General features: G+C 40.8%; 1 protein-coding gene and 1 long non-coding RNA gene across 7 annotated transcripts; one reads left to right on the forward strand and one right to left on the reverse strand.

Moving 5' to 3' along the window:
* The first annotated feature begins 26,348 nt into the window (after positions 1–26,348).
* Positions 26,349–102,870, forward strand: lrfn1 (leucine rich repeat and fibronectin type III domain containing 1). 5 transcript variants are annotated; one of them, XM_053646787.1, is made up of 5 exons: positions 26,349–28,089; positions 47,013–47,055; positions 64,538–64,617; positions 96,035–97,430; positions 101,985–102,870. In XM_053646787.1, the coding sequence occupies exons 4-5, from the start codon at positions 96,055–96,057 to the stop codon at positions 102,835–102,837; spliced, it is 2,229 nt and encodes a 742-aa protein (XP_053502762.1). In that variant the 5' UTR covers positions 26,349–28,089; positions 47,013–47,055; positions 64,538–64,617; positions 96,035–96,054; the 3' UTR covers positions 102,838–102,870. The 5 variants fall into 5 exon arrangements, 2 of the variants coding, with proteins under 2 accessions (XP_053502762.1, XP_053502763.1); XR_008388242.1 differs by lacking the exons at positions 47,013–47,055; positions 64,538–64,617; positions 96,035–97,430; positions 101,985–102,870 and adding exons at positions 28,258–28,350; positions 30,538–31,570 and having other exon boundaries at positions 26,376–28,089; XR_008388240.1 differs by lacking the exons at positions 47,013–47,055; positions 64,538–64,617; positions 96,035–97,430; positions 101,985–102,870 and adding an exon at positions 30,538–31,638.
* Positions 29,270–33,870, reverse strand: LOC128621196 (uncharacterized). Of its 2 annotated transcripts, none has more exons than XR_008388243.1 (3): positions 32,629–33,870; positions 31,622–31,977; positions 29,270–30,024 (listed from the first exon to the last, which is right to left on the reverse strand). It is a non-coding gene; the product is annotated as an uncharacterized LOC128621196 (long non-coding RNA). The 2 variants fall into 2 exon arrangements; XR_008388244.1 differs by having other exon boundaries at positions 31,622–32,053.
* Positions 102,871–144,179: the final 41,309 nt, after the last annotated feature.

The following is a 144,179-nucleotide window of genomic DNA, read 5'->3' on the forward strand; positions in this document are numbered from 1 at the left end:
GAGTGCATGAATATAAGCCTGCACTACTGTCAGAACACCTTCTGTCCAATCACAGTCCAGAACCTAACAGCGCACAAAGGTGCAAATAGATTATAGAAACAGCACAAGGGTTAGGAATTCGAACAAATAGCTAGTTAAATATCGCGGGAGTAAACGTACGAAAAGCTCCACGGTCATGAAACTTCATTCATAACACGAACGGAAGACGTGATGAGTGACTCTGTGTGAGGGAGGCGAGATGAAAAGACGGGTAACAAGCTCGCCTGTGGTGTTTGATTGAAGACCAGAAGTGCAGCGTCATCTGGAGCAGGAGGAGAAGAGTGAGCGGATGGGCGGAGGAGAAGAAGGAGGAAGGATGGGAGCTGCTGTTATATAAGGAAAGAGAAAAGGGGGAAATAGAGAGTGTATGAGTAAAAGAGCGCTATAATAAATAAAAAATATCATCTCCTGTAACATGTAATTTGATGATTTAGTAATAACAAACCAGATACGATCATCTGCTGGAGCATTTACACAAGAAATGTGGATTTAAAAAAAAAAAAGTTTGTTGGGAAAAACGTTCGTGTCTTACCTGTAAACAGACTCTATAATGCGAACCTCGAATATTCGGCTTCAGATTTTATAATTGTTGACGAGTTACTGAAGGAAAGCGAGTCCAAAACAAATCAATAAATTAAGACAAGTAAGACTGGCCATTCAATAGGGGGCGGGGGAGGGGGCGGAGGGGAAGTAATGGCACCCTACAAAAGGAGGAGGAGATACTGTGTGCCTGTGGTAGCTGACACGCAGGTTTAGTAGAAGATTTACAGCACGCCAAGCTTAGGATGCACTCTTTCACCGTTTAGTCGCCGTTTGTTGTTTTCCAACTCTGTTTGCCTTTTATGGAGAACTGTGGGCGTGGCTAAATCTAAAATGTGCCATGAATGTGCTTGGAAATGGATGACATTGCCGTTTCTCATCATACACACGTGAGTACGAAGAAAATCAGTAACGTTTGCACGTGTGGTGGGAACGTTTCTCGTTCAGTTTGGACACACGAACGTTGAAACACTTTCAACTTAAAGAAAAGATTTAGAAATGAGGTCCGAAGGGGTTTAAAGTCACTATCCTTGTTGACACCTGCTCGTTGTTCAACTCTTTGGAGAAGATAGAGAGATAGAAAGAGGGAAACAAAGAGAGGATTAGATGAGAAACGCTGCCTCACTTCATCAGGGACTCCATAAATCTGAACCCCACAACATCCTTACACTACAACACACACACACACAAACACGCTCACACAACAACACGCTCACACACCAGCTGCTGATGCTCATGCGTTGCTTATTTCTCTGTGATTGGATGAATAATCGAATGTCGAATGGCTGAGCTGCTTCCTGTCATATTTCAGAAATCTGTCTAAATCTGTCAATCAAACGCTTGAGCGAAGGAGCACTGTGTGTGTGTGTGTGTGTGTGCGTGTTTTAATGGATTTTTAAAAAATATTTGATGATGCATAAATCTGTTTAGCGTTGATAAAATATGGAGTCTTACAAATGAGCCTGAAAATGTTGCTCTCCTCTTCAATTTTGGGTAACGAGAAGCGATAATTTTATTAGTTTAGAATATTAAGTGATTAATTTCTAATAAGGACGCTGCAAAGGATGGATTAAAGAAGCATGCAAATCTCTCTCTCTCTCTCGCTCGCTCTCTGTGTGCCATTAATTAAGTTCCAGCTGGGAGGCTCAGACACGAGAAGGTCTTGGACAGAGCAGTTTTGGCACAGGTCACAATCCAGCCTGTCCTCTCAGTGTGTGTGTGTGTGTGTGTGTGTGTGTGTGTGTGTGTGTGTGTAATTGACCAGACTTGTTATGACCCACTGCAACTTGGTTCCAAAAAAACTAAACACATGGACGTGATTCACAGCTAAAGAACAACATTTAGCATTTGTGAATCTTTAACAGGAAGTAACATGGTCAGGGTTCTTGTGGAGGATTGGAAACACGTTCTGGTCTGAAACCGTTCAGTTTAGTCAAAGAACACTATGTTCAAAGCACTCCAGTCGTAAATCTGCACTAATGCAGCTTCCCTAGAGCAACTCGTGTTTTTTTTTTTTTTTTTTAGTGAATACAATAATTACAATAATATTTTCTAGCATGGGTCAAAGCACATTCAGGCAACAACAAACAAGGATAATCCATACTCCAAAATGAGAGTAACATGTGAGCGCCAAATCCAGGAAATCGCAGGACTAGGAAACACAGAAAAGCAGGCTTGGACGTAATGGTACAAAAAACGTGATAAGACTTTGCGTTTATGCATCGACACAACGGGTTATATTCAGACAAACAAATCAAGAACTAACACGAAACAGGTGCACACAATCACATAACAAACCAATGACAGGACAGGGATGAAGACAGGACTAGAGCAGGAAGCCAAAATGTTTTACCCTGATTTGAGTTAATATCCAGTATCCGTGATGAGACATGAAAATGAATGATCTAGACTAGATAAAACTTCCTTGCTATCTCTTTTCATCACCCCATGTTCAGATGTTCTGAATCCTAAATAGATTAAAACAGAGGAAATATTAGCAGCGAAATAGTAGAATCTAAAATGGTCGAATAGATCAGATCTAGGCCTTGACGATAGTCAAAGCATCCTCCTGGGATCTTGCAAGTGCATTATCATTCTGCTCAGGTGAATCAAGGTGATTTTACATGTTGCCTGGTTCAGACAGGTGCTGTCTCTTTGGATACTCGTCCTGAAATGCATTACCTGGGCTGGAGAGGACAAATGGGGTCAGGAGTGCTATTACAGGAAGGACAGCACCATAGCCGAGAGGAGGAACATGATAGCAAGCAATGCCGACAGCCTTTCATCCCATATAGAGCCAGTGTTAGAGATAATGTAGGATAAGAATATTAAACGTTGATTACATTTACTCATTTAGCAGATGCTTTTATCTAAAGTGACTTCGGACGGAAACTAGGCCATCAGTGTAGAACTGAGATTTCTGCTCATGGCCTTTCGGTTACTACCATACACTGTTAGAAAAAAGGGTTCTTCAAGGGTTTTTTAAGGGCTCACTGGGTAAATGAGCATCCTAGAAGTATTCTACTTGGATAAGGAAGAACTCTTTTGCAAAGTTCTACATAGAACCTATACAATACCTAGAATAAGAGTTCCTTCAGAAGGACAACTGAAGAATATTTGAGCTACTAATGCTACCTGATTACATGGTCAGCGTCATGAGGCGTAAAAGGTTCTATGTGGAACCCTAGGACAGAGTTTGTCCCTATCAGTAGGACTCTTTTAGGAAGCCAAGCACCCTTAATTATCCAATGAACCCTTGTGTGGTTTCTTGTAGTAGATTTATTCATCCCTGCTAACGATTAATAGTGAATGGAAATATGTCTGTTAAACTAGCTAAACTACTGTAGCTAGCTGAGTCACTTAGGTGAGGTTTCTTGGAACAATTTTATTGCCTTAGTCAACATATTTAGGGTAGTTAGCTAAACATGCATCTAGCTAGCTGACTCAGCAGTGTACATTTTTTTTTAAAACAGCTAGTTAGCTGAGTGAGTAACATGTGGTTTCTTGTTGAAAATTGGGTTATCTTTACTAACTGCTGATCGAATACAGATTTCGGACATAAGCGACCCACATCGGAGCCATCTGAGTCGGTGAAGTGTGGTTTCTTGCACCACATCTAGTTATCCCAGAAGATATAGCTAGCTAGCTGAAATAGATATGCGTGGTTTCTTCAGTAGATCTAGTTACCGAGCGAACTGTTTGTATTAGACACATTTTGAACTGTTAATACTGAGGTAAACATATAGCTAGGTAGATAAGTCAGCAATGTATGGTTCTTCAAATAGCTCTATTCATCTCTGCTAACTATGCATAAAATGTCAGATGGCAATACAACTGTTAGCAAAATGTTAAACAAATTAGCTATGTAGGGTTTATTGGGGGAAAATCCAGTGACCTCCACTAACTGTCAATACTAGACAGATTTTCAACTCTTAAATAAACAAATAGCTAGCCAGCTAAGTCAGTTACATGTAGGAGATCTATTTATCCCAGTGGATGGTAATTAAACTATCAGCTAAACATATAGCTAGCTTACTGAAACAGATGCATGTTTTTAACCAGCTAACTGTTACTAATAGTTTTTGGACTATTAACTAAACCTAGACCTAGCTAGCTGAATCTGCTAACTGTTAATAGAAGGCTGATTTTGAACAATTAGTGAAGCATATATTTAATCAGCTGTGTGTAGTAGACCTAGTTATCCCAGGGGATTGCAAATAAACTCTTAGCTATACACAATATAGCTAGCTGAAATAAATGCATGTGATCTTTCCTGTAGCTCTTGTTGAGCTCTTCGCTAAATGGGCAAGCTAGCTGGTTGAGTCAGTTACTGATAATTACTTGATGAACATCTAGTTACCTCAGTTAACTGTTAATAAAAGACAGCTTAGGGAAACATATGACAAATTTTGGACTGCTAGCTAAGCATATAGCTAGCTAGCTAAGTCATCTACATGTGCTTTCTTGTGAAAGATTTAGTTATTGCAGTAGACTGGAATTTTGGACTGTTAGCTAAACATACAGCTAGCTAGGAGGGTCAGTTGCGTACTATGCCTTGCAGTAGATTTAGCATCAGAGTTTTGGACAGAACTCCATTAATATTTTAATTTGTAAACATCAGGTTTGCCATGTAGCCTAAATTATGACTTCTTTCATCTCCCTGGAGCTCAGTGAGTCATGTATCTTCAGGAAGAGATATTACATCCTCAGAGCATCAGTCATCACCTCACACTTCTCCAAAACACCTCCTCCATTTTTCCCCTCTAATCACCACCTCTTCTCTCTTTCCTCGTCTCCTCGCCTCACTGTCACAGCCTGGCTTTGTTGCTTCTTCACCATCATCCTTTGCTTTATTTTCTTTAACATTTAATTCTTCTTCTTGTTTCTCAGTTCCTCCTTTCTTTTCACCATCATCCTGTTCTTCTCTCCTGGCTTCCTGACCATCCCTTTATTTGCTCTCCTCCCTTTATGCTTAGATGTTCCTCAGTTCCCCAAGGGCTCCTTGAGTGGTTCATCGTAATTCTTTCGTGTTTCTTCTGTTTTTCTCTCACCATATCTCCACCCCATCCTTGTTCCTTTTCCCCACTCTGTTCTCCTGTCCTACATCACTCACTCAGCATTTTCCTCTTCTCCTTTCATCTCCTTTCTTCTCTTCATCCTGCTTTCCTCTCCATCATTTTCTCTTGTCACCTGTTGTTTCTTAAACTTCTTTGTAGTCCTGTCTTTCCCATTCTTAACAATGTTCATTTGTCTTCTCCACACCATTCTGCTGTCCTTCCTTCACCGCCCTTTTCCTTCTCTACTTTCATCACTGCTCCTTTCTAATTAGGATCATCACCCTGAGGACACCATTCCCACTGTGAAGCATGGTGATGGTAGCATCACACTGAGCATAATGTTCAAAGTGTCTTCTCCATCCTGTTCTCGTGCCCTTCATTCACCATCTTTTTTTCCTTTTTCTCCTTTGATAACTGTCATCAGTTTTTCTCACACTCTTTCCTCTCTTCTCAATCCTTCTCTCCTATTGTCATTTCTCCTCTTTTTTCTTGAACAAATTCCTCAACTCTCCTTTGCACTGTTGTCTCATCTTCAATTAACTTCTCAACTCCATCCCCTTTCCCCTGTTTTCTTCTCTCCATTTGTTTTGTGAACACCTTCCTCTTATCTCATTGATGTTGTTACCCAAGTCTCTCCTTTCTTCACAATTTTCAGTTGCAGTCCTTTAAAAGTGCCTTGAATAAGTATTCACCCCCCTGAGCTTGTCCACATTTTGTGGCGTTGCAAAATGAACTTCATTGGAATCATCACCCTGAGAGCACCATCCCCACTGTGAAGCATGATAGTGGTAGCATTGTGCTCCTTGCATCTTCTCGATCCTGTTCTCCTGTCCTTCACCACTCTGCACACTTCTCCTTTTATCCGTCATCTCATTTCTTTCCTTGTTACCCCTTTACCCTTTTTCACAGTCACTCCACCATCTCATCTAATTGTCCTCACTTTCATTTTTTAAACATCTTCTCTACCTTATCTCTAGTTTATTTCTCCTCATCTCTAACCCTCTCTCCTTTCCTCTCTTTTCCATCATTTTCTCCTGTTTTCTTGAACACCTTCCTCTCCTCTCACTGAGGTTGTTGTTGCCTTTTCTCCACAAAAAAATGGACGTCAGCATAAGACCACCAACCCCACTGTGGAGCACGGTGGTGGTAGCGTGGAGGTGGTGTATCTTTTCTATCCTGTTCTATTCTTCACTCGCCATCTGTTTCCTCTTCTCCTTTCATTTTCTTTCTGTTCTTCTCTTTATCATCCTTCAGCCTCCTCCTTTTCCGTATCATCTCTTTTTTTTTCCACGATCACTCCATCCTCTCGTCTGTTTTTCTCACCTTTTGGATGTCTTCTCCAACTCCCCTCTGATGTATTCACCTTTTCTCTCTTCTCCATCCTTTTCTCCTGTCCTCCCTCTCTCCTCTCTTTGACTTTGTCATCTCCTCTTCATCTTCATTTGATGTCCTTTTATCTCCTCTGCCTCGTTCTCCTGTCATTCATTCTCCTCCCCTTTGTTTTACTCTATTTTAATTTCCTCTCCTCTTTTATATCCTCCTCTCTTCTTATCCTTTCATCAAGTCTCTTTTATCTGTCTTAGTCTGTCCTTTAATCTAGTTCTCATTCTCTGTTCCTCTCTGTTTAACATTCTCTCCTCGTCTTGTAATCACCCTTTATTTCCTCGGAATGTGAGATTAGCGCTTATATATATTTCTTTCCTTTGTTATTTTGCTCTGATTTCATCTTTACACTACAATTTACACTAAATGGTGCAAAGGGGTCAGAGGTCATGACTTGCCTCTCATATTCTACTCAGCTCTTTACTCTTTTGTATTTGAATGGAATTTGGGGACTGCATGGTTGTTGTTTTTTTAAAATTATTATTTTATATGAATGAATGAATAAATAAATAAATAAAAACACTCGTATTTGTCATGTCAATGCCGGAATAGACATTAAACTCCCAGAGTACAGCGCGGCCTACAAACATGGCCGACAAGGACTACAATTCAGAGCCATTATGGACACGCTAACATTCACGGTCACCTGACTACTGATTGCACTCACCTGTACTCAATTACCTACACACTCATATTGCCTCACGGCAATGTCGCTTTCCTTCGTATACACGCTGTGTTGTTATATCAGTTTATACCAAGCCTTTATCTCTCTCTCTCTCTCTCTCTCTCTCTCTCTCTCTCTCTCTCTCTCTCCCTCCCTCCTTCTCTCTCTCCTTCTGCCTTCCGTCCTGTTTTCTCTCACGTCTACACACAGCCGTAGTGGAGCTGTGACCCGTATCATTTCAACACAAACAGGAGATGACAAGCTTCTCCTACACTTCCTTTCTTTTTTACCTTAACAACACAGATATTACAAAATGCTCCTGAGAGACAGAGAATAAGTAAGGAGTGAGTCATCTGTGATATCAAATTTATATACAGTCTCCCCTGTGTCTTAGCAAGGAAGGCGCTCAAACATGCCGGAATGCATGAAGCGTGAGACTTAATTTAGGGACAGACACGAAGAAGGATGTGAGCGTGAGAATAGAACCAAAAAATTAAAAAAAAAAAAAAAAATGAAATCATTAATGCTCTATAATTTTTTTTTTTTTTTGCAGCCAGTTCAGAAGGTAGCTGAAAGATAAATGATGTAACTGACAGATGAGAAATTTACACTACAATTAAATACATGAAAAAAACCCAACACTTCAGTGTCGTGATCTTCGGCTGAAATGTTGGGGAAGTAAAATTTTCTCAGAGTCGTGGCATTTTTATCCAGAACAGTTTGATGGACATCCAATCAGCATGTGATCCAAATAGCTTAAATGCTGTATGACTACTTCCTGGTCACATGATTATGGGTGTGGCAAAATAATGTGGGTTTATTTATTTTTATTTTTTTAAGTATTAGGTATCATAAAATCATTCTTAGTATAGTTATTTTTTTTTATAAAAAATAATTAACACATTTCTTGACGATTATTCTACAATTATTTTTGAATTCATGCAGTTATTTTTATTCTTAGTTTGAAATTATTCAAATAATTTTAATTAAAAGGTGCACTGGGGAAAAAAGTATTTAAATAATAAACAATACTGAGTTGTTCATGCATTTTTTTTTTCAAAAATACATAATTTAAAATTGCTACGATTCTTTGAGGAATTGTTTCATTCTCAGTATTAGCATGGAAATTTTTCATTTCAAAAGTTTTACTATTAATTTGATTTAAAAATGATACATAATGTTTTTATTTAAATCAAACAATTATTTAAACTATAAAAATGTAAAAAAAAATTAAATTATTTTAAATAAATAGTAATTAATATATAAATTCCATTAGTAATTTAAATTCTACTTTTTTTTTTTTTAAAAAAAGGTTGTTTTTATGCAAATTTTGCATTATTGCAGAAGTTGTTTGAGGAACGTTAAACCCCGTGAAGATCCCGTTCACACTCTGCTTTATTTTTGCTTATTTTCTTTTCTATTTTTTTTATAACTGTGATGTTTGCTTGAGTACTTGTTTGTTCTTTTCTTCAGATATTAGCATTACACTTGTAACACACAGTGCTAACTGATATCCCAGAGTAACTGTTATTAGAGTTTGACTGAGCCATGTGTGTGTTTTTTACTCTGCTGCTTTCAGTAAGTGAGTGAATTTTGTATTGTGGTTTGACAAAAAAGTTGGAAAAGGGAAAAGCTGAAACAAAGGGGTGGTTGATCGCAGACTCTGAGTTTTGTTCTGCATGCACTGAACTGCTGGGATGGAGCTCCGCGTTGTGAGCGGCACTGTGCTTTAAAAAGCTTCACGAGTTTGTGTTTGAACGAGATGACAGAGCCGTAATTACACGGGGGAAATTCACACAAGTGGGCCGGGATCGTCTCTTCGCACAGCTCTCACTTGTTTATAGTCCGAAGCGTAGGTGTCGCACATGACATTTTGCGTACTTTTACAGCAGTACAGGGTTGCTGTGATGGCATGCGGTGAGAGAACCTTAACGCTGAAGGTTGAGAGTATGTACTTGACCGGTTTTGTACATTTCCTGCACTGTATGAAGTGTGTGAAGTGTGTAGCGGTGGCTTGATGGTTAAGGCTCTGGATTACTGATCGGAAGGTCGGGGGTTCAAGCCCCAGCACTGCCAAGCTGCCACTGTTGGGCCCTTGAGCCCTTGAGCAAGGCCCTTAACCCTCTCTGCTCCAGGGGGTGCTGTATCATGTGCTGCTCTGACCCCTAACATGCTGGGATATGTGAAGAAAAAAGAATTTCGCTGTAATGTATCACTCATTATTTCGGTAAACAGACTCTTGGTTTGTGATTGTGTTAAACCTCTGCACAAGCACATCAGACGAGAAGATTCAGAGGTGTTCGGGGAAAAACAGCAGAAAAAGAAGCTATAATGCTAACGTTAATAGTCGAAAACTAGCAGTTGTTGAAAATGTGAAAACTCACACCCAGACTCACCGACTTAGAAAGTTAATATTGTAAAATGTTACTCTCCATGTGGTCCAGGTGGACACTACTTCCAGGTCACATGATTAGGGGTGTGGCAGTATATTTATATGTACACTCACTGAGCACTTTGTTAGGAACGCTATACTAATACTGGGTAGGGCCTCCCTTTGCTCTGAAAACAGCCTCAATTCTTCATGGCATGGATTCCACAAGATATTGGAAACATTCCTCTGAGAGTCTGATCCATGTTGACATGTGCATCACGCAATTCATGCAGATTTTTCAGGTGCACCTTTATTTCTATGGCGCTTTGGGATGTTCCTTTTGTAGCACATCCCAAAAGTGTTCTATTGGATTCTGGTGACTGGGAAGACCACTGAAGGATACTGAACTGATCATGTTCATGTAACCAGATTGAGACGTCTTTTGCTTAGTGACATGGTGCATTATCGTGCTCGAAGTAGCCATTAGAAGATAAATTGTGGCCATGAAGGGATGCATATGGTCAGGAACACTACTCAAATAGGATGTGGCATTCAAGCAATGATTGATGTGTATGAAGAAAACATTCCCCACACCATCACACTACCTCCACCAGCCTGGACTGTTGATACAAAGTTGTGGCTCCATGGATTCATGATGTTGCTGCCAAATAATGGTAAGTTTGTGCCCAGTGCAGGCTCTGCTTTCTGTTCTTGGCTGACAGGTGTGGAACCCGACGTGGTCTTCTGCTGTTGTAGCCCACTCGCCTCAATGTTTAACGTGTTGTGCGTTCTGAAATGCTTTTCTGCTCACCACCTTCCTACATGGTGGTTATCTGAGTTACTGTAGCCATTTGTCAGCTTGAACCATCAACAAGACTTTTCCATCCGCAGAACTGCTGCTCACTGGATGTTTTTTCTTTATTGCACCAGTCCGAGTAAACTCTAGGGAATGTTGTGTGTGAACATCCCAGGAGATCAGCAGTTATAGAAATACTGAAACCAGTCGGTCTGGCACCAACAATCATGCCACGGTCAAAATCACTGAGGTCATTTTTTTCCCCCATTCTGAAGGTTGAAGTGAACATTACCCAAAGCTTTCTGGCCCGTATCTGCATGAGTTTACACATTGGACTGCTGCCACCCGATTGGCTGATTAGAGAATTGCATGAATGAGTAGGTTTACTGCTGTTCCTAATAAAGTGGTCATATATATATATATATATATATATATATATATATATATATATATATATATATATATATGTATGTATGTATGTATATGTATATAAAATATGTTTTGTGCAAAGGCACAGTGATGATGTAGTGCAAATGGAATGTGTAAAATTAACCACCATAAATACGTAAATAAATCAGTCAATCAGTCCAATCACTCCAGTGTTCTGATCTCACGTTCCATAGGAAACCTTTTCATGTCTCTGTCAATGGCCATAAATCAGCTCTCTCTCCTTTCTCTTTCGCTATGTCTCTCGCCCGCGCTCCCTTGCTGTCCAAATTAATGAATACTCAATGTTCATCCCGAGGCTGAAATATGTGCCCTTGCTCCTCATCACTCCATCAAGCACTGCCTCGTGTCTCCCGGGTGAACGATGACCGCTCTGATATTTACTCGGAATGAATAAATCAAAGATGATATCACTTCCTCCAGAGTTTCCGCCCCCGATTTAACCGACGCAGCTATGGACGTGATGAAAAACGCCGCGGTTAGGGCACGGCGGAAGTGGCGTGATGTTGTGATCGATTCCCGTAGCGTTGCGTTCAGGGCTCGGCGCGAGAATGTTAACTCGTGTCAGGATGAGCGTGATGGATGGCGTTTTGAGGCGAGCTTGTCTTTTTGAACAAATGCATGCCTCTGAGCACTTAATTCTTTATATCCAGGTTATTAACCACTACAAGCTGTCTCTGACGGCTAAATCTGTTAAACTAATACATCTAAAGTGCTAGAGCGGTAAGATATTTCAATCTTGACAGGGTGGTGTGATGAAGCAGAGTTCGTGTTAACACACTGAAGTTGATTATTTTCCATATAACAGCACATCTCCAAGTGTTTCGTTCCTCTTGTACCACAGCAATTTTCCAATCAGCATTCCACTCATTCCACTGTGTCTTGACTGAAACGATTTACCGACTCAGACCCTGACCTGATTATCGAGCTGGTGTGAATCTTCGTCATGGCCAAAAGGAGTCACTGACTCAAACACTGATTCGCAAAAGGAATGACTCTCTCTTAACTGAAATGATTCACTGATTCATTCACTTGTTTGCTGAACAAATCTCTATTGTGACTGAAATGATTCACAGACTCAAATACCGATTCACTGTAGGACGGAGATGTGAATCGCTATCTTGACCGTAACGATTCATCGGCTCAAACGCTGATTTGTAGAACAAAAGAGAAATGAATCTTAGTTGTGACTGAAATGATTCGCTGAACAAGATAGGAATGAATCTCGGTTTTGAGTGAAATGATTCACTGACTCAAACATTGACTCATGAGTAAGAGAAAAGTAGTGAATATGTCAGTCTTGGCTGAAGTGATTCACTGACTCGAGCACTAACTGATCACATGACAGAGAAGTGAATCTCTGTTCAGACTACTGAACGAGAAAGTAGGGAATCTCGATTATAACCGTAAGGATTCACTGACTCAAACTCTGATTCTCAGTATGAGAGAGGAGTAAATATTTTGAGTGAAATGATTCACTGAATCAAACACTGATTCGCTGTATCACATCGAAGTGAATCTTAGTCACTGACCATTAAATAATTCACTGCCTCAAGGAGTATGAATCAGGTTTGGTACACAATTTCAAATCTGACTTCATGAATGTTTAAAACACACTGACAGATAAACTTATAACAATTTTGATTCCTTCACCTTACTGCCTGACTCAAAAAGACTGAATCGTTTGTGTACAAAACACCATCCACTGGTTTTAATGACATCAAGAAAACATTTAAAGATTATATGAAGCAATTACCAAAAATAGCTTGTATCTAGAGAAAAAATATGACCCTAGAACAATTACAGACTAACTCCATCACATGTTTTCTCCTAGATTTCTCCTATGGTTCTTTCACAGCACTGGGGGTTCTGTAAAACTGTAAGTCTGCCTCCAATGTTGGTGCTAATGGCTGCATTCAATATGTTAATACTGTTGCTTCTGCTAAATAAGCATCTCTGAAACGATCTGTTCCAAAAATCAATCGCTCGCGTGATTAATCCTGCCATGGACATCAAGCAGGACCCGGAGTAACATGCGGAAGGAAAGATAGAAGTAGTGTGGAGAAGAAGGGAAAGACAGAAATAGGTCATCTTTTCATCTCGAAATTATTGTACACTCTTAAAGCCTTAAGGGTTTGTCCTTAGTCACTCTGGAGGAACCCTTGAAGATTCTATGTAGAACACTACAGAACGTTTCCCTATCGGATTTCCAACTTCTAAGTAGAATAGGCTAAGGACCCTTAATTATCCTGTGAACCCTTAAAGAGCTCATTTCTAAGAATCCTACAACAATGTTGTTTTTCTTAACTCACAGTTAAGAAGTTAAGAATTCATAATTATCCAAGGAACCCTTTGAGAACCACGCAAGAACCTTTTATCTAAGAGTGTAGCAAGTTTCAGGAGCTAAATGTTAAACTTGAAGGGTTCTTCAAGAGATCTTTATGGGTTCACTGGATAAATAAGGGTTCTTATCATCAAAAAGGGTTCTACAGATACCTGTACAGTTAATACATACAGTATATTCTTGAAAAAATGGTTCTTTGCCGTTTCATTAAGGGTTCTTAGCCTCTCGGTACATACACTCTTAGTGCAAAAGGGTTCTTCAGTGGTTCATCAGGGTTTTGTGATAATTAAGGGTCCTTAGCTTAGGTCCTTAAAAAGTTTTGCACATGCTCAGTTAATACATATAGTCTTTAAAAAAAAAGGGTAATTAAGAGTTCCTTGTTTCTGAAAAATTATATAACTGGAACCATTTTTTAAAATAGGAAAACACTGTTGTAGGATTCTACATAGAAGCTTTAAGGTTTCTCCTTGAGGAACAACCAAAGAACAAATAAGGGTTCCAATATTTTTAGAGTTTTCACAGGATTATTGCAGTTTTTCCCTCTGAAGCTCTGAAGCTTCGTTGCTTTTTGGATTATCTTAGGATATTTGGTTTCTGGAAAGTTCATGAAAGTTCTCACATTAAACAGATTTTACTGTAACAGTACCTCTAAATGTGGTTCTTTTTGTTATGTTCCAGTGTCCTAAAACTACTCCTTCTACCAAATAAGTAGGAACCTCCTTAAGAAGGAACTTCTTATTTGGAAAAACAAAAAAACAAAAAACAACAAAACATTAATTGGCAAATTGATTTACTCATACAGGAACAGGCTGGAATGTGAAGCACGGGAACTTCAGAAGCTATTTAGTTTTACATGATTGGTGGGTCACGTTCGGGATTTTGAGATTTTGGCGTACTTCTTTTCCAAAAGGAAATCCATCATGAACTTAATTACTTCTTGGGTGATCTCATGACATAGGTTTCTTGAAAAATCATACCGCCGTCTCAGGAGAGAACCAGCGAGAACCGAGCGAGTGAGTGAATATTCAATAGACACGCAGTGACACTCGTGTATCTCTCTCCATCCATGTGAGACAGTGATGGAGGGAAGAGGCTTTAGGAGTAATCCCTTCGATCGCAGTCAGAAATGTCAATGCATACTTGGAGAGCCTGGTTTACACAAGAACCGCTGTGAGACGAAAGAAAACAGACTGTGTCTGTGTTTCTTTTAGAAGTGTGTGTGTGTGTGTGTGTGTGTGTGTGTGTGTGTGTTTCTTTTAAGAGTACCAAGCAGAAATATTGCTGTAATGGAAAAGATTTCTAAAAATGAGTTCTAATTTGTGCAAAAATAACTACAACATAGTTACAGTTGTAGAAGAAAAGGGTTCCTCATGGGTTCTTTAGAAAGTTCCTGTATGATATGTAGGTATGATGTATGCTGAACTATTTTGACTTGGCAATATACTACAATATAGCTAGCTCACGTTAGCTGTGTAGGTACTGTAGTTCACTACTAACAATTTGGTTTCAAAAACTGAGGGCGGTTCTGCTTCGTATTAATTTTAAGCCGAACAACGTAAATATAATGATAATGAGTCTTTATTGATCACATAAACATATGCACAGTGAAATTCTTTTCTTCGCATACCCCAGCATGTTAGGAAGTTGGGGTCAGATCGCGGGGTCAGCCATGATACAGCACCCCTGGAGCAGAGAGAGTTAAGGGCCTTGCTCAAGGGCCCAACAGTGGCAGGTGGGCAGTGCTGGGGCTTGAACCCCTGACCTTCTGATCAGTAACCCAGAGCCTTAACCGCTAAGCCTATCACTATAAAAGCTGATTCATACCTGCGTACTGACAATATTAGCATAGTTATTTGATTCAGGTAACTATCTGAACATGACTTTAAGAACCAGTTGATATAGCCTGAAGTTTGACTAGCCAGTAGTTGTTAGCTTTATTATTATTGTTATTATTATTATTATTGAAATTTTAATGTTGGCTAATTTTAAGGTTAACTATTTAAACATCCAGCTAGTACATGTTACCTAGTTAGCTAACTAGCTACCTCTGGATTAGCAAGTTGTCGCTATAAAAACCGATTCATTCCTTTGTACTGACTATTAGCATAGCTATTTTACACAAGTAAGCCTTTGAACATTATTTTAACAAGCAATTTATGTAGGCGAAAGTTTAATTAGTCCCTACTTGCTAGATATTATCGTGAATGTTTTAATTTTAACTATGCAACCATACAGCATATGATTACAACATTTACTCTGTCTAGTGCATGTTAGCTTTAGTTAACCTTAACTCTAGCTAGTTTATTATTATTATAATTATTATAGCACATTTACATCATTTGAAGCAATTAGTTGTCACTATAGAAACTGATTCTTACCTGTATATTGGCAGTACTAGCTTTGTTATTTTATGTAAGTAAGGCTTTGAACCTTACAAACATTACAAACTAGCTGATGTAATTGTTACGGAGTACATGTGGATTATTGGAAGCAACTACTTTAGCTAGCTTGCTACTGTAGAAACTGATTTTTTACTTGTGTACTGACAATAATTAGCTTGGTTATTTTATTCGATGGAAGTATCATATTGTCGTCATGCTGTTTTACCTTCAAAGCTGTACACTGAGGGTGTTTCTGTGGGCTTAGTTTAAGAAAACGAAACCCCGCTATATCCTGTCATACATCTGTCCCCGCTAAAACTGCTGGTTGAATCCCGGCACCCCATCGTCATAGCAAAACTCTCAGTGGACTTGTTAGCTGAAGCCTCAGCTGTTCTGAAATCAGTAGCATGTAGCAGCTGTCTGCTAGTGGAGGCAGATGGAGGAAGCAGCAGGCGTTGGTCAGTTAGCGAGCTCATACCACTTCCATGCCAGAATTACACCAAAGCAAACTTTAAAGTTTCCTCAAGGTTTCAAATTTAGCATTTAGATTTGTATTCACCAGTTTTGTCATGAGAAGGGCGTGACTAAGGGTTGACATGTCAGTTTTCCTTGATGGAACTCATACTGTGTAAATTATGGACTGTTCCTCTATAGCGTTAGCCATTTGCCATTTAGGGCATGCTACTAGGGTATGTTTACTCTAGTCTTTATTCTAGTTTGTTTCTCATGGGATGTTAGTAACGTGTCCATTTACTTCCTGTTGTTAGCTCACCAAAGTTGATTATTTTCCTTTAACAGCACACCCCCCCCCCCCCCCCAAGTGTTTTATTCCTCTTGTATCACAGCAATGTGCCGGCGATTACAGTTTTTTCTTCATAAAAATCGATATGTCATACTTGTTATCCATTTATAGTAACATTTTAAGGATGTTGAATGTCCAAGAAACAAATTAGCATGTTCAGTTGTCACTTACGTTATAGCAGCTATAAACAGTCATTCCCTGATTCTCTCTTTTTCTCTCTCTCGCTCTTGAAGTTAATAAAACAAAACCAGAACTGTACTGAGACTGAGAACACCCCACGGTTCCGTTCAAACACACCAAACACTGCATATGTAAAATGTACATGTCAGACTCATTCTCATTTTTTTATTTTTTATTTATTTATTTATTTATTTATTTTGAGCTTGATGGGTTTTTTTTTTTTTGCAAACTCTCTCTCTATAGTAGAACATTACAAAGCTTCATGCACACGGCTTAAAATTTTTAAATTCATCTCAAAGCCGATAAATAATTCAATCGCAATACAACGGCTGATTTATTTATTTTTTCTTGTTTGTTTTTTTTTAAAAATTATTTTCCCTCTTCAATCTCTGCTGATGGAAAAAAACCCTGTAGATTTCCACACACATGCAGTACAAGGTGTCGGCAGCTCGGGTTCTGCAAACAATAAGTGTCAGACAGCTTTACGGAATGCCCCCCCCAACCCACACACACACACACACACACACACACACACAGAGGCCGCGAGTTCCTCTCAGTTGCCTACGCAGAATCCATTAAAGCAGCCTCACACCTGCCACGAGCACCGCATAAAGGATGCTTTTTATCCGCCCTAAACGCACGACACACTGCAGTGGAACACGGATGAAGGAGAGGGAGGGAGGGAACGAGGGAGGATGAATGATGGAAAGAGATGCAGAGAGAAAGATGGATGAAGAAAGAAAAGCGAGCGACAAAGAGAGAGCAACAAAATGAAGTGGGCACAAAATCCACGTCAAATCTGTGATTGGTTCAAAGGAATTCATCTCTATTAAAGATATACTCAGCGTTCAATTGGGTAAAGGCAGAAGAACACTGTTGCTAGGCAACGGCGAAAGATGGATTCCCTGTTTCTAGTCTAAGCTAGCAAATGACTGGGTTTGAGACATAGCATAGATTAAGAAACATGTCAAGATTTATCTCAGATGTGTTTAAACACTCTGAAATCACTGAAATAACTTTTATTATAAAAACGGACCACCAAAAAAATGACAACGTACAACTGCTGTTGTGAAAACACTGTTAGGCAACGGCAAAACAAGGTAACGTAAGCTAGCAAATGACAGGGCCTAACACGGCTAGCTAGCATTATGCAAAGGCATAACAACAGTAGAAATAAGTCTAACATGTCAGGAATGTCAAAATTTACCTCAGATGTGTTGAAAAATTGCTAAGAAAACACACAGAAATGAAACTATAATATAGACCATTTTAATGTAATATAAAACACACACTGACAACATTAAAATAGAAAAAAAATTGATATGGAAAAGACGGCGAATGTTAGTGATTAGCATCATTAGATGTGCAGGCAGCAAGGGGGTTCATGAGCAAGCTAGAAAATGTTTAAGGGCTAAGACATGGCTAGCTAGCATTGTGTAGCGGCACAGTGGAAACGAGTCAAACCTAACAGGAATGTCAACATTTACCTCAGATGTGTTAAGAAATCTGCTAATAAAATCCCTGACAATGCCATTATAATTACACTTGGCATCATTTCTGTTAATTGTTGAGCTAACAAATTAACAAAAAGACTAATTATCTTGTGGCATAGTAATATTAACTAGCTAAGATCAAATAGCATACTTAGCTAATTGTAAAGCAACTTGCCAGTTAAGCCCAGCTGATGTTGTGTAGCTGTGTAGCCAGTCTACTACTAACCAATTTTATATTCACATAAAATATCTTCAATATATATTTTTAATATATGCATTCAATTTTTCTGTGAATGTTTTTATTTGATGGAAATAGCTGCAGTGGGTGGGTATAATCAGAGTGTCTGTTTGTTAGTGGGTGTGGTCAGCTTGTATGGGTTTGTGGGTGGGACTGGCCAGAATGTAAGTGTTAGTGGGTGGGTGTGGTCAGAATGTATGTGATGGTGGGTGTGGTCAGAATGTAAGTGTTAGTGGGTGGGTGTGGTCAGAATGTAAGCGTTAGTGGGTGGGTGTGGTCAGAATGTATGCCTTAGTGGGTGGATGTGGTCAGAATGTCTGTGTGTATTGGGTGTGGTCGAAGTTCCTGTTTTACTGGGTTGGCGTGGTCAGAATATCTCTGGGTCAGAGTGGTAGTGTAAAGTATTTATATTTATTTACAGCAGGGAGGAAAGTGTGTTGGAAGGATTTAGGGAGAATTAGCAGACATTGCATGCTTCTGTGAAAGAAATGAGGTTTAAGCTGAGATTAACAGGAGTCTCAGACAGAGCCGTGTTCATAAAAACCTGGTTCTGCATCAGTGTACCACACGCACACACGCACACACTTTTTCCATGCTTACTGAAAGAATACATTACACTGCGTTCAATTAGCGATATGTGGTAGATGTTGAAGATACGTCCTCATCATCATCCATCGCCATTACATATGAGCAAAAACACAGAACTAAGTTAGCTTTGTTTAGCTAATTTTACCTCAAGCTGTAGCATTTTGACTTGGCTAAGTTAGCTAATGTTAGGCTAAATATTATTGTTTAATTAAAACCAGTAGATGGCTTCACTAGCAAGCTAGCTAACATTAAAACCAGTAAACATGCTAGCAGGTCAACTAGCATCAGGTTATTTAACCAATATTAAATTCACTTACTAACATTATTTTACGTTAACTAGCACTATGCTAAATCTTACATTGTGTGCTTAAAACCAATAGCAAAGTTTGCTAGCAGTTGTTAGCGCTGTGGCTCCTGGCGTAGCTGCTGTGTGGAAGTAATGTGTCAAGCTGTAGATCTTTTCAGATAATATTAAATGAACAAAAACATAAATACAGATGCTCGTTCATCAGGATTCTGTTCTTGTTTTCTTTTTTTGTCACTCAGGTCTGTGTGAGCGTAGTTAACGGAACCAACTTCTAATTCCCACTCGGAAAGACGGACTTCCTCAAGCTACTTTTTCTCCAAGCTGGACTTTTATTTCAGCATGGCGGCAGCTACAGTGCAACGTAAGAACATATTTGAAATCCGTTATAGAAAAGTTTCACACACATGTAGTGTTTTGGTTATGCATGCTCCGTTTATTTTCACACGCGATTCCTATACATGATTTGTTTATATTCACATGCGATTCCTATACATGATTCGTTTATTTTCACATGCGATTCCTATACACGATCCGTTTATTTTCACACGCGATTCTTATACACGATCTGTTTATTTTCGCACGCGGTTCTTATACACGATCCGTTTATTTTCACACGCGATTCTTATACACGATCCGTTTATTTTCACACGCGATTCTTATACACGATCCGTTTATTTTCACACGCGATTCCTATACACGATCCGTTTATTTTCACACGCGATTCTTATACACGATCCGTTTATTTTCGCACGCGGTTCTTATACACGATCCGTTTATTTTCGCACGCGGTTCTTATACACGATCCGTTTATTTTCGCACGCGGTTCTTATACACGATCCGTTTATTTTCACACGCGGTTCTTATACACGATCCGTTTATTTTCGCACGCGGTTCTTATACACGATCCGTTTATTTTCGCACGCGATTCTTATACACGATCCGTTTATTTTCGCACGCGATTCTTATACACGATCCGTTTATTTTCACACGCGATTCTTATACACGATCCGTTTATTTTCACACGCGATTCCTATACACGATCCGTTTATTTTCACACGCGATTCTTATACACGATCCGTTTATTTTCGCACGCGGTTCTTATACACGATCCGTTTATTTTCGCACGCGGTTCTTATACACGATCCGTTTATTTTCGCACGCGGTTCTTATACACGATCCGTTTATTTTCGCACGCGGTTCTTATACACGATCCGTTTATTTTCGCACGCGGTTCTTATACACGATCCGTTTATTTTCACACGCGATTCTTATACACGATCCGTTTATTTTCGCACGCGATTCTTATACATGATCCGTTTATTTTCGCACGCGGTTCTTATACACGATCCGTTTATTTTCACACGCGGTTCTTATACACGATCCGTTTATTTTCACACTCGATTCTTATACACGATCCGTTTATTTTCACACGCGATTCTTATACACGATCCGTTTATTTTCACACGCGATTCCTATACACGATCCGTTTATTTTCACACGCGGTTCTTATACACGATCCGTTTATTTTCACACGCGATTCTTATACACGATCCGTTTATTTTCACACGCGATTCCTATACACGATCCGTTTATTTTCACACGCGGTTCTTATACACGATCCGTTTATTTTCACACGCGGTTCTTATACACGATCCGTTTATTTTCACACGCGATTCTTATACACGATCCGTTTATTTTCACACGCGATTCCTATACACGATCCGTTTATTTTCACACGCGGTTCTTATACACGATCCGTTTATTTTCACACGCGGTTCCTATACACGATCCGTTTATTTTCACACGCGGTTCTTATACAGGATTCGTTTATTTTCAAATTTGTCTTTTAAAAATTATTCACCCATATTGCCAACATGTAATATTTACAAATTATACAAATATATTGTCATGTGGGTTTACAAATGATTCATTTATTTTCACATATGACTACACATAATCACATGAAAAACAGGTGAACATGTTAGGGTTAGGGCTTTGTTGTTAATTCAGTAGGTCAAAAATCCACCGCGACACAAGACAGTAAGCTAACCGTGCTAAGCTAATCCCCTGGACTTCATGCAACCCACTTTTGAATTATTCAACTTTTTTTTTTTTACTACTACTTCATGGTTGTTGAGTTCCTCCAGGTGCTGGTGCATGCTGTGTAACCCATATGTCATGCTCTGATCTCTCTGTGCTCTCAGCAGTCAGTAAAACCTGTACACACACACACGCGCGCGCACACACACACACACACACACACACACACACACACACGGTGCTAGTACTGGATGACCCTGACTGCTTGAGATCTAATTATTGTGGCTATGAGCTCGTCTACTTGAAACGAGCGGAGGAGAATAATGATGAAACTCGTCTTCCGTTCTCTCTCTCTCTCTCTCTCTCTCCCCTTTCACACGTTTCATCATTCCTCTCACGTGGACGCTCAGGGGACAGCACCACCATTCTCACTTGTTTTGTTCTGCTTCAAGCAATCAACATGTCCGCGTCCTAAAAAATGAATTGGCTTAAATGAAAAAGAAAACTTGTGCACTTGATTCATTAGTGGCTGAAGGATGCAGAGTGGATCGGAATGCTGAGAGGACGGAACGGAAGATCAAATCCTCTTTATCTGTGTCATTATTAATGCATTAGCAATTAGCACCATAGATGGGATTAGATTAGCAATTAGTAAATGATAATTTCTTTTTTTTTTTCTCTCGCAAACTTTATCATGATGTTTTGAACAGTTAGTGTTCTCATTGTTTGCATTTTTATGAAGCAATATAATTTTTAGATTAAACAAAAATGATCCTATGCTTATGAACGTAATTATTATCAAGATTGTTCCCACACATGTTTTGAGCACATGTTTATTTTGTATTTATTATTTTTCATATAATTTATTTTTGTTCATACTTTGGGTTAAATGAGCAATGATTGATACTAGGTGCCTTTATATTTATATATTTATATATATATATATATATATATATATATATATATATATAGATATATATATATATATAAAATTAAATCTCTAAATTATTGGAGTTTTTTAAAGTTGTTGTTAATAATAATAATAATAATAATATTATTATTATTATTATTATTATTATTATTATTATCCACACTGTTTTTTTTACCAGCAGGAAATTTTATTTCGTTTAGTCAAGTTCAGTTTTTCACCCCTAATATTATAATGTTTTCGAAGAGTTATTATTCTAATTGATTCCTTTTTTGAGTTAGTATGACATTTATTTATGTATTTATTATTATTATTATTATTATTATTATTATTATTATTATTATTATTATTATTATCAATAAAAACAAATCATTCTGTTTTTTAATTATTATGCAGGGTATTTATTTATTTATTTATTTATTACCAGGAAGAAATACAAGGTGTTTGTTTGTTTGTTTGTTTTTAAAAATCTTTTTTTATTATTATTTTCTTACCAATGTTCCTCAGCTAAAGTTAGCATAGCAACACTAGCCACTTCCTGGAATCTCCTCAACGTGTGACCGCATGACGTCTTTACATACGGTAGCTCTCACACCTCACGCTTCTCATCCTGCCGAGTTTAAGGAGGGACGACTCAAGCTCATGTACACGCCTCTTGCTCGGATTTGTTTGACCTTTCAGCGTGTCTGATCTCCTAATCAGAATTCGGTGGCCCTTGAAGTACTTGAACTGAGGATGGAACCAAAAATGGAGTCTCACTTTGAAATCTTGTATAAAGCTTCCTGCTGAGCGTGAAAGAGTGTTTTTATTTAACCATGCAAATGGTTAAATAAATCAAATACACACACACTGGTACACTAGTACAAGAAAAGGGTTCTTCATGGGTTCTCTAAGGGGTCACTGGATAATTAAGAATTCTTAGCCTCCAAAACCCTTTCTGATAGAGGAACACTGTAGTAGGGTTCTACACAGCACTGTTAAGAGGAAAAGCTGAAAGAACCCTTAAGTGTTCTAAATGTTCTATGTGTCTTGGTGGAGCACTTAAAAGTTCTATGTAGAACCATACATCTAAGGGTTTCCTATTAGTAATGGTTACATGTAGAACCCGTTGTAGGAAAGAAAACAAGGCTTAAAGAACCCTTGAAGAAAGTATGTGTTAATTGTGCCCATTGGATAATTAATGGGGGCAGGTTGGCATGTTTGCCTCGCACCTCCAGGGTTGGGGGTTCGAATCCCTGTGTCCGTGGAGCCTCCATGTTCTCCCCATGCTTTGGGGGTTTCCTCCAGGTACTCTGATTTCCTCCCATTCCAAAAACATCATGCATCGTAGGCCGATTGGAGTTTCCAGATTGTCTGTAGTGTGTGTGATTTTTGCCCTGAGATGGGTTGGCACTCCGTCCAGGATGTCCCCTGCCTTGTGCCCCAAGTCCCCTGAGATAAGCTCCAGGCTCCTCGTGACCTTGTGTAGGATATGCGATATGTACAGTGGCTAGATGGATAGATGGATGATGAAGGGTTCTAGAACTAAAACATTTGTTGTACGGGTTACGTGTTCCCTGAGAAGGACAACTGAAGAATCCTTAAGCCTAGATTTTGTACAAGTGTACAATAAAGCGTTCTTCATTTTGTGCCTCTTGTGGGAGACCTTTAAAGTTTCTTTATAGAACCCTATACCAGTGTTTTTTCCTATCAAAAATGGGAAACATTAAGTAGAACCCATGTTTTGGATGCTAAGAACCCATAAATTATAATAATGAAACCCTAAAGAACCCTTGAAGAACCGTGTCAAAGAACCGGGTAAGTGTTTTCTTCTTGATATCTAGAACCAGTCAGGAGTTGAACATTTAGCTTCTTCGTACACTTTTAGAAATATGGATTCTTAAAAGGTTCCTTAAGGTTTCATTGGTTGTTTAAGAACCATTTTTGTTTTGTTTTGCTGGAAACCTTTCTGATTGGAAAGCACTTGTTGTAGGGATCAACACACCAACTTTGAGAGTTCCCCCAGAGGTACAACCATAGAACCATTCTGTTTTTGCTTCTTAAAGCTTAAAGATTTCCTTTCAGATGAGTTTTAAGATCCTTTTCTCCAGTAAACCCTTTAAAGAACCCTTGTACTGTGTGCATGTACAGTATTAACTGTTTAAAGGGGTACTTTAAGGATTCTTGAAGGGTTCATTCGAAGATTTTCTTGAATTCATGCTGGGATGCAGTCATTAGTTCTCAAGTCAGAAGTTTTGCTCTGTTTTTGTTTGCTTTGATTCATCTGGAATTTAAATGAAACCCAGAACGTGTGGTTCTTTCAGGAGCTTTGATGCTCTTTGATTTAGACAAGTAAGATCCCGGAACGTTGTAAGGTCAAATCCCAGTACTGCTCTAGAGCCGAGTGTGTACCCCTGAGCAAGAACCTTATCCTATCAGTCACCCAGGTGTCTCTCAGTCTGCTTACTGAAATGGGGAGGAAAGAGAAATCAGGGTTCTCCTGCTTGGTTCCTGACGGGTTCTATGCGGTGTTGGTGCTGTAGTGCGTTATTCTGCATCCTGCAGGAAGGAAGCCCACTCCACCATCGTCGTGATTAGACGCGCAGGCTCGCTAACGTGATTACGACTCATTTAGGGATGTAGATTGAAACCTGAGAGCAGAATCAGATATAACGTACTGCAGTGTTTTTCCTTTAACCTGAACCGCAAAAAGAAAGAAGGGAAGAAATGATCACGTAGCGAGGGTGTGTTCCAGCCCGTCCGTTGTCGAGTGTGTTCGGCTGGCGCTTGATTGATGATGTCATCATATTGCACCTTTTTCTGATCGTTAGTTGTTGGGGGAAGACGCAGCGATTCGTATCGATTCTTCTCGGAAACGTAAATAACATTTGGGAATCATTGCGACGGAATTCTACCTCGTGGGCGTGTGATGGATTTATCTCGAACAATTGAACGGTTTCGTGTCAATACAATCTACTGTCTACAGAATATATTCAGACCTTTCCTTTCCGTTTTTGTTTTTTTCCCCCTTGGACTTTCAGCTTTTCTTTCAACTTGTTTATCCGATATATAATAAACAGCCTCCTTTTTCCGTTGCGAATTCCATTTTTGTTGGACAGTTATGCGTTTGTAGCTTCGTAAAAACGGTTCTACTCCGAACCGTCTTCGAAGGGAATTGTTTTTTGTTATTTTTCCCCCCGTTTTTCAAAGAAAGGGCTTATCATCTTTAGCTATTTTTTTTTTTTTAGCAAATTCCTAGAAATAAACTTGAACAAAAGTTACGCTAAAAAATGTTAACGATAAACGCCACGCGTTTAGTTTCCTGCGTTTAGTAGTGCAGATAACGATGAATAGAAGTCTTGCTCACCGATGTATATTTTTTTTCCGTAACTTTGTTTTTCGCTGTAATTATCCATAAATATAATAAACGACACCGACGTTAAAACAAATAGCAAAACTAACAGCTACATTATCATATTGTCGTCTCCGTCGATATTAGCTACGTCAAGCATACATGATGGAAGAATTTTGTAAAATAAAAGGCAATGTTACAGTTACGCGGGTTTATATTAAATTGCTCGTTCTAATACGTTATGGTTTCTATAGTAACCGCTTATTCACTGCGACTTTGGTTTAAATAAAAAAAAGTGTGTAATTGTTGATATTTGATGTTATAAAAAAGATAAGTTTTTTTGTTTTTTTATCTGTAGTATTGACTTAATGTTAAACTTGCTGAGGTGAAAGTGGAATAAAACACCCAGGGATGTGTTGTTCTAGAAAAATAATCCACTTCAGTCTGGCACCAGATAGGAAACACCCCTCATCACTCGCTATTTTCCTCTAACAGCGCGACACACACGTTGTTTATTCCTTACATAATTAGCATGACTTTATTCAAGCTGTTGACTTCATCTCGGAGCGTTCAGGAGAAATAACGTCCTGTCTGATAAATACTGCAATAAATCATCCAGCCCGATATTAAATAATGTATCCTCGGATAATCAGTGTGACATTCCGGGTTCACTTTCGATAAACAACGCCACGCTTTGAAACCGCAGTGGGGGAACGCACGTCAACTATTCATTTATTTTGTAAAAAAAAAATAAATAAAATAAAAAAATTTAATTAACAGCAACATTTTGGCATTTGTGTCCCTGCTAATACATCCGTGTTGGCATGAGTGACTTCTGAGATCACACACATGCGCGCGCACACACACACACACACACACACACACACACATATACACCGTCGCCACGGAGACGGCAGCTTGTCAAGTCACGGCGCCAGAATTAATTAACGCAACCTCTTTCCGTACAGCCGACTCAAAGGTCAAAGTTCAGACAAACAAAATGTTACTTTTTCAATGGCGTATTTTGGGCAACGTCAGAGTGAATGGAGACACGCAGGAGTGTGTGTGTGTGTGTGTGTGTGTGTGTGTGTGTGTGTGTGTGTCCAATTCTAGCTTTTTCTTATTAATAATGCAGAGCCATTTGAGACGATGAGCTGAATTCAGGAAGAGCAGGAACAGGAATGAAGTGGGGGAAAGAAAAGAAAACATGTCCTTGTTTTTATTTCATTTACACGCGTTTGCCTTCATGAATATGCAAAACGTGGGGCGGAGTCAATGCAAATCAGCACATCCACTACGTTTCTGCATGTGATGACTGTAATATTACTGCAGTAAATAGAAAGAAATGTAAAAAAAAAAAAAAAACAATTTAAAAGTCTAATATTTTCTTCTCATTGGCCTTATGAAGCATGCTTTTTGTTGTTGTTGAATAACATGAAGAACATACAGTGTATGTTTTTAAATATTCATAATAATATTGTTAGCATCCTAATGACCGTCTCTGAATTATGAGTTGTTATAATTTTTTTGTTCACTAAATAGTGTATTTTTTTACTTCAAAGTAAAAAATGAGCTTCAATAAATTCTTTTTGCGAAGGTTTAATATGACAAATTATTATTATTATTATTATTATTATTATTATTATTATTATTATTATTAATGGCAACTTCGGTTTATTTTTTCACAATTTTTAGTCATTAGAGTTTGGGAATAATTCTCTTCTGAATATTTTTATGACCTTTTTTTTTTCTTTTTAAATTTAAAGTCAAGATTAGTAAGGATTAAAGTTTGAAATCCTCTTGTATTTTTTTTTAATAATAATAATAAAAATACAGGGGTATTAGTTGGACTGTTACTCATCTGGGGTTGAGCCCAGATTCTTTTGCATCAAAAAGCTTTTAAAAATATACTTCTATATAGATTGTTTCCATGCAATATATTTTCTTGCATGTGAGGTCTAATTGCTTTTTTAAAAATGTAAAGAAAATTGGACAAAAAAGTTGGATTTACTGGGCTACAGTAGTTTGGTGTCGCTAGCCAAGAGGAGGTACAGCATTGTATGGGTTTAGCTGCTAAAGTGCCATGCAAAGTACATTATCTGTCCTAATGCTCTTCTCATATCATGTTCATGTAAACTGAAACTCTTATAGACATTTACACTCCTTGTTTTCCTGCTCAGTACAGGCCCAGAGAGGTCATCGAGAGAATCGGGAGAATTCCCGCTGGGCCGCTCTGCCCACTCTTAAATTGGGCCTGGAGACTCTCCTGCTTTCTCTTCGTTTTTTCACACACACACATGCAGAAAATCGTATACGTGTTACTCTAAGTTACTGTGTGACTGATAACTAAGCTAGTTACACTAGATTGGAATTTAAATCAGCGCGTGATCACACCGCGCAGTACGCACGCTCTATCTCTTTCTCAAACACGAGCGCGTGTACCTGGGTCGTTGCCATGGAGATATATAAACAAAACAAAACCATCATTTAATGCTGTGGCGTGAATTACGGAGATAATCACAGGAAGGATAAAATCTATGGTAAAAAGAGGAGCTGAAAAAGCCAGGTTAAAAAAAATAAGGCATTGGAGGATGACGCGGCCAAATGTGGCAGATATTTTTTCGAGACGACAAACGAGCACGCGGGAACTGGCGACTCAAGGTACAGTGACTACAGTACATTTACATTTATGCATTTGGCAAATGTTTTCGAAGGAATTCTTTTTTTTTTTATTCAGTTCAGGTTCTTCTTTTCTTTTGCTTATGTGTTTCAATTCAATGTAAGTGATTTTAGGCTTTTGGCTTATTTGAAATGTGATTGTGGTTTAAGAGAGATAAGCCTGGTTCTGAGGGAAGTGAGAAAAAGAAAGCGACGGGGACAGAGACGTTGATCTTCAGTGAGAAGACTGCAGCCGGGCAGAAGGTCCCTGAGCCACAAGCATTTAGTGTAGATGAGGAGACTGATACGTTTGATTATTTTTGCTTTATTTTGATATAATAAGAACAGATTTGTCACTTCAGTTATCCAGGTTCCACCACAGTGGGAGAGGATAGGGGGGATAGGGGGGGTTGGGGGGATTGGGGGGTCGACTGGTCTTGGGCATTAGACTCCCAGGCTGAAAATGGGTCCCACTCCGGCCCTGGTTCAGCATCAGAGAATGTTATTGTTTCAGTTTCAGCCCTTTTACTAGTAAAAAAAAAAAAAACCTAAAAATCAGTGTTTGTCCATTTTTCCGCTCACACTAACTGACTGTGAGCTAGCGTTTGGCAGTATTTGTGTGAGTTTGGGAATTATCTTGTTTTTCTTTCCTTCTTTTTTTTTTCTCTTCTTAAAAATAGCTTTGGGAATTATCTTCTCGTATCGAGTTATTCAGATAAATAGAAAGAGTTCGTTAGAATTAGGAAATTATCCTCGTATTAAAGCTTCTTTTTATTTATTTATTATAAATTATTATTTTTTAAATCTTTGTAAAGATTATCAAGGCTTATGGAAATGATCTTTGTGTAAATAATGTTTTTTTTTTCTTTTAGTTGTAAAATGTTTAGTGATTAAAAATTTGAAAAATGTCCTCTTGTAAATGTAAAAAAAAATATATATATGTATGTATGTGTGTGTGTGTGTGTGTGTGTGTGTGTGTGTGTATATATATATGTATATATATATATATATATATATATATATATATATATATATATATATATATATATATATAAGAAGCATTGATAAGAGGATAATTCCAAAACTCTAATATTCTGTTAAAAAAGGATCTTCTTTCTTAATGTTAAAAGTAATTTTAGAACTTCACTCTCTGTTCAGAATGATCATTCATGTTCAGTGTTATTACAGCTTAGAACTTGAGGATGTTTTTTATGTTTGTTTTTGTAAATAATATATTTATTAGAGTATTAACGAAACCTGGCTTTAATTAAAATGGAAAATATTTGACATTTAAAACATCTTTGAAAGTCTAGTGGATAAATACCAATGAAAAATGCCATGATTTAATGTAAGATGGGGATGAAGCACCAACACGTTCGCCCCATTGACTCCGTTATTCATCAGATGTTTAGATGTATTTTGAGTTAATTTAATGCGAGTTGAAGTCTTCAGAGAGGCGCTTATGCTAATTGCTGTTTGGCAAAAATATTTTTTAAAAATGCAAACAGTCAACAGCTCCTTGATCCGATACGTCCGTCGGGATGTTTATCGTGCGGAGAGACGGATCAGATTCAGGATCAGATGGAAGTTGCATCAGTCACAACCTCTTTCGAAATGCAGCAGGAGGAGACGGCGCTCCTGTCGAGATGCTAATCAAGATGGCCACCGCAGCAATTAAAGAGAGAAGTGGAGAGAATCGCCGGGGTGCCGCTCTAATCACGCAGCCTCATCAGCGCTGGAACGGAGTTGTCCTCATGCATCTCATCCAGACGTAATTATCACACACTGGTGTGTGTGTGTGTGTGTGTGTGTGTGTGTGTGTGTGTGTGTTTCTTTCCTCCTAAACTTTGAAATGACTTCCCTAAAAGGCAACATATTGAACCACAGACACACACACACACACTGAAATCCCCGCAGTCCAGCGCTGACCTTTAAACGCTGTGAAAAAAGAACATTTTAAACACAGCATGTGAGGAGATTTTCCCCAAAGTGCATCGTTCTGATAACTTCAGCTAACCTCCTTGACTAGTGCTGTTCGCTAAGCGGCGTTTTCCCGCTCGTGTCAATACCGAGTTCACAACTCCGCCCTTTGAAGAGAAAAAAAAAGCCGAGGCTCGACGCCAAACGCGGAGCCTTGATTCTGACGTACTGTACCGAGCAAGATCGCGAAGCTAATAGCTTCCAGATTAGCATTGTAGAAATAGCATAATTCATCACACACTCGTGTTATAGTCGAATGATAGAGTTTGTCTCAGAAACGTCAGATTTAGAAAACAGCAGAAGTTAGAGGCTTCTGAAACTCAGCAACTCAAAACTGGGGTTCCCCAGGGGTCAGTTCTGGGTCCACTGCTCTTTTCTATTTACACTACATCTCTGGGGCAGGTGATTGAGTCTCATGCCTTCTCATATTGTTGCTATACTGATGACACCCAGCTCTATTTGTCCTTCCAGCCTGACGATCCATCTGTCTCTGCACAAATCTCTGCTTGCCTGTCGGACATCTCGGTCTGGATAAGGGAACACCACCTTAAGCTCAACCTGGCAAAATCTGAGCTTCTCGTCATCCCAGCCTGTCCCTCAATCAACCACACTCAAGCCAGGACAAATCAGGACAGCCAGGAACCTTGGGGTGATTTTTGATGACAGCTTGACCTTTACAGACCACATCTCAACAACTGCACGGTCCTGTAGGTTCATCCTGTACTACATCAAGAAAATCAGACCCTACCTCACCGAACAGGCTACACAGATACTAGTCCATCTCAAAACTGGACTACTGCAACACACTACTCTCGGGCCTCCCAGCAGCTCCATCAAACCCCTTCAGATGATTCAACCAGCCCAAAAGCACCCATGTCACATCTTCATCACTTCTTCATCTCCCTCCACTGGCTTCCTGTAGCCTCCCGCATCAAATTCAAGGCCTTGTTGCTCGCCTACAAGACCTTGTATGGAACAGCATCCTCCTACCTCAACTCTCTCCTGAAGGCTTACGTTCCCTCACGCAATCTGCGTCTATCAACGACTAACGCTTAGTAGTACCTACTCAGTGTGGCTCAAGATCCCTTTCCAGAACCTTCACACTAACTGTCCCTCAGTAGTGGAATGAACTTCCAACCTCAATCCGGACCGCAGAATCTCTCACCACCTTCAAAAACCAGCTAAAGACCCACCTCTTCCGTGAACAAATAACTAACCCCTAAAACGCCAACCCCACATTATCCTTTAAAAAAAAATCTACTCTGGCTCTTACACCTCGACTCTGCGCATTTCGCTTCTCTAGGACTCAATTAACAGATCTTGTATGGTAGCACTACTTGTATTGTTCTTCGCTTGATATATCGCTTTGCTTGTATTTTCTCATTTGTAAGTCGCTTTGGATAAAAGCGTCCGCTAAATGAATAAATGTAAATGTAAATTTGTTTACAAAAAAGTAAATAAATAAAATAATGTAAGTCAAAACTAATTTCTTTCTTTTCTCCTTTTTTTTCTTAAAAACATTGATTGAAAAAAATTGCTATGTCCTTGAACTTACACTAGAGCAGGACTCTGAGCGGCGTTGAAGATGGAGCATTCATGCTAGGCTAGTTTTCTGTTTCCTTCTTCATGAGGATTTAGCAGCTCTGTCTCCGTGGTAACAATGCTGGATGGTTGGACATTAGTTTGAATTACAGTACTCACTCTATGAGCCTGGTACTGTATGTATGTGTTTTTGCTTATTATCCATGGTGCATTAGAGCACTGTGTATTCATTTAGTTTGTTAGCATCGTAGCGTTTGATGGGGAATTGATTCGGGTGTGTTCGAGGGAAACGTTAGCATTCATCATTCTCCAAACCTCCGCTGCTCGCTGAGTGAAATGAATTCATTCATTCGTTCTGTTCCTTCCTTCCTTTAATGCAGAGACAACAAGAGTCGATTAGCTTAGCTTAGGCGGATCAGTGGAGCGCTAAAGCCATCGAGCGCTTCTGGAAATGAAATAAAACACTCTTTTTGACTGTGTTCCATTTTTCAGAACTTTATGCATCTCCCTTCGCAGCTCTATCCCGTTCCCTTAAAGCGTGCGGCTCACCGGAAGCGGTGTGGCGGTTGCTGTAGGTTGTTGTAGCGTGCTAGAGAGTTGCACTCGAAGCTGCTAACACTGAACAACTCTTTTAAAAAGCTAACACAAGGATATTCGCATCTTCTAAGCGAATAAGAAAGGCAAAGATCATGCTAACTAGAGGCATCGTAGCACTGCAGGTGCATAAAGGTGGATTAGCGTGTTTAGCATGGCATCTCACACACCCTTATTCAGTATCACTGTTAGCTAGAATTATGCTAACACAAAATCAGGGTGAATATACCTAGCGGCTAATCACTGGGAAGGCTAATACACCTCAATATTCAGTTTACAAAACATGACAAATAGATCTATCTATCTATCTATCTATCTATCTATCTATCAATCTATTGAATGAAAACAGAAGGCAAATGGTTACACTTTAAGAAATAAAGTGAGGCTGAAGCTAATCATTCTGCCGGCTAATAAAACTTAACTTACCGTGAGAAAGAAAGAAAGAAAGAAAGAAAAAGAAAGAAGGGTGGACATTGCAAAGAAAGCCAAACACAGGTAAAAAAAAGAAAGAAAAAGAAGAAAGAATAGAAGGGAATGCTGGGAAACTGCTGTATTGTTATTATCAAACGTTTTTTATATCCTGTGCTTCTGGAACTTTCTGTTTCCATGGAGACAGGGGGCGGAGACTTTTTTTTGTTCTCCTGAATGTCACTCATGAATTCCAACACCAGTATACACATTTTTTCCCATAATCCCTTACAACGTTCTGGCCATGTCTGAGAGCTCCACAGCGCTGCGTGACTTTCCACCCGGATGCTAAAGCGCTAGCACTGAAAATCTAACGAAAAGGTTAATGATATGCGGAATTGACCTTTACTTTCGGAGTCATGTGACTTTAATTGTCACTTTTTTCCTCAGAGCCTCATTTTCTCGCCGTTACTCAAAAAGCAGCCGAGCAGCTAATGGAGTCAGAGCGAAAGAAGTGGAGCTTAGCGACGCCGTAGCATGTGGTGTAGAAAGATGAATACAGTGCTACATGCTAGTGAGGCTAAGAGAAAAGGCTCGGTGTGTTAGCGCCTAACACCGGCTCATCTGTCCTAATGCTACAGAGTACAAGCGATATAACTGAGCTCCAGGTATATTAGCTTCAGTCAAGATGCCATTTCTTTCTTTCTTTTTTTTTTGTTTACTCCTTTATTTATTCTTGATTCCTTTCTCCATTTTTCCATGTAGTCACCTGTTTGATTTGTGCTATGTCCATTACTTTCTTCCAGTCAGCAGTTTGATTAGCTTTATTGTTCTTTATTTCATTTAATTCTTTCTCTCTTCCTTTCTCTCTTTTTTTTACACCTCCCCCTGGACCCCTCCAATTTAGTTATGTGCACTCTCCAGCTCTATGTCACTCTTTTTTTTCTCTCCCTCTTTTCCCGTATCAACAGTTCTTCGATTAAATTGTCCCTGTGATCACTCCCATATCGCTCTGTTATAACCCCGTGATCACTCCCGTATCGCTCCGATATAACCCCGTGATCACTCCCGTATCGCTCCGATATAACCCCGTGATCACTCCCGTATCGCTCCGATATAACCCCGTGATCACTCCCATATCGCTCCGACATAACCCCATGATCACTCCCGTATGGCTCCGATATAACCCCGTGATCACTCCCATATCGCTCTGATATAACCCCGTGATCACTCCCGTATGGCTCCGATATAACCCCGTGATCACTCCCATATCGCTCTGATATAACCCCGTGATCACTCCCGTATCGCTCCGATATAACCCCGTGATCACTCCCGTATCGCTCCGACATAACCCCGTGATCACTCCCGTATGGCTCCGATATAACCCCGTGATCACTCCCATATCGCTCTGATATAACCCTGTTATTACCAAAGAAATTTTAAATATCAATGGGAATATACTTCAAATATATTTTCCTCATATGAATTCATAGCGGTGCTAATAATTGTTGTACACCTATATTTAACAAAGATTAACCCTATTTTTTTTGGATAAACCTGTGTTTTGTTTGCAGTTGTTTGACATCAATGAGAGCAGAACATTTTTGTGAATATTTTGAACAAAAGATCAAACGGTTCAACAATAAAGACAATTTTTCACAGCCTTCTTTGCTCATATTTACCAAGGGTGCCAATGTTAGTGGAGAGCCCTGTATGTACTTTCTATATTTAGTTTCCAGCGTGAGTGGTTGAATGTAGGATTGACATGACTCCCAGAAGGCATCCTGGAAAGTGCAGTGAGCATGGTTGTGCCCTTCGGCTCTGTGCCAGTTTACTGCACATGACATGCTGCACACGGTGGCGCTAATCGGTAGCCAGGTCACGGGGGACGTCCCACTCTGATTGGTGGATTAATGGACGGATGCAGTCAGGCGTGTGCCCTTCCCATGTTTTGAGAACTTCAACTTCAATACGATTGCTAGTTCAAGGAACAAAATCATAGACAGAAAGTAGAATTGATTGTTAGCATGCTATAATGCTGAATAATGCTAACTGGCTTGAATAACTGCACGGTTGCTAGGGTAAAAATGAGACACCACAGCACTTGTCGTTAGCGGCAGCTTTATAGACTCTCTCTCTCATGCTAGTACACATAGGTCAGTATCTAACCTGATTTGTTTGTTTTTTTTCGGCTAACAGACTACTAAAAAACTAGCTAGCTAGAACTAGCATATCTGATTACACTTCATCAGTTACACGTAGCATAATATTGACTATGGAGTGCCAGAAATTTCATTTAGCCAACACACACTGGATGATTTCAATGAAATGAAATAAATATACATCCAAATTTGCTTTTATTTTTTAATTAAATTGCAAGAGACCTCTATTGTGTACCCCGCCCCACAAGTACTTTTTTTTAATTAAAAATTTGGTGTTAATCAGAATGCAAGCCGGATTGTGTTTTGATCGCAGTGTGCTTGTGATACTTTTAGGTTTAGATTCAATACAAGACTTTAAAAAAAAAAAAATGTTTTACCCTTCCCATCTCGTCTCTCCTCTTTCCTATAAGAAACCGATGTTGGCTGAGAATAGCCGCAGGGTTCACTCAGCATGGTGGAACATAATGATGGCATGAACTTCTCTCAACTTCACATCAAAGCCTGATGGGTTTTCAAAAACGACACCAGATTGTGAATTTGGCCGTGAGAATTCTGGCATGCTTGTTAGTGGATCAAGCCTTGATTATGCTCCAGAGGGGGAAGAGAATGTTTCTCCATTTTTCCTACAAAGGGATTTGACCTCTCATGCATATGAATCAGCTAGGTTTTATTTTGCTTATTTTATTTTTTAGTTAGGCTAATAGTGGATGGAATTTAGTAAGCAGCGTGATGGTGTGTGTGTGTGTGTGTGTGTGTGTGTATATATGTGGTGTTTTTTTTTGCTACCAGGAGAACTCATCCTCACGGAGTTCTCACGGCTTTCCGTCAATGTCGAGGACAGAACGAAAGAAAAGGTCAACACGTTATTTGCAGAAATCCCTCCATCGCTCCGGGATGGTAAAACCCCGAACGATGATAATCAGAAGCGCTGACACGGTGTCGGTGAACAGTTTACCTGAGGGTGTGAAGACATTGTGAAGAGCTTGATTTAATCAGCAGGATTTCATCTCCAAAGATTGCTAAATGCACTACTCTGGCAATTTTCACTCCAGCTGTCCTTTTTCAGAACTGCTATAGTGAATCAGGTTCAGTAGAACGGAGTGCAAAAGTTTGCATCCCCATGGTTCCCGGTGAAAAAGGGAAGATGCTTAATGCTACCGTCAACTTATCTGTTTTTTTGTTTGTTTTGTCAGGCGTGTCAGGAGGTAGGGATGTTGGAAATGAATGTATCATTTGGAATGAACAGATGTTGTAAATGGAAACAAATACAGATATGAATAGAGCATTCACGGCATCAGATTGATCTCGGAGCTGTGCGACATGGGATCAGAGATGCAATAAAAAAAGTTTTTACTTTTGTCTGAGCAAACGCTCAGAGGAAGATTTTATGACAAAAAAGAGACCAGGTTCATTAACATGAGCATACAGCGCTATGTGACACATTTATAGTCCTCTTTGTTCATCCTTAGTACAGTAACTGCCTGGTCAGGGTCAACTGGTTTAAATGGTAAATGGTCTGCACTTATATAGCGCTTTTTTAACCTTAGTGGCTCTACAAAGCGCTTTACACTGATTCTCATTCACCGACACACACACACACACACACACTCACACACCAGTGGTAGCAGAGCTGCCATGCAAGGCGCTAGCTTTCCATCGGGAGCAACATGGGGTTCAGTGTCTTGCCCAAGGACACTTCGGCATGTGGAGTCACGTGGGCCGGGAATCGAACCGCCAACCCTACGATTAGTGGATAACCCGCTCTACCACCTGATCCACAACCGCCAAAATGAGTCTTCTATCAGTGAAAAGGTCATTCATGGATCAACATATTTAAATCAAGGCCAGAATTTCCACTTATGTAAAATATTCCGTTTTTAAATATTGATATAATGTACATTTTGCTACAGTAAAGTAAGTTTGTAAATGTACATATTTCTATTTAACGAGTTTAACATAAACCTGCAGCTATTGACCTATTGACTTTTTTTGTTGAACTTACTTATTTTATTTCAATAGTTGAAATTTAAATATATTTATCCATTATTATTATTATTATTATTATTTAATATAATATTGTTAGCAGGTACAAACAAAAATAATAACTCCGCAAACAATGATAAAAAAAAACCAAAAAAAAACGTCATCTTCAGGCCACACCCATTTCAGGTTTAAATACGACCACAGAAACAAATAGAAAGATTTAACTCTAACCATAGCTAAACACATACAGATACCGTTAGAGGCATTGTGTCGCAACTCTACCAGGAAGCTCAAAGTGAAATGCGGGTGTATTCTAGGTAACTAGTTCTCAACCTTTTTAAAAAAAAACAAAACAAAAAAAACCCAACAACTATATAACAGGAAGTAGTTCCAAGCCTATAAAAACAATCAGAATTAAAATATATTAAAAAATATAAATTTTTGCCTATTTACTGAAGCATTTTTAAATCACAGATCCCTCATTTTGAATCACGGAACTCACATTTCAAGTACCACAGCACTAAGGAGTCGGAATAAACATTTTCTTCTGTGCAGTTTTTAAAAAAAGGAATATTTCTATATTTCATATTATTTACACATCATTTAGTATACTATATCACATATATTTAGTATATATCACATATACTGTATGTTTCTATGTATATTTTTACCAGATACAGTGGGGGAAATAAGTATTGAACACGTCAACATTTGTTTCAATAAATATATTTCCAATGAGGCTATTCACATGAAATTTTCACCAGACATCAGTATTAACTCAAGAAATCCAGAAATATAAAGAATTCACAACATTAAAGTCCATAAATGAAGTTCTGTGTAATAAAGTGGAATGACACGGGAAAAAGGTATTGAGCACACTAAGAAAAAGCAGTTCTCCAAGGCAAGGTAAGGCAAGGAACCAGCTGAAATCCTTAAGTAATTATACCCCCTATCTGTGCAAATTAATATCAGCTGGGTTAGTAAATGGGTGGTCTTCATAAAGTCTTTTCATTACCAAGCTGTCACAGAAGAAACATCTCTTGATGGGTAAAAGCAAAGAGCTCTCCCAAGACCTTCACATCCTTATCGTTGTGAAACATATTGATGGAATTGGATACAGACGTATTTCAAAACTTCTGAATCCTCCAGGAAGTACCATTGGGGTCATTATCCACAAGTGGAAGCAACATCACTCCGTCATCAACCGGCCACACACAGGAGCTCCGAGCAAGATTTCTGACCAGGGAGTCAGAAGAATAGTCAGAAGAGTAGCCCAAGAGCCAAGGACCACTCGGAAAGAGCTCCAGAAACACTTGGAGGCAGCAGGTACGATTGTCACAGAGAAAACAATAGGCAATGCACTCCACTGCTAACGCCCACCCCACAAGACTCCATTACTAAAGAAAAGGCATGTCGAAGCTCGTTTAAAGTTTACTACAACTCATTTGGACAAGCCTATGAAACACTGGGAGAGTGTAGTCTGATCAGACGAGAGCAGAATTGAACTTTTAGGCTGTTATACTACACACCATGTTTGGAGAAGAAATGGCACTGCACATCACCCTAAAAACACTACACCAACAGTGAAGTTTGGAGGTGGAAGCATCATGGTGTGGGGCTGTTTTTCATCACATGGTACTGGAAGACTTCATATAATTGAAGAAACGATGAATGGAGTCCTTTACCGGGAGATTCTTGAGAAGAATCTGCTGCCATCCACCAGGATGATGAAGATGAGATGTGGGTGGAGCTTCCAGCAGGACAACGATCCAAAACATACAGCAAAGGAAACTCTCAATTGGTTTCAGAGAAAAAAATCAAGGTGATAGAATGGCCCAGTCAATCACCTGACTCGAATGCAACTGAACAAGATTTAAAGACAATATGTTTAGAAGAACGGACCAAAATCACACCTGAATACTGCGACCCATTAATTTCTTCATACAGGAAGTGTCTTGAAGCAGTCATTACAAACAAAGACTTCTCTACTAAGTATTAAATACATTTCAGTTAGCGTGTTCAATACTTTTTACCCGTGTCATTCCACTTTATTTCACATAACTTTATTTATGGACTTTAATGTGAATTGTTTACATTTGCAGATTTCTTGAGTTGATACCAAAGTCTGGTGAAAATTTCATGTGAATAACCTCATTGGAAATATATTTACTGAAAAAAATGTTGCCGCTTTCAATAATTCTTTCCCCCATTGTAAACTCAATCATATTTTCATATTTTTTGTTGTCTTGAGCACACTTGTCTTATCTTAATTACACAGTCATAACGAAGTCGTTTGAAAAGTGATCATTCATTTGACCAATGTTTTAAGTGAAAAGATTTGAACAAACAATCTTGCCCATTGTTTTAAAGGGTGCCAATAATTCTGTAGTTAGACAGAACATTTTATAGATCACCCTTAGATTTTTATATCTGCTAATGGACCTAAATGCACAGACTCCTTTTTTTATTATTATTCCTTAACAACATTAGTGACTAAAACATGATGACGCTGATGCTGATTACATTATTATACATATGTCATTTTGAAATGTCATCGTTGCCAGGCTACCGTCTAAACTGCTGACCTGAGACCTGTAAGAACCGGACATTATGGCAAATTCTTTATCATTCTTTATGCATGTGTTATTAAGGGAAAAGTAAGCTGAAGTGAGCATCAGGATCACAGGAGGATGAGGTTTACTTTAGAGTGGTTATTCGAGGTTATCTCACATTGGCAGCTTTCCCGGAAAAGATAAACCTGAAAAAAAAAAGCGCTGACACGCACTTCTGCGGGTTTGTGAATTTTAATGTGAGTCCAGTGGGAGATTTGTAGGCCACAGCAGTGAGCTTGGAATCTTCACGACTCTGTCATTGTACATCATCCATATACTTCACTCTGTAGTCTATCCGTATACGTATAACACCGTCATTCTTTCATACATTCCAACTATCTCATAGATCATTTTGTAGATTTACAACTACTGAATGTAGCCCAGGTGAAGGGCTACACAAAGTATTGGCACCCCCATACTGTGTACATTTTCAAAAACATCTGCATATCTATTAATTGGGATTTTTAAAGACTAAAAGTTATGTGTTTTTTTTTGTTGTTGTTGTTGGGTTTTTTTTGTGCCGTGTTCGTTATTCGTCCTCTAGCCTTCATCAGGGTCAGTTTTTAATTGGCTGTTGGGTGAGATTTTTGGTTTTCTCACCCCAGCAATAACACCACTAGCGTTGTACTTCACACTCACCATCCATTATATCACTATAAATGAATATAGAAGATAATATCGACTTGCTTGTGTAATAAAATCCTAAATCTATTTCATATGTATGAATCTATTGCATGTATTATTCAGCTGTATAAATAATAACATATAGCTCATATTTGTGCTCCAAATATTCCAGGATATTGAATTTTCTGCTATCAAAAAAAAAAAAAAAAAAAAAAAAAAAGATTATTACAAAGGTCTATTCACTCAATATTAGACTATTTAAAGGTTTTTCCAACTTGGTGAATATATTTAAATAATGCAGAGGGTTTTTTTTTTGTTGTTGATGTTTTGAAAAGAAGAACTCCTAGGCACTCATCTAAGCATTCTTGCAGTTACAGGATGCATGTAAGATGTCTATTTATCAATAGACCATTCCAAGGTTTGCAATCAATGTGCTTATTTTTCAATTAAAAAAAAAAAAAAACTTTCAGTATAAAATAAGTTATCATGCACTTATGATGGTCAAACTGAATGAAAATATGTTGTATTTTTGCAACGTCTACATCGTATTTAATGTTTGAGAATTTTTTGCTAGCAATAAATTTACAGTACGATATTAAACATTTTGTAGAAGAACGGTTTTAAATCGCACAAACTGACTATTAGCGTAACATTGTCATATCTCAACCCGGCCAGGACTCAGTTTCCCAAGAAGCAACACTCACCTCCCATGCACGCATGCGCTCACCATCCCCGGAGTTCTAATCTCCCACACCTATCACTAATCACACACACACTCTCTCCACTAGTATTTAGAGATTCATTCGCCAAATGTTCATTGCGAAGTATACGTTCAGTAGACTTGTTCTCTGCGTTTCCAAGCCTTTCACATTCGTTTGCTATCTTTGTTATCTTGACCTCTTTTCCCGTTTACGACTACGCTTTCTGCCTGTCCCCTTGTGCTTTGTTTGTCCGATCGCCTGACCCTTGCTTGTTTTACGACTACGTCTTTGGAACTACACTTTACTGCGCACCCGCTTCTGCTTCTGTGCCAACTCCGGTTTGTGACAGAATACTTCGCCTTCCAGTGGAAGCAGCGGGGGATCCACGTTGGCCACAAGCCATCGAGGGACATGGTCGGATGATCAGCGACCACGACCAACGCCTAGCCAACCTGACTGAGCAGGTAGCTAGGCTAAGTCAAGCCACGCCGTTTGCTGCGGCGGCGACAACGCGTTTACCTCCCACACCGGTGCCGGAGAAGTACGACGGAGATCTGGCACGCTGCCGGGGTTTCCTCCTACAATGCTCCCTGTTCTTCTCAACCTACCCAGACATGACGGAGAATCGTAAGATCATCCATTTCATGGGACTTTTGACCGGGAAAGCTCTCCTCTGGGACACCGCGGAATGGGAACAGGGAGGAAACGTCACAAACACGTATGATCAACTGACAGCGCAATTCCGTACAGTCTTTGATCACTCGCCAGACAACAGAGAGACTGGTGAGGAATTATTGTCCATGAAGCAAGGATCACGCTGCGTGGCTGATTACGCCCTCGAGTTTCGCACTGTAGCAGCAAGAAGTGGATGGAATCAACCCGCTCTCAAAACTGTGTTTCGCCAGGGATTAAATGCCGACATCGTGACCGAACTGGCATGACGCGATGATCAGCTAACACTCGACTCGCTGATTGATTTAGCAATTCGCCTGGATCGTCTACTACAAAGTAGTATACGCAGCGAGGTGGAAGTACCAGTGCAGGAGTCTCCTGTGGAACCCATGCAGCTGGGTCAGACACGGGTTAGCATGCAGGAGAGAGAACGAAGGCGCCGTGAACATCGCTGTTTTTATTGCGGCGAGGAAAAGCACTTCGTGCAACAATGCCCACTTAAGCAACGCCCCGCCCGATGGGACAACGCAACTGCTAAGCAACAGCAGCCAGGGGTGAGTTTGGATTCCACAGTCCAACACTCGATTCAGTCTGCGTTTTTAATGCCAGTCATATTAGAGTACTCAGGCGTATCTTGTATTTTAGAAGCGCTGATCGACTCAGGAGCGGCGAGGAATTTCATCGATCAAGACACCATACAGCAGCACAACATCCCCGTTCGTCCCCTTATCACACCTCACCGTGTTCAAGCCATTGATGGAGCCTCTATTGGAAAGGGGCTTATTACCCATTGCACGGAACCCATTAACCTCTGCACCAGCGCTCTCCATCAAGAACGGATAATCTTCCATGTTATTGTATCTGCCCGTCATCCAGTGGTCCTCGGTCTTCCCTGGCTCGAACATCATAACCCACAAATTTCTTGGACTCAAAGGGAGATCACCCACTGGTCATCGCATTGTATCAACCACTGCCTTCAACTCCCTGTGACAACATTAGGTACCACGTCCATAGAGAGCCCTAACAGGACTCACACTGTTCAAATACCCAGTGAATACCACGACCTCATTGAAGCATTTAGTAAGGAGAAGGCTAGCGGGCTACCCCCTCATCGACACTACGACTGCGCTATCGACCTGCTTCCGGGCCCTACACCACCTCGAGGAAGAATATATCCACTAACACTAACTGAACAAAAGGAATATATTCAAGAAGCATTACACCAGGGTTACATACGACCATCCACATCTCCGGCATCAGCAGGGTTTTTCTTTGTGGAGAAGAAAGGAGGAGGTTTGAGACCATGCATAGACTATTGAGGGTTAAACCAGTGCTGCATCAAGTATTGATACCCACTGCCTCTGGTACCAGTCGCTCTGGAACAACTACGCACTGCCACCATCTTCACTAAGCTGGATTTACGCAGTGCCTACAACTTGATCCGGATTCGAGAGGGGGACAAATGGAAGACGGGTTTCAGCACAATGTCCGGTCACTATGAGTATCAGATCATGCCGTATGGGCTTTCTAACGGCCCTCAGTCTTCCAGTGTCTTATTAACGACGTCTTACGGGACATGCTGGGGCATCATGTAATCACCTACATCGATGACATCCTAATATATTCCAACTCCAAAGAGGAACATGTCCACCACGTCCGCCAGGTTCTACAAAGCTTACTCCATCACCAGTTGTATGTCAAAGCTGAAAAATGTGAATTTCATAAACACACCATTTCATTCCTGGGATACATCATTAGCCCCAAAGGGGTCTCTATGGATCAAGAAAAGGTCAAGGCAGTAGTGAACTGGCCCACACCCACAACGGTGAAGGAATTACAAAGATTTCTGGGTTTTGCCAATTTTTACAGAAGATTCATTCGAAATTTCAGTACCATCGCCAATCCCTTGACGTCCTTATTAAAAGGGAAGCCAAAACGCCTGCCGTGGAACCTAGCTGCCCAAGTAGCCCTGGATCAGCTCAAGAAAGCCTTCACAACCGCCCCCATTATCAAGCATCCAGACCCATCTAGACCGTTCATCATGGAAGTCGACGCGTCAGAGACCGGGGTAGGAGCTGTACTCTCCCAGCGTTTCGGAGAAAGGCCAAAGCTCCATCCAGTGGCCTTCTTTTCACGAAAGCTTTCCCCCACTGAGAGAAATTATGATGTGGGCAATCGAGAACTCTTGGCCGTCAAATTAGCCCTTGAAGAGTGGCGGCACTGGTTAGAAGGAGCTACACATCCCTTCGTCATCTTCACTGACCATAAAAACTTGGAGTATTTACGCACTGCCAAGAGGCTCACACCCCGTCAAGCCCGATGGTCTCTGTTTTTCACCAGGTTCCACTTCACCCTATCATATAGACCAGGATCCAAAAACACAAAGGCCGATGCCCTGTCTCGTCTGGACCACACGGAACGTGTGAATGACCACGAGGAATATATCATCAACCCTTCATGTATCATCAATGCTCTAGAATGGGAACTAGATCAAAAATTGGAAGACATTCCCCAGTCACAAGTTCCAAAAACATGTCCCACAGGCAAACTATTTGTACACGATGAATACCGTCAGGAGCTCGTTATCTGGGCCCACACAGTAATCGGTACAGGTCACCCAGGGACGCAGCGCACATACCATCTCCTACAGGAAAAGTACTGGTGGTCCAACATGGAGAGAGAGATACACAGGGTGGTGGCATCCTGTTCATCATGCGCACAGAGTAAGGTACCTCGGACACTCCCCGCTGGAAAGCTCAAGCCCCTACCTGTACCGGAACTCCCATGGTCACACATATCTGTCGACTTTGTAACTGACTTACCAAGATCCCAGGGAAACACAACTGTTCTTGTCACAGTGGACCGATTCTCTAAATCAGTACACTTCATCCCATTACCCACCCTGCCCACCGCCTTTACGACAGCTGAACTCCTTTTCCAACACGTGTTCAGATATTTCGGCATTCCAGAGGAGATTGTCTGCGACAGGGGTCCTCAATTCACATCCAGAGTATGGTCCAGCTTTATGGAGAAGATGGGAGTTACAGTGAATCTCACCTCAGGTTATCACCCACAAGCCAATGGCCAAGTTGAACGAGTAAATCAGGAATTAGGCCGATTCCTCTGAACTTTCTGTGCCTCTAACCCCAAAGATTGGAGCAAGTTTCTGCCATGGGCCGAATACGCCCAAAATTCTCTCCAACATTCTGCGACTAATCTCACCCCATTCCAATGCGTACTTGGATACCAACCCCCACTATTCCCATGGAATGCGACCCCCACAGAATCACCTGTCGTTGACCAGTGGTTTCTACGTAGTGAACAAGTCTGGGCCGACACGCACCAACGTCTGAGACAGACCACATACACGTACAAACGCAAGACTGATCGCCACTGCAGTAAACATCCAAATTACCAACCCGGCGATAGAGTATGGTTGTCCACCAAGGACTTAAAGCAACCACATAGTTGTAAGAAGCTAACTCCAAGATACACTGGACCATCCAATATCCTCAAGCGAATCAATGAGGTTACTTACCGTCTAGAACTACCACGACACAGCCGCATCACCCCCTCCTTCCACGTATCACGTCTTAAACCAGTTATCAACGGACCTTTAGCCACAGAAGTGCCCTCTGAGACCCCCCCCAGTTCCTCTGGAGATTGATGGACAACCAGCTTACTTAGTCAAGAAGATCATCAGCTCTAGACACAGGAGGGGCAAGCTGGAATATTTAGTCGAGTGGGAGGGCTACGGACCAGAAGAACAATGCTGGGTCCCTAAACAGGACATACTGGATCCCCAGCTTATTAGAAATTTTCATGCAACTCATCCTGATCTCCCGGGTCCACGACCCCGGGGGAGACCAAGAAAGAACTCTGCTCCTGGAGTGAGACTTTTGGGGGGGGGGTATGGGGGGTTCTGTCATATCTCAACCCGGCCAGGACTCAGTTTCCCAAGAAGCAACACTCACCTCCCATGCACGCATTCGCTCACCATCCCCGGAGTTCTAATCTCCCACACCTGTCACTAATCACACACACACTCTCTCCACTAGTATTTAGAGATTCATTCGCCAAATGTTCATTGCGAAGTATATGTTCCGTAGACTTGTTCTCTGCATTTCCAAGCCTTTCACATTCGTTTGCTATCTTTGTTATCTCGACCTCTTTTCCCGTTTACGACTACGCTTTCTGCCTGTACCCTTGTGCTTTGTTTGTCCGATCGCCTGACCCTTGCTTGTTTTACGACTGCGTCTTTGGAACTACCCTTTACTGCGCACCCGCTTCTGCTTCTGTGCCAACTCCGGTTTGTGACAAACATGACAAAGCTAGCGACGTAGATAGCAGTGTTTTCAAGGTGTTTAGGATCAGGACTTAGTGTTGTTAAGCTCATTGTAGCTAGACTTGTAGTGACAGCTTAACTAAAATCGCTTGTGTCAGGTAAAGCACAGGCTTTATAATTAACAAAAAGACAAGCAAGACAAACACGTCAAGTCGAAAGAAAGGAACAACAACAAAAAAAAACAATCTTTGTTAAAATGTAAGGGAGAAATCTGATTAATTGCTTATATATTCTGGACATTTCATTTAATTATTTATTTGTTTCTTTCTTTTGAAATTATGTATAAAAAAAAGCATAAGAGATGGAAAACACTGTAGTTGATTGGTCATTTTTTGGTAGTTTTTTTTTTTTTTTTTTTTTTTTTAGTGCATTTTCTGCTTTGTTATAATTCCTACTCAAGTATTTTTCCATTCATGGATTTTTCCATATTTTCTCTCATTTGGAACTCTTTAGTCTGTTGTGCATAATGAGAAAGAAATCATCCACATACAGACATCCGACATGCACCATTACACTTTCCCCTTGATCCACTCTCGCTCGGTCTTTACTGCAGTCCGAGAGACTCTTTGCCCTTTAATTGGGTTTTATTCTCCATTATGGTGCATTATCCGGACCGTTCCATTCCCGGCTCATCTGTAACGCAGCACTAACGGCATACGGGATTAGCCTGCAGCTAAATCACTCTCTACACCGTGCCATCTGTAACGAGCTCATAAACACTGCCTTATATACCGTAAAGCTGTAAAGCACAAATTACACACTCTCACTTTTTCTTCTCACTTCCTGCCCGTTTTTCCGACCGTTTTCGATCCATTTCTGTTCCTGAGCCCTGTCTTTATTAGAGTAATGTTCTTTTGTTCTGATGCAAAAATGCATATCATTAAAAACGTAAAGTAAATCTAAGTGCTCAGTTTTAGGAATCCAGCCAAAGTTCAGCCACCGGACGTTTTCCGTTTTTGAGTCAAAAATGTTGAAAAGTCATGAGTGAAAAGTCACACTAGCTAGTTAAACAGCTTTAAGATTATCGTCATCAAACCAAAATATTTGTAGTATTCTATTTCCCCTGCTTTCAGAAGACACAATAGTTCATCTGTTAGCTTGAAGATGGCAGTTCGATGCAAAAGAGTGCAGACCATGTACATTTACACTGAACAGATGGCAAAATAAACGTCAATTAGAAGGAATGAGGGGGAAAAAAACAGTGCATGATGGGAAGTCGAGAAGAGGAGATGAGAAGAAGGAGAACGCCAGCGTGAGGCGAGAATGTGACCGATTTCACAAAAATATTTTTGTGTGTTTGCAGGAGCTCAGACGGTTCCCTCAGGACCTGCACTCCATCTGAGGAGGTAGGAGAAGCTTTTCACACATGCTTTAGGAATGAAAGATGGATGGATTGAAAGATGCTGGAGCTGGATGTGTCTATGCTATGTGTCCATGTATTATATGGAAATGTAGCATTATTAGCATTCTTCATGCTTAGCGCTTCCAGAGATCCACAGCATGGAACAAAGGTTTGAGACTAAAAGCATGCTCCGAAATAATCATAAATAAGTAAATATCTTGTTCACGTATTTGTTTTTAGGAGTAGTTTAATAAAATTAAGTTTAATGTAAGTTTACTATCAAATACAAACGCAAAAACAATGTTGACCCTTTCAGTTAAGAGATTTTTTTAATATGTTTTTCTGCCATTACTGGATGTCGGCGATGTTAACTAATCGTACACACGAACCTGAATTATCCATCTGCTTTAAGCCCAACCATCAAAACTCAACCGAAGTTCAGCAAGTTGTCTTGTTATCCAATTAACCTGCTTTAAAACTATTTTATACCACACTGCAAACACACTGCTAGTCCACAGCTTCGCTAGAATGCTATGCTAATCACTGTAGCTTTTTGAAACTAGCGGGAAAACAGGAGGCGTCAATCCGGTGCACAAACGCCAATCTCATTTGCCACTTTCCTTTCCATTTCAAGGACCAATCATGCTAGTAATACTTGTACGCCATCAAGCTATCATCCTAACACGCTCGTCCAGCACTACCACTGTCTACGTGCTGTTTGTGTTGCCAGGGAGACGCTGCGGTCAATCGTTTTGCTTTCTGACACGCCCCATTTATGATTCCAGTGTAGCTAGAGGTGCGTATTTTCTTGAATACTAATAAAGTGAGATCTTTTTGTACATGTAGAACCAGGCTATATATAAAAACCGTCCTTGTATGTGAGCCATTTGTCTTCGTATCCCATCCGTGTTTTCTCTTCGCTCCTCTGTCCCTATGAAGTGATGCTTTCTGTCGTTTCCACGCTGAATTCTGAAGCCAGTCCTTCGTTACCATTGCAGCAGGCGCTACAGCTTCGTAAAGGTGACATTTTCCTGCTCTCATGCATTATAAATGGCTTTGACGCAGCGGAAGAGAGTGAGCTCAGAGGGTTTAAGTAGTCCTCCGGGACATCCAGACACTCGGACAGGTCGTTTTCCCTGACAGAGCATGTTATTTTGCACGGTGTTATCCCGCCTCACAGTTAATTATGGATTTAAGACCCTCCAACAGCCTGCACTTCTGCTGTTAGTGTCTCGAGATGCTGTGCATCATTAATCATTCCTGATGTATAGATTTCAATTTACATTAATTCTCAACACATTCTGGCTCTTTTGGCTTCGCAGAATTTCCCCACCATCTGTCCATTTTTCGCTAACAAGTAATGGAACCCTATGGCTGCCGGTTTAGCATGGTGCACTCATCTCATAATATGATAATAACGATATAATACATAATCAAGCACTATAATAACTACTTTGCAATTTAAGCTCTTATAATTGGTTTATATTTTATTTAAAAAAAAAGAAGACATATTTCTTATTCCAGGATGTATGACATAAGTGGGAGGAGCTTAAATCCCTTTTTAAAGTCTATGAAGTTTCAGGAAGTGAACAAAAACAACACTGTGACAAAGATATTTCTGTTGAGTTTTACTGCTACAGTTAAGAGTAGAGATGCAGTTTATCCAAAAATCTGAAAAACAAAATAAGACAAACATTTCACAGTCTACCTGTAACATCTCTCTGTCAGTGATCTCTCTCTCTCTCTCTCTCTCTCTCTCTCTCTCTCTCTCTCTGTGTCGTGTGTTTTTCTCTGGAGGTGGAGGAGCCTGAGAACAGATAATGAGTTCATAAGGGTGACATAGTGACAGGACTGTTCATTAGAGCTCACAACATGATGCAAACACCCACCCACCTAAGAAAGAGAAAGAGAGAGAGAGAGAGAGAGTGAAGGAGTAATGAAATCATGGACTCACTCACAGCTCAGTGTATTCAGGTAGTGTGTCGAGTTATGTCATGATGTCATCACGCTCCTTTATTCTACGGAATAAAATATATCAGTGGTTCAGATCTGATCCACCATTTCAGACCTGTGTTGTGTCAGATCTTTTATTTCTATCTAATTACACACACACACACACACACACACACACACACACACACACACACACACACACAGTGTCCTGGAGCGCTGGCAGTACAAATGGCAATAAATGACTCTTGGCTCTTGTGGGTGATTTACATGCTCAGCTGTCATTAAAGTAAGATTACAGATTAGGCTTGTTAACTACTTTAATAGCAAGCAGAACAACAACAAAAAAAAAAACGGCACCTAGATCTATCTATCTATCTATCTATCTATTTTACTATCTCACAAAAGTGAGTACACCCCTCACATTTTTGTAAATATTTGATGATATCTTTTCATGTGACAACACTGAAGAAATAACACTTTGCTACAATGTAAAGTAGTGAGTGTACAGCTTGTGGAACAGTGTAAACTTGCTGTCCCCTCAAAATAAATCAACACACAGACATTAATGTCTAAACCGCTGGCAACAAAAGTGAGTACACCCCTAAGTGAAAATCTCCAAATTGGGCCCAAAGTGTCAATATTTTGTGTGGCCACCATTTTTTTCCAGCACTGCCTTAACCCTCTTGGGCATGGAGTTCACCAGAGCTTCACAGGTTGCCACTGGAGTCCTCTTCCACTCCTCCATGACGACATCACGGAGCTGAAAAGAAAATTTAATAGAGATTGAATAGAGATTACTTTCTAATTTTTCAGTTTGTTATAAGACACTTGCGCTCGTGTTCAGAGGAGTAAAGTGTAAAGGTAAAGGCTCATGGCCGAACAGCTGCAATGAGCGTTTCTGAGTGTGTGTAACGTGTGATTTATGATTTTGATGTTGGAGCGCTGGGTGATGCGATGCCATTGATTTTGCCGAGTCTAGCTGAATGTTAATGACTCGCCGCTGGAGTTCAGTGCTCACACGTCTGAGCCTCAGACATTAAACAGTACAAACCCCTGCATAAATAAAGGTCAAACACACACACACACACACACACACACACACACATAATAGAAGTCAGGAACATAACTTGAAAGCATATTTTTATAATTTTATACTATGATTACAAAAAATACTTTTGGTTAAAAAAAGAAGTGTTGTTCACCTTCTTACTTTCAAAGGTTAGTTTAATTAAAGCTGCAAGCAGCATTTTGGGGGGCCAAGCATCCAGACTCAGTCAGAGTCATCCATACAATCACATACATGCTAGAATTGTTGCATAAGCAATCACAAGAAAGTAGATTCATAGGGATTTATAGGCAAAGGGATTTAAGAATGTCTTATAATTTCACATATTTGCTAGTTGGTTATGGGAGAACGGTTTTGAATATCAGAGTTCCTCTGATAGCTTTTGTTTAGAAAGGTATCAAGATAATGTGAGAGAAATTTGGTAAAGATTGGACAAGATGTGGAGGAGGAGTAGCACAAATGGCACTTTAGATGGAAGAATTTTCAGCATGTCATTGTAACGTTTGACCAGTAAGCTGCGCTGTCACAAAATGTGTTGCATAGCCTCAGGTCATGGTCCTGAAGTTGCCTACTAAGATTTGTGTCAGTGTGCAAGGTCATTGCTGAGATACAGCCTCACTTCCTGTTGGCACATTACAGGCAAACTGTTTGGAATATCAACATTCTTTTGATCATATTTTTCCCGGTTGGTCAGAATATGATGTATGCCAGATTTGGTGTTGATTGGACATAATTTGTAGGAGGTGTTGTGAAAAAAATATATTTTTCACAAAATCCAAGATGGCGGAAATTGAGTGTGTTGCACTCGTCTCGACTTATGGAATCCAGCGATGTCTGGCTTTTAAATTTTGGACACATGGTTCAAAAGTTATGACCATAAACGCACTTCCAAATGAGGCCCAAAATTGACCCAATGGTGGTGCTAGAGCGTTCGCAGCACTTGGCCTAAATTTGGTCCGAATGTTCTTGAAACCCTCCCCAATCAGTGGGCCAAATTTTGCAACTTTTTTACTAGACAGTTCTATGGGCTGCTATAGACACCCTATCCAGAAGAAGAAGAAGAAGAAGAAGAAGAAAAGAAAAATAACAATAGGGTGCCTACACACCTTTGCTGCTTGGCCCCCTAATAAAACCATGAACTGGACATTTAAGACAGAGTGAAATCCTGAGCTTAAATTGTCGGGCTAAATGAGAAATCGCGTTTTATGGTCATGTGATCTCAGTTTAAAATATCAGATGCCTTCATAAAACTTAAGATGAAAATGAGTTTAGCTGACGAGACGATTCCACAGAGCTGCTCGCTAAATCACATGCTGAGCCTTACCTGCATGCCGTATCAGTGATGGATCTGTGTGTGTGTGTGTGTGTGTGTGTGTGTGTTATGCAGCTCCAGCAAGGTGTGACATGAGACAAATTCTCAATAAATCTCATTTCGTGCAGAGACGCACGTCACATTGTGCTGAGGGAGAGGAATTTCATCAGAATAGCGATCAATGTTTTGGAGACAAGAGAGAGAGAGAGAGAGAGAGAGAGAGAGAGAGAGAGAGAGAGAAAGAAAGAGAGAGACGGAGAGAAAGAACAGTGGGAAAATGAGAGGAATATTTTATAACACAGACGATTTGCATGCCTGAAGAAATCAAATATATTGAAAACACATTACAGAAATGCAGCTGCTGCCTGCTCCTATGTGGAGTTATAAATGGTTAAATATGGTTATAAATGGTTGAAGGGTAGAGCTAGTACACACCCTATTCACTACATATTTCAATGTGGATGTGTCTCAAACCACACAGCATATTCACTATGTAGGCCACATATACACCAACATCAGTCCTCCATGGGCTAAAGTTCCTGGTCGAATAATCTTTTACTTAGGATCAGGGGCTTAGGTGTCTAGACTGACATGAATGGTCTAAAATTTCTGGTTCTAAGGCTAATGTTCCTGGTCTTAAATGTATAGACTGAAGTTCTTGGGTTAAAGTTCTTGGGTTAAAGTTTAGGGGCCTGGACTGAAATTTTTGGTCTCAAGTTTGTGGTCTTAACTGTGTGGTCTAAAAGTTACTGGGTGAAGTTCCTGGGCTTAAGTGTCCAAGCTGAAGTTCCTGGTTTAAGGTCCATGACCTAAGGTTCTTGGGCTTACATGTCTAGGGTAAAATTTCAGGGCTAAAAATTCCTGGGCTTATGTTCTTGGGCTTAAATTCCTAGGTTGAACTTCTTGGCCTAATGCTCCTGGGCTTAAATATCTAGGTTGAAGTTCTGGGTCTAAAGTTCCTGGTCTATACAGGTAGTTCCTGGGATTAAGTCTCAATGTTGAAGTCTCTGGCTTAAAGTTATTAGGATAAAATCTGTGGTCTAATGATGGTCTATGGTCTAATGACATACGTACAGTGAATTTAGACCTGGAACTATAGTCTAGACAACTAAGTCCAGGAACTTTAGACCAGGAACTCTGGCTTGCACACTTAAGCACAGGAAGTTTGGTCTGGACATCTAATCCAGGAAATATTGCCCAGGGCCTTTAGACAAGGAACTTTATATCAGGAACTTTAGCCTAGAAACTTTAGCCCAGAAACTTTACACCAGAAACTATGGCACAGACACTTAAATACTGGAAATTTAGCCCAGGAACTTTATACCAGGAACTTTGAGCAGGAAGTTTGGTCTAGACATTTTAACCCAGTAACTATAGTCCAGCAAATCTGGTCTAGACAATTAAGCCTACGAACTCCAGAGCTCGAAGGTTAGATCTGGAACTTTGGCCTAGACCCTTAAGTCTAGGAACTTTGGTCTTGACAATTAAGCAAATGGAACTTTAGACCAGGAATCTTAGAGAGGAACTTTGGCCTAAGATTTAGCCTAAAAAGTTCAAGTCAGGAACTTCAGCTCCAGTGTGCATACAGAAGTTTTAAGGTCATGTTGTTTCTAGCAAATATTTCTGTCTAAAATTGTCTGTCTGGTGTTCATCTTGTTTTCCATTTTCAGCAAAAAGTAAAATGTATCACTTAATAAGCATCATTGTAGTTTTACTTATGATTTCAGTCATATGAGGTACAAGATCTGAGAAGACAGAACAAGGTCATGCCCAGGTGAAAAAGCTTGTTATGTTGACCAATCAAGGAAGCTTCTCAGATTACATAAAGGAAATTAAGTCACAGTGTTCCTCAACCATCACTCAACACACCACAACTAAAAATAGACACACATGCAGTATCTTTCTGCATGAGCAGGTACAGAAGATGAAAGGCTAATGTGTACTGAGGTCAGTGTTACAGTAATACGGCGGTTACTGAGCACTTTTAACCTGATTAAAGACTCGAGATAGAGAGAGAGAGAGAGAGAGACTGTGCTGTCAGTTAGTCCCTTCCATTATCCCTTCCATAGTACTACCATTTACAATCGTTCAGAAAACAATTTTCCCTCTTGCACTACATGATTGTTTTACTCCATTTTCAATGGTAGCACCAAAATACATACTATTTACTCAAACTGACCCACATTCACCCATCCTGAATAAAACCCTATACTTCAGTTCCAATCCTGTTTGGTAACTTGCCCTCATTAGCCGACTTTCCACTGCACCTTAGCTCAGGAACTCAAAACCAGGCAATCAAAATCAGGAAGTCAAACCAAGCCACTCAAAGCCAGACTCTTGCGTCCAGAAAATCAAACCTAGGAGTAAATGCTAGGTACTCAAATCCAGGAGCTTGAGTCCAAGAACTCAAAAACAGGCGTACAAATTAAGTAACTCACATCCACTGAATCAAAGCCAGGCAATCAAGTCCAGGGTCTCAAACCCAGGAACTCAAATCATACACAGCCCAAGCACTTTACTCCAGACACACAAACCCAGGAAGTTAATTCCAGGAACTCAAACCCAGGACGTTAAACCCAGGCACAGAAACCCAGGCACTCAAACTAACCCTAACCCTCACACCCATATGGGGTTCTTCCCCAGACTGTTTCCATAAATTTGGAAGCACACAATTGGACAGAATGTCTTTGTATTCTGTAGCGTTAAGACTTCCCTTCACTGGAACTAAGAGGCCCAAACCTGTTCCAGCCTGACGATGCCCCTGTGCACAAAGTGAGCTCCATGAAGACGTGGTGTGTTAAGGTTGGAGTGGAAGAACTCCAGTGTCCTGCACAGAGTCCTGACCTCAACCCCACTGAACACCTTTGGGATGACCTGGAATGACGAATATGCACCAGGCAACATCATCAGTTGCACCAATATGAGTGCACGATACCTTGCGCTCTTAGGCTGAATGGATTAATCCCCACAGTCATGCTGCAAAATCTAGTGGAAAGCCTTCCTAGAAGTGTGGAGGCTGTTACAGTAACAAAGAGGGAACAACTTAATATTAATGGCCTTGGTTGGAATGTTCAATACTCAGATGTACACCTGCTTTTGGCCATATGGTATAGTTCCTGGTTTAAAGTTCATGGTTTAAATTCATGGGTTTAATTATCTAGAATAAAAGGACTTAAAGGTCTAGACCAGTGCTCCTGATATAAGGTTCCTGGGCATAAATGTCTATGTCAAAGTTCCTGGTCCATAATTCTTGGGCTCAATTTCCTGGGCTTATGTGTCTAGGCCAAAATTATTATTTTTTAAAATTATTTTGTTTCCTGCAGAGAGCTAGATGCTAAAAAACCTAGCAATTTTTATTGCAAACTATTATGACAGCATTTTACTATTTTGTGCCAAGATAAGCTTAGCTAGCATAAGCTAATAATAGCATGGCTAATACTAATTCCACACTCTAACACGATATTGGCGTTTTTAGAAAATGTTTTTGAGCACTGTATCCATGTGCCTGGCTGACAATGAGTTCTGCATCCGGCTTTGCATTTCCTACTCTGACGGGATCCCACTGAGCGGCTCATGCATGCTGGGAAAGCATTCGGATTTCACCCTTGCGTTTCCAGTGCGCCACTTTAGAAAAGCTATTCCGCCACGCACTCACGCAGCGTTACTGAGAGACTCGGCTCAGACGCCGACACGGACTTATAAAAGACAGCGAGAATGAAGCGAGAGTGAGAGAGAGAGAGAGAGAGAGAGTGAGAGAGAGAGAGAGAATTCCTGGGGTGCTGTCTGGGACTGAGATTGGCAGATGACTTTAAAGTCAAGGTAAAGCTTTAGAAAACTTTAACGCTTCTCTTTGATCTGCTGTGAAATTGCATATTGGGAGAATTTCACAGAGAAACCCTCTATTCAAAAACGTAGCAAAATAACGTTAAATTCAATTAGCATTTTTTTATTATGCTAATTATGCGAATACATTTCCACGTGCAGTTGAAATGACTTAAAAACATCTCAGCATCCCAAACGGATGTTTATTCTCATAATGCCCAAATCCGTAATAATTTAGTATCATCATCACCAACTGCACATGTTTATTCATGATTGTATTACGGTTTCCATAGTGATAAGTGTTTTCGGTTTGGTCTACATCTCTGAATATGTTCACCCGTTTCATGCGTTCCTTGTCAGTGATGTTGAATTCTGAGTTGTGATTGGTCAGAGGGTGTTTGTGTGTGCGTTTGTTTTTGTTTTTCGTCGTATTAACTGTAAGAGAAGCTGTTGAGGGAATGGAAGAGAAATAACTCGGAGACGTGCTGTTATAGAAAAATAATCATCATGGTGGTGACAGTAACGCGATTCATCACACCACCCGGTCACACAACAGTTTACCATAACAAACACAAACACACAGACACACACACTGTGATTTATTCTGTACTTTAATGACAGTTTGGCATGTTGCTTTGTAGTGGGGAACTAAGCATTTAAGATTTTAAAGGCATGTGTGTGTGAGAGAGAAGGAGAGAGAGAGGGAGAGAGAGACTCAGTGAAGGAAAGAGGGATGAGAGGAAGGCAGCTTTGATGAGATGAGTCAGGCACTTCGGCAGATAAAAATGTCGCTGGCTCGTCCTACACTGACCCCGGAGTTATCTCACTATAGCAGGTGTGTGTGTGTGTGTGATAGTAAAATGTGTGACTGGGTGGTGTGATGAATCGCGTTACTGTCACCACCATGGCGTTGATTATTTTTCTATAACAGCACGTCTCCATGTTATTTCTCTTTCATTCCCTCACCAGCGTCTCTTTTTTCTCTCTCTTAAAGTTAATAAGACAAACAAACACACACACACACACACACAAACACCTTTTGACCAATCACAATTCATCATTGATAAGGAATACATGAAACAGGTGAAAATATTCAGGGATGTAGACCAAACCAAAAACACTTATCGCTATGGAAACCATGTTACAATCATGAATAAACATGCGGAGTTGTTGATGAAATAAGGAATAAGAAATAAGGACGAGGCTCAGGTAGCGGCTACGGGGAATTAATTTAACAGCAGTATAACGGAAGTGAGCTGTAAGTTACTGATGGAGCTCGTAGATCAGAGAGTTACAGTAAGCCTGTTGATTTCTCTCAGTGTGCAGTGGAAAGAAGGCCTTAGACCTTTAGATATGCTACAGAGGGGATCATGGGAAACATGAATATATTCATGAAATATTCAAATAAAACGACCGAGACAAAAATGGGACAACATACAAAGTAATGATAAATAAAAATCCAAAATTAGGGCCTAATGAATTGCCAGAGCAAAATTAGATAAAAGAATTTAAAAATAAAAAAAGCATATGATCGTTGATATTGTGATGTTTTCTGTAAGGATACTCTGGAAGGAGTCTCCAGTGTCATCTTTACGTTTTATCACAGTCTTTCACTTTGCAGTAATGTGAAAAGACATGTTTTTTTTGTTGTTGTTGTTGTTTGTTTGTTTTTTTTTGTTTTTTTATCTTCAAGAGAGAGAAAAAAGACAGGCTGGTGAGGGGCACTATACCGTAAGCTTTTATCACAGTTGGAACAACACCACAGCTCTGTTTTTGACACTGTTATTCATGCATTGAAACTGTACTCATGTTCATTTCTTAAAATGTATGAATAAAGTAGGCTTTTCCACAGATTTCTACTAGCCCTAGCTCTGTAAGCAGTGGAATCTCAAACTCAATTTTCTTACAGCAGAATGCTACTATAGAGGACTTATTCCTCTGAAAATTTCAGGTTCGTATCTGGTCCACCACCAGAGATATTCAACCTGAAAGAGATGGAAATTTTAAGAAATTGCACATTCACGTCCCCATGAAAACAAATGAAAAGTCTCAAACCTGAAATGTTTGAAACTGTATGCACACTATACTTACCTAGGTACCCCTGAAAAACATTTGAGAGACTCGAATGTGAGCAATCTTGAACATTACATTTGGAGTTAGTTTCTAAGTCTGAGGAACATGAATGTGCAAAACATTTATGTATGTACACGTGCCTTGAAATGCGCTCTAGAAATCACATTGTGTTCCAAGGAGCTAGGCCCATCCTGATCTGAGATATTGAGCTTTCTCTAAACAGCTGTAACAAAATTTGCTGTGTGCCGTTACGCAAAGATGACCGTCATAGTTAAACCAAGTTAAAAAAAAAAAAAAAAAAAAAAAAATGGTGGTTTTGCAGGGCAAATACATAGAAGTAATCACTCAAAACGGTCAATGATTGGACCATTTGAGATTGACCAAACCTTCCTGGATGTTCCCCAACATTCAGTGTAACTATAAATGGATAAAATGTACGACGTGTCATTGTTTAATTAATAAAAACGTGTTAGCGGTGGCAAATTGCTCTGCGCTGATTTATTTTCCAATAACAGCACCACACACAGTGGTTTATTACTTGCATAAAAATAAAGACGCTAATCACTCACCCATACTGCACTGTATCGGGATATTTATTAGCACTGAGCTCCTTTTTACGGTGAACGGTGGCCTCCTCATGAGGGGCAAGGACGCATTAACATATTGCTTTATGAATCTTGCATCGGCTGCACGAATGGAATTGCGCTCGGAATTACAAATCAGTGTTCGGTTTACGGGAGGCTGAATCGGCGCGATGAGCTTCATGCAGAAGATCGTTTCCAAACAAAAGGAAATGAGAGAGGAGAGGAGAAAGCGAGAGAGAAAACAACAACGTGACGAAGCTGACCTTGACACCGTCACGCCTCTCCTCCTCAAAACAAACCCAGAAATGTTTTTGGTTTTAATATTTGAAAGATGTTAGTCATGAAAGCTGCAGAAGGGGGTAGACGTGTCAAGAACGATGTCCTGCAGCTACAATTAAGCTCATCTCATTAGTCCTCATGAATGTCTTTTACAGTTGCAATCAAAATGATTCGACCTCCAGTGCAAATCAGGTTTATTGTCAAAATGTACAGACTTTCAGCCGTTTGCGATGAACAAATCAAACAAAAGCAATTGAAATAGTTCAACACAACGAATGCTTCAAGTGGTTTCCCCAAATTCAACTGAAAATACAACTTCTCCTGTGTGGTCCACCAGACCTTGTGGTGCATTGATTTCTGGAATGTTCTTTCATGACAGAAGAAAAGCAACTATTTTTATTTTAAACTAAAGGTTTCAGTATTTAGTAGAGATGCACTGATGTACTCGGGTGCTGCTCCCGTGCTGATCGCGCTGAATTAAAGGGCCAGTACACCATTGAAAGATTTAAATGAAGATGAGTGACAAAAAAGTATATATTGCACAGAAAAATATTTGTAGAGTAGTATATTTCATATCCAGTTAATGTTAATATATAAAAAGTGTATATTATATATGACCAGTTTGATGTCAGTGATGAAGTAGAAATGTTTTTGTTTGTGGAGAGTGAATGTGAGACTAACAGGAGGTTTTTTTTTTTTTTTTTTTTTTACAATTCAGTCAGTGTTAATAGAATTAATAACATTCAGTAAGTTAAGAAATCTTACTTTAATCTTCAGAATGTAGTTCATGTGTTCATGTTAATTAGAGTAATGTGTTTTCTGTTTATGAGACCAGTTACTGTCAAACAACTTGTTGAAATGGAGAGAATAAAGTTTTTATTTGCATTTCTTTCAGAATTGTGGACTTAATTATTATTAATAATAATTAATTTGTTAAGGTATAAAAGGCAGAACTATCGATATCACCCTGAATAATCGGTTATCGTATCGGCCGATATCACTCTGAATAATCGTTATTGTATCGGCCGATATCACTCTGAATAATCGGTTATCGTATCGGCCGATATCTCTCTGAATAATCGGTTATCGGTATCGGCCGATATCACCCTGAATAATCGGTTATCAGCCGATATCACCCTGAATAATCGGTTATCAGCCGATATCACCCTGAATAATCGGTTATCGTATCGGCCGATATCTCTCTGAATAATCGGTTATCAGCCGATATCACCCTGAATAATCGGTTATCGTATCGGCCGATATCACTCGGATTAAATCGGTTATCGTATCGGCCGATATCACTCTGAATAATCAGTTATCGTATCGGCCGATATCACCCTGAATAATCGGTTATCGTATCGGCTGATATCACTCTGAATAATCGGTTATCGTATCGGCCGATATCACCCTGAATAATCGGTTATCGTATCGGCTGATATCACTCTGAATAATCGGTTATCGTATCGGCTGATATCACTCTGAATAATCGGTTATCGTATCGGCCGATATCACCCTGAATAATCGGTTATCGTATCGGCCGATATCACCCTGAATAATTGGTTATCGTATCGGCCGATATCTCTCTGAATAATCGGTTATCAGCCGATATCACCCTGAATAATCGGTTATCGTATCGGCCGATATCACTCGGAATGATCGGTTATCGTATCGGCCGATATCACTCTGAATGATCGGTTATCGTATCGGCCGATATCACCCTGAATAATCGGTTATCATATCGGCCGATATCACTCTGAATGATCGGTTATCGTATCGGCCGATATCACCCGGAATGATCGGTTATCGTATCGGCCGATATCACTCTGAATGATCGGTTATCGGTGTCGGCCGATATCACCCTGAATGATCGGTTATCGGTGTCGGCCGATATCACCCGGAATGATCGGTTATCGGTGTCGGCCGATATCACTCTGAATGATCGGTTATCGGTGTCGGCCGATATCACCCTGAATGATCGGTTATCGGTGTCGGCCGATATCACTCTGAATGATCGGTTATCGGTGTCGGCCGATATCACCCTGAATGATCGGTTATCGGTGTCGGCCGATATCACTCTGAATGATCGGTTATCGGTGTCGGCCGATATCACTCTGAATGATCGGTTATCGGTGTCGGCCGATATCACCCGGAATGATCGGTTATCGGTGTCGGCCGATATCACCCTGAATGATCGGTTATCGTATCGGCCGATATCACTCTGAATGATCGGTTATCGGTGTCGGCCGATATCACTCTGAATGATCGGTTATCGGTGTCGGCCGATATCTCTCTGAATGATCGGTTATCGGTGTCGGCCGATATCACTCTGAATGATCGGTTATCGGTGTCGGCCGATATCACTCTGAATGATCGGTTATCGGTGTCGGCCGATATCACTCTGAATGATCGGTTATCAGTGTCGGCCGATATCTCTCTGAATGATCGGTTATCGGTGTCGGCCGATATCACTCTGAATGATCGGTTATCGGTGTCGGCCGATATCTCTCTGAATGATCGGTTATCGGTGTCGGCCGATATCACTCTGAATGATCGGTTATCGTATCGGCCGATATCTCTCTGAATGATCGGTTATCGGTGTCGGCCGATATCACTCTGAATGATCGGTTATCGGTGTCGGCCGATATCACTCTGAATGATCGGTTATCGGTGTCGGCCGATATCACGCTGAATGATCGGTTATCGTGTCGGCTGAGAAATTTAGTATCGTGCATCTCTAGTATTTAGTGTACTAGTATTTAGCCTGTTGAACTTTCCCATTTTAGGGATTCTTTAAAAAATCAAAAGGAAAAAAGATGTAGTCTCTTGATTATGATGCGCTTGGTGTTTTTTTCTTTTTTTTCTGATTTGAGTCCACCTTGAAATCATTCTTTGTTCATCTTGTTAGTTGAAAAGTAAATGGTTGTTATGAAACCAGCAGAAGGAGGTTGCATTGTTATGAAAGCTGTCCTTCAACGACGTTTCATCTCAATACAAGGACAGATTTCACTATTTTTTGCATCAGTCATGACAAGACAATACCAAATTGTATTGTATTGTGCAGTGTATCATTTTCAGGCATGTACCACACTTTATACTGACTCTAATCATTAGAATTTTTTTTTAAAAATCTCATTTGTACCAATTCTTAGCAGTTCCTACCCCATTATCTAAGACTAGCTCATCTTGCTATCCATCTTGAATATCGAAACTGCGACACCAGCTACGATGTTCTTACAGATTCCCAATCTCATTTTATGTTAACGCATTGCAAAATACCGAGACTTTGTTTCCATGCCAAAAAAACCCCCCAAAACAAATCTAAGGTGCCAGTACTTTATTTAATTTAGTAAATTATCATAAGATGTTAAAATACAACAAAAACACAAGAAGTCATGTGTTTTGTGTTGAACCGAATCTCAAATACTGCTCTACATCATGCATGTAGTCCACTAAGTAGCGAAGGTATTCCGGCACCGTTATGTTATACCCTATGTAGGAGGCAAATGCAGTGAACAGGAAGCTTGAAGATGGTGAATTTTAACTTATGACCTGGTTAGGAAATGTACAAATAAGACAATTAATGCAAAAACATTAACGTGACTGAATACATTTGAAAAATTGTATGATCAGTTCTGTCCACACGCTCCTGTTCAACTCGAATGGGACCCCGGCATGAAGGGGAACTGAATTCTGGAAGGGTACTTAGATGTGGCACTGTTAAACTGGTGGTGAAAATGGTGACTAAAGGCTTTATTTAGAGACTAAAGTCACTTCAAGATGTGTAATTGGAAGTCGGGTTACGCACCCGTCTACATCAAAGTGTCAGACAGTGGTGCTGGACTTAATACTGATCCTCACTCAAGCCGATCTCATGCAAGAACAGTGTGCTTAAGTTCAAGATCGGAATTGTGCATAACTGAGACACGCCTCTAATTTAAACAAACCCAGTTTTCGTAATCTTTGTGGAAATTCTGAACAGGGCTTAAGTCTGTAGTTACACCTGAGGTTTGAACACCAACTGAAGACGGCTCTAAATGAGGAATCACAGATTTCTAAGCCGAGTCATGGAAAAGCTCTTTTGGACTCTTGGATGCAGATGCCTATGGAATTGTTGGGATTTGAATTTGCGACTTTCCGATGATAAGCTGAGACCTTAGACATTGGCTCGGTTTGGGAACGTTATTAGCATTCAAATGAGTTTTGTGTAAGATCTGGATGGGTGTTCGATTTTAGAAGAAGATGTTGATTGGATTCTCACGTGACGCAATAGTAAAGCGTTCGCCCTATCGTTGGGAGATCGGGAGTTCGAATTCCGACGATGCCTCTAGGTGGGAGAGATGGTCTTACTCACAACCCTGTCAATCACAGTAACACTAACCAATCATGGGCATATTTGAGCTCATGTATGCGGAAGAGGGCAGTCAGCACTTTCTTCTGAGCAGTTCGAAAAGATGTTTTTTTTTTTGAAAAGGGAAAGCATGTACTAGCGTTAACCCTTACCATTTGGTAGCTGTCATAAGATAAGAGTAAGAGAGCGCTAGCTAGAGGCGACCAAATTGGGTAAAAAATGGGCTGAAAATCCTTACAGCAAAAAAAATAAATAAAAAAAATAAAAAAAGATGATGTTATTATAAATGTTGACTCAGGTTCAGGGTCAAGATCTTGAGTCAAGAGTGCAGATGGAGACTTGATCCCTCAAACTTATGATCGATAGTGCTGATTCTTAAACTGCTGAGCTATGTATTGTGTTGCATTTTAAAGCAAATCTATGAGTGGTCCTTTTTTCCCTGTGTGCGCAATAGGCTCCAACGATTCTTTTTTCATAATATAGTTAATTTTTCATCACATTCCACTTTGCAGTCCCTCAGGTCGGAGTGATGAAATATTGATGATGAGATGTTATTGTCCTGACATTGAGACTGATAGCGCCTCGCCGTCGGTTTGTTATTGTGTCGTCGCATTATGATGTTTTCTATTATGTTCGGTTGTAAGCACAGCTTGGACTCTTAAAAATTATGTTGCAATGAGCTTCTGTATAATATTGTTAGCGTCTCATCTCTCTTTTTCTTTTCTTCTTTCTCCTTTACTTTTCCCATCAACAGAATTATAGTCTAGAGCCTGGCATTGTTCTATGCCACTGCATGTAATACAATTAGCTCCGCATTACAATAGGCCAATAAGCCAGAACAAGACAAGAGCTATAACAAAAAGAGCTTCTCAATAGGGAAATGAAGAATAAATATGGAAATTACGCAAAAAAACACAAATTCTAGAAATAGCTTATGAATCTCAGCTGAGTTGGAGGAGAATGCAGAGAAAGTAATAAAGGTGACAGAGCTTATACACGGGAATATAGGAAACACTGCAGAGTTTAATAACGATGATCCAATATGTGTGCTCAACAAACTGTCCGAGGTCCAATAAGAGCAAACCTGGCAATAAAAAGAAGTCCAAAACTCAAAAACAAACACACAGACAGCAGAAATGTCTATAATTAGGACAAACAAGGAATCTAGGACAAGCAGTGAGAAAAAAAAAAGAAAGCCCGGAAAATACAGGAAGTCTCAGAGAACACTTTCTAAATGCAGAGAGCAGGAAGGAAGTGTGTCACTGAGGCCTTATACAAACATGTGAGTGTGACATTGCATGCATATATGGATATATAGGGCTGGCATTGAGTGTGAGTTCATATATGGAATTGTAGTTGTGTCATTTTGGCCTAATATGGAAATGTGGTTGTGGCAATGAATCCATAAATGGAAATGTGGTTGTGGCAGTGAATTCATTTATGAATTCATGGGTATAAGATTGAGTAGGTGTGGCATTGAGTCCACATATGGAAATAACTGACACAAAGTCCATATATGTAAATATGGTTGTGGAATTGATTTTATATATAGACATGTGGGTGTCACTGAGTTCATGTATGTAAATGTGGGGCTGGCATTGAGTCCATATATGGAATTGTAGGTGTGAAATCGAATCCATACATGTAAATATGGTCCATATGTGGAATTGTGGGTGTGGCTTTGAATCCATATACATGGCAGTGTGGGTGTGGTATTGACTCTATATTTGGACATGTGGGTGTGTAGCTACATGGAAACATGGAAATAAGACCAACTTTGAGCGGGTGTTCCTTGAATATAGTTGTGATCAATGATGTCACTGGCATTTATTTTATTGGCCTGGCAGCAAACATTAGCTAACCTTAAACCATTAGCTACAATTATGGTTAAATTATAAAAACAAGGAATAAACGAATGCGGTGAAGTTGCTAAGAATAATAAATATGGAAAGCAAATAGGGTCAAAACAAGTTCAAACTTGAAGACCTGTTATAGCGAGGTAATAGTGTCAGTGGTACACATTAATATCTGTCTCTCTCTGTGTTTCAGGTGGCATTGATCTTATTACCCAGAATTCCCTAGGAGAACACATGATGAGATGAATGACACAGGAAGAGCCTTCATCTCTGGTGAGTGTTTTAGCACGTTTATGCTAACAGTGACAATTCAACAGAGCCAGAAGTCAAACAGTTTCTATGAGATTTACATAGGTCACAGGGGGTACAGTATAGAGACCAATAGGGAGGTAAAGTGGGAGTGGCTGAGGCAGTTGATGTGCTAAAGTGGGCAGGGCTAGGTGCCATGCTAAAGCTGAGACTTTAATGCAAATGAAAAGCAGATAATTTTAGACTGGCTGTGCTTTATACAGTAGATCGTGTAGCTACAAATCAGAGTATTTCAGGATTTAGCGAACATCAATAACTGTATTTCTTTCCATTTGACGTCTAGCTGAAACTGTTTATGATAAAACTATCTTTCTTCTGCGTGATTTGAGTTCATTTCACAGCAAAAGCTGCTCAGAGTTACTCGGTGGAGTAACTCTTTCACCTCCTGCTAAGCAAATCATGGTGCTTGACCAGAGAACTGACTTCAGTTCAACGTTTCAGTCATTTTACAGCCCACATGTCTGGAATAGTAATTTTCTTATATGGCCATCTTCCTACTGATGGGATTGGAACACTTCCCAGACCAAAACAAAGTGATTAGACGACCTGGCTTTGACAATTTAGCCCAGCAATCTGGACACAAAAACGCTCGGCCAGAGGGAATTCCACAGTGATACACCACCTGTCAAATTAGCAGTGTTTATTTATTTATTTATTTTATTCTATTTCAAAATTATGATGGAAGTTTAACGGTTGTTTACATTTTAAAGTAGAGTGCTCAAATGCTGTTTCTTGGCGGTCTAATTTTTTTGTTGAGTATTAGCAATTCTGAAATAATGTGATAGATATCGTATATCGTTAAACTTTTATTATTATTACTTTTTTGCCAGATTGCACTAAGCATAAAAATAACTAGCTTCGGAAAAGCCAAATGATTTCAAAAATGACGCCGAAATGTCTGTAATATCGACATTTTCCTCAAATGTGTTGGTAAATCATTAAGAAAATGCTCCTTATTCAAAATGTTACAGTTTAATTACACTTAGCAGTGATTGCTAAACGTCTTGTAAACACGGTGAACCTGTGACACAAGCAGCTGAATAATAATACAATTTTAACCTCAGTGTGTGTGTGTGATTATGAAGGTACAAATAGTTGTTTGAGCGATAACGCTATAAAACAGAGTGCTTAAATGCTTTTTCTTGGCTGACGAGTTTCCATTGGAAATCATTGCTCTATGCTAGTAGCACAAAGGCACACAATATCCAGACCAGTGGGCAGCATTTCAATTTATGTTGCTAATGTTTTCTACATTAGCATGTTCAATAGACTGGAAATATGTTTTCGACCGCACTACGGAGAGTAATGAGGCGATCGATGGATTGCTAGGCTGCGTTTTTAGCATCATACTTAGCCTGTCAGCTAATGCAGGTTTCATAAATGTGGTGTTTATTGACTGGGATGTGTGTCAGTCACTAGTATTGGAACATCCATCTCAATTCTGGTCAATCCGTGAGTGTGTGCATGCGTGTGTGACTGCTAATGGGTTCAAATTGGTAAGATATGGTTTGGGATCGGGATATGAATCCTGTAGCTCTTAGAGTTCCATGACAGGGTTAGTGCTTATTCATGCCGTCGACCTGAAATACTTATTTGGTCAGTGTAGTGTAGCGTCACGTCTGTATATTCTAACATGATAGAGGAAGAAAAAAAGCATCAGAGACCCTCGGATCGACACCTATGCCTTTTCATGGCCGATTGCATGGACAGGAAGAAAAGATCCTGCATCAGCACTTTGCCAGGCTCGTTATACAGAATGAGAAAATGAGATGAGAGAATTAGTAAATGTTGCTAACGCTAAATAAGATCATGCTGAGTGCTCAGTGCTTACTCGCCATGTTAGCATTTCTGGTGGAATAATCACTTGAACTTTAGATTTTATATGACTTCAGTCAGAGATCCATAAATTAGCCTTTCCTGAAAACCCCAAGATGAAACGTGAGAGTCGGCCAGCCTTGTTTGAAAAGGACGCTTTTGAAAGAAAACAATTAGCTATTTCTTGTTAGTGCAGCCATTTGACTACATGCCATGAATTCCAAATCAAAGAGAGCAGCTTAAATCTCAACTTGTTTTTTGTTTCAATTCTTTGGTTCAACCTACAGCGTAGCATAACATACTAGATTTAAACATGCAACAAAATATTAGTTTGCTAGCTAGCACCATAGGGCGTGGAGTATACTTAACTTAATATTAGCTTAATCTGACTAGCAAACTTGCTTTTAATTACAGAATATGATGGATAATTAATGTTAAGCTAGATTTTTTGTTGTTGTTGTTGTTTGGTTTTGTTCGTTCGTACGTTACTGAGTGAGCTAGATTTGCACTTCACTTATGCTAACACTATCCAGCTAAAACAATCCTACCATTTTTGACAGGCTGGATAACAAAATGTGGAGTTAAGACAATAAAATATGTCATGGATTGCCGGAAGGAACTGCGTTTTAGATAATAATGAAATATTTGAAATAGGGACACAGCTTAAACACTTTGGCTAGCTAGCATGTAGCTGTTAAGTCTTTTATATAGACTTTGTAAAGGTAGAATGACAACAAAAATGACACAGAAATGACTGGAATATCAACATTTTCCTCAGATGTGTTGGCAGAATATTAATAAAGTGCTTTATATGAGAAATAATCAAGTTTAATTACAGTTAGGTTTGACTGCTAAACTTCTCATACATGTAGTGAATCTGACAGGAGTGGGTGTATGATTGTACAATTCTAACCTCCTGTGTGTGTGTGTGTGTGCGCGTGTGTGTGTGTGTGTGAGAGAGAGAGAGTGAATCTGTATTGAATTGTCGCATACTGTAAGCAGTGTGTGTCCACTTCAGTTGACTGCAGTGTGCGTAGGACAGGTGCTGCTGAGTAAATTCTAGTAAAGCCTTCCTGTGTGTGTGTGTGTGTGCGTGCATTCATATGTGTGTTTTTATATTCTAGCACAGCTCTCCACTGTGTGGCCAAGTTTCTATGTGTCTGTCTGACTGTGTGTGTGTGTGTGTGTGTGTGTGTGCGCGCGTGTGTGTGTATGTATGTGTGTGTATGTGTCCGTCTGAGTGTGTTCTTTCTCCTTATCTCCTCAGTGCCAGCAGGACTTCTATCATACTGAGCCTCTCCACACACACAGTGACAGGCAGCTACACTGCCCACACACACACATGCACACAGACACACACAGACACACTCACACACACACACACACACACACACACACACACACACGCACACTTTATTCAGTGAGTACTTGAATCATCAATGAATAGTCAATTTTAATACTTCATTTTCTTGATTGAGTACAAAAATAAAGCGGCTAATTGCAGGGTGTCAATACTCATTAAGCATAATTGTTTAATTGGTGTGTAATTAACGTGTAATTATCATGTAAAATTATGTCATTATTATAATCCACTATACAATATTCATCAGATTCATGGAAATAAATGAACTCAAGGAAAAACAAAGAGGGGGGGGGGGGGGGAGGGAGCGGGCGAAACAAATAATCCAAAATTAAAATCTCATACTCAAAAAGTGTTTGTTTGTTTGTTTATATATTTACGTACTTACTTACTTTTTTTTAAATTTCATAAAATTGTTAAATAAAAGTGTTAAAATAACTGCTGATTATTTATTTATATTTTTTTTGAGGCCGTCCATATATGGGAATGTGGGCTTCATTGAGTCCATATATGGAAATGTGGGTGTGTCATTAAATGCATTTGTGGAAATCTGAGCATGTCACTAAGTTTATATATGGAAGCATGAGCATGACAGTGAGTACATTTATGGAAACGTGAGTGTGCCATTGAGCCCATTTATGGCAATGCAGGTGTGTCTTTGAGTCCATATATGGAAATGTGGGTGTGTCATTGAGTCCATATATGGAAATGTCCTTAAAGGCATTTGTGGTATTGTGGGAATATGTGGAAATATGGGTATACCATTGGGTATGTATAATTCTTTCTGTCTTTTTTTATATTTAATTCTTATAATTTCTCCATCAACTATAATTTTATTTTTAATGATGTATTTTGTAACTTAATAGGGCCGTGTTTTCTGGAAAATAGAATTCATACATGTCAGAGATTTCCCCTCACGCCGAGCGTTTTTGGTTTCTTGTCTGTGTTTCTGGTTTTCCCGTGTCTGTACATCGCCTGACCCGTGCCAGTTTTAGGATTTTGATTTTCGATCACGATTTGGATTTGCCTGCCTGCCTCTCTTTAATAAAAGCCTTTTTTAAACGCCCCATATGTGACAATACAATTCATTTTATTCATAAAGATGGGCTACAATACGCTTTCCAACATGTTTTTTTTTTTTTACAAATTGTAAAGACATGGTGTGGGTCATTAATAAGTTGTGAGGGTATAAGTCACTTAAACACAGACACACCATGTTTATCTGATTACAAAACGTTTGCCAGTGGCCTCTAATTACAGACCAATTGCCAATATGTATAATTACAGTGATCATGGCACTTATCAGGTATTATCTCTGGCCTGACGTTGTGTTTATCCATTCTGTGCTCATAATTATATAGTAAGTATAGTGTCCACATAATTGCGTCAGATGTCTGAAACACACACACACACACACACACACACACACACACACACACACACTGCCAAGATGATAAAAGACCATTCTTTTTACCCCCAAGAACCCTTTTTTTCTCTTTTCTCACTCTATGATTTTTTCGTTTTTGCCGAAGGTATTATGTTTGATGGATGGTGAATCCGTGAAACCGTAGATGGGAAATTAGATCCATTTAGGATCCGTCTGATTCACTGTATCCACACTTCTCCTCCTCTTTTGTCTCTGTCTAAGAGTCTTTGACCCTTCCTCGTTCCTCAGCCTGCAAGATGTGCAGTGCATGCTGTAAACACTTGGATTTCGTTTATTTTTTTATTTCCTTGCTTCCCTTTCAGTTTGTCCCAGAAGTTTGTAATCGATATTTCAGAAAGTCACCTTGAGTGTATTCTCATGAGACAGACTTCGGGCTGTCACTAGAAAGATCCAGCAGCCGGCTGCACCAGTAGAACTTACGTTCGGTTTCAGCTTGGTTTGAATGTAATTAGCTGCTACGTTTGAGTTCATGAGTTTTGGCCAAATAATGTAGCCTTAGGTTATAACTTTTCTTAACTTTTCTTATAACTTAACTAGGTTGTAACAATTCACTTGCAGTCTGTCGCATGTGGGTGTGTAGTGTCTGCTAGGATTGTCAGCTGTGGGCGCGGCCTGTCCAGTGTGTTTTTTAAAATTCCGCTAAAACACTAGTAGACAGAAATTCTAGCCTAGGTCGGACCAGACGTGCCATAAGATTGGTCTGAGGAACTTATCGAGCCACTTGTTTGGATTTGTCGCTTTATATTGAGAATTGAGAAAATTGCAATTCAGATGTCAGTTGTTGCTGAGATTGAAGCTCTGTATGTATAAAATGTGTAACTGGAGCATTTATAAACCCGTAAACTCAAATATATTTGTAGGAATCAGTGTAGGAAAGAAAGGCAACATTACTGTGAATTATCAGTTTAAGACAGTGGAATATAACAGGAATAACAGAAAAGGAATAGGCCTGAAATGACAGTGTGTGAGACACCATATTGCACTTTGTAGGCACCACGGACTACAAACATGACCGACGACAACTCCCAATGGAACGCACAGACACGTCACCGTCTGTGAGGACTAATCACACACACCTGTTCTCAATCACACGGACAATCACAAAACACTGCTTAAGAGACTGCTCATTCACAAGGTCTTCACGAAGTAATCCGATCAGTTGCCATAGTCTCTGTTTATTACCAAGCCGTTCCATTGTTTTGTCTATTCTGGTTTTGATTCTGCTTTGCCTTTGACCTTTATTTTTGCCTTACCTGCTCTAGCCTGTTGTCCTGATCGCCTGAGCACTGCCTGTCTTTGTTTGTTTTTTGCCTTACCCTCTGGATATTATAATCTTCATTAAAGCCCTTAACTGCAATTGGATCCGCCCTAACCTACATTACAGTACGTGACAGTGTGTGAATGTTTTCATGGCCAAACTAAACGTTCCTGTCAGATGTCAAAAGTTTCACTGCTTTTCCTCGTACAGTTAATTAATTCGGACCATTAAAGACGCTCCATAAAAGGCAAAGCTCGCAAAAGCAGTGAATACGTGCCGCCTAAATTTTCCAGTAATGCAGCTCCGCCACTGCACCTAACACAAACACACATTGATGTTTCCTTCTTTTATGGGGTGCCATTACTTTTTGTCCTAATTATATGCTAGGATTATTCATCTAAATGTATGGATTTATGGATTTGTTTTTTACATAATTCTTTCCAGGTCATTAATATGACCGTGACTAGGTTTGTCTAAATGGTCATAATTTGGGGTCGAGTTGAAATGAATAAGTGATTTAAACCCGTATAAAACCTGTATGTAAAATCGCAGTAACTCATCAACAATTATACGATCTGGAGCCGATCATTTAGGTTCTTATCAGTGAGCCTCCTTGTACTGAAACTTACACACAATGTCAGATGTGAACATTTTTCTGAACTGGATTTTCATGTGTAAATGCTGCTGTGAACGATATCCAAATTAATTCAGTGTATCCAGTGCGATAAGTGAGGCCCAGTAAATGACTTTTGTCCAAAACTTCCCATGCTTCTGGAAATTTTGCTAGCAATTTTTAGTTAGTTAACTAGAATTAATCATAAGACCAACTAGTAGAAGTTTTATTCTTAGTAGCAAGCGACACTGAAAAAAGTATTCGCGTTCTTCATATTAGTACAGCGGACGAAGCTCGCCAAAAGTAAAGCGACACGGTGTTGCTAGGGCAAGGGGCGGAGTTAAAGTCCTAGTAAATCCTTCTTGGTTGTTACAGTTGCTATGAATTCCTCGCACAACTACCTTTGCCCAAATCCGATTGCGTATTTCCTCGTTTTGTATTTCTTGGCTTTGTGCTTCCTTGGATTGATGCTCTTATTTGTGCTCTCTGAGGGCTCGGAGCTCTAACGACATTTTAATTACTAGTATCTACATGATCAAAAGACTATATCTAGCGTAGCTACATATTATTTGCGCTTGAGCGTTGATGCAGTGACTCATGTCCTGATTAGTTAATTACAGTAACTATTATATGGTTAATTATATGAATAATTGTAACCTACTCCAAGTTACCGCATGCGCTGTCATTAATTTGGTCTGCGGAGATTCCTGAGTCACTGAGCTGTTTCTGCTTACATCCGGTCCTCTGTACATGCTTTATTTCTTGATGTTGCTGTGGGATTACATCACGCCGATGCCGTTTGGTCCCTCGTGTGCATTTGAAAGCATTGTGTATTTACAGAGACGCAAACCCAAGTGTTGTAAATTAGTGTTTTAAATTACAGTCATTCTGGAAGTGGCAAGAAAGTCATTTATCAAGGGGGGAAACTTTAGATGAAATGAGAAGAACAAAGAATGATGAATTAAGACAAAATGAGTTAAAATAACTTTCATATTGCAGCCTTTTGCTAGACGGCAGAACAGTTGGGTTGCCAGGTCCGTTTCTCTACTATCCTACTTCGGCAGATTGATGACTGGGCATTCTGCGTACACTAAATGAAATTTGTTGTTAAACCATAAAATTAAATAAGTGCAATTATTATTTTTTTTATGAAGATTTATTTCCCTTCCTAAATTATAACAAATCATTATTAGAGAATATTTGTTTCAGCCTACAGTGTATAAATGAATGAATACATTATATTGAAGGAATATTTTCATTATATAAACTTTAAATTCTTTGACATGAAATTAAATGTATTCGTCTTTCACATTTTGTCCTAAAGATGTAAAAACTTATGCACTAGGCTGGACTGACCCAGTGGTTATCGAAAACACGGGTTGCCATGGGAATGCCAAACACAGCTTTTATTTTGAAAATACATGTAATAATATGAGACCGTAATTTTATTAATTTGATACTTGTGTTTTATTGTTGTTGTTGTTTTTTTTAAATGTCTTGCAGGATGATATTTTATAAATAATTACATTACGGTTCGCCCTTACCATCATCCCAGTTGCCCATTGATCATTGGCAGAAAGGAAACTAGTACCACCAAGGTCACATCAGGCCACGTACCTCTCAATGTTTCACTTCCTGTTTGTTTTGTAGGCAATGCTCGAATTTTCCTCAGTGGTTGTTTTAGTGGTTTGTCATCATGAGAAAGCACTGTCCAGTGAGTTGTGAGGTATTTGGTGGAATTTATTTGCTGCTGGCATTGTATTGGCATTGTGTCACATCATCAATAAAGAGAAGGAAGGCAGTTCTATTGGCAGCCATACAGACCCTAAGCACCGTGTCACATCCGGGAGAATAATGTGGATTATGAGAAACAATAAATAAAGCACCTAGAAACTGTTACGGTTAGCAAATAACTGCTGTTTTCATCATCTCTATGCACACTCACTACCTGCGAATTAATATGCGTGGATTATTATGTGACCCTGCTATACTGAAATCTTACTGAACCTCGTCAGGGGTCCAAGCACTCAGTGACCCCAGTTATTATGCTGAAGTATTACTGAATGAACTGTTAGTAAGTTTAAACGACATCTTCCAAACCAGATATCTTGGGCCTGTAAAAAAAAAAAAAAAAAAAAAAAAGAGAAAGGTTTTTTATTTCTTTATTTATTATTATTATTTTTTTTACTCCTTATTATTTCTTCTTTTTGGAAAGTTCTTGCAAGCCTCTGGATTTTTGTTTGGATTCTGTTTAGGGGTCCAAGCATGGAGTGATGCCCACTATACAGTGTTACTGGTACAGTAAATGGTTTATTCGATTTTATTTTTGGATTGCTCTCCTTCTTAGTTGTTATTACCATTAAAAGGGGCCAGAAACTATCCATCCGCCCATGTATTTTCCATACCACTGATCCGACACAGGGCCTGGAGCCTATCCCACAATTCGGGGGACACCCTGGATGGGTTTGCCAACCCATCGCAGGACACAATCGCACACTACGGACAATTTGGAAATGCCAATCAACTTACAACGCATGTCTTTGGACTGGGGGAGGAAACCAGAGTACCCAGGGATTCAAATCCCAAAACCTTGAAGTTGTGAAGCAAACAGAACTTAGTGCTTGGCAACCTCTTTTTCTTTTTTCCCTATTATTAGGGATCCAAGCACTTATGCTGAAACCCTCATATATTAGTTAGGATTTTTATTCTCATTCTTTTCCTCCCTTAAAACGAATCATTTACACCAAACTATACGTCAATGTTGCAAGATTTGCCTATAGATTGCTGTGGAATGTAATGTTCTACTGATACAGTGATAATCTCTGTTCAAGATGGCACAACTACTCCGTTGCAGATGTTCACAAGACTCTGGTCTGTTTCGTGTTGTTGCATGTTATTATCTGTGCTAACATTCTTTTCATTCTTCTGCTTTGCTATGTGTGATCCAGAGATCCCTGCATTAGAGTCGCGTCTCTTTTTATGTTATCATTGCGGTCACTACATGGAAATGCAGCAGTCTCTGTTATAAAAATAAAAAAATTAAAAAAGAGAGAAAGAAACAGTCTCAGCTTCTTCGGGATTCAATCATAGCGAGTTGCGGCGCAGACGAAACTAGAATACAAAGGATCAGGGAACAAGATAAATGCATTAATGGTGCTGAAAATAGTGGCGTTAAAACGGAATGGTGTTAACGTGTTGTTAATGCGTCCCGTTCTTTTCAGAAAGAAATAAGGCCTACTTTCCTCTTTTCTGTGCTCAGCAGTGCTTTACATCTTGTGGTGACCTTCGTAATCTTTATGCATTTATTATTTATGCTAGTTTTTTTTTTTTTTTTTTTTTGAGATATCCATCTCTATCTGAAAGTGTTCTTAATATTCTACAGGTTTTTTTTTTACCCTCTCAAGATTGAAGGTTTTGTATATCTTCATGTGCCTAATATTTTATTCAGGTCCTATTATTTCAGGAGGGTTGAAATCTTTACTCCTAACTTTCCCGAGTTTTTCTTTTCTCTTTTTTTATTTTTTTTTATTTTTTATTTTATTTACCGTGCGACTATGCCAGATGGACAGTTTCCATTTCCTCTTAATAGCAAAACATCAGAATAAAAGAAGACACCACCATGGGCGTTTTTGCACAGGTGTGTTATTTCCATATTTCGTTCTCTCGGTGCGATTTCTGCAGTGTAACTCTAGCTCCAGAGTTTGCTCCATTAACAACATCAGTGTGACATACTTGCTGGCGGCCATCTTAGTCATCCTCTAAGCTGCGAGTTTCTGATGTGCTTCGTCTGGCACGGTGGGATGTTCCCTGAAAAATGAGCCTCATGTTTTGCTAAAATGTTTGCAGAGAATGTGACTACTGCAGAGTTTTAACCCATGTGCTCATCCTCCAAAGTTATTTTAGCTAAAATATAATCGCAAAATTATCGGTCCATATGTCAGTTAAGATCATTTAACAGTCGTCTGTCTTTTCGAATTCTAACGAAGTGAAGCTGTTCTCTCTTATTTAAAACGTTCCCGTTAAGACGTCCAGTCAGATTCAAAAGAAACTGTGGACAACTGTGCTAACTGTGTCTTTAAGCTGATGTTCACTTCTGTTGCGTTTACCAACAAAGCATACAGTAAAAACGAATCAAAACAATCAGATTATGAGAAGCATGCTCAGGTAAGCTAGCTTGAGGTTTCACACATACATTCACACACTATGGACAGTGTGGAAATCTGTCTACAGCGCATATCTTTGGACTCGGGGAGGAAGGACCCGGAGTACCCTGGAGTACTCAGAGGAAACCCCCAAAGCACAGAGAACATGCAATCTCTGCACACACAGGGCAGAGGTGGGATTTGAACCCCCTACCCAAGTTGCAAGTATGCAAGACAAATGTGCTAACCCCTAAGCCATCATGCCCCCTCCAGTTAGCAGAATATTTCATAAATATTTACCGATACTCTTGAGTATGGTGAAATACTCACGGATACTTTTTGATGTTCACTCAAGTAGATTTTTGGCTCTGTGCTTCTACTTTAAATTAAGTAAGATTTTGAGACAGTAGGCTAGCCTGTACTTTTACTTAAGTACCGTTTCTCGGTAATGTACTGCTCTCTGTACCCTTGCATAGGTCAAGCAGTAGGTAGATCATGGCATAACAGATCAAAGTCGAAAATGAGACTCGGAAGTCGGAAATATGCGATAAGAATTTGCAACAAAACACACGACAAGCAGAAATCAGAAAAACTAAATAAAGGCTAAACATGGAACAGGTGCACACGTTAGGAGAACTAACCAAAAATGGGTCAGGGCAGGAGACAGGACTAGACCCAAAACAAAGGCACATGGGAAAAATGGGAAAACACAAGCCATAATGTGCAAACAAAGCTCGCTGCTCTCAGAACCTGAGAAGGGGAATCTGTGACAAAAGATACCTTAAACAATACAAATACATTCACGTATGCACTTTCAGAAAAAAAAAGGTACTAACGGTACTAAAAAACCCTTTCCTTGTCTCTGTGGTGTACCTTTAGTGTGTATCTTTTTAAAACGGTACATACACAATATGGTGTATGCATGCAAGCTTTACTCTAAAAGGAACTCACAGTCCAATTATCTACCTTATATCTTTTTTAAAGGTGCACTCATTTAAACCACATTTCCACATGAAAGATATATATATAAAAGCCACAAAGGCTAGGTACAGTTTGGAACCTTTTTTTTTTTTTTACTGAGAGCAAAGCTGTGAGAAGTTACTGATACTGATACTGTACTCTCTGTATGTGTCTGATATAGAAATTCTCATTGTGGATGAAGAACAAAGCCTTCCATATTCATAGAAAAGAGTATCATGTAAAAGAATTATGCTGAAAAGACGCTCATTCGGATTCTGAATGCTGAATACGGTTCGAGTTACACGATACACCCGATCATAAATGGCTTAGCATAACGCAGAATAATATGCAAATTGTTTAACTTCCACTAGAGGTACATTTCTCACTTTTATTTTGTATTCCGTACTGTCTATTCCTCAACATCTGGAGCTTGTGATCTTTGCCCAAAAAATCGACATCCAGTGGGATTTTTTTTCTTCATCTTGTACAAAAAGCTTCGGCCTTGTAGTCCAGCCAGTCTTTAATGACGGTTTTAATTGTTAAACTAATATTATTCATAGAAATATGTGTATATGTATACAGTGGTAAATCAGGGTGTCTTTCCCACCCACTTTTCTTGAAGCTGTCTCATTCTTGCACATGTCTGCCAGCCAAAGTAACATCGCTCATTCCCACTGTCTTCCTTCCACGCTTTCCTGTCAGTCACTCGAGTGACTCCTGTCTTTAGTTAAAGTCTGAGTGTCTGGGCAGATGTGGTGCTGCAGCATGTCTCCTGCCTATTATTTTGTCACAAGCATGCTCACACTGAACAACAGGTATTTGCGTCTGCCTCTTGATGATTAGTAATAACCAACAAAAACTGTGTTTCCTGGCATAAAATTACCGTTATTGGTGCTTGAAAGTTTGTGAACCCTTTAGAATTTTCTATATATCTGCATAGATATGACGTAAAAGAAAATCCTCACATTTTTACAGACGTCCTAAAAGTAGACAAGGACAAAATAGAGAAAGACAAAGTAGACAAATATATTATACTTGTTCAATATTAAATCATTTTCCTCAATAAATAAATGACCTTTACAATAAATAAAAGTAACCCCCCCCCTTTTTTTTTTTTTACTTTTTATATCAATAAGTGATTTTAATGTTACTTGACTCATATTTCGTGGTAATTTTTTTTTAAAAAATCCCTATTTAAAAATATATATTTTAGATTTACTTTAATTTAAAAAAATCTTTTCTGTAATTTCAATTTCAATTAAATTTATAGAAATAATTAGCTTCTTGTTAGATTCTTTTCCATTTTTCTCTAGTTAAAAAAAAATCTTCTTTTTTTAATCAGCAAGTGGCTTTTTGTTTCATTTTTTGACCCAAACATCTTGGTTTATTCCATAATTTACATTTAAATTAAATAAACTTTTTTTATTTAGCAGTAAGTTACTTGACCCATAACTAATGGTTCCAGTCTTCATTTCTTCTCTTTCAAAACTGAATTACTTTCCAATTTATATCTCATTCTTTTTCCATTTTTTAAATAAAATAATAATGAAAAAATGATGCCCTCATTCTTTTTCCTGGTGCTACAGCACATAAAATGACTGAGAGCACTTTAGTCGAGATAAAATGTTTATAGGAATTTCTCTAATTAATTAACCATAATGAATGTTACGCATATAAAACGGCACTTTAACTACCTTTCCTCTATTGTTCTCTGTGATGGAACATCTGAACACATGCGTAACTTCAGAGATGAGTGGAATAATGTCTCCATAAAGCTTTATGATGATTATAGCAGTGAGGTGTGTAATGTGAGACTGAGGCTGAGAGTGGGGGAAAATGAAATTTTATTTATTTATTTATTTATTTTTTAAACAGACAGTATATGAAGTATTTCCTGAAGTATGTTCTTCTGCCTTCTTAAAAGAGGTACAATACAATCATACCAGGAACTGAATTTCTAACTACTTTTATATATCAAATATGTAGATTTCAAATTCAGGACAGTTAATGTGTTTCAATTTCTTATAAACTTACTATAGTTAACCCTGACTCCTCATGTTAACCTTACGTGTTACGAATTGGTTCGTCTCATGTGCTAACTTTACCCTAATCTACGAATTGTTTTACTAATCTCTGCCCATCTCACGCTCAACTTCACACTGGTTTTATTTGTCACATGGTTTACAAATTGCTTTTAAATTGTTTTACAGATTGTTTGATGAATTCATTTTTCGAATAACTTTGCGAATTGATTTTATGAATTGTTTTACTATCTTGTGCTAACTAACACTAATCTTAATCTTCAGTTGTTTTACAAATTGGCTTATCTCTCGTTCTAACTCACACTTATCTTAATTGTTCCTCGGTAAATTGTTTCAAGATCGGTACTATTTTTGGAGTTAGGGATGGGTTATCCTTTGTATATAGAGTAATCTAGCACTGACTTAACATGGGCTTGTGTTACTTGCTTACTCTGTTCTCTGAGCTCAGTAATATCACATCTAAAGTCCACACTGATAGCCAGTGTAGCTGCTCAGGCTCTGGTATATACAGGCTGTAATTTGTGGGTTTAATAGTGTTTTACTGCTTTGTGAGTGAACAACAGGTGTAAGAATAGAGTGTGTTCCACTGCACTAACCCCCTAAGGCCATGTGCTACATTACAATTATATATATATATATATATATATATATATATATATATATATATATATATATATATATATATATATAATGTGTATATGTGTGTGTGTGCATAACCCCAACTGTTAGCCATCAATGTCTTTTTATAGCATGTGTAGTCCTTTCGATCAGAACAGCATGAGAGGAAGTCTACATACAAATAATGAATTACTGAGGGTTGTTTGTGTACAGTATTAAAGCGTTTAATACATGTAGTAAACTGGCAGGTAGATATTAGCATATCTTTTACATTTACTCATTTCCCAGATCTAAAGCAGGATTTATCTCTCTGGATTAATGAACATTATGGGATCAAATACTGCGCTAATGCAAGTTCAACTTTGGTGTAACATAGAAAGGTTTTGTGTGAGAATATTACATGAAATGCTATACGTGAATCGGGCAAACACTGCCGTTTGCTAGAACTTATTTATGTGACACAGGTTTCTGCACGCTTGTTGGAGCCGGGATGGATGTAAGAGCCAAGAATGCCGTCGAATACATCTCATGACTTTGATATGCTGCTGTACGACGCACAAGCCCAGTCCTCTCGTTAGACGTAGTGAACGCAGTGTTGAAACGGGATCACTGGCCCAACCCAAATCCCTCAGCGGCGAAGCGAACAGCTAGAAGATTTGTTGCCTGGCAGCATCAAGCATCTCAAGCATTCAACTATGCATTACATAAGCTATTACATACTGTAAGTTGCTTGGTTAGCTAGATCGCTATCCAATAGCTCGTTCTTTACAGAGAAATATATCTAAGCTTCAGACAGTCATTAATTATGCATTTCAATACACTGCGACTAGAATAGTACGGTAAAAACGACACTATGAAATGTATTTCAACGTTATTGTGTACAATTTTAAGGTGGGTTAGTACTTATGCGAGTCATCATTTCCACTTCGGAGCTGGCCTTATCGATCATTTATTTCCTGAAATTCGAGCCAAACCTTGTCACGTCTTTATGTGGGCAATGGGACCGAACACGAGAGAGAGTTCAATATTGAGTTTGTTAGCGTTTAGCAAAACCAACCACACGCTGTGTGTGCGATTTAGTAGACATGACTGCTGCTGCTGCTGATATTGTACTGTACCACTTCAGCACCACTCATTTTTCACATGCTAATAGCCGCCATCCATGCTGAACAGTTCAATAAAAGCATCTTAAATGCTGCATTTGAGACTTTATCCTTTACCGCTATCTGAATTTCTCTTGAAATTACTAGTCCAAGGTCCTGCCTTTCAATCCTCTGAGTAATTCTAAAGCCTAATTAGGAAAATTCATAGTTTGGCAGATGACATAATGCTTAGGAATTTGGTACATGTTTAGCTCTTTTTTTTTTTTTTTTTTTTAAGTTAGAGATGAGAACATATTGCGAGGCAGCTTGAGACTGAGACTATGTGCCTTCCAGATCGGTCATTAGACACTGAGCTGTTAAGCAACCACATGACCAACGACAACAATCAGTTATCACACCAGATACAAATACTTTGAAATGTATAACTGGCACAAATGTGCTTAATCCCTTCTGGTTTTTTTTTTTTTTTTTTTGTCTGTTCTTCCTGGATCTGTAAATGAACAACATTTAGCACTTTCTAAGAGGATGTTTTAAAGACCGGTGTGATTTTTACCTCTGCTTCCATTTCCTTACTACTTTAGAAATCTCTTAATAACCAGGTGTTACCTTGATAGGCACGTTACCCGACTGGCAGATGTGTTAGCAAACCATGTAGTATCTAAACAAACCTCCAGGTGGGTTAGCATCTCAAAAGGTGTTTTAGAACTTCGTTGGTGTGTTAGAAGACGTCCAAGTGTATTAGCACATTGTCAGGTGTGTTAACTGTTGTGGGGAATTTTCCCCATCTCCCACATACTGTAGGTTTGAGGATAAGCAATGAACCAAAAGAGTTTTAGAATCACAAGGAAACTTTAATATAAAGGTAAACCTAAGCAATAAAGGAGGTCTGTCTCGACCTCCAGGTGTGTTCATAGACAACCAAATTTGTTACCAGTCTATCAAGTGTGTTAGCAGAGCAAAAGATTGTTTAGAAGTTCACCAGGTGTGTTAGATTAGAACCAGGTGTGTTAGCACATTGTTTGGTATATCTGTAGATTGTCAGGTGTATGACGAGTCTACCAGATGTGTTAGCAGACCTTGGTGTGTTGTACTAGTCCACCAGATGTGGTAGCAGACCTTCATGTGTGTTACCAGGCTTCCAGGAGTGTAGGTGTCTTAGCACATTGCCAGATGTGTTAGCAGACCTTCATGTGTGTTACCAGTCCTCCAGGTGTGTGTGTGTTGTAGCACATTGCCAGATGTGTTAGCAGACCTTCATGTGTGTTACCAGTCCTCCAGGTGTGTGTGTGTTTTAGCACATTGCCAGATGTATTAGCAGACCTTCATGTGTGTTACCAGTCCTCCAGGTGTGTGTGTGTTTCAGCACATTGCCAGATGTGTTAGCAGACCTTCATGTGTGTTACCAGTCCTCCAGGTGTGTAGGTGTCTTAGCATATTGCCAGATGTGTTAGCAGACCTTCATGTGTGTTACCAGTCCTACAGGTGTGTGTGTGTTGTAGCACATTGCCAGATGTGTTAGCAGACCTTCATGTGTGTTACCAGTCCTCCAGGTGTGTAGGTGTCTTAGCATATTGCCAGATGTGTTAGCAGACCTTCATGTGTGTTACCAGTCCTCCAGGTGTGTGTGTGTTGTAGCACATTGCCAGATGTGTTAGCAGACCTTCATGTGTGTTACCAGTCCTCCAGGTGTGTGTGTGTTGTAGCACATTTCCAGATGTGTTAGCAGACCTTCATGTGTGTTACCAGTCCTCCAGGTGTGTGTGTGTTGTAGCACATTTCCAGATGTGTTAGCAGACCTTCATGTGTGTTACCAGTCCTCCAGGTGTGTGTGTGTTGTAGCACATTTCCAGATGTGTTAGCAGACCTTCATGTGTGTTACCAGTCCTCCAGGTGTATGGGTGTTTTAGCACGTTGCCAGGTGTGTTAGCAGACCTTCATGTGTGTTACCAGTCCTCCAGGTGTGTGTGTGTTTTAGCACATTGCCAGATGTATTAGCAGACCTTCATGTGTGTTACCAGTCCTCCAGGTGTGTGTGTGTTTCAGCACATTGCCAGATGTGTTAGCAGACCTTCATGTGTGTTACCAGTCCTCCAGGTGTGTAGGTGTCTTAGCATATTGCCAGATGTGTTAGCAGACCTTCATGTGTGTTACCAGTCCTACAGGTGTGTGTGTGTTGTAGCACATTGCCAGATTTTTAGTTACATTGGCAGATTGCCAGGTGAGTTAGCAGATCACCAGGTGCGTTAGAAGACCTCCAGGTGTATTGAGAGATCGCCAAATGTGTTGGCAAATTATCAGGTGTGTAAGCACAATGTCACATGTCACAGCACATTGTCAGGTGTGTTAGCAGACAATCAGTTGTGTTACAAAACAACCTCAGATGTGTTAGCACATTGCCAGGTGTATTAGCAGATTGCCAAGTGTGGTAGCACATTGCCAGGTGTATTAGTACGTTGCCAAGTATGGTAGCAGATCACCGTTTGTTTGTTTGTTTTTTAAGATTGCCAGGAACCGTTGTTTATACAAAATCTTTCAGATTCGAACGCTTTGTAGCATTGGAGCCCTTTATTGTAAGATGTACTATCGGATAGATTTGGCTTCGAGATGTGAAAGCGGGACTTGAAAATCTGTCTACAATTAAGACGAGCCGCCATTAACAGACCTTATTTAATACAAACAGCTCTGTGTTGATTACCCAAGTTCTTGAAATGAGCAAAATACACATCACTAGCTCTTGGGTGTGGAGAATTGAACCAAATAAATGACATGCATCACTATCTTACATATGTAAATGAGGACCACAGTGAAATCGTACTAACTGAAAACATGTACCGAGTCTGGTGTTTTCGTAAAGAAAAGTAATGCTGCTTCTACTCCCTGGTTGTTTGGATGCTTACTGATGTCCAAGTACTTCAGAAACACATTTTCCTAAAGATCAGGGTTATTTTAGCTTTAGGCCAGTGTGATTCTCACCCACTGCATGCTGGTGCGCTAAAGTACATTTTTTTTTCCCATGTCGCTGGGCATTTGTTTAAAACTAAAAAAAGAAGCCAAGTTATTTTTTCCCACTTCTGCTGCTTTCTTTGCCTGAAGCAGATTTGAAGTACAGAAAAGTAAATACGAACATTATTTTTTTGTTGCTTTTAATCCACAGTCTATTTCTAGACATCATGGGGGCTCAGCATCTGGCAAAGGCTTTCTGGATGTTTATGTCAAATATGTGCTCGTCAAAGATAGTGTACCTTCTAAATCATTAGAGAGCTTTAGAAGAGAACTGCAGCTGATTGAATAGAACATATTTGCTACACAGAAGTGCTGGGTTCCATCAGGTTTCCGTATTTGAAAGTTATGAGACACCGATAGTGTTGGTGTTTCTCCTCCAAAAAGAGCTTGTCATGGTTTCGACTGCTTCAGAAGAGAATTGTGACTGATTGAGTAGAAAGAGAGTCTTTGTTTGCTATTCAAAAAGCTCAATCTACCATCACATGTGTTGGTGTTAGTGTTGGTGTTCCTCTTTCTCCAAAAAGAGCTTGCAATCATTTTGACTGCTTTAGAAGATAAACAGTTGAAATTTTTGTGACTGACTTCTCATTTTTTTTTGGATGTAACTCTTTTTTTTTTTGTGCCATCACGTTTCCGTATTTTCCGACGTGGAGAAACTGATAGTGTTGGTGTTAGGCATGGGCCGGTTACCGGTTTCAAGGTATGCCACGGTTTGAAAACGTCACGGTCACAGTCAAAGACGGAAAAGCGGGAATTCATCAGGTTGTGTGCGACCCCTCCCCCTCCGGTTGGTGCGAGCAGTCAGTCACCTGTGTGTAGGATGGCCGAAAGAGGTGAACCCCTGGAAGTTTTTCCCCCGTCGAAAATGACAGTCAATTTTTCAGGGTACCGAAAACATTCAGACGGTCACGGCTTGGAAGAGGAAGGACAGCCAACTTGTAAGACGTGTTTAAGAAGAGTGGCCACTAGAGGAGCCAATCCGTCAAATATGATATCCCATCTACGGCAGCACCACCCATCACTCTTCGCTTAATTCAAGTTCAAGTTCAAGTGGCTTTACTGTCTTTTCAACCATATACAGCTGATACAGTACACTGTGAAACGAAACAACGTTCCTCCAGGCTCACGGTGCTACACAAAACAACACAGGACAGTACAGTGCTAAAACAGGACAATAGTAAGTGACGGTGTAGCGCAGAAGAGTACACAGTTTTAGTGTGGAAGTGTCTGATATACAGGTAGTGCAAAAGATAGGTGCCAAAGAGTACCGATATAATTTAAAATGGTATAAATGTAGGACTGGCACCCTGTCCAGGGTGTACCCCGCCTCATGCCCGATGCTCCCTGGGATAGGCTCCAGGTTGACCTGCGACCCTGAAGAAGGAGTAAGCGGTAGAAGATGGATGGATGGATGGTATAAATGTAAACATAACATGCTAAGACTGAGTATTGAGCAGATTAGCTTATACCAAATATGGACATAGCAGTTATTGCAGTAGCAGCCAGGTAAAGTGTTTAAAAGTGACAAGAAATTAAATATTTTTATAAATACATTAGCAGCAAAAATGCAGGAATGTGCAAATATTGCAATAGGAGTGCGATGGTGTTCAGTTTAGAGTGTGTGTGTGTGCCAGTCCAGTCTCTGAGTATTGGGGGAAGAAGCTGTTAGACAGTCTGGTTGTGAGGGCCCGAATGCTCCGGTACTTTTTTCCAGACGGCAGGATGGTGAAGAGTGTGGGTGAGGGGTGTGTGAGGTCACGCTGGCGGCTTTGCGGATGCAGCGTCTGGTGTAAATATCTATGATGGAGGGATGAGAGACCCCAGTGATCTTCTCAGCTGTCCTCACTATCCGCCGCAGAGTCTTGCGGTCCGATGATCTCCGAACCAGACAGTGATGCAGCTGCTCAGGATGCTCTCAATAGTTCCTCTGTAGAATGTGGTGAGGATGGGAGGTGGGAGGTGGGCTTTCTTCAGCCTTCGCAGAAAGTAGAGACGCCTTCTCGGTTACGGAAGGTAAAGCTGTCTTGAAATGAACATTTGCAACAAGATAAGACAGTTGGCGCATTTAGCACTGGTGAAATAAATACTATAGGCTTGCTACCGAGACAGATAACATGGCTAATTAACTACCTAACATCAGCTAGTTTCCCCCGACATGTGTCTTCACAGAGTGGGGAAGAGCAGAGTTTTATCTTTGTCCGATTTAGTACAATAATTCAGTTTAGCTGGTATCACGTCTATACTTCTTGTTGAAGTCTTCCACCATTACGTACCTCACGGCTCCAGACTTGATCCAGGAAAGGTGGACGTACTCACATTCCTGCATCATAACTTGGACTGAGTAGAAGAGTAGAAAGTGAGCATGTCTCCACAAACCTAGTTGAGCTACAGGTTTAGGCTCACTTCAATAACTGCATTTATGTTCATTTAATTAAGAAGAATTCAAGTATTTATTTAATTATTTAACCTGACGTACATGTTTACTCCCGTTCCAAATATTCTAGATCAGGGGTGTCCAATCTTATCCGGAAAGGGCCGGTGCGGGTGCACGTTTTCATTCCAACCAAGCAGAAGCCACACCTGATTCCACCTGTTTAATCAGTTGATCTTGGCTTTCAATAGAATCAGGTGTGGCTTCTGATTGGTTGGAATGAAAACGTGCACCCACACCGGAACTTTCCGGATAAGATTGGACACCCCTGTTCTATATGTTGCGTAAAAAGAAAATATATTGTGTTCAATGGGAAAAAAAAAAAAGTAGTTTTTTACCCAGACATTTAAAAATAACACATTTTAGAGCTGTAAACCGTGAAATATTTTTGCTTAAGGTTATCATACCGTGAAAATCTCATGCCTAGTTGCTGTTCCTTTTTGGGGTTTTTTTTCTTTTCAGAAAGGCTTGTCATCATTTGTACTCTTGTGGTTGTGTCTGGCAGTGACATTTCTGTTTGTTCCGAGACTCTGACCAGTTCGTGGCAGTGTAAGTGTCTGCCAGTTCATCTGAAGGGTGGCACAGCTGGTATTTTGCTGCCTCACAGCTCCAGGGTCCCTGGTTCGATCCTGAGCATGGGTTGCTGTCTGTGTCGACTTTTGCAAGTTCTCCGCATGTACCTGTGGGAGTACACAAGTTCCAGCTTATTTATATAAGCAGTAATAATCTATCAAATGAAATAAAAATATGCTAATAATAAATTCAAGATAAAAATGTGTTATTTATACTTGAACCAAGACCTGTTCTTTTTTTTTTTTTCCCCTCAAACCAGCCCTCATCCTTCTGTCTCACGGCTGCTAAATATGGATTCAGCCAGGCGTGAGAGAAAGGCCTCTCCGTCGAAGTGATTCCTATACTAATTAAAGGAGCCGTGAAGGGAAACACGGTTTGTTCTCCCTCTGTCTTTCTCTCACACCCTCTCTTGCACACGTCTGTAATTTTGTCCTGCTTGGGAATAATTAGGCCTGGCTGCCAAAAAACATGAAGCGGCGCTGTTCGGTAATTTCGGTCATTCAGATTAGTGGGTGACATTTTTGCATTTTCCACAATGCTTCTTGAAAAGTGGCGTTCTTATCCCACTCACCATAGTGACCCCCCCCTATGATTCATAGCTTTGAATTACCCCCCGTAATGGGCCATGACTAATAAGAAGCAGCACATACGGTCTGGTATTAAAAATGGTTTGCTAACATTCACAGGAAGTCCGTTCACGAGAACAGAACCATCGAAGCGAGAGAAAAGATCTGAATCACTGGGTGGACTGGCAGTGTTATTTTTTCCCTTTGTTGTTTAATTGAAAGAAAAAGAGAAATAGTTGTTATTAAAAGAACAGACTCAACGGTGAGTCAGCACTCCATGACCTTTGGGTGGCTTTTAGCGTTTAGCTTAGTGGGGTGACCGTAGATCTTTCTGAAAAATGACAGACAAGCACCTGGTCAGTCAATAATTTTTCAAAAGCTCAGAGTCTTTGAATCGACAAGGTCGCGTGGAGGTCACTGCCTTTTCGGTGTATAATTGCCGTTTATTCTTCCAGAGAATAATAAAGAAGAAAGGTTGCCAAAGCAATTGTACACACGTGCAGTGAGACAAATTACAGGAGGCCATGACATCACACACACACACACCATAAAAATAATAATAATAGTTTTAATAACTAGTGATATATTTGTAGCCACTTCTTATTGGTTTAAAGAACAGCTCAGACATAGGACTAAGTACACCAATACAAAACCTGTATCGGTCACAACGAGGAAGCGTGGCCACTGAAGGAGGTGTGGCCACTGAAGGAGGTGTGGCTTCTGTACCAGTGAATGAGGCGTTATATCTCTGTCTGTCAGTTCCAGAGAAGGAGGCATGGCTTATGTACCAGTCAGTCCCAGTGAATGAGGTGTGGCTTCTCTACCTAGTTCAGGAGGTGTGGTCTATGTCTCTGTCAGTCCTAATAAATCAAGTATGACCTCTGTCAGTCCCGGTGAAGAAGGAGTGGCCTATATACCTGTCAGTTATAGTCAAAGAGGCATTGCTTCTGTGTCTATCAGTTCCAGTAATAAAGGAGGTGTGGCCTTTCTGTCAGTTGTCACAAAAGATCTATGACCTCTGTGACTGTCAATCCCAGTATTTCTCTATATCATTATGATGTAAGGAATCAGACTGTAGTTCCCTCCCTACTGACACTGTAACCAATCATACTGCATTGTCTTCCCTCAAAATGCTGCTCTAACCAATCAGACTGCAGTTCTCCCTGACATGATCCTGCTTTAACCAATCAGACTGCAGTTCTCTCTGACACGATCCTGCTCTAACCAATCAGACTGCAGTTCTCCCTGACACGATCCTGTTCTAACCAATCAGACTGCAGTTCTCCCTGACACGATCCTGCTCTAACCAATCAGACTGCAGTTCTCCCTGACACGATCCTGCTCTAACCAATCAGACTGCAGTTCTCCTAACACGATCCTGCTCTAACCATTCAGACTGCAGTTCTCCCTGACACGATCCTGTTCTAACCAATCAGACTGCAGTTCTCCCTGACACGATCCTGCTCTAACCATTCAGACTGCAGTTCTCCCTGACACGATCCTGCTCTAACCAATCAGACTGCAGTTCTCCCTGACACGATCCTGTTCTAACCAATCAGACTGCAGTTCTCCCTGACACGATCCTGCTCTAACCAATCAGACTGCAGTTCTCCCTGACACGATCCTGCTCTAACCAATCAGACTGCAGTTCTCCCTGACACGATCCTGTTCTAACCAATCAGACTGCAGTTCTCCCTGACACGATCCTGCTCTAACCAATCAGACTGCAGTTCTCCGTGACACGATCCCGCTCTAACCAATCAGACTGCAGTTCTCCCTGATACAATCCTGCTCTAGCCAATCAGAATGCAGTTATCCCTGACACTATCCTGCTCTAACCAATCAGACTGCAGTTCTCCCTGACACGATCCTGCTCTAACCAATCAGACTGCAGTTCTCCCTGACACGATCCTGTTTTAACCAATCAGACTGCAGTTCTCCCTGACACGATCCTGCTCTAACCAATCAGACTGCAGTTCTCCCTGACACGATCCTGCTCTAACCAATCAGACTGCAGTTCTCCGTGACACGATCCCGCTCTAACCAATCAGACTGCAGTTCTCCCTGATACAATCCTGCTCTAGCCAATCAGACTGCAGTTCTCCCTGACACGATCCTGCTCTAACCAATCAGACTGCAGTTCTCCCTGACACGATCCTGCTCTAACCAATCAGACTGCAGTTCTCCCTAACACGATCCTGTTCTAACCAATCAGACTGCAGTTCTCCGTGACACGATCCTGCTCTAACCAATCAGACTGCAGTTCTCTCTAACACGATCCTGTTCTAACCAATCAGACTGCAGTTCTCCGTGACACGATCCTGCTCTAACCAATCAGACTGCAGTTCTCCCTAACACGATCCTGCTCTAACCAATCAGACTGCAGTTCTCTCTAACACGATCCTGCTCTAACCAATCAGACTACAGTTCTCCTAACACGATCCTGCTCTAACCAATCAGACTGCAGTTCTCCTAACACGATCCTGCTCTAACCAATCAGACTGCAGTTCTCCCTAACACGATCCTGTTCTAACCAATCACACTGCAGTTCTCCGTGACACGATCCTGTTCTAACCAATCAGACTGCAGTTCTCCCTGACACGGTCCTACTCTAACCAATCAGACTGCAGTTCTCCCTAACACGATCCTGTTCTAACCAATCAGATTGCAGTTCTCCCTGACACAATCCTGTTCTAACCAATCAGACTGCAGTTCTCCGTGACACGATCCTGCTCTAACCAATCAGACTGCAGTTCTCTCTAACACGATCCTGTTCTAACCAATCAGACTGCAGTTCTCCGTGACACGTCCTGCTCTAACCAATCAGACTGCAGTTCTCCCTAACACGATCCTGCTCTAACCAATCAGACTGCAGTTCTCTCTAACACGATCCTGCTCTAACCAATCAGACTACAGTTCTCCTAACACGATCCTGCTCTAACCAATCAGACTGCAGTTCTCCTAACACGATCCTGCTCTAACCAATCAGACTGCAGTTCTCCCTAACACGATCCTGTTCTAACCAATCAGACTGCAGTTCTCCGTGACATGATCCTGTTCTAACCAATCAGACTGCAGTTCTCCCTGACACGGTCCTACTCTAACCAATCAGATTGCAGTTCTCCCTGACACAATCCTGTTCTAACCAATCAGATTGCAGTTCTCCGTGACATGATCCTGCTCTAGCCAATCAGATTGGAGGTTTTGTTGTTGGTTTATGTTGGTTGTTGTGGTTTTTGTTTCTTGCTCTCTTCTTGTTTGGTGTGTACACAAAAGCAATTAGAGCTTCATTTTTTTTCATTAGAACTCACTATGTAATATGAATGAAGCTGCATTATTAGTGGTAGTACTCATTATACATACTCTCTCCTATTATATGTTAATCCACCATTATGCATGAGTGTCTGTAATGTGCAGACATTATGACAGCATGTTCAGCTTTTATTAATGATGTGCAGCTTTAAAAATTCATGCAGCCACACGCTTTCTGTGATTGATGCTAATGCTCACTTCCCGGACAGCCAGCACACCGGCCAGCGGGGCATCAGACGGCCAATCGGTCCAGCTGTAGGCAGCCAGTGGACATTAACGGTGATGCAATCTCCTTGTAACAGAGAACCAGACACTTCAACTGACGAGCATGAAAACTGTCATCTTGGCTCCAAATTGGTGACCTTTGGTATGATCTGTGAAACAGATGGTGGATTTAATGGATCTGTGTGTGTGCAGGTGCTGCTTTAGCTTTTAGTGATATTTAAAAGCCTGGTTTAAGCACTTGTAAATATTCAGTGCCTACCTCATCTCCATCAAGATTGAGACCTCCATTTCTCTGGCAGCTTAACAGCATCTTAATGTGATTCAAGGACCCACATTCTCACACGGAGTTGCCTTGGTAACAAAGTTCTCAGTTCGGCTGATTATTTTATTTATTTTAGTCCTGTGATGTAGGAAAATCAATAGTGAAAAAACCCTCAAGGAAGCATTCCAACACAACCCATTTCAGACAAACCATTTCTGTGTCCTAGTTAGTACTCTGTGATGTTATTGGACCTAAATGGAGCAGATATCGTGTTATTACTGATGGAAACCGTGACATTTTACAGTCCTTGGCGGAATGATCCCGATGGTCAATGTCTGACTTCTACACGTGTGCATGCGGAAACAGATTTGTTTTTCTTCGCAGGCTTAATTCAATTTAGCACAACTGTCAGAGGGATGTGTTAATTAGAGCATTCCTTAATTCTAAAAAAAAAACAGTTATTATGCTGATAAATGACTAAAGCTGAGAATTAAAAAGGTGCACTTTTGGTCTAAAGTTGCTCTCCGCAAAAGGTGGTTAAAATATTCGTCCCTTTTGTCAGGGTCTCTCCTTCTAAGATAATATGATGTGCATCTCTGAATGTGATCAATGATGGATAAAATATTTAAAGATAAAATAAAATTCGATTTAGGACCGTTACTGAAGGCCACATGCTTCAGGATTATGCAGAAAAGTCCAATTAATTTGAAAAAAGCCACACCTCCTACAATAAGACTGACAGGCACAGAGGCCACACCTACTTCCTTAGAACTCAATCACAGAGGCCACACCTACTTCCCTAGAACTCAGTCACAGAGGCCACACCTACTTCCCTAGAACTCAATTACAGAGGCCACACCTACTTCCCTAGAACTCACTCACAGTGGCCACCTACTTCCCTAGAACTCACTCACAGAGGCCACACCTACTTCCCTAGAACTCACTCACAGAGGCCACACCTACTTCCCTAGAACTCACTCACAGTGGCCACAGCTACTTCCCTAGAACTCAGTTACAGAGGCCACACCTATTTCCCTAGAACTCGATCACAGAGGCCACACCTACTTCCCTAGAACTCACTCAGAGTGGCCACACCTACTTCCCTAGAACTGTTACAGAGGACACACCTATTTGCCTAGAACTCAATCACAGAGGCCACACCTACTTCCCTAGTATACAGTCACAGTGGCCACACCTACTTCCCTAGAACTCCCGCACAGAGGCCACACCTACTTCCCTAGAACTCAATTACAGTGGCCACACCTAATTCCCTAGAACTCAGTCACAGAGGCCACCCCTACTTCCCTAGTATGCAGTCACAGAGGCCACACCTACTTCCCTAGAACTCAGTCACAGAGGCCGCACCTACTTCCCTAGAACTCAGTTATAGAGGCCACGCTAATTTCCCTATAACCAAGTGTCAGAGACTACGCTTCCTTTCCTAGTACTCAGACACATAGGCCACACCCACTTCAATGGAACACTGTCACATAGGCCACACCCCTTTCTCCAAAACTCTAGTTACACTGGCCACACCTACTTCCCTGGAACCTTCACTGGCCTTCAGTAAGACTAACTGGAACAGATGCCACACCTCCTTCCCTTGAACACACAGAGGCCACGCCTCTTTCCCTTTAACTCACTGAGGCCCCACCTTCACCATTTGATGTCTCAGTAGTAATAAGCACTAGTAATAAATAGTCGCCAATTTGTGAATCACTCATTTTGTAAATATTTGTGATAATCTTCAGATACACTCCTGTTCATTTCCATATGCACTATATAAACGATTCTCTCTCCTGTTTGATCTCGGACAAGTCCCAGCTTCTTCTTGTTTTTTTAAATCTCCCATTCTCACCTTTCAATCGAGCAAAAAGAGAGCGTGGCGGAGCTATTACTGAATAATGGCGCCCGTATAAAGACCCGCTGTCTTTATTGTCACATTCTCTCTCTGGGGGTTAAAATGAAAGACCGTGGCACTATATCTGAATGGATCACAGTGCAGATTCATGAGGTGTGAACTCCCTTCTTATTTCACTACCTTTTAGTCTCGGGAGATGGCGGCACACGGAAAGTGGGTATTTTCAAGGCCATAGCAGCAAGCCCAAGCGTTTCGTAGAGGTTTGATTTGTTTATAAAACTGCGACACGATATGCGGCTTTGCGCTCGTTATTTCCTTATTTACATTTTCTAACATCATAAACGTGTGGTAATAAATCCTCAGAACAAAATTCGGCTTTGCGATCACAATATGTCATAAATTAATGACTTCGCTGTAGTCATTTGCATAAAAATATGCATTTCATCTCTCAGATTTAGCCACTGTGATGGGATTTTTTTTTTTTTGATGATCGTCGCACCTTGGGAATTATTTTTTTGAGTCAGCCAAGCAGAAGCAGGAATGTGTGTTGTATCACGTCTCGGAGGGATTTGCTCTCATTTGCGCTGTAACATCAAGAAAAGTGACAGTTCTTTCTTATGACTTGCTGTATTTATGGATTTTATTGCAGCGGTGTGTCTGGTGACAATTCTGCAAATCACGCTGAGGGGACTTGATGGGCCATCGCTTCTTTAGTCACCACGTATTTAAAAATCGCTGCTTAAGCGGCTTATTATTATTGCTGTACGACTCGGTAACTCGAATAGGTAATGATGCTCGTTTCTGACGCTTATCAGCCATGTTTCACTTCCAGAAATGTCTTTCAGGTGCAATAAAGCCACAAATTGGCACAGCGTCGCGGAGGATCGGTTATACGTCGCCTTATCTCGCCTTACAGAAAAGTCGCAAGAACAAAACGCACGGTTTCAAAGATACATTAAGGGTCACACATTATTGAAGCATAATGCACGTTTGTATTTTTACACGTGATGTTTTTCCCACCATGTTTTTTTTTTTATTCCCCCACAAACGTTCATTCATGCGTTTTCAGGTGATGTTTTTTTTTTTTCACATGATTTTTACACACAGTTTATTTTCGTCTTTAATTTATTTATTCATTTTCATATGATTCATTTACATGTGATTCATTTTCATGTGATTCATTTTCATATGATTCATTTACATGTGATTCATTTTCATATGATTCACTTACATGTGATTCATTTTCATGTGATTCATATTCAAGTGATTCATTTTCATGTGATTCATTTACGTATACACAGTTTATTTTCACATGTGATCCGCCCCAGGACATTTATCACGTACTCACATGCGAAAGGATGTACGTGACTTTCCTGTAAGTGTTCCTAGTAAGAATGTGTTCTGCACCCAAAAGGGCATTTTAGCTAGCATAATAATACAAAATAAGAATAATTGTGCTGTAATCTGCTGCTAGCTCTTTGACCATCAACGTGTCCAAACCAGTATCATGACTTTAAGCTAGGAAGTGACTCAGCAACATTTGGCCAGAGTGTGTACGTTCATCAGCAGCAGGGCCTGAGAAGCTCCGTCGGAGAAAAAGAAATTATGGAAGGATGGTGGTTCAGATTTCAAGAGAAATTAATTTCCTGCCGATGTAGAGAAATCGATATGGCTGACTGGGGATCAGAGAGAGAGAGAGAGAGAGAGAGAGAGAGTGAGCATCGGCGCTCGGCACATGAACCTATCAAATCGTATCACAGCCTGAGTTGAGGGCACTTCACGTCCCTTTGGGTGTACTGCCACAATCTGTCGTACAATTAAGCCTCTGAAATTTCACCGGACCATTTACTCAAAAATCCTATAGAACTTTTCCTGTTTCCCTTTGGAAATCTTCCTGCCATTTATGGATGACGTAAACGCTTCGTTCGTTCCTATGTGTCAAGTTTAAGCACCAGGTTTGCCCTTTAATTAGGGCATCAGTGATACCTGGGCTGGAATAACGCTTGTGTTTTTCTCAGAAGGGCTATAAAGTGTGTGAAGTGTGTTCAAGGTGTGTGTGGTCACTTTCTTTTCTGCTGACTTTCTGCTGAGTTGGGATTTAACTCCTTATTCCTTAAGAAGTCACCAGAGCTAGGGTTTGGTAAAGGGTCTTTATTTAGCAAAATTCTTTTAGCATTTATTTAAAATGACTGAAGAAGATATTATCTGGTATGGGTCGTGAATTCTGTATTCTGATGGTGTTTCTGAAGGTTGATGAATTTTCTAGTACAGCAGCTCTGAGACTAGTGCAGGTTTATATTGACGCTAATGGCTATTCAAGGGGGAAACACAATACAGGTGAATGTGATTAATCCTTGTGTGTCAATTAAAAACGTTACACATAGGTACGTAGAGGACGAAAATGTCCATGATCAAAGAGTGTCATAAAAATATTATATATGAATATTTTTTCCCACTTTCACTGACATCGATTTTTTTTTTTTTTTACCCGCATCAGTTCTAATCATAATTTCCAAACGTTCATTCATTTTCAGAATTTTAACCCTTCGGTTTCTTTACATAATGCGAAAATATTCAAGGCTCAGGAACCTCCTCTGACTTGTATACATGCGATGGGATCTGTGAATTCCAGTACAATATCATTTCTTTCTTTCAAACTGTTCACACACACACACACACACACACACACACACACACACACAGACACACACACACACAATTATATCTGCATCATTTATTCAGTTGGTCTGCGGCGCTCTATAATGCAGCAGAATCAGAAACAAGGAAAAGTGTGTATTTTCCCCAGAGACTAAACCTAAGAAAATACTACACATTTCAGATTTTTTTCATTCAATGTTTTGAAACCTTGTCAACAAAATAAAAGCCTATTAACATAAAATGCATGATTTTATATGCTTAAACGTCACGAGATTAAATATTGCAGTTTGAATGGGTTTCAATGGGGACGTTTTTTGTCCTTAAGGTCCTCAGTGGAACTATTTTCTGTACCTAGTTTCAAATAGATTTATGAAAGCAAATGAGGGTGAAATATAAAAATTCCAATATAAATACACACCTTTTGCAAAATGTATGCTGTTTGCATTAACACGGAGAAAATGATAATAAAAAAAAATATATCAAAAGTCAAAAATGTCCATAACGATGCACGAGGGTTAAGAGAGCGTGTGACCTGTTGTGGGCTGATGAGAAATGAAGTCCAACGCAGCCATATCACAGCCAAAACCAATGGGATTGTTATAATATTTCTTCATTAAATAAAATTGGTAAGTGTTGCCAAACTATAAGGAATACAGCACCTCAGGACATTCTGTTATGGGAAAATAATGAACATTGGGGTGGTAACAGTGACTCAATATCAGGTCACATACAACATTAGGTGTTTTATTCCATAGTTAATTCTGAAATATAAAGGCAAATAATTGTTATTTGAGATGTTCTAGTTGAACTACATTGGAAATAATTTGGAAATTTTCTTTGTTTGCTAAAATACACAACAATAGATGTCTCAATTGTTATGTCACCTTTGTGGCCTGAAACAAATCAACCGCAATCCTATCAACATTTGTGAGAACACTGTTTGATTAACTATGGTAATGGTAATCATGGTAATGTTAACACTGGAAGACAGAGACAACTTACTTAGCTCCTTAAATGTTATTTGATGAGCTCATGTTCCACTGCCCACATATGCATTCTGTCAGATAAGTTGAAGGCTGCACCTGTACTGATGGGATGTCTTTGTTTGTGCCTCGGTTTGTGTGATGTGCAGGACGAGGAAGCTGATAAACCATGGAGCGGTTCGTTTTGTGCATGATGCTGTTGGGGGTTCTGGTGCGAGGACAGCAGTGCCCAGGCCGATGTATCTGCCAGACCATCTCGCCCACCCTGACCTTGCTTTGTGCCAAGACTGGACTCCTCTTTGTGCCGCACACTATTGACCGCAAGACCGTAGAGTTGAGGCTCACGGACAACTTCATCACGGCTGTCCGTAGGAAGGACTTTATAAACATGACGAGTCTGGTGCACCTGACACTGTCCCGCAATACCATAAGCCAGATTGCACCTCATGCCTTCGTTGGACTCAAAGCATTAAGGGCGCTTCACATGGATGGCAACCGACTGACTGATATAAAGAATGACCAGCTGAAAGGTTTGGTCAACCTTCGGCATCTCATCCTGGGAAACAACCAGATCCACCATATCGACCCTTCCTCCTTCGACGAGTTTGTTTCCACAATTGAGGATTTGGATTTGTCTTACAACAACCTGAGGACGTTGCCATGGGAGGCTATAGCCAGGATGACCAACATCAACACACTAACTTTGGATCACAATCTTATTGATCACATAGGAGCTGGAACATTCACGCTACTCACCAAACTGGTCCGCTTGGACATGACATCCAACCGTTTGCAGAAGCTGCCTCCAGACTCCCTCTTCCAACACGCTCAAGTGCTGTCTGATCCTAAGGGGTCCTCTAGTTCCTCTAGGCTGACGGTGAGTTTTGGTGGGAACCCGCTCCACTGTAACTGCGAGCTGCTGTGGTTGCGCAGGCTCACCCGAAAGGATGACCTGGAGACTTGCGCCTCACCTGATCAACTTATGGACAAGTACTTCTGGTCCATCCAGGAGGAGGAGTTTATCTGTGAACCCCCACTCATTATCAAGCACCACGTCACTAAGCCATACGTGATGGAAGGCCAAGGTGTCACGCTCAAGTGTAAGGCCATGGGTGATCCAGATCCTACCATTCACTGGCGCTTTCCTGATGGAAAGCTGGTCCACAATAACTCACGTACTATCCTGTATGACAACGGCACTCTGGACATCCTGATAACAACCTTGAAAGACAGCGGGGCGTTCAACTGTGTCGCCTCGAACGCCGCTGGAATCGCCACGGCAGCCGTAGAGATAAACATGATCCCACTGCCGTTGTTCGTGAACAACACCAGTCACATGAAAGAGGCTGACCCTGGCCTGTCTGACATCACCACCTCCACCAAATCTGGCAGCAATGACACCAAGCAACAGGACAAGAGAGTAGTGGTGGATGAGCTGACCTCCAATTCAGCCATGATCCACTGGCCTTCGGAGAGGCACATTCCTGGAATAAGGATGTACCAGATCCAGTATAACAGTACTATGGATGACACTTTGGTCTACAGGTAAGGAAAATGGACTATTATTTTCATTGCAAAGTGATTGCTGACTTTATACACTGCTATTAGTTATCAATTAAGCATGGTGGTATACGCCAACTGTTTCCAATGAAAGGATACAAATGGCCATGTGCAGACCTCAAATGTGTTTTTAATGTGCTAGGATTTCCTGAATAATGGCGTTAACAAGGAATTAGGGTGTGCCCAATTATTTGGACTGAACACATAGTATGTTCTAAACAAATACAAATAAAGATATGAAGCCCACAGGACAAAGAAAAAATACTACTAGGGATCTTTTAGTGTTGTCTGCAGGTAGGCAGGTAGTAACATGCTAGATTTACACCATTACATTTAAGCATGTGACTCTATGGAGACCTTTCAAAAACACTGGGTGTGAGGTGGATAAAACATCCTGGATTAGATGCCAATCCAACACGGAGCTCATATATTTTTGTCTTTATTTAGTCTTAAATTTAGTCCTTGGTCAACATGTTGGTGCAGTGGATAGCGTTGCTGCCTCACTGCTCCAGGGAGCTGGGTTTTGAATTCTCTCGAATGTTCTCCCTCACGTGTCTGTGTGGATTTCCTCTGTGTTCTCTGATTTCCTCCCACCTCACAAGACTTGTCATTATGCGTGTACCGTGAGTATACAGGATATAGTTAGTATCAATTCATTTTTGGAATTTGGCTTAATTAAGAGTAAGGGAGGTAATAATGAGTGAATAAGTGAAGGATAAAGTGTATTAGCATGTCTATTTAAACCTTACTGTTTTGTTGTGAAGCGTTACCATGCATTCAGTGTCATTAAGTCCAGGCCTTGTTTACTAGGTTTCTGTGTTTCCCGGTTTTGACCCTCATCCATTTGTTCTTTTTTTTAGTGACTAAAATGGATGCTAATATCAGTTCTAAATGAGGTTTAGGTGTTTAGCATTTTATTTGCTTAAGTGTATACGATATAAAATATAAAACAGAAGTGTAGGGAATTGTGCTGGACTGCGCTATAAACCGCAAGGATGTTTACAAGGTTTACTAGCTGTAAAGAATGTCTAGAGTGTTCATGATTCAGCAAAATGCACTGGATATGTGGCAGGTTTATTATAATCTATCTTGTAGAGTGTTAGCCGCATAAAAAAAAAATACATTGCTTCAGAATATTTTCAGGGAAGAAATTTGCAAAAGCCACCCAGCTATTAATCACAATTTTTTTGGTTCATTAGCTGCTTAGAGTAACCTTATATCAGACACAAATCAGACAATGTTTCATGATTAAACATTAGCAAGGCTTGAACTTAAGGGCAAATCACATCCATTCTGCTGAAACATGTCATACAATGGTGTATTTCAAGGATAAAAATCAAATAAAAGGGAAAGATTACTTTCTGAAACCAGTAAAGTGTCTCTGGTTTATTGGAACCAAAATGGCTTCAGTAAAAATAAAAAATAAAATAAAAAAAATAAAACAGAGAAAATAGCTGAGAGGAAGAAGAGGACTTCTCATAAACCAAGGTAAACTGAGCATCTGAAAAAGCCACAGTTGTAAAAATTACTGGCAATTTTTTTTATTACATGAACAACAATGAGAACATTCTGGTCTGTCTGAGTAATAATAATAAATATAAAAGCAATAAATCTGGAAATCAAAATAATGTATGTCTTGTAGATTTAAAAGTGTTAAGCAAGTATCCTGTTAAATTTTGCTTGGTTTTTATTCACAGTACAGGTGAATAAAAAAATTATAATTTAATAACACAATAGAAATGATTATTTAAAAAAATAAAAATAAATAGATATCACAATGAATTTTTGCCAGTTAATTGCTGATGTACTGATTTTTTTATTTTTTTTATTTTTTAATGCAAATGAAGTTTTGTCTCATTAAACATGCTTAAATTTACTCGAATAAAACCAACAGTCTAGTCTGTTGATGATGTTAGAATTAAAATATTTTAATATTTTTACATTTGGAGAGTGACATTACCCTCGAGAAAAAAACCCTGATGGAAATTTATTTCTATATTGATTAAGCAAGAAAATACCATTCTGGGTTTTTTTTTTTTCAGTATAGAATCGTATCATTTATAAACATTGTATTAATATTTTCTAAGAATAGATGTCACAGTTAATCATTGCCGCTTGATTCCTGATCAGTCTATTCATTTTTAAAACTTTTTTTTCAGAAATGTATATTTTTCTGTGTCGCATATAATTAAACCTGCCTAGATTTGCATGCTTAACAGTAATTAAAAAAAGACTTTCAAGGAACATTTTGAAAAGAAAATTCTTTATTGCTTAAGCAAGAAAACAATGAACAGATATCCGATATAATTAACTTTTTTCCAATAGATTGCTGTTATTCTTTTTAATTTGTTTTTGTTTGCATTGTATTTTTTTCAGAAAATGGCATTTATTCACGCAAATGTTATTCGTAAAATTAGGAAACGTTTTTTATATCCATATATATGGATATGGATAAATGATTTTATAATTTTTATGTTTAATCAAGAAATTACCATGCACTTTTATATTTTATGCCATTTTTCAGTATAAAACCCGAAAATAAATATAAAATTAATTAACAGCTTGAGAAATTCCACTGTAATAAGCTTCTAATTAGGAATAGGAATGAACATGGAAAGTGGGCGGGGCTTAAAGTCATCTTGAAAATGATGTTGTTTCAGATGGTTGTGAGAGGACCAGCCCACACATAAAAAAGAGTTTAGTGTCACATTTTTATCACTACAGTTTAAGAGAAGACATTTAATAAATGCAGTTCATTTGTGTCTCGCCTTAAATCTGTAAACAGAGAGGTCCATGACATCATGTATTAAATTTCCAAAGCTAGTTTTATAAGTAAAGGACCATGAAATGATAAATTGATGTGTCATAAACATTACCATGATGGATGAAGTTTGCTGCACATGGTCCTGACCACACACTACATCTTACAACCTTGATTGCTCACGTGTGTCCCGTTATAAACAAGTGCTAAAATGGATTGACCCTGAGATGGAAGCATATGGGAGATTTCTTTAAAAGAAAGATGCTAATTATGTAGCTTTTCATTAGATGAAATGTCTTGTGTTTCTCTTCTCCAAGCTAAGAAGGATGCAGCACATTCGTTTTATTTATTTATTTATTTATTTTACAATTTGCCCAAATGTCAGAGAGCTGGGAAGCTGGGAGAGTGTGTGTGTGGGTGGATATGCCAGAAATTCATGTACGAGCGTGTTAATCACCAGCATCTCAATATTGGCAGTTGTGAAGTGTTAGCCGTTGTGTGAACGTGGAAAAAAAGGAGGACTTTTAAAAAGCAAAAGCAGAGATTAGCATAGAAAAAAAAATGCAAATATATTAGCATTAAATGAAAATGGGGTATAATTTGCTTAGGTTAGAATGCCAGACTGGATGTTTGTCATGATGCGTTCTCACAAGACACGTGTTAAATGCAGCGTATAATTTAGATGATGCACTTAAGTCCAGTTAAAAGTGAAGATCTGCGCCATCTTTTTCATCTTGAAATGGGGTCATGCTAATAGGTCGCGAGTTACATCGATGAAAAATGCACTCACTGCTAAAAGAAGACCCCACGGTGGGAAAGTTCAGCCCGTTTCAAAGGTATAAGAAAAGTGTGGCCGAGACTGTGTAGGAGAGATCTCACTGACTTGAAGTAATGCCAAACCATGTAGGAGGACACTGTAGCAGCCTACATAGAGTCGAACGCTAGTGCGAGCTTTTATTTGCATGGAGCTGGTGTTTACACATTGGCAAAAAGACAAATATGATTTCTAATTTAAGATTCTAATTTATAACCGAGTCTGGTGGTACAGCACATTCCACTGCCATCTCAGAGCATCTCTATTCATTCCTGAGCTTGGGTTTCTGCCAGTGTGGAGTTTCAAAGGTTTCCTTGTGAGTCCTCTGGTTTCCTCCCACCACCAAAAACATGGACTGGTTATGCTAAATCCAACATGACTCTACATTCCTGGATCCAACATGACCCTAACCAGTATTAAGAGCTAACATGAATGGATCCGATTGGAAAATATATCAAATCTGATTTGACAGCAGGCCGGTATCTGCCTCAATGTAATACTCATCAGGTTATCACTAGTCCAGACATGAAATACTCCTCCTGTGCAAAATTTGTAGCATTTCTACCAAATGAGAGTGAGAACAAAGTCTGCCCCTGCCTCTTCCCCCGAACGTTAACCATTCATTACAATTGTTGTACAAACTTGCTCATAATTTTTTCTCATATCTACCATAGAACATGCTCCTTTGTATAGCTTCTGCCCCCTTATCATCAGGACATCAGTCATGCTATATATTCTACAATATATATTCTATAGAGATTCAGTTTCAGAAAACCATGAATCACTGGGAACAGATCAGAGGCCTTTTGAGCACAACCAGGACTATACAGAACTTTGGAGATTGGTAGAGCAGCCGAAAACTTTACTTATTAGTATACATTTCTAACCAGATTATGATCAGAATTTGTTCCTAATCCAACTTTCTGTCTTCACTTCTTCTGTCTGTCTTTCTCCATCACTCTAGGATGATTCCCTCAGAGAGCAAGACATTCCGGATCAACGACCTGGCGGCAGGACGTGAATACGAGCTGTGTGTCCTTGCCGTGTACGATGATGGCATCACGTCCCTCACTGCCACACGTGTGGTGGGCTGTGTCCACTTTCGTACTGCGCCTGAGACCGGACAGTGCCAGTTTGCTCAAGCGCAGTTCCTGGGTGGCACCATGATCATCATCATCGGTGGCGTCATCGTGGCCTCTGTGCTCGTCTTCATCGTCATCCTGATGATCCGATACAAGGCCTATGGCACGGCCGATTCCTCCAAGGTCAAAGGTGGAACGTCTGGAAGCATCCACCAGTCGGTTCGCGCCAAGAAACAGGAGCATGTGCGCGAGTCTCCGGTTGGTACAGATTGCCATGCTATTGCGCTACTTAGCCTTGAGAATGAGACTCAGGGGGAAGCGAAGGCACTGACACCTCCGGTTAACTCGGAGGTGGCGGGTTTGGCTCTTGTACCTGCTCCACCCATTCCACCATCCCGCAGGGCAAGTTTAGGAGCCCCGCCTTCAGACGATGCCCAGACGGACAGCAGCCTGACAGGCTCCACCATGTCGCTTTGCCCCATGGGCACCAGCACAAGTGACAGGGACAGGAAGCGGACACCAGTGGCCATTGGGTTGCTGCCCGGTGAGCTGGCGAGGGCGAGGCACCGCTTCTCCTTTGATGGGGACTACACGCTCTTCCAGAGCCACAGCTACCCGAGACGGGCCCGTGCCCGCCGCCACAAATCCAGCTCGCAGCTCGATGTCTCGCCTCCGACTGAACGCCGCATCACGTTCAGCAGCAGCACTGAGTGGATGCTCGAGAGCACAGTGTGAACAAACACATACACTGTGGGGTCCCAAACTCAAGTTCACTCCTAGCAACTATCTTTATTTCATCAGTTATCACAGGTGAATTCGATTTTGCTAAATTTCTCAAACAAGATCACTAATATCGTTTATTAGTGTTCACTAATTCACGAATATAATTCCAGACGAGACTAAGACAGGAGGCGAGTGCAGGGCTACTTTTTATACCCCCATTCCTGCCCACTCCCACAGACATTCCTGACAGTTTTCTGACAGCTTCCGTGACCTTGACCAGGAAAGAGCAGTTACTCATGATGGGGTTAATGAAAGCACTAAATCTGTCATGCATTGTAAACACTCATGTTAAGAAATGTAACTAACTGCATATCTGACTGCAATCAACAAAGAAAAACTGCCCGCTGCCATGACTTTTTTTGTTGGGTCCTGTGGGATCAGTCCCAGTACACACCTCTCGTACAGAGTATAACACTTCTGCAACACCACTTCAGTTTCATGTCATTTGTGTGTTCCTTTTATTCCTGAGCCACTTCAAAATTCCCTCCAGGTGCGCTCTGGGCACGTGGCCATTTTTCACCTTGTCAGTCAAATCCCTCTACACTGGTATCTTGTAGGACTATGTTTACTATGTTTACTTTCTTTCTAGTTGCCATGGTTTCAGAGTGATATCCACACAAGCTAGCTCGAAAATGGATACAAATACTACACATTTGACCACAAATCCCACATCCATCCACTAAAAATAACAATTCTGTAAGAACACACTTGTGTATAAAATGCATCCGCATATCCGTACATCACTGTCTCCTAGTGTCAGAGTAACCCAGTAACCTAGCAGTAAAGTGAGTCTCACCAACCGGCTCAGGATCTCGGAGTAAGATTGAATATTTGGAACAAAAAAAATCTTTCACAGTTGGGGGGACAAACAATATACCCCCGTCACCATCGTGTTACACGTTGCTAAACATTGTCGCATCACTTGCCCCGCCCATTTCACATCACTAACAGTAATGGTACAGTTAGCATTTGTGGATTTCCAATGCTCCAGTCAGATCCTCGGACGCTACAGCGGCCACATGGTCGATATTCACGGCACGTTTTCGTTTTTTCATCAGCTAAATTCTGGAATGTTCTGGACTGGGATTGGTGGATCTGGAGGGATTTTTAAGTTGCTCGGGAGTGGGAGGATTCAGAGGTGTGCATGATGAAACAGACCTGTCAACCATGAAGAGGAATAATGCAAAGTCCCATAGACTGAGGGATAAATTTTTTTTAAAAAAAACCTCAGTAAACTGTAAAAGAGTTAGATCCTTCATAGAAACCATGAAATGTTTCCACATGGCCGACCTTTTTACTGTTGATCTGCTCAAAATGCAGGAGCGTAAACAGTGTTTTTACTTTTGTAATGATCTCTCCCATTCAAATTCCAGTGAAATGTCAGAGTTGACGTTGTGTTGTAGGTCTAATCTATCTAAAAGTAAAATGAGTCGAGATGAAACATTACTACTGTGAGATGGAAAGGGGAAAGGGGCGGGGTTTCAAGCGGGTGAGAGAGTTTGCGACACTTGCGATCTGTAAGTGTTTAGATGTTAAAATGCGCCGCTCCGACGCAAAACGGATGAAGGTTGGCAGGTCCGATGACATCAGATGTTGCTCTAGATAAAAAAGAGGTCACGTCAGAAACAAAAAAAAAAAATTGGGGAGCGTCACATGATACTATTTGGATTAAATACGCACGTTTGAGACCAAGTTCAGGTTGATATTTTGATGTTATTGGCATTTTCACGATTAAAAAAAAAAATGTTTTTCGATAACTGATGGAAATAAAGTTTCACGTTTTGGGCTCCTGGTATAAGCACACACACACACACACACACACACACACACACACACACCACACACAGGGTTTTTTTTTCCTCATGTGTCCTGTGTTGTCCATGTTCACTGGTTTATTTGAAAGCACAGTCTGGCTCCGTTCTGCTTCTGACACACACACAGAGAGAAAGAGAGAGAGAAAGAGAGAGAGAGAGAGAGAGAGAGAGAGAGAGAGATGGTGATAAAGAGAAAGAAATGTTTGCCACGCCCTTTCCCATAATGCAGCGGTGCCTTATTCCTGAACGTGTACCAACGGAAGATGTGCTGCTATGTATCCATCCACTCTCCATCCTTTTGTTTAACGGCTATTTTTCTACGTGATGCTACGGCGAGAGGTTGGTGGATATGTGACCGCTCTGTTTTCTTTGTAATATTTCATTAACAAAAACGGCGACGACGATGATCACGATGACGAACGATAAACATGCAAACACGAGAGTCTAGAGTCATGACGCTCACGCGTGTCCGATCATTTTAGTCGACTTAATGCACAGAAGACACGAGAAACAGAACATCGGACAAGCATCGGACCAGTCTATACGACACAGATGATTTTTTTTTTTAAAAAAACACTAAAGAATATGAATAATTCATACAAATACAGATTGCATTCATTAAAAAATCTGAGCCTGGGAATTTTACGAGGACTCTTTCGGCCAGGATGGATTACGTTATGATGAAAATCAGAGAAATGACTGTACGATCGTCATCGGTCTTGTATCTGGCTGGTCTAGATTAAAACAAAAAAGCAACAAAAAAACCCCCCCAAAAAAATCTGCAAATGCAAAATACATATATGAATATATTCCAAACTATCTCTGTATGTGTTCCAAATATGTAAAGTCATAGGTGACGTGACTTTTTACACAGCGTTCTGGGTGATGGCTGGCAATTTTTACATTAAAAATCTGCGTCGTCACATCCTCCTTCTGATTTAGTTTATTAAAGTTTGGACCACTTAACTCGTGTGGAATTTCAATGTGTGTGTGTGTGTGTGTTGGATGTGAAAGATTGGATTGATGTGAGAAACAGTAATAAAAAACATTCCTCAGTGTCAATTTTGATTGAAAGTAAAAATGACAAAAGTGTGGTTTGCCATGAACAAATAAATACATAAATAAAACAAATGGAAAATGTAAACAAACAAATACTTGGTTTGCCGTGAAAAAAAATTAATGAAATAAACCAATAAATAATGAAACAACTGGAAAATGTAAACAAACATTTACATGGTTTGCCTTGAACAAATAAACAAACAAACATTAAAACCGATGGAAAATGTAAATAAACAAATACTTGGTTTGCCTTGGACAAATAAAATAAATAAATAATAAAACAAATGATAAATGTAAACAAACCAATACATTGTTTGCCTTGAACAAATAAAGAAATAAGTAAATAAGGTAAGGTGGCTTAGTGGTTAGCACGTTCGCCTCACACCTCCGGGGTCGGGGGGTCGAGTCCCACCGTGGCCCTGTGTGTGTGGAGTTTGCATGTTCTCCCTGTGGGGGGTTTCCTCTGTGGAACTCCGGGTACTCCGGGTACTCCGGTTTCCTCCCCCAGTTCAAAGACATGCATGGTAGGCTGATCCAAAGTGTCCTTAGTGTGTGAGTGTGTATGTGATTGTGCCCTGTGATGGATTGGCACCCTGTCCAGGGTGTACCCCGCCTTGTGCCCCATGCTCCCTGGGATAGGCTCCAGGTTGCCTGTGGATAAAGGATAAAGCGGTATAGAAGATGGATGGATGGATGGATGGATATAACAGATGTAAACAAACAAATACATGGTTTGCCATGAAAAAAGAAACAAAGAACTAATCAAACAAATACATCAGAAAGAGAACTTAAACAAATAAACAACACAAAATGTAAATAATAAATAAACATAAATAAATAACTTTCTTTTTACATATGCTTTATACTATACTTTATAGTTACGTATACTTTATGCTTATTTTTACTTATATTTGATATTCATATTTAACAACATTTTACATAGAATATTTTAAACTATTTTAAATAATATGTATGATTTGTAGGCCATCGCGTTCCTCGGTGGCAATTTTGTCTGAGGAAAAAAAAAAATGACAAAAGTGTGCTTTGTCATGGAAAACAAACAAATAAATAATAAAACCCAAACATTTAAACAAACAAACATAATAAAACCATTTTATAAACCAACAACACAAATAAATAATACAAATTGCAAAACAAATAATGAAACAAATATATGTATATGAATATTAAATGGTTTTTTTATGTAATGTACTTTAAACTATGATTAACAATATGAATTATAAATAAGAATAAACACTAATGAATGAAATAAAATAAATAAATAAACACAATTGCATCATTTCGTTTCTCAATGTTCAATGGAAGCAAAACAAATGCGTTTTGTCATGGAAAAGAAACAAACAAATAAGTAAACCCACAAATTTAAACAAACAAGTAAACACAAATAATAATCAAATATAGAATATACTCACACAAAATATAACTGATTGACTGAATAATAAAAGTGTATATACACAAACATAAGACCAAATCTAAATGAACTATATATATATATATATATATAGCCATTTTTGCTGCATGTTTGTTGTTCCACGCAGTTACAGTTTTAAGCACATGAACACAATTTGGAGCTAATTAACATGATAAGCGCTGCTTGCTAATTACCCACTCACTCACCCACTCACTCACTCACTCACCCACCCACTCACCCACTCACCCGCTCACTCACCCACCCACTCACCCGCTCACTCACCCACTCACCCACTCACTCACCCACTCACCCGCTCACTCACTCACCCACTCACCCACTCACTCACCCACTCACCTGCTCACTCACCAACTCGCTCACTCACCCACTCACTCACCCACTCACTCACTCACTCACCCACCCACTCACCCACTCACCCGCTCACTCACCCACCCACTCACCCGCTCACTCACCCACTCACCCACTCACTCACCCACTCACCCGCTCACTCACTCACCCACTCACCCACTCACTCACCCACTCACCTGCTCACTCACCAACTCGCTCACTCACCCACTCACCCACCCACTCACCCACTCACCCGCTCACTCACTCGCTCACCCACCCACTCACCCGCTCACTCACCCACCCACTCACCCGCTCACTCACCCACCCACTCACTCACCCACTCACTCACCCACCCACTCACCTACTCACTCACCCACTCACTCACTCACTCACCCGCTCACTCACTCACTCACTCACCCACCCACCCACTCACTCACCCACTCACTCACTCACTCACCCACCCACCCACTCACTCACCCACTCACTCACTCACCCGCTCACCCGCTCACTCACCCACCCACTCACCCGCCCACTCACCCACTCACCCGCTCACTCACTCACTCACCCACCCACTCACCCACTCACTCACCCACTCACCCACCCACTCACCCACTCACCCACTCACTCACTCACTCACCCGCTCACTCACTCACTCACCGACCCACCCACTCACTCACTCACCCACTCACCCACCCACTCACTCACCCACTCACTCACCCACTCACCCGCTCACTCACCCACCCACTCACCCGCTCACTCACCCACTCACCCACTCACTCACCCACTCACCCGCTCACTCACTCACCCACTCACCCACTCACTCACCCACTCACCTGCTCACTCACCAACTCGCTCACTCACCCACTCACTCACCCACTCACCCGCTCACTCACTCACTCACCCACCCACTCACCCACTCACCCGCTCACTCACTCGCTCACCCACCCACTCACCCGCTCACTCACCCACCCACTCACCCGCTCACTCACCCACCCACTCACTCACTCACTCACTCACCCACCCACTCACCTACTCACTCACCCACTCACTCACTCACTCACTCACCCACTCACTCACCCACTCACCCGCTCACTCACCCACCCACTCACCCACTCACTCACTCACTCACCCGCTCACTCACTCACTCACCCACCCACCCACTCACTCACCCGCTCACCCACCCACCCACTCACTCACCCACTCACTCGCTCACCCGCTCACCCGCTCACTCACCCACCCACTCACCCGCCCACTCACCCACTCACCCGCCCACTCACTCACTCACCCACCCACTCACCCACCCACTCACCCACTCACCCACCCACTCACCCACTCACCCACTCACTCACTCACTCACCCGCTCACTCACTCACTCACCCACCCACCCACTCACTCACTCACCCACTCACCCACCCACTCACCCACCCACTCACCCACCCACTCACTCACTCACTCACTCACCCACCCACTCACCTACTCACTCACCCACTCACTCACTCACTCACTCACTCACCCACTCACTCACCCACTCACCCACTCACTCACCCACTCACCCGCTCACTCACCCACCCACTCACCCACTTACTCACTCACTCACCCGCTCACTCACTCACTCACCCACCCACCCACTCACTCACCGACTCACTCACTCACTCACCCACCCACCCACTCACTCACCCACTCACTCACTCACCCGCTCACCCGCTCACTCACCCACCCACTCACCCACTCACTCACTCACTCACCCGCTCACTCACTCACTCACCCACCCACCCACTCACTCACCCACTCACTCACTCACTCACCCACCCACCCACTCACTCACCCACTCACTCACTCACCCGCTCACCCGCTCACTCACCCACCCACTCACCCGCCCACTCACCCACTCACCCGCTCACTCACTCACTCACCCACCCACTCACCCACTCACTCACCCACACACCCACTCACTCACTCACTCACCCGCTCACTCACTCACTCACCCACCCACCCACTCACTCACCCGCTCACCCACCCACCCACTCACTCACCCACTCACTCGCTCACCCGCTCACCCGCTCACTCACCCACCCACTCACCCGCCCACTCACCCACTCACCCGCCCACTCACTCACTCACCCACCCACTCACCCACCCACTCACCCACTCACCCACCCACTCACCCACTCACCCACTCACTCACTCACTCACCCGCTCACTCACTCACTCACCCACCCACCCACTCACTCACTCACCCACTCACCCACCCACTCACCCACCCACTCACCCACCCACTCACTCACTCACTCACTCACCCACCCACTCACCTACTCACTCACCCACTCACTCACTCACTCACTCACTCACCCACTCACTCACCCACTCACCCACTCACTCACCCACTCACCCGCTCACTCACCCACCCACTCACCCACTTACTCACTCACTCACCCGCTCACTCACTCACTCACCCACCCACCCACTCACTCACCGACTCACTCACTCACTCACCCACCCACCCACTCACTCACCCACTCACTCACTCACCCGCTCACCCGCTCACTCACCCACCCACTCACCCACTCACCCACCCACTCACCCACCCACTCACCCACACACCCACTCACTCACTCACTCACCCGCTCACTCACTCACTCACCCACCCACCCACTCACTCACTCACCCACTCACTCACCCACTCACTCACCCACTCACTCACCCACTCACCCGCTCACTCACCCACCCACTCACCCACTCACTCACCCACCCACCCGCTCACTCACTCACCCACTCACCCACTCACTCACCCACTCACCTGCTCACTCACCAACTCGCTCACTCACCCACTCACTCACCCGCTCACTCACTCACTCACCCACCCACTCACCCACTCACCCGCTCACTCACTCGCTCACCCACCCACTCACCCGCTCACTCACCCACCCACTCACCCGCTCACTCACCCACCCACTCACTCACTCACTCACTCACCCACCCACTCACCTACTCACTCACCCACTCACTCACTCACTCACTCACTCACCCACTCACTCACCCACTCACCCGCTCACTCACCCACTCACCCACTCACTCACTCACTCACCCGCTCACTCACTCACTCACCCACCCACCCACTCACTCACCCACTCACTCACTCACCCACCCACCCACTCACTCACCCACTCACTCACTCACCCGCTCACCCGCTCACTCACCCACCCACTCACCCGCCCACTCACCCACTCACCCGCTCACTCACTCACTCACCCACCCACTCACCCACTCACTCACCCACTCACCCACCCACTCACCCACTCACCCACCCACTCACCCACTCACCCGCTCACTCACCCACTCACCCACCCACTCACTCACCCACTCACTCACCCACTCACCCGCTCACTCACCCACCCACTCACCCGCTCACTCACCCACCCACTCACTCACTCACTCACTCACCCACCCACTCACCTACTCACTCACCCACTCACTCACTCACTCACTCACTCACCCACTCACTCACCCACTCACCCGCTCACTCACCCACCCACTCACCCGCTCACTTACTCACTCACCCGCTCACTCACTCACTCACCCACCCACCCACTCACTCACCCACTCACTCACTCACTCACCCACCCACCCACTCACTCACCCACTCACTCACTCACCCGCTCACCCGCTCACTCACCCACCCACTCACCCGCCCACTCACCCACTAACTCACTCACTCACTCACCCACCCACTCACCCACCCACTCACCTACTCACTCACCCACTCACTCACTCACTCACTCACTCACCCACTCACTCACCCACTCACCCACTCACTCACCCACTCACCCGCTCACTCACCCACCCACTCACCCACTTACTCACTCACTCACCCGCTCACTCACTCACTCACCCACCCACCCACTCACTCACCGACTCACTCACTCACTCACTCACCCACCCACTCACCCACTCACTCACCCACTCACCCGCTCACTCACTCACTCACCCACCCACTCACCCACTCACCCGCTCACTCACTCGCTCACCCACCCACTCACCCGCTCACTCACCCACCCACTCACCCGCTCACTCACCCACCCACTCACTCACTCACTCACTCACCCACCCACTCACCTACTCACTCACCCACTCACTCACTCACTCACTCACTCACCCACTCACTCACCCACTCACCCGCTCACTCACCCACCCACTCACCCGCTCACTTACTCACTCACCCGCTCACTCACTCACTCACCCACCCACCCACTCACTCACCCACTCACTCACTCACTCACCCACCCACCCACTCACTCACCCACTCACTCACTCACCCGCTCACCCGCTCACTCACCCACCCACTCACCCGCCCACTCACCCACTAACTCACTCACTCACTCACCCACCCACTCACCCACCCACTCACCTACTCACTCACCCACTCACTCACTCACTCACTCACTCACCCACTCACTCACCCACTCACCCACTCACTCACCCACTCACCCGCTCACTCACCCACCCACTCACCCACTTACTCACTCACTCACCCGCTCACTCACTCACTCACCCACCCACCCACTCACTCACCGACTCACTCACTCACTCACTCACCCACCCACTCACCCACTCACTCACCCACTCACCCGCTCACTCACTCACTCACCCACCCACTCACCCACTCACCCGCTCACTCACTCGCTCACCCACCCACTCACCCGCTCACTCACCCACCCACTCACCCGCTCACTCACCCACCCACTCACTCACTCACTCACTCACCCACCCACTCACCCACTCACTCACCCACTCACTCACTCACTCACTCACTCACCCACTCACTCACCCACTCACCCGCTCACTCACCCACCCACTCACCCACTCACTCACTCACTCACTCACCGGCTCACTCATTCACTCACCCACCCACCCACTCACTCACCCACTCACTCACTCACTCACCCACCCACCCACTCACTCACCCACTCACTCACTCACCCGCTCACCCGCTCACTCACCCACCCACTCACCCGCCCACTCACCCGCCCACTCACCCACTCACCCGCTCACTCACTCACTCACCCACCCACTCACCCGCTCACTCACCCACTCACTCACTCACTCACTCACCCACCCACTCACCCACTCACTCACCCACTCACCCACCCACTCACCCACTCACCCACTCACTCACTCACTCACCCGCTCACTCACTCACTCACCCACCCACCCACTCACTTACTCACCCACTCACTCACCCACTCACCCGCCCACTCACCCACTCACTCACACACTCACCCACCCACTCACCCACCCACTCACCCGCTCACCCACCCACTCACCCACACACTCACCCACACACTCACCCACCCACTCACCCACTCACCCACACACTCACCCACCCACTCACCCACTCACTCACTCACTCACCCACACACTCACCCACCCACTCACCCATTCACCCACCCACTCACACACTCACACACTCACTCACAAACTCACTCACTCACTCACTCACCCACTCACTCACCCGCTCACTCACACACTCACTCACACACTCACTCAGAGCAATGAGGTGAAATAAAAACTGTTTACTGAAGAGCACCACCCATCACATGTTTACAGCATCTCCACTATATGAGTGCTCATCCTGCACCACTGTAATTACTGAAAACCCCTAAAAAATAATAAAAATAAAACAACCTTCAGTGCAGGTCCGTGTCGCTAAGGGTGGGCTGCTAACAGCGCTGGTTTGTTAGATCCAATTTTTTTTATATATATATTAAATTGTTATTCATTTGCATAATAATTACTTCTCAATATCACTGAAAACAAAACATGTCAAATGACAGCTCCTTTAAACCAAATCAAAATAAATGTCAAAAAGAAGAACAAAGCAGAAGATGGAAGACTTGGAGTTTTGAGATTTCATAATCCATCACTTTTGCTTTTAAAGTTATTTGAGATTTTTAGTTATTTATTTACAAATTTATTTTTAGTATTATTATCGTTTGTATGAAAATCATGAGGTGTGAAGACACAAGAATCATCAATTATTCAAAAAAGTAAAGAACATTTTTCTTTGATTTTAATTGACACTAACAATTAATAATTAGATTTAAGATTAATCATACATGAATTAATATTTATGAAAATATTTACATGGAATTGATTACAATAGAGTAATTATTTGGCATAAATAAATTAATAGCAATTAATAATTCCATTTCAGATTAATAAATAACTGATATTTGCATACATATTTATATATAATCAATAGAAATAATAATAATAATAATAATAATAATAATAATAATAATAATGATGAATATTTAATAACCAGTATTATATCTAATTTTTAAAAACTTTTATTAATTTATATTTTGTTACTAATGAACAATGAATAATTCCATTTAAGAATACAAAATGTCCAAAAGAAGGTCATTTTTCATAAGTATATAAATATAAATATAAAATATAAACTATAAAAAAGATCAATCCAAACAATTAAAAAGATTATTGATTTATTTATTAATATATCAGTTTTTAAGCATTATGCAGAAAGAACTGAGAGAAAGAACGAGAGAAGCAGATTAACAAACAGCAGCAAAGAAGCAATAAAATACATTTAATAATCAGATTGAATTTAATAATCAGATGAAATAAAACAAACATTATCGTGGGATGTTCAATACATACAGACAAATTTCCCCGTTCATCTACCTCCACTAAACACTCACACGAGCTGTGTCTCAAATCACCTTAGACCGTTACTGAGCCCTAACACTAGCCGGTTTTCTGTTAGTGGATTTGGATGTGATAGCGGAAAATGTCGCGCTCTTTGTCCGGCGAAAACGGAGTGTTTTTGAAAAACGCTCTCGCAGACGAGTGAATTTGGTGCAGTTTTTGTGCTGTACTCTGGGCTGAAAAAACCCCCGAAAATATTCAAAAGCTATGACGCGTTTTTGTCATGCGACCCGTTCAACTCCAAACAAACAAGATGGTGGACGATGTTTGTTATCCAGTATGATACAGTAGCGTTGTTAAAGATGGTAATGACAGGACAAAGCTTCTTAGGTTTCTACACATGCGCAGTTTCAGTGTGGACGAGCGATTTGTGGACAACGCCTGGAGGCCGCGAGCGTTTCGCAATGAAAATCCAGCTTTCAGATCTATCCAGATTAACGTGGACGTAGCCTAAAACTCATCTGTAGTACGTGTGTGTGTGTGTGTATGTGTGTGTGTGTGCTGAAGAGATGTAATTCCCACAGAATCGATTAGTCAGAAACTTGTGTACTTCACAGGAGCTGGTCGTGTAAATCTCTGTCGCAGAATTGCAGCACTGACACACTCAGTGGTCCAAATGATTGTGTGAACATCCAGGACCATTAGAGCAGAATCAGGAGTGTGTGTGTGTGTGTGTGTGTGTGTGTGTGTGTGTGGGTGTGTGTGTTTCTCCATAATCATATCAATATGCTGGAAAATGCTGCTGCTCTGCGGTGCTGAATTCTGATTGGTCGGAAGGTGTTGATTGATGTTGTAGAACAGCAGCTCTAATGGTCTGGTATTGCAGGTTCGTATTAATGCGCTCGTTCTAATACGCTACTAGAATACGCTATGTTTCTACTGTATAGTAACGGCTCGTTCGCAGGGACTTGTACAGCGGACTCTTCACTAATAATAAACAGATTTTTTTTTTTAAATTACATTGTAATTGTCATTGTTGATATTTTGTAAGGAGACGTTTATGGAAGGAGTCTCCAGTGTCAGAAGTAAAGCTGCAACTTCATGTTTTCTGTCTGACCTCTTCAGGACAGAGGGGTTTACGCTTTGTAGTTTTTCTGTTTCTGTGGGGGGGGGGGGGGGTGTGGGGGGGGGAGATGGGGGGTTCGTATTAGCTTTAACAGAGAGATTAAAGAAAGTCTGGTGAGGGAACTGTTTATAGCTGCTTTAACGTAAGCGAGACCACATCCTTTCAGTAACACTATAAGCGGATAAAAAGTACGAAGTGTCATTCTTTAAGAAATAATATTATAAAATTGCAATCGTTGGTAAATTTCCGTGAGGAATTAAACACTCGGGGACGTGTATATATAGGAAAATAATCAACTTCAGGGTGGTAACTCTGCAGTAACTCTGCTTCATCACACCACCTCATCGTTGATTGTTTTCCTTGTTTGTAGATCCTTGTGCATTTTGACAATATTATTATTTAATAATGTGAAGAAGAATAATGATTATACAGTATCATTAGAAACTGCAGGGTTTAAAACTAGTGCCCGGACCCCATGATAATGTGTGTGGGCGTGTCTTGGTGTTTTATTTGTATTATTAGGGGTCCAAGAACGACTGAAACTCCTGAAAACTTACAGTAGTATTTCTGTATATTAAATTGAGTAACGGAAATTATCATTGCGTCCGAGTCAGCAATCGAAGAGAGGCAGGACATTTCGGTGTGTGTTTCCACACTTTGTGGTATTTAATATCTAGAATTGTTTAAGGAAGAAACAAGTGCTTGAACCCCTAAAGATATGGGTGGGCATGTTTTGGTGTGTCCATATTATTAGAGGTGGAAGCACGACTGAAATATTATTATTTCTGTATTTTAAACTAAGTCACATATATTATCATTTTAGCAATTATTCCAAGCGCAGAGCATTTCGAAGCAAATTAAACATGCCTCATTTGTCAGCAATAGTGGGGAGACTGTGCCTTTTTTGTGCCAGTTTTGGGTCTTTTTACACTGTATTGTGTTCGCTGTCTAGCAAAATAATATCTGCAATAATAATAATAATAAGAAGAAGAAGAAGAAGAAGAAGAGGAAGAAGAAGAAAATCCTATAATAATATGTGTATACTTGTTGTATCCTAGTATTCACTTGCATGTCAATTCCAGATGTTGTGGTATAAGAGTGCACTACACAGATGTTATGTACACGAAAAGGATTTATTTATATTTTTTATGAAGCACAACAGGAGTATAAAAGTCCACTGAATATTAATATCAGTGTCTGAACCCACAGCGTGCACACAAACACGCTCATTTTCATTTATTCCACATGTTTTGAAAGGCTGCCAGTTAAATGGCACACAGCCTGTAATTTTCCAGCAGTTAAACAAAACTTCGGCTGGCCCTGTTGTTTAAACTGTCACAGAGAAAGAGAGGCAGGGAGAGAGATTTCGTTTCACAAGTAGTTTTCATCGAAGCATGTCATTTGGGTCTGTCGTTTTTCAAGCGTTCAGTCGTCCTCCATATCATCACCCTCGGTACACACTCTGCTTGACTGGATCATTCCATTCCAGCGTGTAAATATGATTAAAGTCTGCTCACTCCTGCCCTACTCATTATTCACTACAGCAGAGGGGTCAGGGACACTCGCTAGCATGCATCTTTCACCTTAACATCATCGCTAACGTCTTATTATTATCAGTGCGCTGCAGGCGTTTACCTTTTGATATTTTGTTTAAAAAAATTCACAAAAATACTCCGCTCTCATGGATATCAAACAATTGCAAACAAAACACATGTTTATCAAAAATATATTTATTAAATATAGTTGTGTAACAATTATCGGCACTGCTATGATTTCATATGTGAAAAAACCATATATTTGAAGTATATTCCCATTGATATTTTACATTTGTTTTAGTACACCTGGGTGACTAGGAACAGGAAATTGTTCAACCGTGACTTCCTGTTTCACAGGAGTATAAATATGAGGTAACATATTGGGTAAGACCAAGGAATTTAGCTGTGATGTGCAGCAAAAGGTTGTTGAGCTTCACACAATGGAAAGTGTCTATAAGAAAATAGCACAAGCATTGAAAATGGCCATTTCCACCATCAGGGGAATAATTAAGAAATTCCAGTCAACTGGAAATGTTATGAATCGACCTGGAATTGGATGTGTGTCTATATCGTCTCAACGCACTGTGAAGAGGACGGTTCGAGTGGCCAAAAAATCTCCAAGGATCACAGCTGGAGAATTGCAGATGTTAGTTGCGTCTTGGGGTCAGAAAGTCTCCAAAACTACAATCTGAAGTCACCTACATCACCACAAGTTGTTTGGAAGGGTTTGAAGAAAAAAGCCTCTACTCTCATCCAAAAACAAACTCGAGCGTCTTCAGTGTGCCAGACACGACTGGAACTTCAAATGGGATCGGGTTCTATGGTCAGATGAAACCAAAATAGAGCTTTTTGGTAATAAACACAGAGGTGGTTTTGGTGCACACAGAGAGGTAGCCATATGGAAAAGTACCTCATGCCCACGGTTAAATATAATGGTGGATCTTTAATGTTTTGGGGCTTTTTTTCTGCCAGAGGACCTGGACATTTTGTTAGGATACATGGCATCATGGACTCGATCAAATATCAACAGATATTAAATGAAAACCTGACTGCCTCTGCCAGAAAGATTCAATGGGCTGTGGTTGGATCTTCCAGCAGGACAATGATCCAAAACATACATCAAAATCAACACAAAAATGGTTTACTGACCACAAAATCAAGGTCCTGCCATGACCATCCCAGTCCCCTGACCTGAACCCCATAGAAAACCTGTGGGGTGAACTGAAGAGGAGAGTCCACCAGCGTGGACCTCGAAATGTGAAGGATCTGGAGAGATTCTGTATGGAGGAACGGTCTCAGATCCCTCGCCATGTATTCTCCAACCTCATCAGGCGTTGTAGGAGAAGACTCAGAGATGTTATGAGGAGGCAAAGGGAGGTAGTATAAAATATTGACTAAAATGGTGCCAATAACTGTTGCACACCTATATTTAAGTTTATATATATATATAGTTTGATATCCACGAATGTATTTTATTGAATTTTTCTGAGCAAAAGATCAAAAGATTAAACAATAAAGACAATTCAATTTTTCACAGCCCTCTTTGCTCATATTTACCAAGGGTGCCAATAGTCCGTATTATGGAATATTTTTGTCTAGGTCATGATGTAAAATTGCAGTTAATTCCTCAAGTCCATAATTCAGTTCCGATCTGTGAAACTACACAAGGTGGAAAATTTCAAAGGGGGTGAATAATTATACACACACTGTATAACTGAGGGTAGAAGCAAGAGAAGGAATAAGCTGAGATCATTGTGTGGGGGAGTTCTTAGTGTGTGTTAGTGTGTGTTAGTGTGTATTAGAGTATGTGTGTGTGGAAATGCCATCCATTTCCATGGGGTGTACTTACAATATTTGTTCACGAGACCGTATATTTGATATATATTGTAATTTAATTGTAATACTTTAAATATGGCTTTATCTCAGAGGTTGTTGTTCATGTAATGATTTAGAATAATAGGAAAATAAGGACACGTTGTTTATCACATTAATTTATTTTTGTGCCAGTGTGAGATTTCATTAATGAGAGTGTTGTCTTATTCAAGGTCAAACTAAATGGAACAGAAAACACACTAACACATACTCTAACACACACTTACACACACTAACACACACTAACAGACACTAAAACATACTCTAACACATACTTACACACACTTACACTCACTAACGCACACTAAGAACTCCCCCACACAATGATCTCAGCTTATTCTTCTCTTGATTCTGCAATCAGTTATACAGTGTGTGTATAATTATTCACCCCCTTGAAATTTTCCACCTCGTGTAGTTTCACAGCTCGGAACTGAATTATGGACTTGTGGAATTAACTGCAATTTTACATCATGACCTAGACAAAAATATTCCATAACACTGAAGTGGAGGAAATAATCAGTATAGTTTGCAAATCACCCCCATCACTGTGAAACCCCTAAAAATTAGTTCTTGTCAGACTGTCAATATAAATAGACCTGTTTCTGGAACAACCCAGAGGGTCTTGGAGAACATACAGTGCATCCGGAAAGTATTCACGGCGCTTCACTTTTCCCACATTTTGTTATGTTACAGCCTTATTCCAAAATGGATTAAATTCATTATTTTCCTCAAAATTCTACAAACAATACCCCATAATTACAAAATGAAAGAAGTTTGTTTGAAATCTTTGCAAATTTATTAAAAATAAAAAACAAAAAAAGCACATGTACATAAGTATTCACAGCCTTTGCTGAATACTTTGTTGAAGCACCTTCGGCACCAATTACAGCCTCAAGTCTTTTTGAGAATGATGCTACAAGCTTGGCACACCTAGTTTTGGGCAGTTTCTCCCATTCTTCTTTGCAGGACCTCTCAAGCTCCATCAGGTTGGATGGGGAGCGTCGGTGCACAGCCATTTTCATATCTCTCCAGAGATGTTCAATCGGGTTCAAGTCTGGGCTCTGGCTGGGCCACTCAAGGACATTCACAGAGTTGTCCTGTAGCCACTCCTTTGTTATCTTGGCTGTGTGCTTAGGGTCGTTGTCCTGTTGGAAGATGAACCTCCGCCCCAGTCTGAGGTCCAGAGCGCTCTGGAGCAGGTTTTCATCAAGGATGTCTCTGTACATTGCTGCATTCATCTTTCCCTCGATCCTGACTAGTCTCCCAGTTCCTGCCGCTGAAAAACATCCCCACAGCATGATGCTGCCACCACCATGCTTCACTGTAGTGATGGTATTGGCCAGGTGATGAGTGGTGCCTGGTTTCCTCCAGACATGACATTTGCCATTCAGGCCAAAAAGTTCAATGTTTGTTCAATCTTTGGTCTGAGAGTCCTTCAGGTGCCTTTTGGCAAACTCCAGGTGGGCTGTCATGTGCCTTTTACTGAGGAGTGGCTTCTGTCTGGACACGCTACCGTACAGGCCTGATTGGTGGAGTGCTGCAGAGATGATTGTTCTTCTGGAAGGTTCTCCTCTCTCCACAGAGACACGCTGGAGCTCTGTCAGAGTGACCATCAGGTTTTTGGTCACCTCCCTGACTAAGGCCCTTCTCCCGATCGCTCAGTTTGGCCGGGCGGCCAGCTCTAGGGAGAGTCCTGCTGGTTCCAGACTTCTTCCATTTACGGATGATGGAGGCCACTGTGCTCATTGGGACCTTCACTGCTGCAGAAATGTTTCTGTACCCTTCCCCAGATCTGTGCCTCCATACAATCCTGTCTCAGAGGTCTACAGACAATTCCTTGGACTTCATGGCTTGGTTTGTGCTCTGACATGCATTGTTAACTGTGGGACCTTACATAGACAGGTGTGTGCCTTTCCAAATCATGTCCAATCAACTGAATTTACCACAGGTGGACTCCAATCAAGTTGTAGAAACATCTCAAGGATGATCAGTGGAAACAGGATGCACCTGAGCTCAATTTTGAGTGTCATGGCAAAGGCTGTGAATACTTATACAAATGTGCTTTTTGGTTTTTTATTTTTAATAAATTTGCAAAGATTTCAAACAAACTTCTTTCACGTTGTCATTTTGGGTTTTGTTTGTAGAATTTTGAGGAAAATAATGAATTTAATCCATTTTGGAATAAGACTGTAACATAACAAAATGTGGGAAAAGTGAAGCGCTGTGAATACTTTCTGGATGCACTGTACCTAAACACACAGCCTCATGAAGACCAAGGAATGATCACTGGGAGTCCAAGACAAAAGTATCAATCTGGGTTTGGTTCAATTCTTTATTAAAAATAGAAAAAATACACAGCTGAGACTTCTGCCCAGAGGAACCCGTCCACCAAAGTGGACCGGTTTAACACTGAACAAGATGCTCCCACTACTATGCTTCACAGTGTGGATGGTGTTCTCAGGGTGATGGGTTTCTGCCAAGTTTAGCAGTTTGTATCAAGGCCTAAAAGTTATATTTTGTTCTCATTAGACCAGAGAACATTTCTCCACATGTTTCAAGTCAGATTCCAAACAGGATTTCACATGGCTCATAACTTTTCCGGTAAGTCCAGGTATATTTTTTCGGAAAATTTGGAAAATTTAATAAATGAATGAATAGTGATTTTTTTGTTGTTGTTGTTGTACCTTTAAAATCACTGTTATGAAATTCCATATTATTAAATCGGTTCTGTACCCAGTTCAACGACTTCATCTAACTTCTCTCTATGACTTCCACTAAACTTTCTACTGTAGCACATATAAAGAAGCTAAGCATCACCGTTCATTTGCTGTGCTCTAAAGTACTCCTGAGCAACTGTTTTTATTCGCTTTGCGTTAACAATTTCCACACGAGGCAAGAGAAAACAAAACAGATTTCACATGCAAATGCTTAGTGTGTGTTTGTGTTTGTGAGTGTGTGTTTGTTAGTGTGTGTTTGGCTTTTCCATTCCATTTAGTTTGACCTTGAATAAGACAATGTTCTCGTTAATAATATTTCACGCTGGCACAAAAATAAATTAATGTAATAAACAACAGACGCCGTCATTATTTTTCTGTTGTCTTGCAGCATAACAGGCACATCAACCTCAGTTTTGTGAGTAAATTGCAGCAAATTAATAATAATAATAAAAAAAAAAAACAGCAACAAAACATTCAAAAACGGTTTATTAAAAAAAAAAAAGTTTAAAAAACTTTTCAGGGCCAAAGTTTTCGCTCTAACATATTTTATTTTAATGTAATTTTTTTGGCACCCTGTGATTATTTTTCCATTCTTCTGTATGCCTGAGAGAAATTTGATTGTAAAACTATAGTCTTAATTTTTATTATGTGTGTAAATTAATGATTAAAAACCAAAATATTTTTATAACAATTTTATTGTTTTTGTTTTATGTTCTATGTTGTTTTGCTGTGATGTATTGACATCAGACTTATCACACAGAGTGCCCTCCACTAATATTGGCACCCTTTGTCATGATATGGAGGCTGAGACACGGAGCTAGAGCGATGTCCTCAAAGGACCCTGGTGTAGTGGCATCCACGGCAGCGTAGGGAAGCACAATGGAGCTCTTGGCTGCAACGGGAGGTGGAGAAACTTCCTCAGTAGAACAGGGTGACTGAGAGATTATAGGGATAGGGATGCTGAGTGGTGTCCTCAGTCACGCAGAGAGTCTGAGCGTAGTTCTCCATCGACTTTGCGGACTGAACTTGGTTGACTGTGTTAGCAGACTCAGGTGTACGCAGAGCGGTTGATCATGTCGTCCTTCTCAGACATAAGCAGAACTTGGTTAGTCATGACGTCTGCTTCAGGCATGAGTAGAACTTTGTCGTCCATGTCAGCAGCCTCAGGCGGGAGCAGAACTTGGTCATCATTGTCACCCGACTCGGGTGTGAGCAGAACTTGGTTGGTCGTGACTTCGGCTTCAAGTGTGAGCAGAGCCTGGATGGTCGTGACGTCGGCTTGCGGCGTGAGCAGAACCTGGTTGGTCATGTCAACAGACTCTGGCGTGAGCATAACTTGGATGGTCGTGCTGTCGGTTTCAGGCGTGAAAAGAACCTGGGTGGTTGTGGCGTCAGTTTCTTGGAAGTTGGCGTGGAAGGTCACATCGTCGACCTCAGACAGGAACTTTGGTCGAGAGTTCATCTGTTTGACCTCGGACAGGAACTTTACATTTACATTTATTCATTCAGCAGGCGCTTTTATCCAAAGCGACTTACAAATGAGAAAATACAAGCAAAACGATATATCAAGCAGAGAACAATACAAGTAGTGCTACAGTACAAGATCCGTTAATTGAGTCCCAGAAGAAGGAAAGTGCACAGAGTAGAGGTGTAAGTGCCAGAGTTGTGGTTTTTTTATTTATTTATTTTTATTTATTTATTTTTTTATGCGTTGGTTAGGTGTTCACAGAAGAAGTGGGTCTTTAGCTGTTTTTTTGAAGATGGTGAGAGATTCTGTGGTCCGGGATTGAGGTTGGAAGTTCATTCCACCACTGAGGAACAGTTAGTTTGAAGGTTCTTGAAAGGGACTTTGAGCCACACCGAGTAGGCACTACTAAGCGTCGATCGTTAACCGAACGCAGATTGCCGCAGTGCAGGATGGGAAATGTAGTCACTGGTTTGCTGTGACATGGCACCCTTGGTAAATATGAGCAAAGAAGGCTGTGAAATTTTGTCTTTATTGTTTAACCTTTTGATCTTTTGTTCAGAAAAAAATCACTAAAATACTCTCATGGATATCAAACAATTGCAAACAAAACACAGGTTTATAAACAACAGAATGTCTTTGTTAAATATAGGTGTGCAACAATTATTGGCACCCTTTTAGTCAATAATTAACTAAAATTGACCTTTTAGTCAATACTCTGTACTGCCTCCTTTTGCCTACCTCCTTTCATAAAAATTCCTTTATAGCAAAGAAAAACATAGAAAAACATCAACATATATATTTATTTTCTTGGAAAATGACAAGAAAATGTTTAGCTTGAATTATCAACCCAAACCCTAAATATAATTTATACACTTTATAATTTTTTTATTTCAATATTTAAATTATTAGTCTATTAATGTTATGTTTATTATTTTTGACATTATAGATTTCTAAAATATGACAGAATATGCTGTAGTAATCATTTAATAAATAATTATGATAGTTTAAAATAGATTTATATCAAAATATGTTTAAATAGGAAACAAAAAGTGTGCCTGTGAGACAAAGGATTTTTTTTTTTTTAAAAAAAACAACAATATTAATTTTAATATCTCCCTTGTGTATATGAGAATTTGTTTTTCAGAACAGTTCTGTTGCTCTTCGGCTGTGAAAAACTAAATACGCCCCACTGGAAGCACTGCAGCAACCTCACACGTACTCCATGTCCATTTGGAGACTCAGATCTCTCTCTCTCTGTCTGTGTGTGTGTGTGTGTGTGTTAATTGAGAGCGAATGATGTCCTCTCTCTTACGGTCATCACTCTGTCTCTGTGATTTGTATGAGTCGTTAACACCGTTTCGTATCCAGGACAAAAAAAGGCTGCAATAAAACCTACATTAAATTTGTATGGATTTCAGTTCCCTCTGTTCTCGGCCACAGACAAGGAGAGAAAGTGTGTGTGTGTGTGTGTGTGTGTGTGTGTGTGTGGTAGGTGATAATGTGTGTTTTTGTCAAACTTTTCAATAAAAAAAAAAAAAAACAGATTTCTCTCCAAATATGTGCTGTCACATCACTACAGCCTCTCTGCATGCAAATTAATTTCACAGTGCTGCTGGTCTGTATCCTGATTGGTCAGGAGGCAATGATTAATAACAGTGGCTCTGACAGTAGTGCAGCTGCAATTCGCAGGTTTATATTCGAATACGTTATCGTGTCTATAGTAACGGCTCATTCACAGGGACGTGTACAGTGGACAGTCTACTAATAATAAACAGAATAAACGTGCAAATCATTGATATTTTAATTTTTTTCCGAAATCTTCAGGAATGAGGAGGTTACACTTTACAAAAGTATGATGCATTGTTCTTTAATAAGTAAAACATTTCATTGTTGGTAAATCTCTGTGGTATAAGAGGACTCGTTTGAGGATGTTCTGTTCTGTTATAGGAAAATAATCAGAAATCAACAAGATGCGAGTAGTATTGCGTAATTATTTTTGAGAAACGTTTTGATTGGCTAGAGACACTAACACCTTATTTGCATAAATGAATAAATTATTCAGGTAAAAGCTAGAAAATGTGTCTTCAACTGACAGAAACACACTTTCACAAACACTTTCTCAGTCCACAAAATGGATGTAAATCCCACTACAGGTGCAAAATGACTCGATTTGCATAAACCCCAGCATGAATTTGCAGAAAAAAACCCAAATAACATATTGCATATGTGAATAAAGAAAGAAGTGATCCTCCATAGATCCTGTCAGTAAATCAGCTTACATGTGTTTTTTTTTTGTGTGCCTATTATCATCATTTTAAACACACACTCCTCAGTGTGTGACACACAGATCTGTGTAAATAGAATCTGCCAATTAAAAACAAAAACAACCGAAAGCTCTACACAGAGCTTTTTCTTCACCTTCTCACCTGTGATCATAAACAGCAGCCGAACTTCACCGACATGAATCCCCGAGTCACCAGAACCTTCAGATCATCACTGCTGCAGCGTGAGACTGACACACACACACGGAATAAGATGAGACATGCATTGTAAACCTAGCCATATATTACATCTATTAATCTATTAAAATATCTATCTATCCATCCTCTATACCACTTAATCCTTTTCAGGGTCACGGGGAACCTGGAGCATCACAGGGAGCATCGGGCACAAGGCGGGGTACACCCTGGACAGGGTGCCAATCCATTGCAGGGCACAATCACATACACACTCACACACCCATTCATACACTACGGACACTTTGGACATGCCAATCAGCCTACCATGCATGTCTTTGGACTGGGGGAGGAAACTGGAGTACCCAGAGAAAACCCCCACAGGGAGAACAGGGAGAACAGGGAGAACATGCAAACTCTGCACACACAGCGTCATGGTGGGAATCAAACCCCCAACCCTGGAGGTGTGAGGCGAACGTGCTAACCACTAAACCATCGTGCGCCCTTCAATTAAACTATAAAAGTATAAAATCCTATTAAAATCAAGATACAATATCAAGATACAAGGAAAATATTTTCAATAATACTATATGTTTAAATTCTAATTCAAATTCAATTAAAAGTTGTTTTTTTTAATTAAAAAAGATAATTTAAATAATGTATTTTTAAATAATACTTTTTCACATTTTGAATTCCAGATGAAATTAGCCAAATGTAGACAATATTCTTAACACTTAACAATATAGCAATATTGTTTTGAATATTATAATATAATTTAAAGAATTATAATAATATATATTTCATAATCATTGTATAATGCTATTTTAATTATTTAATTTCAGATGAAAATGTCAATAACAATATGCTTAATATTACAACAGTGTGTTTTGTATATTTCAGCATAGTTTAAATATCTGACCTTAATAAAAAAGAACATAATACTTTTTTTCACATTTTTGACTGTGTAAATATTCATGAAATTTCAATATGAAATTTCAAAAGACAAGGACAAATATTTTTAATGTTACAACATTCCAGGTGAGGTTTTAAAAACACAGTGACAGCACATAACCATATTTATGTCTATATAAAATAAATGATTCAATTATTTATAAACCATTTTAAAACCCTAACCCAGCTATATATATATATATATATATATATATATATATATATATATATATATATATATATATATATATATATATATATTAACAGTTAAGTTTAATTATGGCTATTTAAATAAATGATTACATTATATATAAATTTAAAGCAATTTTAAAGCGTAATTTAAAATTGGTACTGCAGTCCTGACACGAAGCAGAAATGACATAAATCAGAAAGCCACTATAGATTTGAGTTTAGCCCCAACTCAAATGTTGAGATGCTCAACATCTCTCTTCATTCATCTGTTCTCACTGTCAACCAGAGAAGGATTTATTTTATTTCATTTTATTTAACTTGACCACTTCGTTTTTTTCTCTCTTTAACCTGTGGGTTTCATTAAAAGGAAAAAAATGAAGCGGCCCCATTAGAGGTCAGTGTTTTAGCCCTCGGCCTTCGCTCATTTCTACATGCCTGTGATCATATTCCTCCTCATAAAGTCACTATAGCAACAGGGAGGATGAAATTACTCACCTTTCAGAGGTGAGACGGAGAGAGAGAGAGATTTCCTTTTGTTCGTGCATTACAGCCTCGCAATTTTGCTAAACACTCAGGCTGATGGAATCAATTACGGCGTTGCGAAATTTCACTTCCTCCGTCCATTCCCACCTCCTTCCTCTGCCTCTTTCTTTATACAGCACAATCCCAGCCACAGAAACGAAGTTAAAATGAAATCAAGTAATGGCAGCGGCATGTTGGCTTTTTGAGCAAGAAAAAAAAAAAAAATTGTAACTAGATTTGCAGTGCATTTATATAATATTTATTAATGTATAAATCTCTTTAATATATAAATATGTGTGTATGTGTATATATATATATATATATATATATATATATATATATATATATATATATATATATATTGTATTGTCGCGACGGACCGACAGCCGGTGCACAAGAAACTAAAATCGCTCCTCCCGCGACTGAAGAGACGGCCCCGCTTCAATGTTTTGGACAGTCGGAAAGCACGTGGCGGTGGGGCGGAGCCGCCGACAGACCCTCGGCTGATGCATGGCGCATGGCATGGGAAAGTTCCACCATCCAGCAGACGAGGGAGAGTATAAAAGGTCGCTCTTCTGCTCGAAAGGGGAGAGACCTCTCACGTGACATGTGCGCGTCGCTTTCCGGCAGTTCTCAGTATTGTTGGCATTGCGTGTATTGTCTAATCGGTGTTGTGTGTGTTTGTTTTCTTTCAGACGACTCAGAGCCAGGCGAAGCCTCCGCTCCTTGGCTGCAAATGCGGCGTTGCCCGATGGCCGAGAAGAACCCCCGTTTCTCCGGACAGCCCTGGCGTGACTCCGGCAACCCCACAAGCCACTGACCCCTCACCAGACACTGTCACGCCTACACGCAAGCAGATGCGAACGTGCACATACACACTCACACTCACGCACAACCTCCAAACCGTCATAAATAAAAAAAATCTCACTTGGCAAAGTTAAAACAGCCTCCCATGTGTCTGTGCTCCACCCACCACTGGCTAGTTACCCTACACTGGTGGAGGATGCGGGCATGAGCACAGACCCAACCATCTGAAAAATAAAAAGTTTTTTTTCCCCATCCCCTTTGGGTTTTTTTCCCCCCTTTTTGTATTAAAGCCCCCATACTCTACACCGCCATTAAAAAAACAAACAAACAAACAAACAAACAAACTTTTTGGTTGTAAATAAAATGGATCCCACGCTGCAGCACCTTCTGGAGTCAATTCTCCTCAACCCAGGAACTAGTGGCCCTGAAAACAGTGACTCCAGCAGCTGCCACGCCTCTCCCTGATCCCGGCCGCGAGGTCCGACGCCTGCTTCCCCCACTGACCCCCGAGGACGACATCGAGGACTACTTAGAGACCTTTGAATGGATCTCCCGCCGTGAAGATTGGGACAGCGACGAGTGGCCATGAATCCTCGGGCCACTGCTCTCCGGGGAGGCGCGCACGGTGTACTACGCCTTCTCTCTGGAGGAAGCAGCTGACTATGGAGAGGTGAAGAAGGAGATCCTGGCGTGGTGTGGGCGAACCCACCACCAGGCGGTGGCGAAGTTCCATCGGTGGAACTATCGGCCGGGGACCAGACCACACGGGCAGATGAACACCCTTCTGTGCCTAACCAAGAGGTGGCTTCAACCAGACATATACACCGCCACCGAGGTGGCAGAAATGGTGGCCATGGACAGATTTTTAAGGGCTCTGCTGCCAACAGAATGCCAGTTCGTGGGAGTGCACGTGCCAGGGATGCCCAAGGAACTCCTAGCCACCCTGGACCGTGCTTTGGCCACCCTGGAACTCGGCCGGGAAGGACGGAGGTCCCGCAGTCCTCCCAGAGTATTCCTGCCCCACCAGCCCAACCACCAGCATTACCCTGGTGGGGGAGGACCCTCCGAAGCCCACCCGCCTATGGGATGCCCAGAGATGAACCAATGCCAACGGAGCTGGACCTGGGGCCACCCAAGAAGGCCAAAAAACCCTGGTTGGCGGGGTGCACCCTCCACATGCCGAACCTGCCAAGAGCCCCTATCCTGACAGTGTGGGTCGAGGGGAGCCCGGTCGCTGCCCTGCTGGACTCCGGGTGTATGGTGACCCTTGCCTGGCCAACCATCCTGCCAAGAGAACTCGGCCAGGACAGGACCATCACCATCACCTGCGTCCATGGGGATACCAGGGAAATCCCAGCGACTGAGGTACAGATCCAGGGTAAAGCAGGCACCTGGCCACTCCTAGTTGGCATCATCCCTGACCACCCGGTGCCGCTGCTCCTCAGAAGAGCCTGGCCGGGGTTCCCGACCAGCCCAGCTCCTAAATCCAGGAGGTCGCCTCAGCGCACAAAGGAGACATGAGCCCAGCAGGCCTACCTGTCGCAAGACAAGGGGGATGCCACAGCAGAAGGTAAGCCACACACACACGCTAACCTGATATCGTCTGTGTTCCAACAGGTGAACCGGCAGGGGAATTTTGGGCGGGAGCAGAAGGAGGATAACTGCCTGAAACACTGTTGGGCCCAGGTACGGCAGATAGAAGGGGTCGACCAGAACCCTAACCAGAGGCTCCCCTCCTCTTACTTCCTCATTCGGGTGGCCTTCTATACCAAAGAGCCTGCCACCGAGAGGAGATCGTGGACCTCCTAGTAGTCCCCAAGACCAAGACACAGACACTGATCCACCTGGCCCACACCCATCCGCTTGGTGGCCACTTGGGAGCATGAAACACCCTGGAAAAGCTAAAGGATCGCTTTGTCTGGCTGGGGATGGACGCAGAAGTCTGGGGCTTCTGCCAACAATGCCCCCAGTGCCAGTGCACTGCCCCACGGAGGCCCCTGCCTGCTCCCCTTATTCCTCTGCCCATCATAGGCGTCTCCTTCGAGCGGGTTGCCATGGACCTCGTGAGGCCACTCCCCAAATCCGCCCGGGGTCACGAGTACATACTCGTCATCCCGGATTACACCACCTGATACCATGAGGCGGTGCCACTCCGCAAAGCCACCTCCCGTAATATTGCGAAAGAGCTGATGCTCCTCTTCAGCCGTGTGGGGATTCTGAAGGACTTCTTAACTGACCAAAGTACACCTTTTGTCTCCAAACTAATGTCTGATCTGTGTCGGCTGTTGCAGGATAAGCACCTAAAAGCATCCGTCTACAACCCCCAGACCAACAGGCTCGTCGAGAGGTTCAACCAAACCTTGAAGCAGATGCTATGGAGGGTGGTAAATGAGGAAGGGAGAAATTGGGACCTTCTCCTACTCTACATCCTCTTCGCTGTCCAGGAGTGCCCCCAAGCCTCCACGGGCTTTACCCCCTTCGAACTCCTCTTCGGACGGCGACCTCGAGGACTGCTGGACGTGGCCCGGGAAGCCTGGGAGGAACGGCCCTCCTCATTCCGCTTGGTCATTGAGTATGTGCAGGAAATGCAGGAGAAGATTGGCTGAGTGGCCCCGATCATCCAGGAGCATATGAGAGCTGCCCAGGTGGAGCAGAAATGAGTGTACAGCCGCCCAACGCAACCCCGAGAGTTCCAACCTGGCGATCAGGTGCTCCTACTGGTGCCGAACAGTTCCTGCAAGCTCCTAGCCCGACGGCAAGGGCCGTACACAGTCCTCGAGCGGAAGGGGGCCGTGAGCTATTGCCTGCAAGCGAGCAGAAACACAAACATACCACATAAACCTGCTGAAGAAGTGGGTAGAGCCAGCACCAGTAGTGTCTGTGTTCGCGACCTGAGACACAGGTCATGATGAGGGTACCTTGGTCCAGCTGGGTGAAGACCTCACTCTCAGGCAAATACAGGAGTTATCAGAGTTGGTGGGTCAATTCACGGATGTGTTCTCTACCTCCCCAGGGATGACGCAACTGGTCCACCATGAAATCAAGTCCCTGCTGGGAGTGGTGGTGCGACAGCAGCCCTATCGGGTCCCGGAAGCCTGCCGCCAGGCTATCGAGGAGGAGATCGGCCGAATGCTGCGAGACAATATCATCGAGGAATCCAATAGTCCCTGATCCAGCCCCATCGTAATCGTGCCGAAACCCGATGGAAGTATGCGGCTATGAAATGACTTCCGGAAGCTGAACCAGGTCTCAGAATTTGACAGCTATCCCTTCCCCCAAGTGGATGACCTAGTGGAGTGTCTGGAGAGGGCCCGATTCATATCCACCCTGGACCTAACCAAGGGATACTGGCAAGTGGCCCTGGCCCCAAAGGCAAGACCGAAGACAGCCTTCAGCACGGCGAACGACCACTGGCAGTACCGGGTTCTCCCCTTCGGTTTCCACAGGGCGCCCGCAACGTTCCAGCGACTAATGGACATTGTCCTGCCTCCACATCGTCCCTTCACAGCTGCATACCTGGACGATGTGGTTATCCACTCCTCCACGTGGTCGGACCACCTGTTCCACTTGGGGGAGGTCCTGAAGGAGCTCCGGAAGGCCAGGCTGACGGCCAACTCCAAAAAGTGCCACTTGGGGCTAACGGAGGCAGAGTACCTCGGGTACCGTATCGGCCGGGGCCTGCTAAAGCCCCAGATGAAGAAAATTGAGGCAGTAAAAGACTATCCCCGGCCTACATCAAAAAAACAGGTACATGCCTTTTTGGGGTTGGTGGGGTACTATCGCAGATTTGTGCCTAACTTCTCCTCTGTAGCCTCCCGCTCTCAGATCTCACGAAAAAGGGCCAGCTGGACCAGGTGAAGTGGTCAGCCGAAGCAGAGAGGGCCTTCCAAGCCCTGAAAGACGTCCTCACCAGCGCTCCAGTGCTATGCAACCTAGACTTCACCCTTCAATTCACCATGCACACAGATGCATCCGAAACCGGGCTGGACTTTCGACGGAGAGGAACACCCGGACCTCTATATCAGTCGGAAGTTGTCCCCCGCTGAGAAGAAATATGCAGCCATGGAAGGAGAGGCCCTGGCAATAAAACGGGCCATCGAAGAGCTATGATATTACCTGGCTGGTCGGCACTTCGTCCTGGTGACAGACCACGCCCCACTACAGTGGATGGCCAAGGCCAAAGACACTAATGCCAGGGTAACTCAATGGTTCCTGGCATTACAGGACTTCTCTTTCCAAGTCCAGCACCGGGCGGGAGCCCACCATGGGAATGCAGATGACATGTGCGTGTGGCTTTCTGCCAGTTCTCAGTATGGTTGGCATTGCGTGTATTGTCTAATCGGCGTTGTGTGTGTTTGTTTGCTTTCAGACGACTCAGACGCTGCGTGGCCTGGCATATATATATACAATACATTTTTATTTCATGTAGATTTTATATTTTAATAACTATAATAAATAACAAAAAGCAAGTAAAAATGTTAATAAATATATTTTATACAGTGTAATATATTTCAAATAAGCACACACACACACACACAAACACCCAAACATTTTTAACAATTTGGTTGCCTGGCATAAGTGTGCATATTACATTTTTCACAGTAAACATAAACAGATAAAATGCTTAAATGTGTAGGAAATCAGATTTACCCTCACTTGGACAATATCAGTGAATTAGCATAGATTTACGAGCAATGCAAGCTACGATCAGATGCGCCTGAACTAGGAAAAACATTAAGCTACTTGCAGCTAAATGTTCTTTTTACTGTGCATTTATTAACAGATTTGCCGGTATATTAAAGTAACAATACTGCAGCATGCAGATTTAAAATATTTAGCATCAGCATTCAAGTCAGCTAGCAACCTGACGACGCGTCAACCAAAATACTTTTCTCCCGTGTCATTCCGCTTTATTACACATAACTTCATTCATGGACTTTAATGTTGTGAATTCTTTATATTTCCAGATTTCTTGAGTTAATACTGATGTCTGGTGAAAATTACATGTGAATAACCTCACTGGAAATATATTTACTGAAAAAAATGTTGACGCATCCAATACTTATTTCCCCCCACTGTATATTACTGTTAATACTACACGTTAAACATCTCCTTTTCATGTTTTATGATTTTTTTTTTTCTTATGTAAAGAGCGCTCCGAACCAGTCGATGAAAATCCGACAGCCATCATGAAGCTTTCTAACATAAAAATCTTCCTCGAAGTGTTAGCAGAATCAATCAGGATGTTGAAATCTGTAAAGGTCTTCCGTGCAGTAAAGCTTCTGTGAAGGAGAATCTGTCGATTATGTAGCCAGACACCAATTTTTCAACACATCAAATCAATTCAATTAAAAAAAAAGCTGTAGAACAAGATGACGCCGTCCGGGCTCGGAGCTGTTATGTGTCATTCTGAGATGACGGATGAAACGGAAGAGATTTGGCACTCTTTGCAGCATGCTAATGAGTCACGATGTTAAGATAAAGAGGGTTAATTGCTATCGTGACATACAGTGTATGTAGAAAAGATATGAAACTTTCTGGGTCAGTCCATGATTGGGGTGCCATTATATTTGTACATATGTATATAAAGTAAACATAATAGATAATTATACACAGTGGTTAAGACATTGGGCTACTGACTGGAAGGTCATGAGTTCAAACCCCACCACCACCACTGTTGGGCCACTTCAACTGCGTAGATGTATAAATGAAGTCGCTCTGGATAAGGGCGTCTGCCAAATACCATAAATGTAAATAAATGTAATTTACACTTTCCTTGTTACAATCATAATTGTTTCCATTATTTTATCAGAAATGCATATCTTATTATTTTTGTTTTAATGCCTGAAGCATCATTTTCCACGAGTCGTCCATTATCAGATATGAAAAATAAATTAAAAAATTGGAATTTAACATTCATTCAATACCGTTACTTGAACATATTCACCCCTGTGAAATATTTGGAATATTCCATACATTCAACAGGAAGTTGTGTGATCCAAATTCCATCTAAGAAGTAAAGTAAGAAAAATTGGGCTGGTGTCTTCATTTGTAGTGATATTGCCATAGTGATGTCACTCCAAAAAGTGCGACTCAAGTGTTACCTGAATTATAGATTGAAAATAAATTCTTAATAAAAACATTATTTTAAGTACCGGCACCAGTTAACAGTTCAAATTAGTTCTTACTGCCCCAGTACCAGCATCCGATACCGGGTCATATTACTACGTGACGTAATCCTAGTTCATGTCGACAGGCTAATGACCAAACGACACGAAATGACAGCGATCTGGAGGTATTTCATGATTAATGATAAGAATCAAGGCAACCTGTCCTCTGTTAAAATATCATGAGGCGGAACTGCAGCATCTTCCAATCATCCCTGTTATTAATCAATTAGCAAATAAAAACAAAAATAATTTGCTGCCTGAGGTGATAGGTTAACATACGGAATTTTTTAACAGTTAATCGCATGTTTTATTTGTTTCATTGCTTCGCACCTCCAGGGTTGAGGGTTCGGATCCCGTCTCCGCCCTGTGTGTGCGGAGTTTGCATGTTCTCCCCGTGCTTTTGGAATTTCCTCCAGGTACTCCAGTCCAAACACATCAATTGTAGGCTGATTGGCATTTCCAAATTGTCTGTAGTGTGTTAATGTGTGTGTGATTGTGTTGGCATCCCATCTAGGGTGTCCCATGCCTAATGCCCTGAGTTCCCTGGGATATGCTCCAGCCGGCCCGTGATCCTGTGTAGGATAAGCGGTATAGAAAATGGATGATTGGATGAAGATAAAGAGCTACAAGGGCTAACTGGTACCCCAGTCATGTAATCATACTCTGGTTAATTCAAACGTTAGTGTCTTACAAACCACAGAATGCCACAGAGGGCTCATACGGACATGTAAATCTTAGAACCTGAACATGTGAGTGTGAAATGAACGTGTTAAGTGGGTCGGATGGCGGCCAATAGCAGCATGCATCACACGTCGGTAACAGCGACGCTGTAGTAACTCTCAGCTGACTGGAACACCAACGCCATCATGGATTCATGATTCCTGGAGATTCCTGCTCGATACCATCACAACATTCAATGGGGTAGATTTTATACCAGACTCTCAGGATGTGTACGCATTTCTTATTTCACACTTCTTGTTGATGGCTGTTAGTTAAAGTCACCCAAGTATACGTATGCAAGATAAACTTGGAGACTTTAAACAAAATTCAGAGTACAAGCTGAGAATCAAGACCATTTGTTTCCAATGAGAGCTGGAAACTTCTGGCAGCATGAGCAACAGTGACCATTGGCGACTAGATGTAGGCGTGTCCAGCGACTGATTTGTCAAAATCAGTGGAATGCTAGTTGCGCCCCCCCGCCCCCCCACTGATAAATGTTACTGTGGCAACCAGTAGTAGGAATGACTACTGTCAAATTCATAGTACAGTGCCTGACGACTTGCAGTGATAAAATCTCTATATGTTTGGACGTACCTTAAACCAGAATGAGCTGCAGGTGAATGTAATCAATACTTCAGTGAGTTGGACAAGCCAGAAGGTGTGGAGGACAGTGGGAAATTCTGGGAGTTGGAGCTCCTGGAGAGAGTGCAGTGGATATGACAATGGACAGACGGGTTCAATATAGTTCGGTAACTCAAATGACCACGCTTTCCAACCCTGGTGAGCAGAAAAGCATTTCCAAATGCTTCAACACATCAATACAATAGCTAAAATAGCAGAAAACCACATCAGGCTCCATGCCTGTAAGTCAGAAAACAGGAATCTGAGGGTCAAGTGGGCTCAGAATCACCCGAACTGCTGTCCAAAACCGTCCAGTCTCAGTGAGTTGAATTCCATTGTACTCAGAACTCGGAAAGTTGCAAGAAGACATACAGTATACAGTAAATGAGATCCACATGAATTATTTCTGCGTGATTATCCATGAGACACGTCGTGTAAGACAGGTCAACTCATTAAAACGGTCTGTCAAATCGTGTTCGTAAAACTGGACTGAAATCAACAGAATTATGGTACGAATCTGAACTTAAGAACGTTTTCACAACACAACAGTGTAGGGAATTTGAGCAGTTTAGATTGATTTGTTGAATTCTCCACCATTGTATTGAAGGAAAATTTCGATTCATTTCAGTTTAGTCACCTATATTCTCCACCAATACATATAGGAAAGCCGTCACTCCCAATGAATCTTAATTTCATTTAGGGAAAGGTTGCCAGAATCAAATAACAGCAGCTAACCAATTTATTCATCCAGCGAACTTTTTGATGAGGATGTGCACTGATTCTGGAAGTTATTACTCTCGTGGCCTTTGATTGTAATGCCTTGTAGTGATGACGCAATATTTCTGAGCAGGGTAGCAAAATCAGCAAGTTTAGGGATTCAGATCATGAGCAAATGAATCCCAGGCAACTTCACTTCAATATAGATGAGACTTTATTACACTATTCTACGACACATAAACTAAATTTAACTACTACACAAAGACTATTCTAAAACATATACACACACACACACATACACATGGGCATGACAGAGAGGAATAGACTTACAACAGAGGCAAAGCAGAATTGTAGTGTTGTTCGGCAAATTATGGCTTCAGTATAGACCTGAGCGAACCATCAATGCACTGTGAGTGACCCAAAAACTGATTATAGGCTACGGATTCGTAAGTACTGCACCAGCTTATTAACCGTGGGAAAGATGTGTACTTGCTTGCTGTAGTTAGTGAGAGATGAGGCATGCGACATCATCCGAGGTCAGGAGGCCTGGTCGAATTGCTGATCTGCGATTAGATGGAGTCGATCACGGTCACAGGTTGGTTTCGGTTTAAAAGTTTCTGAGGTTAAGTTACCAGTAATACTTAAGAAAAGAAAGAAGCGGAGGTCTGGAAAACGGATGATGAAATGGACGGGACTAACAAAATGAATCTTCTTCTATGCCAGCCATCGGGTTCGCTGTGGCAAGGTCTTTTAACCCTTGCTGACTATCCCAGCCCTCTAGGGGTCTTAACCAATCAGAAGTGGTCTTTTCGGGTGACTGGTCGAGAGTTTGATCTTTCCCTCCAACAAATCTGCATAATCTCATTGAAGATCCATGCTCATTCTTATTTAGTGTTCATTTTGTCCTTCACCTTTAAAAGGGGATTTCGTGAGGAGTTATTCAAATGTATCCATTCACTAGATATCAAACATGACGTCTTTAGACGTAAGGAATACTTTGCCAGATATATTGGCCTAATACCAGATAATAAAAGCCTAATAATCAATTTGTGAGATAGGTGGAGTAAGTATAAGGGCACAACAGAATGATGATTACAAAGTTTGTTATAAACCTTGTATGAAAAGATTAAAGTGAATTCCTTGAAGAAATTGATCTGTCTCTGTTCTTTTGTGCCGGTCATGGTGTGAAGGCTGTTTTAGCCAAAGGAGGTCTGTTAGATTTCACAGTCTCTGTTTTACGACTTGAGGGTTAATCTAGGTCAGGGTGAGCTTGCCTGTGCTTATCCGAGTTGAGCCAGCATTAAGACAGCCGGGTGGTTGATCTGAAGAGATGATGGCACATATTCCAGTAGATGGTCAGAGAAATGAGGTCCGGAAAGGTGTTCGCAGAGCCTGTGTCCTTTTAGAAGATGGTATGAACTTTGGTATGGATTTTCACCTTGCTCTAGGATAGAGTTTTATTTCTTAACTCCTTGTGGCTTTCCAGGGCGTGGTGATAGATTACCAAGAGGCAACATCCTGCAAGATGGCCTCTTTAACAAAGGGTTGTTCGTGTTGCTTTAAGATGGTACTTATCTGTAGCTTCATTAGCTGGGCTCCATCCTGTGAGTGAATCTGTAACGTATTGTTTGAATGTCTGAGAGGGTGTGTTTGGCTCAAGCTCTTTTATGACTTTATTGGCTGCCTGGTTGTCCTTAAGGTCCTACAACAGCTACAGATCGAGTCAAATCAAGTCTTATTACGTAGAAAATACTCACCATTTTGTTCTGAGCGTTTATGTCAAAGAACGTGGGCTACATGGATGGTGCCTGAGTTCCTGCCTGGGAATTCTGAGATAAATGACCATTCCCTTGCACATTTCCATGGTTTTTCCAAGTTTCGAGTACAGTGCATTGCAACAGTCATGGAATATGAAGGTGTTGTAGTGCTGCGCTCTGTTCTTACTGCTTTCACTCAATAAAAACACACCTGTTTGCTTTGAAATTAGCTAAGAATGACTGAATCTTGTTTCATGAGCTGGTAGATTTCCTGATCGCGGTAGTCGACTCAGGATTTTGGTATCCTGCTGTAACTAGACATTTGTGCCTGAAGGCTTTTGTGACCCATTGATTTCTTTAAGCTTAATATCCCAAGAGGTCTTCAGCTTTAATCAGGTTCACTTCCAACCTCAAAAAAAAAAAAGACACACTTGATCCCTAGATGTAGCAGGAAAAGCCCATCAAAAACATCCTGAGTCGATGAAGCAAACTCGGTGCATTACCTGAAGGCCTAAGCAACGATATTACCTTTACTTTCATTAATGCATTTCCATTTATGCGGCGAAAGTGAGTTTGTGTTATTGATGTCCTCTCAATTCAGTATAAATGGGCCAATTTGTTTTGCTTTTAAAGCCTCTCATTAAAATGAAATAAAGCACGAAGTCGCTTAAACCCGATATCAATCCACCATTCACAAAAACCTCAGCGAGTGAGCACAAAATGCAAAATTCACAATTTAGTTATTTAGCACATTAAACAGAATGGTTATTTATTATTTATTTAAAAGTGGAATCAATTTATTGAACGTTAAAGTGCAGGTAAAACATTTCCCCGTTCCTAACTTTAAGCTTTAAATCTATTAAAATTATACTCAGGTCAACGGATAAATAATAATAATAATAATAATAATAATAATAATAATAATAATAATAATTAATTATGCTCAAGTCAGCAACAACAACAACAACAACAACAACAAAAATCCATTGTTCTTACCATAGTGATATTGTAAAACCACAATAAAGCATAGAACCAACAGTGTAGCATTAAAATCGATTGAAAATATCAACTTATTTAATGAAAATTGAAATAATTATTCTTATTGAAATAAATTCTCTGTCCAACATCATTCATTTTAGAGCGAACCTTTCAGAGTATTCGTGATGAGAAAAAACCTCACGTGAACCTAGCCTGGCTCTGTGGACGTCCGAGTCGTTCACGTCGTCTTTTATTCGATTTAACGAGATAAAGACTACAAAATGTTCAGAAGTGGAGGTAATGAGTTTTGGAAATAAACTTTCCATCCCATTAAACAGATAATGATCAGGAACCGAGTGAAGCAGCTTTTATCAGTCGCATCACATTTCGGTGCTGTGCAGGTACCTTGTAACACGAAACCTGTAATATTTCACACTATTTGCTAGTATCATTATCATGTTTCACCTGCTGTTACGAAACAGGACTCAAAACAGGAAGTAAGCGCAGGAGTGATGTCTTTATTTAGACTTAAGCCGAGGACATGAAACTGAAACACTTATCCTTTAACTAGGAATAAAGCACTGCACGTAGAACACAACTATGACATGAAACACTCATTTCACTCAGGTATTAACTACTCGTTTAACTCAGGCATTAACTACTCGTTTAACTCAGGCATAAACCCTCCTTTGACTATGGCATAAACCCTCCTTTAACTATGGCATTAAACACTCTTAACTCTGGCACGAACACTCTTAACCCTGGCATGGACACTCTTTTAACTCTGGCATGAACACTCTTTTAACTCTGGCATAAACACTCTTTTAACTCTGGCATGAACACTCTTAACTATGGCATGAAACTAAGAACATGAAACTAGACAGAGCATGGACACATTACCGCCTGGCACCATTATACATTCCGTCTTTTCCTTTAATCCGTCATTACTCTATTGTGCTCTATGTTACGCTATGCTAATACCGCCCGACATGTGTGGCAACGCGAGGGGTTTAAATAACCAGTCACAATTACCTTAATGGTTTACAGCTGGCAACACTTCACAACACACCCTCGTGTCTCCGCCCATAACTGAACCAGGCGGGGACATAACAGGAACCAAAACAAGTGCACATGTCCATTGTAAACACAGTCTAAGCATCCATGCGCACTTCAAGCATGTGCACACGCTCTCCAGCCGCTTGTGCAAGTCATAGCCGCAGCGCCCTCTGCTGGTGAGATCGTGACACCTGCTCAGTGGTGGTATCTGTGACCTGCGATGGTAAAAATAAATAATAAATAAAATAAACAAAAGTGGTAATGCGCTTACAATATTACAAAACTGCTTTGAAATGCAAGTGTTTGTCTTTTTTTTTTTTTGTGCTGATATGAAAAAGTTTCACGTGCGATGTCCAGATCGTAACCGTAACAACGTTTTCACGTGTTCTAGCTAGTATCGGCTAACTAACTAGCCAAACTTATGCTCTAGCTTAGAAATGTAATGTAATACAGCTTGAACATGAAATCAAGATTAATGTAGCGCTGGTGACATTTCTGTATTATAAATTCTTTATTCGAATATTCTGAGATAGTGGATTTATGATTTCCGTGAGCTGTAAGCCGTATTCATAGAGATTAAAACAAAAAAGGGCTTGAAATAGTTCACATTATGTATAATGAATCTAGAGTATATCACTTTTTGAATTAAATTACAGGAAAAAAAAATGTACTTTTTAAATGATATTCTAAATTTTCCCCAGAGGCTAAACCTGAGAAAATAGTACACATTTCGGAATATAAGAAAAATTCAATGTTTTGAAACCTTGTCAAGAATATAAAAGCCTATTAACACAGAATGCATGATTTTATATGCTTAAACGTATAATATTGCAATTTGAATGGGTTTCAATGGGGACATTTTTGTCCTTAAGGTCCTGAGTGGAACTATTTTCTGTACCTAGTTTAAAATAGATTTATGAAAGCAAATGAGGGTGAAATATTAAAATTCCAATATAAATACACACCTTTTGCTAAATTTATGCTGTTTGCAATAACACAAATAATACTGAAAAAGACAAAAGTGTCCATAAGGACGCACAAAGGTTAAGTATACCAGGTAATCTGAAATTTCGCGGTGCTAGCTAATAATATTAGCTAAAAAAAAAATCGAATTTATTTTGCATCAAAAAAACTGAGTGGATAACGTTAAATGTTAATGTTTGGACTAAGAAATAGACCATTTTGGATGAAAAAATCACTCCTTATCGTTGCTTTATGTCTTATTTACAAACCTATTTCTTCAGGAGCGTAGCCGAAATCATAGTCAGCATGATTAGGAACACACACACACACACACACACACACACACCCAGGATTTGATCTGAGGTTTTGTTACTCCACCTCTCTTCAATCTTCGACATTCAGTCGATGAATTTCTTTGTTAGCGACATTTCTCACTGTGGCAGCGTTCACCTTTAGCGTCTGTGCTAAAAGAATATAAAACAATAGAGGCTCATTTATCAAGATCCAAAAATAAAATAAAACACACACACATACACAAATCCAATTCACAGCGTTACACTTCAGCATCGGATTTCACGCTCAATGTCACAGGAAGAAGGTCGTCTGTACAACACACACACACACACACACACACACACACACATTCTCACATAAAAATAATAAAAGAAATATTAAGGATGCTATGTTGTTACGCAAGAAATTTTGACTTCACGTGAGGCGTGATTTTCACGGTAGTGAGAGCATTCATTAATTTATATTTATAGTTTTTATTAGTTTTACAAACATTGAATAATAATAATAATAATAATAATAATAATACAATTCAGTGAATCTTAATAAATAATTGAAATTAATAGATCTTTTTGTACATAGAAAGTGTTGTACATAGTGAGTTTATTTGCAGCTTTGATTTTATTAAATACTACTACTACTACTACTATTATTATTATTATTATTACTATTATTATTATTATTATTATTAACCAACAATTGCAATTTTTATTAATCAAAGTATGTCACTTTGTACTTTTTATCTGTTTGTAGTTACATTTAATGTTGTGGAATGTTGACTAAAAAGTAAATGAACTATAGAATGAATCTGTATGTTGTATATAGCGTTCTTTTTTTTTTAAAATAAAGCTTAAAAGGAGGCTTAAAACTTTATTTAAATGTTATATACATATACATACTTTTAACATTATATACATACTGTATATATTTTTCCGTGTATATAGTAAAATAGGAATAGTTACTAATAAGGAACATAAATTAATGAACATATTAAAAACGCACAAGTTCATGTAAGTTGTTTAGTGAAAATAGTTGTTTTTACATTCTGGTATGTCACCTAAATGCCTTTTTTTTTTCCTTTTTTTTTTTTTTTTTTTTTACAGTCGTTCTGCCTTTCTATGGTAGGGAAAACCCTGGTGTATAAGATTAGAAGTTATAGAAGTTATAATGTCTAATCTAGCTTTCCAACTAATTACAGACCACTACCTTTATTTCTCTTCTTTCTATGGTAAATATTTTAGGTAGTTATTTTAGATAGGGCAGACTTAAGAGTTTATGTTATATAAACTCGTACCTCCACATTGCTAAATTTAGCACTTCCTCCATTTTGGATTTTCTACAGTAATCAGGATCTCTCTTTCAGATGTCCTCTATTCGCACCGAAAAACAACAACAACAATATCGTAGCAAATGAAAATATCTGAAATAAATTCATCTATTTTATATAAGATTACAATTAACGAAATACATTAGTATTAAACATATTTCTGTACATTTTTAGTCATTTCAAGCTTAAACTCCTCTTGTCCTTTTGGTATTTTTGTATAGAATTTTAAGCATTTATTTAAACAAACAAACCAAAAAAAAAAGAAGCAAAATGATCTGATAGAGTAAGAACAGGTCATAACAAGAAATATTACACACAGTTCCTCTATTCATGTGAAGACATTTTCACTTGCTAATAGTTAACACAAAATTTATTCACAAATTATTCTCCCTGAATACAGCTGAAGCGCCCTCTCTGGTGGAAAACTGCTATTGCGAGTCAAAATTTGACGTATTTTAGCTGCTGAACGATAATTCGAGGAGAAATTTTATACAGAAATCCAATCCCAATATCACAGGATCGTCAAGATGACTCACTGCCTCTCGGAAACATCAGATTATACTTAATATTCATCTTTTTAGAATTTGTTATAAAAATACAACTATGGACTGTAGCTTTAAATGAATGTCATTTCATTTCAAGTAGACAACAAAAGCAATTGTAACTAGGCCTTTATTACAGCTCCATATAGCTTTCCTCCTACTGGCCATTCAATAATTGAATACCTTAAAATGTTAGAAATACTTCTTTTTTTTTTTTAAACACCACGGTATCAATATCGCATCGAGATCTCGACTTTTTAACAGTCCAGCAGGCTCATTAGCGTGCTTGTGGTATCAAACGTGACGGCGTGCTGAGCTCCGACACCAGCGGTTGTTTGCGAGGGATTTACATGCTCTGTGTTTGTTTTGTGGATAAAGATTACGTGTACTTAAGGTTCTCTTAAAGTCTATTTCAAGAGCAGTTAGGATTTACCATAGCGTTTTTTTTTTTGTTGTTGTTGTTTTTTTTTTTTTTTTGCTGTTGTCGTCGTTGTTCAGGACGAGGATTATGTCTTGAAATCTGTTAATTCGTTTTCCGTATAATAAACACTTTTATAAGGATTTAGATGAGTACGTTAAACAAACACTCACTCTCACATCTCTAATATTAGCTTGAAAAGTCAAGAAGTCCTTCAGTGAGGGGGTTGGAGAATAATAATAATAATAATAATAATAATAATAATAATAATAATAATAATAATAATAATTAAAGCTGCAAGCAGGATTGCTTTGCCATATTTGGTGGTTGTAGGAAGAGCAGCAAAAAACAGCTTTTGAAAAAAATTCTGTAATAGGATGCGTTGAACTCGTCTCGACCCAGGGAATCCAGCAATGCCAGAAATGACCTTCAGTGCTTGGCCCCCTAAAAAGTTAGAACAACAACAGGGTTCCTACGAACCTTCAGTGCTTGCCCCCCTAATAATAAGAAGAAGAAGAAGAAGAAAAAGAGGAAGAAGAAGAAGAAGAAGAAGAAGAAGAAGAATATTTAAGAACTTTCTTTTGAAAGTGCATTTCATACAGTCAAAATAAGTCTCAAAGTGTTTCACCGTGTGAAGTGAAAAACAAAAATGAAAAGATTGACAGAAAAATAAAGTAAATGGCAAATAAAAAAATTAATAAATAAAAGCTGTGCCAGGAAAAAAAAAAAACTGAAATACCAAAATATATTAGCGGAGTAAAAGGAGCACATA

Source organism: Ictalurus furcatus, chromosome 17 (genome assembly GCF_023375685.1).
Source record: "Ictalurus furcatus strain D&B chromosome 17, Billie_1.0, whole genome shotgun sequence".
Taxonomy (NCBI): domain Eukaryota; kingdom Metazoa; phylum Chordata; class Actinopteri; order Siluriformes; family Ictaluridae; genus Ictalurus; species Ictalurus furcatus.

Bases quoted from the DNA above. Each gene is read 5' to 3' on its own strand.
- lrfn1 (XM_053646787.1), top strand. From the start codon at position 96,055: ATGGAGCGGTTCGTTTTGTGCATGATGCTGTTGGGGGTTCTGGTGCGA. The intron at 97,431-101,984 runs GTAAGGAAAATG...CCATCACTCTAG, and splicing joins GATGACACTTTGGTCTACAG to GATGATTCCCTCAGAGAGCA.